The 144,179-nt window shown below is 35.6% G+C and overlaps 2 protein-coding genes across 5 annotated transcripts; one reads left to right on the top strand and one right to left on the bottom strand.

Moving 5' to 3' along the window:
• Positions 1-35,323: 35,323 nt before the first annotated feature.
• Positions 35,324-48,056, bottom strand: LOC129260349 (6-pyruvoyl tetrahydrobiopterin synthase-like). Of its 4 annotated transcripts, none has more exons than XR_010293715.1 (6): positions 47,920-48,056; positions 43,266-43,345; positions 40,595-40,617; positions 40,102-40,158; positions 37,069-39,534; positions 35,324-36,125 (listed from the first exon to the last, which is right to left on the bottom strand). XR_010293715.1 is itself a non-coding variant. In XM_054898344.2 (5 exons), the coding sequence occupies exons 1-5, from the start codon at positions 47,994-47,996 to the stop codon at positions 39,337-39,339; spliced, it is 435 nt and encodes a 144-aa protein (XP_054754319.2). In that variant the 5' UTR covers positions 47,997-48,056; the 3' UTR covers positions 35,324-39,336. The 4 variants fall into 4 exon arrangements, 2 of the variants coding, with proteins under 2 accessions (XP_054754319.2, XP_063956197.1); XR_010293714.1 differs by lacking the exon at positions 47,920-48,056 and adding an exon at positions 47,663-47,884; XM_054898344.2 differs by having other exon boundaries at positions 35,324-39,534.
• A 13,386-nt stretch (positions 48,057-61,442) lies between these two features.
• LOC129261609 (uncharacterized) lies at positions 61,443-81,179 on the top strand. Its single transcript, XM_054899664.2, has 9 exons — positions 61,443-61,715; positions 65,194-65,287; positions 68,160-68,425; positions 68,788-68,830; positions 69,533-69,734; positions 72,024-72,077; positions 77,050-77,159; positions 77,539-77,663; positions 80,995-81,179. Exons 3-9 carry the CDS (start codon positions 68,200-68,202, stop codon positions 81,177-81,179), a joined length of 945 nt encoding a protein of 314 aa, XP_054755639.2. The 5' UTR covers positions 61,443-61,715; positions 65,194-65,287; positions 68,160-68,199.
• Positions 81,180-144,179: the final 63,000 nt, after the last annotated feature.

Here is a 144,179-nt window from a genome sequence, read left to right as displayed (position 1 = left end):
TCATCTGAAAGAAGCTCTTCCAATACAACTACATTTCAGAGTGAGGGCAAAATATAATGAATAAGGTTGAAACTAACACATTAACCATTTACAGTGTATACAGTGCGTACCAAAAAAAAGTTTACACTTTGTAAAAGACCTGAGAATTAAAAAATATACAACATGTGGGTAATTGTTTCACATATAATCGTGGGTTTGGGTCTCATCTATCCGATGAAAGTAAAAGTTTTGACACAATGTTACACTTGAGTGAGCACTGTCCATTTCTGTAAAGCTCACAGAAATCTGTTTGCGCAGAAATGCTCGTTTTCCCGCTGTGTCAAGGGGAAAGGGCGAAATCAAACTTACCCTGCGACACATTTCTCATACATTTCCCTTGCACTCTTAGTCAATTGAAATCAAACGGATACATCCAAGCATTTTGTAACAATTTTGCCACCCAAATTGACATTTCAACACGTAGTAAGCACAGCCTTTAACCTTTTTGTGCCAGCTGGATCTGAGGACATAACTGAATCCGAACAAGAGTTTATATCAGACATCTCCAGCATTTTTTCACTAAGTTGATGTCATTTAAAGTGGGTTTACATTTCATTTTTCATTTAATACTTGTTTCTCTACACTTTTCCCAAGCTTGACAATGATTAACAAAATGAAAATGAAGCCTTAGCCATGTAAATTACAGCTCAAGTGTAAAGCAAATATCATCACAATGGCCTCGGAGTGTGGGGAGTGGGGTGGGGCGCAATGCACTCTTCGAAGTGTCTTGGGCAAGGAAACAAATTTAAAAAGGTCAAAGATATCTTCAAATCAATATTACTTCTAAATTCCACGTTTTCTTCATGATTAAGGTCTACTTTTATTCGCATAACTAATTCAAAGTTCTGCGCAAATCATTTTTCACTAACTTTTTAAAAGTAAGTGGTGCTCACTCAAGCGGAAATATTTTATGACAGTTATATCGTCATTTGCTTAAATGGATCTGTACCAATGTTAAAATGTGGAAAAATCTTCAGGATATTACAAATGTATAATTTTTCATGATTTTTTCTAGGTGTAAACTTTTTTTTTATACGCACTGTATAAGATGGTGCCTGATCGCGCTCAAATGCCCCCAAAATAAGGCTCAATACATACATGTAATAACTATGTCACATAAAAAATCCTGAAATAATTTCGAACTTCTGAAAACTCCCGTAGACTTACATCCTGTTTATAAGTAGCAAATGATGCTATAAAGGTTATGAAAATAGACCTTTACAACTGAAGCCATACAGATGTTCTGCCAACGTCAGAAACAAGGGTATTCTTGTAAAGGCTATTTATCATGATCGAGTATAAAGGGGGGAATAATTCTTATTTTTGAATAAAATCACTGAAGAATAAAATAGTCCAAGATAGGCCCCATAGACACTTGACCAAACCTTGTTTTTTATATATACAATATTTTTTTATGGTTTCTTGTCAATTCGAGGGTGCTGATTCCGAATCTGGATGATGCCACTCATGTAACCTTGAGCATTTCCCGCAAATTGGCAAAATCCAATATGGCCGCCAAAATATGCAGATTACCCATGAAATACCTAAAATTGTCCGCACATTGGCTATGAAATGCATGAAATCGTGTGGCAGGAGTGAAATACTCTCTGAAAAAATAATTTTTGACAAAATATTTATTTTCCTGATATTCAAAATGGCAGCCAGAGGCCATTGTATACTCTATTATGTACAATATAAATAGGGAAAACTAATTTTCACAAAAAATGAGCACTAAACCACTAAATATCGCAATGTATGAAAGAAGTAATTATATGCAAATCATCATTACTAACGAGATATATCATTTATTATGTCATATATGGGAACATTGCTGTATTTTGATATCTAAAATAGCCGCCACTGGCCCAAAGAGTACTATTATGTACAATGGCAATGGCCGGGCCCAAAAATGACAAGAGTGAGCACTAAAATGCATATTATTAAGATAAACGAGTGGAATACTGATTAAAAACGTCATTGTTAATATGCCATTTTATGTTCAATTCAATTTTTTATGTTATGCTGTATTTTGAAATTAAGAATGGCCGCCATAGGCCCTATATCATGTACAATGCGAATGGAGAAACTAATTTTCACACGAGTAAGAAACATATTAAAAATGTATGTAATTGTGATCTACGAGTAAAATATTGTCTGACAATATGTTTTATAGCCGCCATATCATTTCTTTTGTCATGCATGAGATAAATGCTGTATTATGAAATTCAAAATGGTCCATATAGGTCCTAACAGTATTATCTACAATGTGAATGGGGACATATAATTTGGTAAAAATTTGGATTTGCTTGACTATGACATCCATATAATCCTGTTGTATGAGTAAAATGTTATTTGGAAACATATATATTTTTTAATTATAGAATCTTTTGCCATATAGGTGATAAATACTGAATTTTGACATTCAAAATAACCTCTACAAGCCCTAACTAAATTATGTAACATGCGTATAGGGAAACTAATTTTCACTAGAGTGAGGATCATAAAATGCATATAACTGTGATGTACGAGTAAAAATATTGTCTTAAACATGAATTCTAACTAGATACATCACACATTGGTCGTGGACGTAATAAAGGCTGTACTTTGAAATCCAAATCGGCTGCCATAGGTCCAAAAAGTATTGTGTACATTCATTGTAACATGGGACATATAATTCAGAATTTGGCTTTGCTCGACTCTAAATATTGCGTATATTGTGAATTGTGATGTAAGGGTGAAATATTGTCTAAAACCATGGTTTCTAACGAGATATATCATAATGTTGTGTAATTAAGGTGATAAATGCTGCATTTTTAAATTGAAAATGGCCACCATAGGCCCTTATCGTATACTATACAATTTGAGTGGAGACAAATAATATTCACAAAAAGGGCATATGGCAGCCATTTTGAATGTTGAAATACAGTATTTATCACCTAAATTACATAAGATATTATATATTTTGTTATAAATCATGTTTTCAGACAACATTTCACTCATACACCACCATTTGGCCAAGCAAAGCCAAATTCTGTTGAAATAATTTGTTTCCATTCACATTGCGCATAATACCGTAAGGGCCTGTAGCGGTCATTTTGACTTTCCAATAACAGTATTTATCACCTAACTGGCAGAATAAATGATATATCTTAATAGAAATTATGCTTTCAGACAATAATTCACTCATAGATCACTATTACGTGCATTTATGGTGCTCACTCCTATGAATATTGGTTTCCCACTTTGCATTGTACATAATACTGTTAATGTCTATGGCGGCCATTTTGAAATTCAAAATACAGTATTTAACACAAACTTGAAACCTGAATGATATATTTCATTAGAAAATACGTGTTTAGACAGTATCCCATTAATTTATCACATATAATTATATGCATTTTAGTGCTCACTCTTGTGATTTCTTTGCTCCTCTTTCTCATTGTGCATAATACTTTTAGGGCCTTTGGCAGCCATTTTGAATATCAAAATACAACATTCATCACATACATGGCATATTAATAATATATTTCGTTAACAATTATGTTTTTAATGGCAAAAAGAAGCTGCTGAAAACTGCTTATCTAATAAAAGAGAGCCAATGGAGTAAATTAGAAAGTCAAAAAGGGGCCTAAGCTTTCGATCCTAGCAGAATCTTCGTCGGAGGCAAAATGACCAATTATGTTTTTAGTCAGTATTCCACTCGTTTAATCTTAATAATATGCATTTTAGTGATCACTCTTGTGAATTTTTTGGTCCCCTATTGCCATTGTATGCAATACTGTTTGGGCCATTGGCGGCTATTTTAGATATCAAAATACAGCAATGTTCCCATATGACATAATAAATGATATATCTCGTTAGTAATGATGATTTGCATTTATTACTTTGTTCATACATCGCGATTTTTTGCAGTTTAGTGCTCATTTTTGTGAAAATTAGTTTTCCCTATTCATATTGTACATAATAGAGTATACAAGGGCCTATGGAGGCCATTTTGAATATCAGGAAAATAAATATTTTGTCAAAAATTATTTTTTCAGAGAGTATTTCACTCCTGCCACACGATTTCATGCATTTCATAGCCAATGGACAATTTTGGGATTTTCATGGGCAATTTTCATATTTTGGCGGCCATATTGGATTTTGCCAATTTGCAGAAAATGCTCAAGGTTACATGAGTGGCATCATTCAAATTCGTAATCAGCACCCTCGAATTGACAAGAAACCATAAAAAAATATTGTATATATAAAAAAACAAGGTTATGCCTCTTCTATCCTGGACTAAAAGACTCTCTAAAAGAAATCTTAGCCACTGGCCCAGCTTGCATACAAATTGAATCACTGAGCCCTTTAGAAAGCATTAATCAAATAAATGTCAGCAAGTCCTACATCAATGACTCAAAGCCACTGCTCCTCTTGTTTATTGTTTCTATACTTAAGAGTCTGGTATGAGACTAACCAATACCCAATAATTGACCAAATTAAGAATCATGTCACTATTTTTTAGACTAGTATGATATCCTTAATCTTATCAATTCATTAAAACAAGAGTTCCTGGGCTAATCCGGAATTTAAAAAAAAAAAAAAATTTTATTTATCTTTGACCCAAATCTCATAAAAAACTAATCTCTGAGCAATGTTATTTTCCAAGATGAATATTCTTGCGACTTATAATGTGACTTCCAACTACGGTACACTGCAGTCAGTCCAGCTTTTATACAGTGTATGAAAACTACAATAAGATTTACTTTCAAAGCCCTCAAATTAATTTCAAACACCCCCCACACACACACACACACAAAAAAAAAAAAGGGGGGGTGGGGAAGTATCTCATTAAGCGACTCAATGCAAAATAACATTCATGGATTTTGATTTTGAAACAGACATTGTTCCAGCCTCTATGAGTCTCAAGAATTTAACTTTAAGGTCTAAATTCGGACTATCAGGTACAGGTATAACATAAATCAGTTTATTTTCATTTGGTCCAATGCCAAGTCGTTCAATTGCCAACTCGTCTACTATCATTTGGTCTACCATCAGCTAGTCCAATATCGACATAGTCTAATTGACATTTCGTCTAATACCAGTTGGTCCAATAGCCATTTAGGCCATATACCATTTGGTCTAATTAGACTAAGTGTTAATAAAATGAATATTAGACCAACTGGTTATGAGACGAAATGGTCATAGAACTGGTGATTCGACGAAGTGATGGTTAGACCAAATGGTTGTTAGACAAAATGTTGATGGATGGAGTCGCATTAGACTAAATGAAGGTAGACCACGTGGTGAGTGGACAAATTGGCAGAGGACTAATTGGCAATTTAACCATTATCAATCGCAAGGAACATCATTTCACTACAGAAGGATACAGATATAGTCAACAGTTATCAGTCTAATCCTGTTTAAAGGCACCTCTTTGAATCTAAAGAATGAACAAACAGAGAAGTGTGTTCACAGTTTCTCACCTATCTGTAAATTATGCACTTTTGACTAAAGTTGAAAGCTCACAGTGCAAACTGAAAATATACCTTTAATGCAGGATTCAAAACCACATCCCTTACCCCACCAACTAAAAAGGTAAATTGCCAATTTGTCTACTACCAAATCGTCTACTCACCACATGGTCTACTTTCATTTAGTCTAATGCCATTCCGTCCATCAACATTTCGTCTAACAACCATTTGGTCCAATAATCATTTGGTCCAACCATCCCTTCATCTAAACACCATTTTGTCTAGATGCCCATTTTGTCTCATAACCAGTTAGTCTAATATCCATTTCATTTTCATTCATTTTGCACAATTAACACTTAGTCCACTTAGACTAAATGGTATATGGACTAAATGGCTATTGGACCAACTGGATATTACAGTAGGCGAAATGGTGAGTGAATGAATTGGCAATTAGACCATGTGGATAGTGGATGAAATGTTGGTAGACCAAATGATAGTAGACGAGTTGGCAATTGGATGAATTGGCATTAGACGAATTGAAAATAAACCTCTAAAGAGTATAATAGGTAATTGAGTCTGATATCAGCTTTAATAAAGTAGCTTCACAAGTCATCTGCCTCTGCACATTGCACCCTTAAAGAATAATAACCTAATACGTGATGTGAACAACAAAATGTTCAGGGAGTTCTGCACTGCAGTAAAAAGTAGCCTAAATCATAAAGAGATTGGACATACTCAGTCTGCCATAAAGAAGCCAATCGTACAATCCAGTGATTATTCAATATTTATCATGAAAAATAAACTTTTAAAAAGGAACCATATGCATTATGAATATTGGCATTTACAAGTGGAGCAGTACAGATTCTGCTGCCACCATGAGAAAGTAATATGTTTAAGGAGAATGAAACCCTTGAAACCAGCTGAATCCATATCAAAGAGAAAAATCAAAGAAACATATTGTTGAAAGTTTGAGGAAGATTGAATGAATAATAAGAAAGTTATGAGCATTTGAATATTGAGATCACTAATGCCATGTAGATCCTCCCATTGGCAATGCGACCAAGATCTGTGATGTCACACACGTACAACTCCATCATTACTTTAGTACTTATTTCACTTATATTCTCACTTTTATAGAGTCTATCACAAGGTGAGGTGTTCTCTTTATGAGAGGACAAGTACAGAGGTTTCACAACATTATATCATTGATGAATCGTTTGTCATATGATTAGAATGAGCAAAAAGAGATGTTTTAGGGTATATTTTCAGTGTCCAAAAGGGGAGAGTTGTTCATCTGTGACATCATAGATCTTGGTCGCATTGCCAATGGGAGGATCTCCATAGCATTAGTGATCTCGACATTCAAATGCTCATAACTCTTCTATTGCTAGTCCTATTTTACTCAAACTTTTGTTGATCTTATTCTTTGATTTTTCTGCTTTCACAAAAGCTAACTTGCTCCAAGAGTTTCATTCTCCTTTAATGGTCTTGCAGTCTCATGGTGTCTCATGTTCTCACTTGAAAAAGAATTGCCAAACTTGTTTCAAAGTAATTGTGGTTTGAATGAAACATCTTTGAATTGAAAATAAACTTCCATTGAATGCAGCCTTGGTGTGAATAGAATCAAACAACATGACCACCAAGATTTGTGGATGTCCCAAATTGGATATATTATCTTGGTTTTGTGTGGGTCTTGTATGCATGTCACAAAGATCATACAAGCTACCCAACAGATACAACCAGAGAGTTGGGAGGTAGACAAATTCATTATGTGAGATAGTGTAATAATATTGCATTAGTGTGAGCAGTGACGAATGATTCTCTTAGATAACGATCAATTCTCAGTAATTGGGAAAACAAGCATGTCATTCTGTCCGTTGAAAAAAACTTTTTCCAGGCTATAATAATACGTGTCCATTTGCAATCGATTAATCAACTGTGTTCACGATCATAAGTTTTATTTGGATTTCACCCTGCAGTTCATTAATTGACAATTTTTGGTGGTTTCAAGTGTGTCAGCAATAATTACAGCCAGATTTATGATGATAAAGAAATATTTACCTCAAACTTGATTATAATTTTCTTTTGCTCACTGAACATCTCAAGATTAACTTTAAGATGGAGCACTTCATAAGATCCACCTTATGATTTTCTTGGATTAAAAAATAAAATCACTCTGACTGCAAGAACAAGACTACCTGTAACAAAAAGACTTCTTTCTCACAAAAAGCACTTTAAGAGGGGAGAAAGGGAATTTCATGTCCTAATGGTTGCATAAAAATGGTGTCAATATTTGATGACTTGAAGAAAGTAGTCACCACTGGGGAGTGTGAGAAGAATAAATCAGACAATTCTTCACATCTTCGCACAAGAAGAACCCTCTCTCTTGAAATCTCGATGCAACACAAGATGTGGTCGAATTCCATAATATTGCACCAAAGAAAAACACTCCAAGTCATATTTCAAACTAATGGCACTTGGAACTTGAACATATACATGTATATATGAAACAATTTTCTTGAAAGGCTCTTGGTACATTCTGAATACATATTTTCTTTGTTACCATTTTCCTTGTAGACTTTTCTCTTGACACAATAAATTTTCCATATGAAAGTAAAAGACCAACCTATTGAGATTTGTCAAGATACTAGTATGATGCCACAATATAGCTATTGAAGGGGGTCTAATTGCATTAAGCAAACCAAATATAGTCAAGTCTCATTTCACATTTTTAGAGCAAATCTAAATAGTTATGAAATGGTTTCTGTGGCAAAGTTTATGTACATGTATAAAAGTGTACATTTCAGGCAAACAATTTTACCATTTATTAGAGATGATATAATTCCATTATGCATCAAAGCAAGTAAAAGCCTTTCCAATACAGTAATGACACTTATAACATCTATCTCGACAGATATGAAATGGCTCTCTTGATAACGATATACTTTCAGGCAACCATTTTAGTATTTCGCTATCAAGACTTTCACATCTACCCTAGATGTACTTCCTAAAAGTGGTCCCATCTGATTTCCTCTTTCTCTTCTATCCCAAATAACCTGCCTTTAATAACTACTCCTTCCTCTCTTTATTACTCTTACATGTATCTCACCCTCACTTACTCACTCTTTCATTCACTATATAACCCATCCCTCCTCCCTCTCTCTTTCTATTGAAGCTTATTTACTGAATTACTTTTTTTTTTGTTCTACATTGTTTACTTTTCTATCACAATTTCTTCTATAATTTTGTTCAACATCTGTGACTAGATTAACATTTTCTTCATTCATCCATCCATCCCCACCTCTCTATTTATCTCTCCCTCTCTACCCTCCACCCTCTTTCTCCCTTTAACTTTCTCCATTTGTCTGACCTTTAATCTTTTCTTCTTCTTTTTTCACTCTTCTCTCACTCACTCACTCACTCACTCACTCCCTCTCTCTCTTTCTTTCTCTTCTCCTCTTTCTTCCATTCCTCTCTTCTATATCTTTGCATCTCCCTCCCTCTCTTCAATAACCACATCTTCAAATGGACATTCTTCACATCTTTTACTTTTTTTCTTCATCCCTAACCAACACTTGAATCCTTGTATCTCTATAATGATTATTCTGTGTCATTTTCCCTTCGCTTTGCTCTACATTCCCCCGGACTGATTTCTCTATGCCCCGATTCTTCGCCCCGCCCACTCACCATCATTGCCTGGAAAGCTTTCCACCCTCCACTGCCTCTATCTATCTGAGGACTTCTCAAGAAAGGAACATGAGGCAAACAAGGTCATCATCAACCAGCCCAAATTGGGACATGAAATGTATTCTGCTATGATTACATCAATATTTTATCAACTAAGGTGTGGAGGAAATTCAGCTCTGTGGTTTAAAGGATAAGTAGGCAGAATCTTCATTGGTATTCACCTCAATGGCAGGTTAGGATGAAAACTAGGACATGGCTGTTTTACCATTAATAGAAATCAATTAGTTTGAACATATCACTCTTCAATCGGGTCAAGTAATTTCTAGGACAGACGTACATTCATTTGCAATCCAAGGGGGCAGGGGAGAACAATCAATTTCACAGACAGAAGGATAATGATAGGTATCATCCCCAACAGCAGAAGCTGGGCTTAATTTATTTTAGGAGGACATATTATGTGTGGGTAGAAAAATTCAAGGGGGTCGGCGGGGAGTGGAGCATTTCAGTTCGGAGAAACCCGATTCGCAAAAGAGGAAACTGTGTCAACAGGCACTGCTGTGGAGTGGATGGGTTCGTGCAATCGTAGACGTCGATTATTGAGTGGAAAGGGGCTCCAGCAAACCGGCCAAGGGGGAGCGACCATGATTAACTCACGCCATCACTCTCAGTGAACACTCCATTACCATTGTACATGTAATCAAATACTCCTTTAGCTGAGCAGAGAAAATACATCGGTATATGAATGTTGTGGGGGGATGTGAATAAATGGAGAAAAGCGAATGTAATGAGGTACATTTAGAGATGTTTCCCATTTCAGTACCATATGGAAATATGACTTCGGTATTCTATTTATTGTATTTCATTTGTTTCTTTTGCCTAAAATCAATTAAATAAATTATAAGAAATGAAGATTATTATTATTATAATTATATGAACAAATAACATACTACATCCTTACTGCAAAGTCATTACAAATTTTGAATCATAAATATTAAAACTGATTGTTACAAAGAATATTTATCGTTACTTCAAAAGTGAAATCATTAAAGACTAAAATAGGGGCAGTGATTAATATAGCAGAATTAAAAGTTGAAGTAGAAAAAAGTCAGAATCTAGGAAAACTGAAATCAGAAGGAGTAACAACAGAAGTAGCAGAAGCAATAGCAGGAGAGGAACAAGAGCACCATGACCTCAATCAGCAGGAGCAACAGAATAAGAAGCCGTAGTGGAAGCAGGAGCAAAGAGCAGAGATATCAATAGTATCAAAAGTAGAATCAGTAACAGAAGCAGCTAGGAGCATCGCAGTACGGGTGTTAATAGTGACATAGATTCTGCAAAATGGTGGCAAATAACAGCATTGACTGTATTTAGCAAGTAACAATTCTCATTAGTATGTTAACATCAGACTTAGAGCCTGATCCTCCCAATGGATTATTGCTCACTGATCTGAAAGCGTGATGGAACTTTTCTGCTACTCTGGGTAAATTCTCTGAAACAGATAGCATTGAAGAACCTTTCATGAAGTATCAGCTGTGTTACACTCTCTTCACATCAACCAATCAAAATTAGGTCAATAAGTGAAATTATAAATGTATATATACCAAATTACAAGTAGGGCAGTGGTGTATGCAACTAAGAATATGGGCATATAATAAAGTAAAAAGTAAATTCTGTGTAACATTTTGCATTTTACATAAGATAGTTTTCTTTAATAATTCTGGTGGGAGATGCTCAAGAGCAAATTCAAGACCGGGGAGCATTCATCTTGTCTTATCAAAGAGATAAACATTTGATGACTTCTTTGTAGTCTTCTGTGTATAATGCACTACTTGTTATTTTTATGATTTTATGCATCTTATCACACATGACAATAAACATTAAACATGACAATAAACATTAAAATATGTAGAGATTTTGTTCCATTTTCCTATTTTCCCAAACAATACGACCTATTTCTTACAATGTTCAGTACATGTACATTTTTCTGTCTGGTGAGAATGGGCCCTTCAATCTTGCTCCGAGATCACAACTGTGCATGAATTCATCCTTCATTCTTATTTACCTCTCTTGACTGATAAACTCTCCACCCTATCACCTGCTTCAGTTAAACATTTTGCAAACTGGGCATGAAAAAACTGACAATGGCAGAGAGCTGGTCTTGTTACTTACCCAGCTTAAAGGTCAAGTCTACTCAGATACAAAGTTGCTCTTAAAAGAAAAAGGAAAAATAAGGGAACAGGCCATCAAAAGTTCAAATTCTGATAACGATACCCCGAAAGGTAAAATGTTTTTGGACCTGTGGTCAATAAATCATATCAATTGACATTCCTACATCATCTTGCATCAGCTGTACCATTCAAATATGATACAGAGTTAAAACCTTTTTAGATAGGAGTGTTGAGATGATCCACCAAAACCAATTATGAGTGTATGTTTGGAGTTTAATGTATTCTTGAGGTAAATTATTGCTTCAAGAGAGATGAAATACATTTAGAGTATGGATCGAGATATGTAATAGGTCCATGATTAGAGCAAATAGGCAAGAGCACACAGAATGCTTGGCAAATATGCCATAGGTAAAAGCTGATGCTATGCATATAGCCAGAGATAGACGGATCTTGGCTACATGCAAAAGAGAAAATTTACACTAAACTGCTTGGTACAATTTTAAGTCGTAACTCTTCATGTATCAAGTGAGTGTGATATATAGATACAGTAAACGCACCTAAAAATAAGTGGATGATTCAAAATAACCAAAATTCTTGCTGTTTTATTGTTCTCTATTATTTGGTCCATACATTTTAGTTATTGTTTTTTGTCATATTAGAACTCAAGATGGCCTTTACCTTTTCCTCACGTGAGGGGTTTGCTTCTACCTGTAGTTTTCAGATCACATGTGCCTGTTGAACACAGAGCAACATTTCTTTTACAAAAAGCACACATACATGTAGCAAGTACTTCTATCCAAGATACCACAGTCCAACAAACTTTGATTTTGCGTATTAATGCGCATGAACTTTGATGAGAAACTATCCAGAAAACACAAAACAGCTCAAAATTTGTTTTGAATGACTTAAATCAGACATGATTCTCTGTATCTATTAATGTATTGACACTGATTTGCTCCCTTTTTACTTTTGGCATTCTCTTACTCCTCATTGCCCTATAAGATTGTCCATGACAATTTTCTCGCTCCAACATGTCCAAATACAGATAGAAAAAGTATATTTGATTATGAGGAAAGTGAAAGATGGCTAGAGATGTGAAGAGAAGAGAGTGTGATGAATGCAAAATGGAGAAGTAGACAGGAAACAAGGTGTCAGAAATTCAATTCAAATGAATTCAGTTAATCAATTCATAAAATACTGGGACTATAATAATTTTGATACTGGAGAATTGCAAATTATATAGAATATTAAAGATAAATTCCAGTTGTGGGGACGATCTGACTTAAAATTTAATTTAATGATCACCAAAGTGTCTGTTTGTATGAATAAAAAATATATGTGCCAAAGGATTCTGGAAGAAATTGTGTAATTGCTGAGAAATAAGCAAAATAAGCGCGGATTCTGTCACTTCCGTCGGGTCTTTATTCCAGCAATAATAATACACTGTCCCACGTGTGCCTCTCTTTGTTGGCGATCTTCAGTGCGATCGTTTTTTAGCTTAGATATTATGATTTCACAAAGTTCAGTTTATGTAACTGTACCAGATCTAGATCCACGATGATATAGTAGTATTTAACCTTGGTTTTACAGACTTTCTCACGAAATCAGTATTTTACTGCAACTACGGTACTGTCATTTAGCTTTAAGTCCAATGACTTGCAAGGAAAATAATAGGTCTACAGGTATAAATTACACCCACGATACAACTATGAGCACTGCAAGCATGGAGGTATTAATTCCCTGCTTAAAGTAATTTTAGAAAACAGTTTAACATGTTTTCAGGTTCATTTGAATAGTTCAAACAGATCAAACAGAATTTATTGACAATGCAAATGTATGTCAGCAAAGCACATGCTGTATGTTTATGGTTATGACAATACCACAGGCAGAGTGGGTGAAAGCCAACTGCGTCTCATCAAGATGTCTTTGTCCGTAATCTTTCTTTCTTCTCATGAGCAGTCACTTCAAGCAGTGAATAAGAAACCTGGATCAAAAGCCTTTTCAGACGAAAATCATTAGCATTATTTCAATTATACATTTTGAAGGGAGAGGTTTGGTAACTTTGCTAGTGTGAAAGCTCCCTTGACTTGCACTGGACTAAGACCTTTTCAGATTAAACATCATTCCACCAACATATTTCAGTTATGAGGTTTCGCTCATGTTAAATCTTTTTCATATGTACAGGTGTATAACGTCATCATTGTTGTACAACTCTCTTACAAGGGAGATACTTCATACATACTAGGAAATCTAATTGAAATTTATGATTTAAAGATTTTATATGATTCACTTCACTTGAAAGAGGAATGAGTTGGATGTGACATCACCAGCTCACTACTTTAAGACATATTTACAGTAGGATATAAAACACATACAACCATTCCACCAAAATAATACAATCTAATTAAAGAATACTATAACTGTCTATGTTTTCATTTTCAAGTTTTTACCAAATGCAGGTATATATACATGTACTGGTCAGCCTTGGTTTTAACCCTGTGCCTACGGGGAGAAACTCATAATTTTCTCTGTGTCAAAAATGCATTTGTTATCATTAATGATCATGCACATGTCCAGGCTCTTCAATTTGAATAACATTATTCATCTAATAAATGAGCAGTGTAAAAGACACCTCCCTGCATCCCACCCCTCCATGGCCAAAAATTGCAGCTTCCCTGCCTGCGATGAAACGCCACAAGCAGGGCAATCGTCCTAATGCAATTTGTCCGTGCTCACGAGATACCCGGGTTTCCCACTTAGGAGTGCTCTGATCAATATTAGTAGTACAATAATCAACCAATTGCAAGTCAAGTTTCAACCCAGTACGTGTCACCGCATACCACCGGCACAAGAGGGGCTTCTCTGCATCGCCGACCCCGCTGCCCGTTGGAAACATGTGCATCAATACTGTATCAAGAAAAGGCATGCTTGTTGTAACCGAGGGGTGAAGAAAGCTTTCCTGAGTCAACCAAACTCTATTTATTTTTTCAAGCGCATTCTACCCTTTTCCTTTCATCTGCGAGCTGAGGGATGCTCTTTGTATGATTGCCATCAATAGCTTGTCATCTTTTGTGTACATATCTGTTAGCTGACATTATTAAAAGTAGTATAGACTCTACTCACATGCAGTGTGAAATCTGTCCAATGAACACATTTGGGAGAACGGGAGACATTTTTATAACCTTGCGAAATTAAATCCTCTTGCTCGAAATCTGTTAAAACTGATTGTTACACGTGTATCAACAGTTCTGTAACTTGTAATTGCATAATTTGCAATTCTAATTATTTGCAAACTCCCTACATTTTATCTATCTCATCTGGTAAAAAACATACAGCATCTCTCTCTCTCTCTCTGTCAATATCAATACATACATGTAGTCTACATTTCCTTGCATAAAACATTTAACTCACTTGACATTTCATCGCTTTCCTTTTATACTCATACAAGATTTTCCTTGTCTGCATGCAAATAGTCATGATTTTAGAGAATAAAAACCTTTCTGACGATTTTACTGGATTTCATATCATGCTCATTTTCAGACATGTGAAAGAAAGACTGCACGAACGATTTACCATCTTATTCGCTCCAGTCATGCAAACATAAATGATAGTCTTGCAAAAAAAAGACAATTTTCACTTCGGGGCAAATCAAAGCCTATCTAAAGCTGTGGTAAAGGGTCAGTATAATGTGAATTGTACTTGACTGTAAATTATCTATCATTACGATTGTACAATAATACAGTGGCTGTTCATTTTTTTTTTACTTTTTTGTTCTCAGTATAAAATATTGAAATATTAAATCTTTGAATAACTAACAGATAAGCATCAATGCTATTTTTTCTTATTAAAACAAGGGCAATTTCAGAACCTGAGCTATAAAACAAGTGATTGTCTATCAGAAAGCTTAAAGACAAAGATGATATCCCAATATTTTGATCCCATTCCATACTTTAGAAATAATTATTTTATATCAAAAGGAAACAAACTGCACAAATGTTTTATTTTGACATGGCATTACATTCAACAGCACATTTATATCTTTTATCTAAAAAAAAACACAGAATACCACAAAAACACCAGGTCCAACATGTACTGTATCAACAATAACGGGTAATCTATTCTTTGCTCAGTCAGTACTTTTAATAATCTCAAGCTTTATACATGTAAGCATCTCAAATAAATGGTCAGGAGTTGATTTTGTTTTTCTATTTTTTCTCTGACTCTCTTTCTCTCTTCCTCTCATACACATCCTCATTTATTCTAATCCTCTACAAAGCTCCTTTCTCCTCTCGCTCATTTCCTCTTCCTCCTCTTCTGGTCACTTTCCATTTTTTCAATTCTCCCCCCCCCCTTACCCTTTCGCTTCCAACTTCTCCCATCTCCCTCTCTCACCGTCTTCCTCTCTCTACATCCTTCCCTCCTTCTCCTCCCCCCATCTCGCTCTCTCTCTCTCTCTTTCTCAACCTCATATAAAATGCAAAGCATGGAGAGAGCCTCAATTAAAGAATCACTCTCCACGCGTCACACAACAATCAAGACATATCCCATGGGTTGATTTATGCACATATCTAACTCTGCTCCCCAGAACGGCAGGCATGGTACTATGGAGGGAGGGATGTCGGAGAAGCATGTAATGAGAGTGACATGGGAGAATAAAACAAATCCTTTAACGGGGACCGTCAATGCGAGTGCTTGAGGCTCAGTCCAAGAGACAGGCCGAGCGATCCTGATAAGGAATAATACAGAGAGGTATTTGCATGGCAGCTTGACTCCATGAATTTCAAATGATATCAATCCGTGACTAAGTGTGCGGATTACTTTAACTACTCGTCATGGGAGAAAGAGAGAACCTCACTCCTTTCTTTGAAAAATGAAATTACATTTTATCTTAGAAAAATTTGGAAAACACCAACTTATTTCATACAAATGAATTTAATCAAGGAATTATTCCTTTTCATAAATGATGTACATCTATCTCAGAAGAGACCTCAATATCATTATCTTTGAATTGCAGAATCAATTTTAACATATAATTCTCCAAATGAAACACAAAAATAGAAAAGGATGATTTACTATTAAAGTTAAACAAGCAGAAGAAATTTGTTAATTTGTAAACTTTTTTGTGAGAAAATAAGGAATCATCCATGCCATTATGAATGTATGTAAATACTTGCTCAAACCACAAAACTATATTTACCTTGCTGGAAATTGTAAAATAGGGCTAAATGATGTACGGCAGATTATCCATTTCAAAGAACATGTTTATTTAGGCCTATTCAACTTAATGCTCAAAGGGAATTTTCAGAAAACCAACTTAATGAACTTAAGCTCAATATTACAATTATAAGTGATTAGCTATTCGTCAAGTGATGTTGAAAAGCACCAAAATATTTATTGAGAACAAGCTTGAAAAATGTTTCAATTAGTCATGCATGGTATAAAATTTTGGATCTACCTTAGATGTGGACTTATCCATTACAGCTTCAGTGTAAACATCACTGCAAACTTTGATTAAGCTCCCTCTCGTGTAAACAATGCCAACAAAATCAACCATTCTGTAGTCTTGCTTGTTCAGACCCCTCGATCAACATTGAATAATCTTTAAAAAGTTTTTTTTTAATATATACTGCATATAGCATCAAAATTAAATGCTCTGCACTGAATTGTTTGTGAATGCATTCAGAACTGTGCTGAACATGACAAATAATTACTGATTTTAATTGCTTATTACTCATTTACTATGCTAGGGTTTGGGTCTGAGACTATCATTGTAATGCATACTCGGGCTAGCTGTCACACGCCTCCTTCCCAATTGTTTAGAATCATCCTCTCACATGACTGACTACCGGACAGCCTGCCTCCAGATACTGGATTCAGCCCCATTCACACTCAGCATAATCTTCTTGACAAGTGACCTTTTGGTGGTCTTTAAACAATCATACTGCTTCAAATGTTCAGATTTCAATGTGACCTTCAATTGTACTCTCTAAAGAAGAAGCCAATTAAAAAATTCATTGTTAGAATGGCAATTCCATTTTATAGAGATCTTCATGTACATGTATGAAAATGAAATTTATGAACAGAGGTATCATAGTTTATTATGACCTATATAGTACACCTTCATCAGCACAACCAACAGCTTGGTTGAATTTGAAAACAAGCAAAATTATCAAACACATATTAATGATAAATGTGATTTTCAGACTGCTAGATTTAATAATAATAATAATAACGGTTATTTATATGCGCTATACACAAAAAGTATCACAGCGCTTACAATTGTCAGAAGTAAAATATAAATATAAATCTTAAGTAACAAAAACAGTATAGAATTGTATACATTAAATTGCATCAACTATTGGTGTTCTCAACTGCGCCAGATAAGGCCTGGTAGCCTCTTGCTTGCTGCTTCGTTCACCAACAATTTAAGGGACAAGCCCGGTCAGCACATCATTCACAGAAGCTCTAGTATAGCACTTGAGGCCACCGGGCCCCAGATGGGTTAGCCAAGTCAAACCAAACAGTGATAGCAAAAATCATCAAAACAAATACATATTAAATAAATGAAAATAGAAAACTAAATATTTGGAAAAAGATATGACTTGAGTTGTCGTTTGAAAGACGATATGGTCGGTGTTGTACGGATGGTAGAGGGGAGTGTATTCCAAAGTCTAGATCCAGCCATACTAAAACATGTTAAGATTTGCAACTAATTCAGGATTTCCTGCTGCTTGTGGCTTCCCAAGTTCCCATGCAAACATACAGGTACATTGTCTAGGATGACTTTGGGCTAGAGAGTGATGCTATCTTCTGAAGATAGTTTACATTTTACAACACACCTGAATAAATGGCCACCCGTAAAGATGCTGAAGTGATTTATTACACTCAGGGCCTAGTCCCATTTACACCAAACACAACTTCAGATTACTGACCTGTTAGATAATATTTTATTTACTCCACTTACAGTTTCCATATCCTCCACCCTTTGAAAGTGTGCTAAATATTCTTTTTTTAAATACTAACAAATAAATTACCTCTCTATAAAAAAAAATGTACTAATGGTAGATGTAAATGAAACTAGCTTTGACAGATAAATGCTTTATCAATTCACAAACAGAATACTCTACATCTTTAGAATTAATAATGTTCAGACAAATGAACTTTCCGGGGTATTTTTTTTTCTTGTGGAAAAGTCAGTTGTAAGTAACTATAAGCATGGCAAATGTATGAAAGCCTAAATGTATTTAGGAAAAGGCTCTAAACAAGGAATTAAAGAGAAATTCCAGTAGTTGCAGTAAACACTGATTTCATGAGAAAGTCTGTAAAACCAGGCTTAATTGTCAGTATATCATCGAGGATCTAGATCTGGTACAGTTACATAAACTGAACTTTGTGAAATCTTGAAATCTACGCTGAAAAATGTTCAGACCGAACTTCCCCAACACAGATAAGCGCACGTGGGACAGTGTATAATTATTGCTTTGAGCGTCGGGCCCGACGCTCTACCCGAATCCTGTGCTTATTTGCTGATTTCTCAGCAATTACACAATTTCTTCCAGAATCCTTTGGCACATGCGTTTTATTTATACAAACAGACACTTTGGTGGTCATTTCATTGGATTCTGGACGAACTCATTTTTATATCGTTACCAAAACTAGCATTTACCTTTAATGTTTTATCTGTACACAGTATTTGAATAATGTGTAAATATAATATTTAATATTATAAAAACTTTACAATGCAGGTGTATAATATTACTATACAATTGTTTTTTATTTTATGCTTATACACTGAAAAACTTTCTAGGAAAGGGGTTTTCTGTTTATTATAATCCGTTTGACCTGAATTTTAAATTTGTGATGTTTTCAATGAATATCCAATGATTACGACTCGCGACTTTCAATCAGAGCCAGCCATGGTGAGTTTTCCTTCAGCAAGAAATTTACCCACATTGTGCTGCACTCAACCCAGGTGAAGTGAATGATTCCTTGAATGCAATGAGCGCTGAAAGGCAGCTCGAGCTAAAGCTGGGGTAATAATAATAACAACAATGAGCCTTTGAATAGATGATTTCTAGATAAATGGTGCTATATAAATTAGTAAATATTAGTATTATTATAATCTCTACAGGGGAAAAAAGAGAAATGAAATGAACAAAAAACTGTGAATTAAGGGGGAAAAATATTCATACGTGTCATTGGAAGGTGAATATTGCTTGTCAGTATGCCACAATAAAGGAACTAGAGAGAATGCAACAATGTTTTGTAATGTGAACCAACCTGCCAAGGTCTTCAATTACACTCTGCAATTTATATAGCTCTCAGGGAACGAGGTTGAGAGGCAGCAGCCAATCACTTAATGAGGATAAATGAGGTAACCACTATCTCCACTGTCCCTCACTTTCCACCTATATATAACATGCCTATATTGCACACATCACCACAGGAATATCGCACAACCTCAAGCAGATCGACTGGTAAGTACCCAGACTTTGAACATGGAGGTTTGGGGTTCAATTCATATAGCAAGAATAATGTATGTCCCATTTCAATATTATCTCTATTGCCACTCTCCACCCCGGATAAAATTGTAATCCTTCATGCAGGAGGCATTCACTTGAGTATCTCTCAAAACCATATCAAAGAGACAGTATAAAAAATTACTTAGGCTTGTTCAGATGAGGTATTATAACATAACCCCCCTCTCCCCTTAAAGGTAAATTCCAGTTCTGGTAACGATCTCAAAATGACTTTTTACAGAATCTAATATAATGACCACCCAAGTGTCTGTTTGTATAAATAAAAAATATGTGCCAAAGGATTCTGGAAGAAATTGTGTGATTGCTGAGAAATAAGCAAAATAAGCGCGGATTCGGTCACTTCCGTCGGGTCTTTATTCCAGCAATAATAATACACTGTCCCACGTGTGCCTATCTGTGTTGGCGATCTTCAGTGTGATCGTATTTCAGCTTAGATTTTATGATTTCACAAAGTTCAGTTTATGTAACTCTACCAGATCTAGATCCACGATGATATAGTCATACTTAACCTTGGTTTTACAGACTTTCTCACGAAATTAGTGTTTTACTGCAACTACTGTAATTTAGCTTTAAAAAAAAAACTTGCGTAGAAAATCGTTTCTGGCTGTAACACCGTGGATCCTACTACCCATGCTAAAGCCTTATGAAGCTAAGACCACCCGTATCCTTGAGAAATCTTGCATAAGGTATGATCTGAGCAACTTTGAACAAAATCCAAATTAAAATTTGAATTTGAATTTTATTCCTCTTACTTGTGGAAATCCAATGTATGGATAGAATGTTAAAAGATAATAAAATTCAAGAATTCAGATTGATTCTTTGAATACAATTGAAAGTTGAAACCATTAAAGAACAAGAAAGTTATATTTAAAGCCAATTATATGTAGTCTTCAAGACCATGCACTAAAGGTATGGCATTCAAATATTAGAAAATATAAATATTTCCACCGATGTGTTATATCGCTGCAGCTGCGTCTCTAATCGCTTCCCAGAGGATTGTAAAGAAATGAGTCCGTCATTCAAGCGATGAAATGAGCGAATCAGTCATTACACAAAATAGATGAGAGAGACATAAATAAGAAAATGTAATAGGTGCACACCAGGGAAAGAATACAGGCAAGCTATAAAGGGTGATTTACACACATTGTGTCAGAAATGGCCCTCAAAGTGGCAAATGAGCTCTCATAAATTTTTAAAGGGCTTCATACAAAGTCATAGTTGGAATGAACCAGGCTAGTTCCATAAAGAATTACATTGGCATATAGGCCAACTCTAATGGTGACTTTGCGACTATAACTACTACGATAGCTACATGTACTTAGGGTCTGTTCTGAAACAGGGCCCCGTTGCATAAAAATTACTATTATAGTAACTTCCATGGTAACGCTGATCTGTCAACATCCAATCAGAATCAAGGATTCCATTCAAGTTACCATTGGATGGCAAAGTTAACATAATGGTAGCTTTAATGCAATGGCGCCCAGATCCTATAAAAGTATGTGCCTGCAGGGTTCAAGTCAGCCCCCTCCCCTAAAAAAAAATAACACACCAAAAAATCAAAACATAATAAAACTAAAGAAAACTAAACTCTCTGGTGCCAACTGTTATAAAGGAAAGAATGTCAGCGTGATAAAAAAACAAGTTGCAGATTTTATAACAATCTTCTATATTACTTCATTTCTTTTAGTTGTTCTTCATGATAAAAGCCATGCATAATTAGTACACTTTAATAGTGTACATGTCGGGGGAAAAATACAACATAAAAGAGGGAAAGGGAGAGAACAGTGACAAATCCATGGGTAGAACATCGAGAAGGGCAAAATTGTGATGTTTAATTTGATACTTTCAGAATGACACTTTTATTTCAAAGAGCTTAATGGATGAGCGAGAGGAACTGATCCCCCAACTCCTCTACATTTATTAATGTGAAGATCCATCAACCTTCACAAACAAACAGCCTTCATGTTCCACCAGCCCTCATCCCCTATCGAGAATATAATCCCAAACACAATTAAGAGTGTCGGCCAGCCGCACACTCAGGTGGCATTTCAAAGCGTCTTTATCGGTAATGAAGCCAGGTAATGCACCACTCGTATGTTCTCGGCCAGTCTCCCCTCTGCTAAGCCGCTCACCATTCAAAGCACGTGCACCAGACAGTCTCTCAATTAATAATCTCTCCATCTACGGCTATTGATTCCTAACTCAAATTTGTATCCCTCCTCGCCAGCCAGCGCTGCTTGCACACAGCTTCCTCTCCCCTCTTGCCATGAATTGTCTCTCCTCCAGCTACTTTCTATAGCATCATTCGTGCTTGACATCACTGTTTTTTTTATCGATGCATTTTCAAATTTATTATTCACTCGATGTTGATATTTAGTGTTTGGATGTTGTTTTATTGAGATATCAATCTCACTAAGCCATTTTCGTTAATTTCCCAACCTATTTTTCTGGGTTTATAATTGATGTAAACTGTTTTCTTTGTTCTTCCCTCTCAGTGGCAGATTGTTCTCTTTCTCATTAGATTTCTTTTCAAGTTTGTGGCTTGCATTCCAGAAAAAAACAAGAATTATTTATGGTTTATCATAACGTCATCACAAATACATATTAAAGGCAAATGACCTGTTATTGTATAAAGCTTAAGATTTTCATCTTGCATCTGATTTATTCGTGCATGAGTGAAATGCAATTTAAAAGAATACCAAAAACGTCACTAGGCTGACAATAACAGAGTTGTTTTTTCAAAATCACATCTGAAATGTTGAATATCTGCTCTTTAACCTACATGTATTAAACTCAATCAAAGAAAATGATCAAGGAATAAAAAGTTCAACGTTTGAATTAAAATAATTTCAATAAATGAAAATGATTTAGAGGTTAACTGTCGGCCTTACTTAGCAATCCATTTTATTGTCATTAGATGGCGTATTTTCATGAGCTACTACTGACAAAGCAGCAAAATGTGAGAAAAGAAGATTTTTTCTTTCCAGAGAAAATACAGCTTTACATGTACATGTACTTGTATTATCACATCAAGCACTAACAATCAATCAATTTAGCTGATTCTCCATCCACAAACTGTCTGCAATTTATCCTGCACCCTTTTACACAACACTTTTATATTTCAAACAAGACTTGCAGACATAGGATACATATATAGATTCTCCAAGTGTGAATGCCCCAGAGCCCAGAGCTCTTTTGCAATGAAAGAGCCAAGCGAAGCATGGTATCAGCATCATTTTACATCTTGATCAAGGTCAATGACAAAACACTTTATCTATGAAAAAAACTTTCTACTGATATTTTGTTATCAGCTGTGTGTGAAGGGCCGGCCATGTTAGTACTGTATAGGCATTCATAAAAACAGATTTTGTTGAAAATATTTTAGCTTATTAAAATGGCATATAATATAGTAAAAAGATGTGTGAATGACCCTTAGATGAGGCCTATATTGTAGGCTATATTTTTTCAATGTAAATGAACCTAGTCACCTTGAGCTTATTCATGATTTTTTTTGTGTATGATTAAAATAAAAATTTGTTCCAACTTCCAGAGGGAAAGAATGAATTAAAGAAGCTATATGGTTTATACACGAATGACTTGATCGGAATAAAACGTACAGTTTTATTCCTGAACACTTTCTCTTTCAGGGGCTCCGGTTCTGGGGCTTTCTACAGTCTGTGATTCAACTCACCTCATATGTGACTCACTCTTAGGTCAAGTGGATGTCCCACTGAAATGATATTAACGATTCCTGATCCTACAATAGACAGAAAGAAAAAAGAATATTAAGGTTTCATCAAACTGAAAAATAATCATTTTTTTCAAATTAATTGATTTTAGTGATTAGAAACTAGGTAATTTTGTGTATAGGCAGAACAATGCTCTTCAACAATTTTACCTTGAGGCCCACTTTGGATTTGATACACATTTCAAGGCCCACCTTGATTCTTTAATTTTTATTTGAGGCCCACCTGACAGAATCAAAATATAAAGAGAAGAATAAAAAAGAATTTAATTAATTTTATAATCTACAATAAGTATACAGAAATCAAAAGCACAAAGGTCTATAAAACAGATTTTGGCATCCATGTTTGGACACTGAGTAACAGATGTTCCATGCATTTTCAGAGGTAGGAGAAATCTGTGAAGAAATGAACGGGAGATGTTGAACCTTTGCATGAAGAAAATATGCTAATTCTCTAACTCATATAACATTTGTTATGGTGGACACCAAGCATAATTCACAAAAAATGCCAATAGAAACCCAATAAAAAAATTGAATTTGTGTTCATATCATTGGACGCTTAAACTATCTCCCCTGGTTATATGGATAGCGCATGAATGTTTATTGATAACTCAGTGTGTTCAGAGCATTTTATAATGGAATTCATATTTTCAGTCTGATGTCACACTTTCGCTCCCCAGTATTGTAAAATTAATCATACATAAAAATGAAAAGAAACTCTTCATTTTTGTTCAATACCCTTCTGATGTAAGATATCTATTTCAATTAGAGTAGATTATTTTTATTTCAAATTTATACCATTGCTGTAATGACCTCAATAAACAATACGTTTAGCTCATCTCTCAAAAGATGGAACAAGGGGGCTCTATTTGCGCATTCAATTATTCAGTGACATCACAATACAGACCACATGACCCGAAACAGACAAGGAAATAGATGCTTTTTCATCGATCCAACGAAGGAAGCCGGGAGTGCGGTATTTGCATTTTGGAGCCTCTCCCAAGACCAATGATATGCGAGGGTAATTCAAAACTGTCAAAGCCGCTAAGGATCTTCATTAGAAGATGGTGAAATTGCCCTGTGTCTCTGGAAGTAATCAGCAGAGCAGACAGAAGGAGCACCTGGGGTGTTGTCATGTTACCACACCCCCCTCGTGTCTCATCCACAAGACTTACCACCCCCCCCCACCCTACTATGTACAAAACAACACTTTTAAATAACTTTCTCATGAAAGACAAGAAGGGGGGGTTTACATCAAAATTTCCAATAAAACAGCACTGTACAAAGATACATCTAAATGAGAACAATACTTGATGACTAGTGCTTTCACACTAGAAAAGAAATAGTCTCTCCAGGTGCGTATCCATAGGCCTACAACTCTATATACAGAACATGCCTTTTAACCAACAATTAATTTGTTTAAATTTGTTATTTCATCATAAATATTATTCATTATTAATTTCCCCTCCCTTCTTCAACACTCTTTTCAAATATGTTATCAAATAATTAAATATCACAGCATAAGCATCTGGTGTGAACGGGGAGATCGAGCCTTGCTACAACCACAAGTGAAAACATCTCCTCAGCCCTGGAGGGTCTACTTCCTTGCCAAACTCGCCACAGCGCATCCCCTGGACCGCTGAAAAAGAATTTGATATTTGGGAAATGAGCCACAAATTGGGCAACTGAAATTATGATTGATGAGTCACTATGGCTAAAACCACAGACTAAAGCCCAAGCTAGGTATTGCAGGGTTGGTCATTAAAGGTAGTCATGTTTGGAAAATGGAATGATTATTGACCATGATTTCACTTTGAAGTCCATCATTTCTCTTATGGCTTTGTAATGGGTCTGGGGTACTGAATGCGACCAAACTTGCTTTTAAAATTCGATCTGCCTAAATTTTCATTGCCTTGTGCTTTCACAAATCCCCAGAAGGAGTAAATTTTATTGTAAGGTATACATGTATTTAACTCCTACATGTAGATAATCAACAATGCAATCCCTTCTGCAGGAACTGAAATTTGAATGAAAAAATGAAAACATTCAGTGTGACGGGACATCTCGTTTAAACAATTGTTAGATCATTTTCAATGAAATCTAATTTCTCAATAAATTCATATTTTTGGAATGGGTGTACGGTGACTACGGTCCAAAATTTCCTTGCTAATATTTCCTTGCTTGAATAACCCAAAGCTCTATTATCGGATCATTAAGAATATCTCCTGCTCTGTTTAATAACTATCCACTTATTCAATTCATGTTGTATATATCCCCTCAAGGTTAGAAGGCATGGGATGTTTCAGTTGAGACAGCAATTTACTCATTATCTTCCATACAAGAGGAGCCCTTGAAGGGATGTAAGTGCTCTGTCCATGAGAGTGTTTAGGCTAATTTATGGAAGGCTGAATAAGCTCTCAAAACACATAAATGGTACATTGTATAAAATGTAATAACCTTTTTTTTTTAAGGTTCATTTCACTCAATATGGTCAGTCTCGTCTCAAGTTAAAAAAAATCTTCTAAATTCATATTAGATTATATTTTTTTCACAAAGTAATGTAATTCAGAACTTAATATGTTAATGTGTTTATTAATTTCTCTTTGTATATGTTAAATCGTTTTATGATTTCTGTATACAGTGTATACTGAATCATTTATTTTTATTATTATTTATTTTTTATTTTTTTTTTTATTATTCATTATATATATAAATTGTTTATTTCTTTATTTTATCTTAATTTTTATTCATAAAATGTACTTTATGAAAGGGGGCCTTCACCCTACAAGCTCTGCTTTTTAGTTGGTCTCCTTCTCTTTCAATTTCATAGTATTATTGTATTATAAAATGATTTAAATGTTATATTTTGTAAACATGTATATTGAAATATCATTGTAAATGTAAAAAGATTGAAAGAGAAAATAAATGAATTGAATCGAAAGTTTACAGATGAGCGAAAGAAAGAGAGACAGAGAGCGAGAAAGAGCATCAGTCTACTCAACATAGAGATGGAGAAAAAAAATTAAATGACACCTAATACAAATGCAGTTTGAAGTACGGTAATGTTGTGTCCATTCTTCCTCAGAAATTGCATTCATTTTCAAAGAAACTTTATATGAATGCCTTATATTATATCAATTCTTTCCTAGGTTCTGCACTTTTCTCACAAATTTCGAACCAACTTTGTTTTGACTTTACAATCATTGATCTTGAAAAGAACTTACGAGAAAATGAGAAAGGGCACAATCCCGCTTTGAACTAAAAATGTTACTTAACCACGTAGTTTATCTGACACCAAAAAGTAAAATGCAAACGTATCCACAATCACATTACTCAAGCAAGGTACAGGGAGGTGGCTTGAAGCATCAATGATTCACTCTCACATGAATTAATCATCATGTGATCCTAACGGCAGAACATGGACACAGCTCATCTGAGGGGTGAATGCCAAGGCACGCTCCTCTGTCAAGACCTTGCCTGACATTTCAGACTCGATAAAAGATACTTGAATTCACCAGGACATTCAAGGATGCAGTCCTCAATAGGAGGACAGCATCTCAAGAGCAGGCTGCAATGAGGCGATACATTTATATCAATTCACAGAAAAATCAATGTGGAAAGCGAGTTGAAAGACACGATAAAAGGAGCTTTTTTCTTCTTGCCACCTGTTTTTCAGTGAGCAATGAAACTGCAGGTTCATCGGATTAATGCTTTTGTAAAACATGATATATTTTCCATAATTTTTTTGACGAACACTATCAATAATATAGCCTAATTCTATTCTACGATTTGGACCCACTTTTTTCCTAAAGCCCTTATCCTGATACAATTTCTTCCTATGAAAAAGAGCAATGTGGCAACTCTTTGAGCTCAATGAATGCCAAAACACTGTGCTCCAAAGATGTTTTCTTTTAAGTTTTTTACTAGAAATTGCAGTTTCTCAGCAAGCATAAATGCAACAACGTCGTTGCTGCTAATAATAATAGTACTGAAATGCACATTCCATTATTTGTTTTCACAACTCCACAATCTAATAAAAACCTAAAAAGCTAAAACAAACAATCTAAAAGTGGCTGGTGTGAATAAATCCAAATTACTAATATTCCATAAACAGAGACAATAAGATAACAGAAAATGGTCTAACAATGCTCTGGGTTTGATTACATTACTGAGGCCACAGGAAACATTTATTAGAAGTCTTGCATGCTTAGGGCAAGAAGACCGAGACAGACAAATGTGAAATTGAGCTTGCCTGTGATTAAGAGCTCTCAAGCAACATATTTACATTTATCATCTAAACAAATAGAATGAGCTTCATGTATTAAATTATCTTAGAGATCGATACTTGGGACAGATTTCCACAGACTGGAAAATTATTTTAATTTACATGGTAAAATTCGTTATTGCATTCCAATATAAAATAATGTTACAGTGTATTTTGCTTTATGCTGACAAAAAAAAAAATTTAATTACACATATTTATAATATTTAAATCTAGATGATATTTATTGCTTAAGTAATGTAAACCTCAATGATAATTAATTAGGTATTTCCTTAAGGAATTTGATAATCTGTTGGGATTATCATAGTCCAGAAATTAAAGGTACATTTACCTGAAAATTACTTCATGACATATTTTGGAGACACTATTTTTCTTTAATATGTAATGCTGAAGCCCCATGTTCACCTAATAAGCCAGTTCACGGTTAGCTCATGATCAACTTTTCTCAAATGACCTTTGTGATTTTTCATTAGGATAAGCACTATCATTTTCAAATGTAACATTGTAGATATTGCGTAAGCTTTACCGGTAGAGTATTCAAATTCTAAGAACAAAAGGCATTGTATAGACCAGGTGACTAGAATAGTACATCAGGGATAAAGTTTGGAAATCTGTTTTATTGTCTGCCTTTGGCACATTTGACTTTTGTTTAGGCTACTGTCAAATACCAGTGATTATGAAGGCTCTATTTATTACTCTTCAGCTTGATGTGATAAATATTTTGAAAGGAATACATGAATAATCATCAAATCACAAATGCCTATGTCAGTGAATTTGAAAGCCACCTTCATGGTTGTCTCCAATTACCTTTTTCTGCTCGTGCGCAGTTTACAACCGTGAACAGCCTTATTACATGTAGGTCATTAGTGGGCTGCTTAACATATTTCAAAATTCATAAATGTTTAATAGCTGCCCTCAAACTTTTTATTTTGCAAAAACAGCAATTTTTTTATTATTTCACAAAAATTGTAGAGCAGTGGGCCTGTTTCAGGTCGTAATAATTTCGGACGGAATTCAATAAAAATAAAACTGCTGTCATTTTTGTTCCAGAGACAGAGGGCTAATATCATTTTGCAAATATATGGACATCATACTTGGGTATCAAGATATTATGATAACTTTCCAATTGTCTTCTCTAAATTTTTCTAGGGCAGCAAAAACTGACCATGTTGGACAGAATCGATAGAAAATGTTGACATCAACTCTTATTTGGAAGAATTACTTTGTCATATTCTTCTCATTACTCACACAGTTGTAAGAATTATTTTCAGGCCTGGTCATTATCCCTTTTGTATCATGTTTACCCAGCTACATAAATAGCGAATCACCTCTACTCAATACAAGGGCTATAAGCTGCCTTTTGTAGTCTCAAGCAACAATAGTCCTTTGAAAGTGATTCTTGATCCCAGACTAAAGTGGGATAATTGATGTACTCCTCAGAGAAGCACATCGAATAGAGGGTTTCACACCTGCGCAATGACAAAAAAATACTTCAAATTTTCTCTTACTTGACAAAGTGAAAGCTGGAATAAAATACAAAATAACGGTGAACTGTAGGTCTTACGGTTGGAATTACAACAATTTTCCAGGAGATTCTCCAAGGTTGCAGGATATTTGTGGTATGAAAGTAAACTACAATAACATTTGAGGAGAAGCAAGAAGGGCATCGTTTGCTACAGGAACATGAAAGTCTAAATACAGTGCATGTTCGTAATTTCAAGAACTTAATTAGATGTGTAAAAATAATTATTAGGTATTGGAGTTACATGTTAGTTCTTCAAACTAATTGGTATTTATTTGTATTGTACAACGCCTATTTAGCTTGTTGTACGCAAGCAAATGGGAGGCTTAATGTCAAACATTCATACTGTTACACACGTACCGTCCATAACGTACCGTTGCACGGGTCAGGAAAAGGTGACGTCACTATTAAAATATGATTAACGTATTGCATGCGCTCAGTTATACCTCGGTCACATTTGCGCTAAGGCGGCCGTACGGCGAGTCGAAAACAGCCGTTTTATTAATTTCTATTCAAACCACCTAGTATGTAGCTGGTACAAAAAATGTTAAAACGGCTGTTTCCGACTCGGCGTGCGGCCGCCGTAGAGCAAACGTGATCGAGGTATTACGCAGGTGCAATACGGGTAAGGCTTACTGACTGAAAGCGCATTGCTGCTGTGCAATATCAGATGTGCGTTTGAGGGGATTTTCCTTTCGATTTTAAAATTTTCTTTCTTATTTTTATAGATTAACGTAGGAAAAAAATGAGATTACAATTATTCATATTTTCACTAACTTCTGAGGCGTTGTACAACACAAAGAGCGAATATTCTAATTTGTGCAATGGTGCGAGATTTCGCATGGGGTAAAAGAGACTCTATTCTTTCACCTCATGCGAAATCTTGTACCATCGCACTCATGCCTATTCGCTATTTGTATACTAATGTACACTGTAACTCCATGAATTTTATACGGTTCAGGCATATATTTATTGTCAGGTATTTTAAGGCTTGAACTATTTCTTAAAAATAAAGGGTATTTTTTTTCATCATCTGCCAGGTGTCATTGCACCTATAGGCCTAGATGGTTTTCAAGATTGTCCTAAAAGGAGATTTTATAGAAAATATTTTTTTTTTTTATAAATCACATTTTATTGATAAAAAGGGAAAAAATTACAATAAGCCCAGGTTATCTGTTCTAGACGAACAGTATACATAAATAAACATAAAGCAATAGATAATAAGCACATGGATAAGAACGAGTCAATTGAATCATGGACCTATTACAAATAGGTCCATGATTCAATGTAGCCTACTAGAAATATTATTTTGAGTACAAAACAGGAAGTATGGAACAATTTCATGCTTTGAATAATATTTAAATTAAAGGTTGTTTATTCAAAATCAATATTTTTCCTCATTCTAAACATAATAAAGGATAGGATTATGTGTTAATGAAATTTCAGATGCCTTAAATACACCCATCATCTTAATTTATAAATCATGTTTGATCCATCATGAGAGAAACAACCAATTATTTTCTTCAACTTCATCAATCACCACGATGAACCTATTCCACATTATCAATAAAAAAATAACCTACAGGTACATGTGTATTTGAAGAAAAAAAAGCAAAATCATTACTTCTTAAAGAGTTTTTTTTCTCAAAATTTTTACAAACAAATCTTGAAATCATAGTGGCGCAGTACCAGAATGGAACAATGTAAATATGATGCTTGCCTCTCGTTGATCTGTCAAGAAGAAAATCTAATATATCACCAAAAGGGGGCGCACTTGCACTTGGCCACTTGGAAAAGATCATTCCCTATCCTGTTCAGGATGCAAAAAATAATGAAATATTTGCTTCCCTTATACCGTAACAAAAGAAAAGAAATTGAAAATTATCTGCTGCATTAGATTTAGAGCAATAATCAGATAAAAAATGGATATGTAATCACATCAAGTATGTTTCTTCTTTTTATGAATAAAAAAAAACCCTATTACAAGATAATGTGTATCTTATCATGGACCTACAATAAGTCCATGATCTGGTGACATACATGTAGATTAATACCCATTTCATTAAAATGAATACCTGAAAAGACAAATAAAGAAATTATAATGAATGAATGAATGAATGAATAAATGAGTGAATGAATGAATGAATATATGAATGAACGAATGATGAATTTAAAAGAGAAATAAATATTACATTGTACTATAAAATATGTTGAATAGGTTCAGGTTTTCTTCACCTCCAATACTAGTGACATGTTTCTTCTATTATCAGAAAGTGGCTGTTTTTGGTTCACTCATATGACTCACTCACAAAACTGTGAAGGAAACTGGTAAGCTTTATTTACACAAAATGAGCACCAAAAAATTAAAATAATTTTCATGTGTGTTTGCGCACATGAAGTTAGCACAGATCTGTGCGCACTCAACTCAGATCGATCAATTAATTATTGCGCATCACAAAAGAATTAAAGCAAAGGGCTGATGCCGGGGGGGGGGGGCACTTCCATTGACAAGTGGATACCATGCGTGACCCAAAAAAACATGTAAAAAGGATCTCTTTTTCAAGATAGGGCACGTTATGTAATAAGGGTGTCAAAAACACTAAAATAATGATTTGCGAGGGGTATAAAAAGACTAAAATACTTCATAAAGGATGTAATTTTCGCCCCAACACTACAAGCTTAGGGTCCGATATAAGCGAGCGAGTAGTGTGGGGTGGTACTAAACCCAATGAAAGGGAAAGCTGACGTCTGTGATCACGTCCGTGACATCACAATTAAGATATCGTTGTACTTGTTTAGGGGGTCAATTCAGGAAATACTTGTCAAGGGTAGATCTACCGTTTTGCTTCCAATACTTATTAAGGGTAGGGTTTCACTAGACCAAAAGCTTCAGTCTCTGTATTTTGGTTGTTCCGCTGAACTACGTTGGCTCCACTCACCATACATAGACTGAAGGGGATGGGGCCCCGTACCTACAGCCAACGTATAGTGAACTAGCGTTTTATAGATCGCGATTTAAAACTGTTTTTTAAGCAAAATTGAAAGTTTCATGGTTTCCATTATCAGGTAAATATAAATAACTTAAGTAATTGCATACCTTGGGCCGGAGTTATTGAAAAAAATCCTCTGGATGATTGAGAAATCTGTCATCTAAGACATTTTCACCTGACCTGACGGTTTTTCTTGCAAGTTGCCATCTTGAATGACGTCATTATCGTTATTAACTTAATGTCTCGAATCGATATATCGCGATTATAACTAGTACTAGTACTAGTATAACTAGTATCGTTTATCTTCGGTTTCGTTCGCATATGGAGCAGATCGTATAATATCGAAAGCAATATCGATATCACATTCGTGATTGCTGACGTTCGTTTGTAAATATTTTATAGTTTGGCTGCCATTTTGACCATTTTTATCGTGTTCAACCCAATTAAACATCGGTAAAGTATATTTTTCATGCCTTTTTCATCTATATCGTTTAAAGTATTTAAACATTGAGATATAAAGTTTTAAAAGTTTGTTGTTTATACATCCTTAGATTGTAAATTCGATGTGTAAAATTACATCAAACTTTGGACTGTGAATTGACAAAAGGGAGGGAATGAGAACACATGCGAGCCCACACGTACACCCTACCGTCGGTAAATGGGGATTACAGTAAAATGTCAGAAATTGTTGAATAAATCCCCAGAAACGACGGTTATTCCTGTCTAGGGTTTCACATGCCAATACTTGTTAGGGGTGCATTTTAACAACATGGAAAATACTTGTTAAGGGTGCTTTTCGAAACCCCATGGTCACGCATGGTATTCACACGTCAATAATGGTAAGTGCCCCCCCCCCCCCCCCCCCGGGGGGCTGATGATGAGTGTCGATACATGGGGGAATCTGCCGTAGACGTAGGCCGACTAGATCAGAGAATAAAAGTTGCTGGAAATAGGCCTACCTTAGTACCTATTCTTAATTTTATCAATTTTATTCCTTTTTTACATTTTTAAAAACTTTGTAACTTATGAGTTATACCGGCGGTACTGGTAATCGGTATGACTTTTTTGTTTGAGTTATATTAAGTTGTAAATAAAGAATGAATGTAAATATTTGTGCAATGGATCGATATTTACAACATTCGATGAAAAATGAAAATGTTCCATCAACTCGGCTAATGCCTCATTTAATGGAACTTATCATATTTCATCTAATGAAAATATTCTTCCCATTGCACGCATACACATTCATTATTTGTATACTGTTTCTAGAAGAAAAAGAAAGTAGTCTAGCATTGCATAGGCATAGCACGTGTGACGCGGCACGGGGAATCCCCCTTGCACCCCATCCAGCCGACTCGGTCATTCTGAGCCGAGTCGGTATGATGAGATCGAGCGAGGACTAAAAAGTTACAGATCAGCAAAGATTATGAAAAAGATATCACGACATGATACTTACGTCTTACGTGATTAAACTGCCATGAATTATGCACGGCATTTCAATTTTTACAGAATTATCTTTGTCAACTCACCTCAAGTCATCAAAATTTAAACTGTGATCTCCATTCCTCTGTCCTCTGACGACCGGCAACATGTGCATTTATTTGTAATTGTTGAAAGCGCATACTGCATGCATTGTGCATGTGCGTGAGATGGATGCAGGTCTGCGCTGCGCTGGAGATGGTCGATGATCTCCAATTATAGAGGTGTTTTTGAAAGAAAAGTGTTCATTAATTCATCCACCTCTTTGTCTCTAATACAGGAACGGTTTTAAAATTGGGGGCCTGATCATATAGAAAAGTACAATCAGATGGTCATTTTTTACGTTTTTGTACACGTTTATTATAAAATCTGCAGCCCCTCCAATATATATGTGACACGTGTGTTGGGGGTAGGAGGGGGCACATGCAGAAACTGATGAATCGTCGTTTCCCTCCTACATGTATGAATGTAAGGTCCCCTTAAAGCTGTATTCACACTAAGTCGATAAAAATATGAAATGACACTAATTATCTGGCCTATATATGCCTGCAAATCTTCTAGCCCAGCCAGTTTGGGTGACCAAGAGGTATGGGTCAGCCTCCATTTCAACGCTCTCCTCTCTTTCACCGTACCCCCTTGTTCTCTCCTAATTTCCTCATGCCAACAATTACATGTCTTATTCATATTTATAATGAAGTATTATATGCAATGAGCAACAACAACAAAATTGACAAATATTGTATGTGACCACCATCAGCGAAGAGCCATAGAAGTACTGAAGTGAAAGAAAAAAACTAAGATACTATAAATCAAATGCACAAGAAATTTAGAGTTTGATTCCATCGCTTGCCCAATGTGCCAATTTTCCAAGATGAGCCACAGCTACATTTTCAATTTTCTACATCATTTTTGTCATTCTTCTCCTTTTCATATTCACCTTGTTTTACCTTTCTTTCATCCTTATTCTCACTCGCATTCAAAACATCAGTCTCTAATCTTTACCTTTTCTGCTACTGGTAGTTCTAATCCTTACCTCTGCATTGTCAACATCTCAAAATTTCAATTTCTTATTGTTCTTTTCTCTTCCCCATCTCTTTGCTTCTTCTGATTATCCGTTTTCTCACTCTCTCTTCTCCCAATTCGTCAATCTTTCTCCCCTCCCTCCCTTTCATTCTCTATCCCCCCCCCCCCCCCCCCCCGAGCGCTTTATTCTATCTCCCTATCTCTTTCTCTCATGATGAGGATCTTTGTTTAAAAATTATGTGAATTGTTTCAGGGGAGGGGGTTTAAGAGTTTTTTTGTTTGTTTTTGAAAGAAAAGTGTTCATAAATGAAAATGCATATTTCTGTAAAACTGTATCATTTTATATCATAGTATTGAATGCAGGGATGAATTGAATCAAACAAAAAATTGCATAAATGTAAATATCAATTCTTTTGTTTACTTACAAAATAAATATAAATATATATTCACCAATAACAATGTAATTAATCAAATTCAAATAATTACCGGAAATCTAACCGGTTTACAGTATATTATCATCGCACAACATGAAGTATTCAACAATAACCAATTCTGGTAAAGTAGGAGTTCTGTGACTACCAATACATTTCAGTGGTATTCGAAAAAACATGAAATAGAAATGATGGGATTTACACCGTTTTTATTGTTCTTTAAGGTCTAATCACATCGTTCTATGCTGTATGTGTAGCCTTGCAGGTGAGTTGCAGACGATTGCCCGCAACTAACCCGCAAAAAAGTTTTGAGCATGATCAAAACTATTCTGCGTGCAAATAAGACTTACGTGCACTTCTTCGACAACTGCATATGCGTGTGGGATACTGTCAATGCAAATGAATTTCACGCGACCTGCAGGTAGCAAATATAGTTATCCGCACGAGACACAAAAGGCATGCACGTAAGTACAATGTGACAAGGCCTTTAAATATGTTATAAAAACTTATTCAATATATTGCACTATCTCAACAGTAATGTTAAAACAACAAAACATAAATGATATATATGAAGAATAGCAAGTCACCAAGTTTTACATCAGGAATGAAATGATTTAGTAAAGTTGCAAAGCTCTCGACCAAACACTTTAATTGGTAAATTCATTGTTGGCAACCAATGAATGTGAAATTCTTAAGAGATATGGCCTACCATCAAGCCAAAAAAATAGGTAGGCAACTCAAAAATATAACAAGTGGAATGCCTCTGGCCGTCTCACCTGCATCACGCGATTCAATATAGCAGCAGTGCTGATTTTGAAAACTACTATAACTCGCACAAGATGTTCAGTGATACTTGGTTACTCTTATTTCCACGTTTTATGAACTAGACCATTACACTCATAGAGATATGATGGCAATTCAACAAATACCCCCAACGTGGCCAAAGTTCTTTGACCTTACATGACCTTTGACCTTGATCATGTGACCTGAAACTCGCACAGGATGTTCAGTGATACTTGATTACTATTATGTCCAAGTTTTATGAACTAGACCAACACACTTTCAAATTTATGGCTGTAATTCAACAAATACCCCAATTTGGCCAAAGTTCATTGACCCTAAATGACCTTTGACCTTGATCATGTGACCTGAAACTTGCACAGGATGTTCAGTAATACTTGATTACTATTATGTCCAAGTTTCATGAATCAGATCCATAAACTTTCAAAGTTATGATGGTAATTCAACAGATACCCCCAATTCGGCCAAAGTTCATTGACCCTAAATGACCTTTGACCTTGGTCATGTGACCTGAAACTCATGCAGGATGTTCAGTGATACTTGATTAACCTTATGTATAAGTTTCATGAACTAGGTCCATATATTTTCTAAGTTATGATGACATTTCAAAAACTTAACCTTAGGTTAAGATTTTGATGTTGATTCCCCCAACATGGTCTAAGTTCATTGACCCTAAATGACCTTTGACCTTGGTCATGTGACATGAAACTCAGGCAGGATGTTCAGTAATACTTGATTAACCTTATGGCCAAGTTTCATGAACTAGGTCCATATACTTTCTAAGTTATGCTGTCATTTCAAAAACTTAACCTAAGGTTAAGATTTGGTGTTGACGCCGCCGCCGCCGCCGCCGTCGGAAAAGCGGCGCCTATAGTCTCACTCTGCTATGCAGGTGAGACAAAAACTATTAACAAAAAAAGTGAACATCTTTGAGTACCAGTGATTTGTCTCAATCATGACTTTTAAGCCTGGGTATTCATCCAACTGGTTTCTGTGACAGATTTCAACAGGTAAAAACTAAACATTACCTTAAAATATAAATACTATCTATGCTACTATCTGAATTAAATGAATACCATTCAATAAAAAAAACAGAATATAAAAAAATGGTGAAGCAGACAGTGTTTAGAAGATCATATTTCTTACGATTAAAGTCTCAGGTGTAATTAAATAAACAGAGAAATAAATCAATAGTACAAAAAGGTAAATAGTATCAAATGCAATTATTACACAAGAGAGAATTAATAGATAAAGTAACTGGAAACAATATGATTAATTGTAACACCATGCAGCCAAGCCGGAAGATTTTTATAATGAATCAATATCAGAGCTAAACAAAGGTAGTTGCAGAAACGATTTCCATGAGAAAGTCTTCAAAAATAAAATCAAGATTATTTGTCACCATATCAATCATAGACCTGAAAATAAGTTCATAAGTTCATATTTCACTGTAGTCCTTTGTATGGAAATGTGCTTTCAACTACCATAAATGAAACATATATTATACATAACCTAACTTATAAAAACACCCAGGGTGGTGTTTCATAAAGCTGTTCGTAAAGTTACGCATAACTTTACGTATGACTGAAACCTGTTCTTTGGTGCTAAATCAGTTACATAGGGATATCATTTAGCACAAGAAAGGATCACCAGTCATGCGTAAAGTCATTTGTAACTTACGAACAGCTTTAAGAAATGGGCCCCTGGATGGTAATCTTATTGGATTCTGTTTGAACTTGTTCTAATATTGTTTCTACAACTGGCATTTATTTTTAAGTAAGAGCCCTTGACCATGATTTCCATATATTCCATAATTCCTTAAAAACCTAAATATGAAATAATTGGCCACAAACTCCTAATTGCAACACCAAGTTAATTTATTTGATTTTTTCTTACAATAAGTACAATTATTTAATTATGAGGCAGGATTATAGCGAATAAAAACTTTAGCATTCAGCTGACAATTTTTTCTGACATCACTTTCGAACATGATAATTTGATTCAAATTGAAAATTTATCTTTTTCAATTTTGTTTTGAAACACAAGCCCAATCAAACTATAAAATGAGCTTGTTATAAATTAACAATTAGCAGTATAGCAAGAGAAAAATGCTCACAGTGGCGCTAGTATGTTCTAGGTCCTGTTTCATAAAGACATTATAATAACAGATGTACAATTTCTAAAAACAAATACTATCTTCCAATCAGATTGAAGGACTTCAGTAGCTTTTAACTGTTATTGCAAATTTGTTATCATAACAAGTTTTATGAAACAGGTCCCTAATGGAGAAGAAACCCATTTTATAATATCCAACTAATAAAGATCCATTGTATTCACTATGTCATTGGTCGAACCTCTAAACCTTTATCAAATCATAAGACTCTGGCTCCACTGAAATACAAAATATTGAAAGAAGTTAGCACAATTATAATATGATACTGGAATGTATTCGAAAAGTGTGGTTGGTACAACCCTGCTCTTAAAGATACAAACAAGAATCATATATCAATTTTTTTTATGAGAAATTAAAAAAATTATAGTAACAAACGAAAATTGATGCAATGGATCTCACTGCTGTCTTCCATGATTATAGTACTTATTTACATTTAAAACTATCATTCTGGCTAGTGAAATGATAAACGCATGTTCATATCCATCACCCGAGTCAAGTGTGACAATATCAGAACTTCAGAACAACGTTGCTAAAATTTCAAAAGCCCTTCCTACATATAACCTGGCAGTTTTACCCAGTTGCAATATCGGAAGGGGGAGAGCTGATGGAGGCAGGCACACCAGGCACACATTTCATATGCAATCAACCAAATGCCATTCATCGCATGCACATAGTCCATGTTTTGAGTCAAAATTCTTGGGTTTTTCCTTCAGCCTTTTCAGACATAACAATTAATGCAATAACATCATTGACCTCTATCTCTTCTGCAGATTTCAAGGTGATTCAAAATAAAGTAAACCACAGTTTTGTGAACTTTGACCTCAGATGATTACAGCATCTGGCTGACATTCCAACATTCTGTCCCAGATGAAGATACTCCTACCAATTTCACAAAATCGTGACCCATGGGGGGGGGGGGGGGTCTTGTCCGTGGTCGTGTTCTTCTATTCTTCTTGTTTTAAAGCTCTAACCCTCGGTTTTGTTAGCTGCAATCCTAGTCTCATTCTCCTCTGTAGACTGCAATATTCTTATCAGTTTCATGAACTTTGACCTCATAGAGAAGTGATGGATCTGGAAGACACTCTGCCATTCTGTCCCAGATAAAGATAGCAATGTTCTCCACTGTGCTAACGGTTGACTCAAAGTAGTTTACATCCTTATCAAGATTCTTGTGATCGAGCAAATCAAGGAAACCATTCTGTGGAAAGGGATAAAAATGCAACTCATATTAAAGTCCTACTTCATCTGTGAAATATTATAAAGTGCCTTGATTGAAGTTGGTTGATATATCTCTCCATGTTTTCATGCAATTATTCAGGTGAGTCAGAGTGGAGAGTTTTACTTAAGTCATTTACATGATAATCAACCCAAAACAATACCCATGTACATATTTATATATACAATTCAAGTTGTGGCTGCAGACTAATGGTTACAAATTTACAGACAGCTGTAGAAACTTGTAGGCAGGCCGATATTAAGAATTTGACATTTTATGACCTTTGGCATACTCACTGACCTTCGAGCCAACATACATGCCTAATACCTTACAGTAATTCCACTTAATGGACATATTTCTATTTTACAGAATAGATGGAAAAAGGGGAGGGTACAAATCTCCAAGCCCAATGATGTGGGTATTGACTGAGGCCCATGCTGAGGCCAATCATCAGGAAATCCACTGACTTTGGACCCAATGTAAGCCATGAGAATCAGGCATGCTCATAAACCTCACTATTTTATATTCATAATTTTAAGTAGCCCTTACCTTCATGTAAATCTTGAGATCTGATATGTTCATAACCATGCCAGTCACTGGGTCAACCTGGAGGGGGGGGGGGTAATTTTTACATGTTGAGAAAATGTTCTAATAAAGTAACAAACCAGTGGTCAATAGAAACACAAGGCCAAAATATCAAACCAACTATATAATTCATGTCATACTAAGTACTGGTTCCAAATTCAGTTACAGGTTTATTCTAGTTTAAATTCTAGATAAAATGAACTAGAAACACAAATATTGCTATAATTTTTACTTTTCATATTGACATATGTTGGAAACCTCTATGTCCCTGGATCCATGCTATACAGTTTTCTAAATTTACAGTATAACTCAATATTTTGTGAAACAAAAGTGTGATTAATATCAATACTAATTATCTCTTCTCTTTTCAAATATGTAAAGACATTGCTTTGGTTCTTATCATAGAGATAAGATTGAGTCAGATTATTCAGACTTAACATTAGATTTCAAAACATACCTTTCCTCGCAATGTCAGCTCAACTGTAAAAAAAAAAAAAATGACAGTCAAGACTGTTTTAAGTCTAGTCACATCTTATGATAATTTGAGTGCAGTTTGTATTACAGTCCATGAGGGCAAAAATGTTTTCTGATCCTCTCTTCTAAATACATTTTATTTTTTGTCTTCTAACCCAGGGCTCCACACTAACCCTTTTTTTCTACTGGTCCAACCTATTCATGTCGGACCAGTAGATACCAAGTTTTTCCATTTTTTACTGGTCCGAACCTAAAATCTACTGGTCCCCAAAATAAAGAAAACATTAAAAAAAGGCGTGAGTTTATTTTGCTGTCCTTTCTTGTTACCCCCCCCCAAAAAAAAAATGAAGGAATGAAAGACAAAAAGAAAGCAAGACAAAAAGAAACAAAGGAAGAAATAATAAAAGAAAGGAAGGAAGAACAAATAAAAGGTAAAGAAAGGATAGATGTGAAGGAAGGAAAAAAGAAAGAAAGAACAAAAGAAAAAAAGGAAAGAAAGAAAAAACAAAAGACAGAAAGTAATGAAAAAAGGAAAGAAGCAATAAAATAAGAAAGAAAGGGTATAAGGAAAGATGGAAAGAAGGAAAAAAGATAGAAAGAAAGAAAGAAAGGAAGAAAAAGGGTAAAGAAAGGATAAATGTGAAGGAAGGAAAAAAAGAAAGAGCTGAAGAGGGAAAGGAAGGAAGGAAAGAAAGAACAAAAATAAGAAAGAAAGAACAAAAGAAAAAGAAGAAATAAAGGAATGAAGGAAAGAAAGAAAGAAGGAAAGAAATGAAGCAAGCAATATAGAAAGAAAGAACAAAAGACAGAAAGAAGGAAAGAAGCAATAAAAAAAGAAAGAAAGGGTAAAAGGAGAGATGGAAAGAAGGAAAAAAGAAAGAAAGTATTGAAAGAAGGAAGAAATAAAGAAAGGTAAAATGATAGATAGAAGGAAAGAAGGAAGGAAGCAAGCAAGCAATAGAAAAAAGAAAGAAAATGTAAAATAGATGAAAGTAAGAAAAAAAAGAAAGACCGAAAGACAAAGAAAGGAAGGAATGAGGGAAAAAAAGAACGAAAGAAGAAAGGAAAGGAAGCAAGCAGTAAAAAAAAAAAAAAAAAAGGTAAAAGGATAGATGGAATGAAGGGAAAAAAGAAAGAACAGAAAGGAAGGAATGAATGAAAGAAAGAGAGAAAGGGCTGAAAGAAGGAAGAAATAAAAAACAAGAAATGGTAAAGAAAGGATGGATGGAATGAAGAAAGAAACAAAGAATGAAGGAAAGAAAGGGTAAAAAGAAGGAAAGGAAGAAAGAAAGAAGAGATAAATATAGGATGGATGGACTCAAGAATAAAAGAAAGAAAGAATTAAAAAAAGAAAGAGAAAAAGAAATAGAGAAAAATGTTAAAAGGACAGAAAGAATGAAAGAACGAAAGACAAAGAATAATTAAAAAAGAAAGACAGTAACAAAAAAATTAAAGAAGAGAGGGAAGAAACAAAGAAAGATTGAAAAGAAAGATAGAAAGAAAACAGAGGAAGAAAGCTAAAACTATCATAAATAAATTATCAGTTTCTTTTTGGCTCAATTAAGATATAGCTACGAAAGAAACCAAGTGTATCAACACACACACAAATGCATATGTGGGGCTATCATGTATTCAGACGATATCACTCGAAACCCGATCTCTTTGAACTAAAACAGAAGTGAAAATTTCTCCTTTTACTGCTTACAAATGACATTTTTTGGAAATATGGACATTATAAGAGCTTTTCATTAGTGTGAAATGTGAATTTTGACCGTTCTGTGAGAGATTTCTGCCAGAGGTTTGCCAAGCTTCGCCAAGCTTCGTTCGTGCAGCCAGTAGAAAATTCACCATGTGGGCTGTGTGGCTGGCTAGCCATATGTACACTGTATGTTACCCTAGTAAAAATTGCATGCGATTCATTCTGTGTGTATTCTGTGTGTGAATGACCAAATTTAACGGGAGGAAAATGGTTTGCAATTTGAGTCATGGAATATTTTTTATGTTTATGTTGGACTAGTGAATTTGACCATTTCTGGAAAAGTTACTGGCCCAACAATGGTTTTTATTACTGTTTATGTCGGACCCATAAATCTTGCTATTTTTGGAAAAATTACCGGCCCGACAATGATATTTTCTTACTGGTCTTGTCGGACCAGTAAATCTTGCTATTTCTGAAAATCTACCGGCCCGACAGTGATTTTTACCGGTCTGGGCCCTGTCTAACCCAAAACTACAACTACATGACAATTCTAAATTGTGTCACTACTTTTTAAGATATATAACAAAACAAATAAAATGGTTCAATTCAATTCAATTTTTTTTACTGTCATGTCATTTGATTAAAAAAAAAAATTGTTATCAGACTCGTGATACAGTACCATAACAAAAAAGTACATGGGAAAAGGATATCACAGTCAAAAATAAATAAATACATCAGAAACAGAAAATGCCAAAACAAAGCAAAAATACAAAGAAATAAACGTAGGAAATGAATAAAAATCAGTGCAAGTAAAAAGAGTCTGAAGTCACCACCGAGCAGCACCCTCTAGAGTACTTGTAATTGTAAACTATAAATTGTAATATTATATAGTATATCATTGGTTAAGGAGAAGTGTTCAATCAAGAAGAAAGATAAAGAAAGCTTTCATACTAACCTTTGTAATTGTGACCATGGCCATTAGGGTTGTTACATTTACTGTACAGTTTGAAGTTTTCATCATCACTTAGCTCTGAACTGTTAAAAATAGGGAAGAAACAAATGGTGTCAGTGATCAATCCAGTCCAGTTAGATTTAATCACATCTTTTTCTTATTCTTACAAAACAAAGCACTAAAACAGCACTATGCAAATAAGAAAGTCGATAATCATTGTTTGAATTTTTATACAATATGTCATTTTATGCAGATTTGACCAAAATTACAGAAACTTTTCATTGAATCACAATAGGTTCGTCTATAGCAATTCCACATTTTCAGGGAGGAATCAAACTGTCTTTACATAATGAGCAAAATTGAAATTATTGAATACATTTAATGAAATACAAAAGAAATACAGGTAGTGCCATCATCATTTCCTCACTTGCATACCAACCAGGGTGTATATGTTTTGTAAAATTAAGCGAAACTTTAGAACGTGACAACTTCCTTATTTAACATCCAAGTTTGATTACACCTAGACTGAAAAAATTATTTTGGTCAGGATATGCTCTGCTGCAATCTTGTCTAGCTTCACGGCATCCCTCCCTCCATAGACCGGAGTAGACTATCCCATAAGCACCACAGTGGTGGGAGTAGACATCAAAACACAAACGTGATTGGCTATCTTATTTGTATCTTCAAGCTGCATAAACTCAATAAAGCCATATTTTGGTATGTACTTCCACTCTCCCATTCATACATGTTCTATATTCCTCGCACTAGATGTATTGTCTTGAACCTTCTCCATATTTTTATTATCAATTTTGAGTGGCTGTCGCAAAAGGAACTCTTCCCCTGAACCACTCAAGGGTTCATTACATGCCACCGCACACAGAAAAATCAAGCCATAGAAGTCATGTGTTGTGGATGCCAGAAGTAGCGTCGCAGCATGCGCGAGCAGCGCGACCCACAAGTTAGAAATCCACTGCCAAACGCGGTTCTTGGTGCGAGGTGGGTATACTAATACTAACCTCGCACTAGTGTGAGTGCCCCTGAACTTCCCTGAAGTTCAATATTGGGCTTGGCAGAACTTCAGAATCAAATCGGATAGAAAAGATCTATTCTAACGTTAGAATTTAGATCTCTACATAGATTCATGCAAAGGATCATGGGATCAAAATGGGGGCAATAGCGCCGCTATTGTCCGGATGCGACCATGCAAACGCAAGCAGCCGACAATATAGTGTACGATTTCCATAGTTTATCAAACTACAATCGACGCCCGCAGCCAACATTTTACTAACTTCCAGTAAACGCCTCTTCATATTGTTCCAGAGTCTATAAAACATCACTTTTCTTCTTAATTATGGGTGGCAGAGACAGACGTGCTGTCAAAAGCTGCAAGAAGTACTGAAGATTTAATGAAGAAAAGTACAATTTTGTTTCATTTTCACGCACTATCTGTGCATATTCTGAGCTGTGCAGCTGTGACTGTGAAAAGTGCGCTTGTATGTACGGACTGCAAGCACTCTCGGTCCAGGGACAGTGTACGGTACGTCGGTAAGATGGAGGGACGTCCCGGAATTCCAATGAAAATAATTTAATGATGATCATTAAAAACATAAACTTTGCAGTACATTTTATTACTTTATTCTAGTTAGAATCTATATATTTTAGTAATATGTATCAATCGATTGTCAAGAATACAGGTTTTATGAATAATTATCACAATCATGATTTTGTTTTATTCTCTCTACAGATACATATTGAGGATCATGGCCGGACATTCTGAAGTTTTATTATAATGGACTGGTGCGAGATTTCATAATACTGCAAAGACAAAATAATATAAAAAAATATGAGAAAAGATGAAAGTATGATGAGAGAAAATAAAAAATTAAAAAATTAATGAGGAAGACGGTGATCTGTGAGAGCTAGACGTGAATGAAATAAAGATTATTGAAGACGCAACTTTTGAAATAATTTTTCATAAATAAAACTGTATTTTTAACCTCTGGCAGTCTCGCCTGCATTATGCAATTCGATATAGCAGCAGTGCTGCCTTTGAAAACAGCTAATGAATAATTATTCACAGAATAAAACACTATTAAAAAATGATAATAAAATATTGTCCATTGACCCGAAATGACCTTTGACCATGATCATGTGACCTAAGACATGTGCAATACAATCATTCATACTTGATTACCCTTATATCGATGTTTCATGAGCTACATCCATAAACTTTCTAAGTTATGATGCCAATTCAACACATACTCCCAACACAGCCAGAGTTCATTGACCTTTAAATGACCTTTGATCTTGACCATGTTCCTGAAACATGCACAGGGTATTCAGGGATACATTGCTGCTCTTATGTCCAAGTTTCATGAACTAGATCCATAAACTTTTAAAGTTATGATGACAATTCCTCAAATAACCCCAACATGGTCTAAGTTCATTGACCCTAAATGACCTTTGACCTTGGTCATGTAACCTGAAACTCAAGCAGGATGTTCAGTAATACTTGATTACCCTTATGTCCATGTTTCATGAACTAGGTCCATATACATTCTAAATCTAAGTTATGATGACATTTCAAAAACTTAACCTTGGTTAAGATTTCAATGTTGACAACGCCACCGCCGTCGGAAAAGCGGCGCCTATATTCTCGCTCTGCTATGCAGGCGAGACAAAAATCGAATATATATATCTCTGTAGGCCTATATCTATGAATTTAATATCCATCAGCTGCTTCGGACAAAAAAAATTATGGTGAGGTTATAGAAGGGAGACCATGAAGAATATAAGATCAAGTAGGGCCTACATCATAAAATGTTTTTAAATTAATGGATTTGATTTTATATACTGCATGACAATGACATATATATATTCTTTTAACTATATACATATTTACCAGCTTATTTTTATATATATATTTTAGATTTGGTCTCTCTTAATCCTCAAGTTCACCCCCCGGCCTGCCCCCCCCCCCCCCCCCCCCCCGCCCACTCTCTCTCTCTAGCATTAGATATTGTTGTAATGATCAAACTCAACAGCCTGATTTGAAAAGGACTGTCCCCCCAAAAAAAAAATTATAATAATAAATTTACTAGCTATGGAGATAAAATATATAATGGTCTATGATTTGCATTAAAATTCTTTTAAAATAGCCTCAGGTTCTCTCTTCTTTCGGATTGCCAACATGTTCTTTTCTTTAATTACTGTAACTAAGTGTGAGTCAATCGGCATTAACCTGGACTCTGGAGATTCGGTGACCATGCATGCTCACTTTTCCTACAAAACTGCACGAATTCAGCCCTATAAAACTATGAAAATATTGTGAGCATTGAGTTCATACTTTCACTGTGCAATCATGATACAAAGATTGTTATATAAATTCACATTATTTCAATTCAAGTATCCAAAATAATTCAATATGAAGAAATTAGACTTTAAAAAGCCTGGATTTGAGCACTCACACGTATTGCGAGGTTAGTATTAGTATACTTTTAAAGTTATGATGACAATTCCTCAAATAACCCCAACATGGTCTAAGTTCATTGACCCTAAATGACCTTTGACCTTGGTCATGTAACTCGAGTGACACTGACAGTACACAAAACATATGGCGTAGTATGGCTTCCCGAAGCCGTTTTTGCATTTGCTCACTTTTCATTCCCGTGATCCTTTGCGGTGACATACGCCCTCACGTGACAAACGCTATTTGCGATAAGGTCTATCGCATTGGCCATCGCCATCAATCATTGTTGGACTCTTACTTAGTCTTGGAGTGACATAGACAGCTGGCAGCCGTCTGTTTCGAGGAGTTTTTTAACTTTTTTTTTTTTTTTTTCTCCTCGTACACAGACGGCTCGCTAGCGTGCAGCCACCATTAGGGGACTTGCAATGCAAAATCCCCCCGTCGGGGCTCTTCAATTTTTGTCTTTAATGAATAAAATTTTTGAAAATTAACGCGACCAAAATGCAAATTAATATTCCCTCTTGGCATTAATTGCCAAAAAACGGAGAAAAATCAAGTTAAAAGGAACAAAAACAGTGACTTACCTCGGCTGTCGCGCAAATTCACTTCCCCGTTTTATCCGATCTTAAGTACATAAACATATGGCCATTGAGTCCCCTGTACAGATCGCGCTAGAACTTCGGTCTCTGTATTTGGTGAGTGAAGCCAACGGAGTTCAGCTGAACAACCAACATAACAGAGACCGAAGCTTTGGTGAGTGAAGCCAACGGAGTTCAGCTGAACAACCAACATAACACTAACAGAGACCGAAGCTTTAGTTTTGGTCTAGGAGTGACATTGCCTGCATCGTAAAAATTCAGACAAAAAATAAAAAAGCAGCACTATTTTTTGTGTGGGTTTATGAAGCTTAATATGATCACTATTCTCAAACCTTTGAAGACAACACTCCTTCATGTCAAAATGCAGTAAATAAAGATAGACCAACACAACGTCCACGGCACGGAACGCCAGCGGAACCATACCATACATAGGACCCGGCCCAGCCCGCCCGTCTCGCCCCGTGTCCGGATGTCCGTGCGTGGCCGTGGGGGTTTGGTGACCGCCTGTCATGTCATGAAACGGAATTAATCCGATGGTCACGACACATTTCTTGCCTCTACGTTTATATTATCAGTTGAATTACCTTACCTGTGTAATCTATGGCAAGCTGAAAATTGTTCTATTCTCGTCAAATAAACAACTTTTTGCTTTTCTTTTGATGTCATCGTGAAAGTGGGAAATTCACGGTAGGCACTTTTGATGACAAAGTACAGCGAGGGGCGATAAAATGTCCAGCTCCTACGTCACTATCCATCCGACGGTTCGCCGATGAATATTCATTAGATCGTGGTCGTGTGCATGTGTGTGTGTACAATACCGAGTGTGAACAACCAAAGAGAGTTTTCAAATGGTGTGTGTGTGTGTGTGTATAAAACAACGTAGGAGTTAATAGTGTAGAAAATATAAGTGTTTGATGAAATTTTTACATAAGAGAAAATGATATAAATATATGGAGGACAATGGAAGATGAGGTGAGGCAAGTGTGCAGTGAGGTTTTTTCAGAAGAGAAGATGATACAAATATATTATGGAAGACAATGTAAGATGAGCTGAGGCAAGTGTACAGTGAGGTTTTTCAAAAAAAAAGGAGATAATACAAATATATGTGGAGGACAATGTAAGATGAGATGAGGCAAGTGTGCAGTGAGGTTTTTTCAAAAGAGGAGATAGTACAGATATATATGGAGGACAATGTAAGATGAGATGAGGCAAGTGTACGGTGAGGTTTTATCAAAAATTGTATTATGATAGAATATATGTAGAGGACAATGTAAGATGAGCTGAGGCAAGTATGCAGTGAGGTTTTTTCAAAAGAGGAGATATATGGAGAACAATGTAAGATGTGATGAGGCAAGTGTGCAGTGAGGTTTTTTCAAAAGAGGAGATATATGGAGGACAATGTAAGATGAGGTGAGGCAAGTGTGCAGTGAGGTTTTTTCAAAAGAGGAGATAGTACAGATATATATGGAGGACAATGTAAGATGAGATGAGGCAAGTGTACAGTGAGGTTTTATCAAAAGTTGTATAATGATTAAATATATGTAGAGGACAATGTAAGATGAGGTGAGGAAAGTGTGCAGTGAGGTTTTTTCAAAAGAGGAGATATATGGAGGACAATGTAAGATGAGGTGAGGCAAGCGTGCAGTGAGGTTTTTTTTTCAAAAGAGGAGATAGTACAGATATATATGGAGGACAATGTAAGATGAGATGAGGCAAGTGTACGGTGAGGTTTTATCAAAAATTGTATGATAAAATATATGTAGAGGACAATGTAAGATGAGATGAGGCAAATGTGCAGTGAGGTTTTTTCAAAAGAGGAGATATATGGAGGACAATGTAAGATGAGATGAGGCAAATGTGCAGTGAGGTTTTTTCAAAAGAGGAGATAGTACAGATATATATGGAGGACAATGTAAGATGAGATGAGGCAAGTGTGCAGTGAGGTTTTTTTCAAAAGAGGAGATAGTACAGATATATATGGAGGACAATGTAAGACGAGATGAGGCAGGTATACAGTGAGGGTATTTTCAAAAGAGGAAATAATACAAATACATGGAGGACAATGCAAGATGAGGTGAGGCAAGTGTGCAGTGAGGTTTTTTCAAAAATTGTATAATGATAAAATATATGTAGAGGACAATGTAAGATGAGATGAGGCAAGTGTACAGTGAGGTTCTATCCGATTTTGATGAAATTTTCAGTGTTATGCTTGTTGAATTTTTCTCTTTTTATTTAAATCTACATTTTGCTTGGGTGGACTTGACCTTTAAGAAAAAAATGTATTTAAAATAGACTTATGTGGAGGTGAGGCAAGTCTGAAATCATATGGATTAATTGGTGGCCAATTTTTTGGGAGTGAACTTAACAACTCGAGTGCTTTGAACCTCCTCCTTGCATGAATGAATTTTTAACCTTTCCACTCCCAAAATATATAAAATCTCTTCCCAAAAGATGCAAATCTGATAGAAATAATGTTTTTTTTTTTTTTTTAACCAGAATATGCAAAACAATTGTCTTAATATTTTTTCTTAGTCGTGTTTTACCAGAGTTAGCAGGAAATCTGTGGTCCCAGAAAAAATAATACTATTTTTTCTTAGTCATGTTTCACCCAAGTCAGCAGGAAAACTGTGGTCCCAGACAAAATTGACCGAGGCAAATTTACGTGGGCTGGTACAAGTCTAAGTGTTGATTTTGAAAAAGAAAAAAAAACTAATATCTTGACAGTTCATAATACTCATTTTGTCGATAGGAGTCCATTCAAGGTCAATAACCATAAATGATATCAAGTGGAAAGGCTATATCTTTTCCTTGCTGATCTAGCATGTCATGATCTTTACCTCTGTCATTTTTGCCTCTGCCATTTTTACCTTTGCTATTATTACTTCTGCCATTTTTACCTCTGCCATTTTTGCCTGTGCCATTTTTACCTGTGACATTTTTACCTTTGCCATTATTACCTCTGCCATTTTTACCCGTCACTATGAAATTGAATACCAGCCCTGAACCTTATCATCATTACCATCGATCACTTTCATATATACCTCACACCACCTACATCATCACAAACTTCAACTCTCACACTTTGAGTCAATCAACTTAACACTCTCATGCTTGATTAATAATTTTCTGTTGTATAACGGGACGCACACATTATTACTACACCAAACTGTGAGATGACAACAGCACTTGAGTTATACCATTATGCCAAAATACCACTCAGTCTTGAATTGATTAAATTGATCAAATTGACATATATATGACATATTGTTACACAAGTGGAAGCCAAGAATAATAATAATAAAAGTCAGAGTATATAATTAGCCATAGTAAATTTGATTGACTTATACTTCATGCAGGTTTATGTAGCTATACATATTTCAATTGGTTTTTTTTGGGGGGAGGGGGTTGTCCTCAGTGATAGTTGATACCTACTGTGTGTTTGGCCAACTTTAATTGGTAAGCATACATTGACTTAATTTGTAAAAGATACAGTATATAGACCATGCACATGTACAGAAATGAAGTTAAAGAATAAAAAAAACAAAAAAAAACAGTATAAATGCATAACAGGTAAAACAACCTATTTGAACAAAAGAACTTTCACAATTTGCAAGCACTACATTTGACAGTAAGCTGAATCAAATAGTACAATGTGATATTGGACGGAAAGAGATTATATGTCATAACGCTTGAAAGACAATCTATTCATATGTAATTAATGGTAATTATAGGATCACTAAGTTCTTCTACATCACAGCTTTATATATTGTTGATTTATCAAGTTTTGTAAGTAGGCCTACTATTACAATATTAGTTGCATGGTTGAGGCAAGATTAATGGTTGTTGTGATTAAATGAAATCTATAAGAGTTAGATAACAAAATAAATACAAGAAAATCCCAAGAGCCAGGCAACTTTTTATTTTTTTTATTTTTTTCATACACTATGTGTGTGTGTTTTTTTTCTCATCAAAACTAAATGTGAGCAGCCACCCAGAATCAACAATAAGTTGCCATTGAAAGTTTATAGTAAATAAGCACAATAGTATTTAATAAAAGAAAAAATATCAAAATTTTGTTAATCTAAAAAAGTAATTACTTTTCTTTATACTGTCAAAATTTAAGGTTGTAAAAGTTGAAGACAAAAATACAAGAGTTTCTTTGAAAACCATTGCTTAATAGTTTAAGTTTGCATATTACCCATCTCACAATTAGTGAACCCCAAATATCGAACCTTGTTTTCTCCCAATTCGTTGAAGCTCTCACCAATTTTCATGCATTCAATCAAGTACTTAAGAGAGACATCATTGACCTCAATTGATATATCATTTTAAAGCTCATGGTATGCTTGTTCAAGATGAATGGAAATCTTCAAATTAGTATATGGCATTTATTGTTGGTTTTAGGATGGCTGGAGACATATAGCTTGTCAATTGCCTAAAAAGATCAACTTTTTTTTTACAAGTGACACCAATTTTTCTCAAGTTTTACTTCATTTCATAAACTGACCAAGTCATGGTCCTTTGAGAACATAAGACTGTCAAAAGAACAAGAAATCAGAGACAAAAAATTTCAGGAAGGTCCCACACATATTTCATGGTATTGCCCAAATATATATTTTTATCTGCCAAAAAAGCATGTTACAATTAACATGGTTTTTTTACTGGCAAGTATTATACTAGCAGGACATGATAATAAAAAGAAACTGAAGTTTTAATAAATATATATATATATACATATATGATACAATAGTATAAATAACGTTTGTTTACAAATGGTAGTGGCAGGATCAATAAAATAATAAAATATCATACTAGTGTATGATGTTGGCAAGTACTGTTATAATAGTAGAAGTAGTATTAGTAGTAGTCAAAACATGACCAAAGTTTAATTTGTGATAACAGATGCATGTTAACAATGTTTCTGCACCTTCTCCTAAGTCTGTTGTATAGGCAGCAAAATGGTTGCAAATTTTGTCTAAAATGGTATGAGTACAATTAACAAAAAAAATAAAAATACCAAATAAAACACTATACACTAATGGCATAGAATCTTACATCAAATAGTTGTCACAGAATAATGATCAGCCTCAAAACTGATTTATGCTAACAAACAATGAATTATCATATACACAGTTGATACTTGCATGATCTAATATTAGCAAGTATCGTAAGAGCAATAAGTTGAATCGATACAATTAGAAACTTTTATACTAACTAGATGGATTCTCTACTAAATGTACATGTGGTCAAAATGTAAGGCACTGCCTTTGCTAAAATATATCAAATGTTTACATATTTAACATGACCTAGCTGACAATTAACCTTTTGAAGAAAAAAATCTTCAGTAACAAATGAGGCGATTTCTAAATTGATCCCTTCAAAGAGTTCAGAAGAAAGAGATATTAACAGTTATAATAGTCTGATCGTAAGTCCCTATGCTAATCACAAATAGGCCAGATTCATCAAATCCTCTCCTGGCTGAATCCCCCTCCATGCAAATTCTTGTGAATCTTAAGATTTTCTTTCACTAAGAATTCACCTTATTTGTCTTTAAGTCAAAATTAAATCATTGCACATTTGGACAGAGTAAATGTTTCTCTTTAATATTGGTCATCTATATATTTTTTATAATTTTCTTTTGATAATTGAATTTCTGGCCTGAAAAAGTGCCTCAAAAATTAATTTTCTTCCTTTAAGCCACTTTGATATCTACATCACCACAAAGTTGAATTTCTGTCCTTTCTCACACTGTCACTTTTATATGTGGCACCATCGGATTACACTTTTCCCATAAAAAAAAGACAAGATAAAAAAATAGTAGCACGAAATTAAGAGTTTTGACCGACAGGATAACATTCCATTTTTAGAGCAACGATGAACAAATTAAAAGAGCCTGGATGTTTTGGTCTGCATCAAGTTCAATAATATGCAAAACCTCTCTCATCATGACTATGATAACTTGTATAAAAGAAGCTACTTTTTGAGGACTTGCCTACTGACTGTTATAGCATGACTTTTAACCTGATCTCAACATCCAATGAGATCACCAGTCATAAGCATAGATATTAGCTTTATATATATTTCAGGGGCCGCGGAAGGGTTTTCAAAGTTTGGGGGCTGAGCAAAAGGGGGAGGGGGGTGCTGACCATGCAAAAAATCACAATTATATGGTCATTTTTGCGTTTTTGTACACAGTTTTGGAAAAAAGTGGGGGGGGGCCAGCCCCCCGGTTCCGCGGCCCCTGTATTTCAATGCGTTTTAGGAGTTATTGACCTTTAACACAAAAATCTGATCAGATCAACTCTACTCAAATATCCAAACATCATCAAGTCTTAAGTTGATCAGTCAAACTATTGTTAAGTTTGCCTCATCTCATCTTACATTGTCTTCCATATATATCTGTACTATCTCCTCTTTTGAAAAAACTTCACTGCACACTTGCCTCATCTCATCTTACATTGTCCTCCATATATATCTCTACTATCTCCTCTTTTGAAAAAACCTCACTGCACACTTGCCTCACCTCATCTTACATTGTCCTCCATACTTGTACTATCTCCTCTTTTGAAAAAACCTCACTGTACACTTGCCTCATCTCATCTTACATTGTCTTCCATATATATCTGTACTATCTCCTCTTTTGAAAAAACCTCACTGCACACTTGCCTCACCTCATCTTACATTGTCTTCCATATATCTCCTCTTTTGAAAAAACCTCACTGCACACTTGCCTCATCTCACCTTACACTGTCCTCCATATATCTCCTCTTTTGAAAAAACCTCACCGTACACTTTCCTCACCTCATCTTACATTGTCCTCCATATATGTTTGTATTATCTCCTCTTTCGAAAAAACCTCACTGTACACTTGCCTCATCTCATCTTACATTGTCCTCCATATATCTCCTCTTTTGAAAAAACCTCACCGTACACTTTCCTCACCTCATCTTACATTGTCCTCCATATATGTTTGTATTATCTCCTCTTTCGAAAAAACCTCACTGTACACTTGCCTCATCTCATCTTACATTGTCCTTAATACTTGCACTATCTCCTCTTTTGAAAAAATCTCACTGTACACTTGCCTCATCTCATCTTACATTATCCTTAATACTTGTACTATCTCCTCTTTTGAAAAAAACCTCACTGCACACTTGCCTCAGCTCATCTTACATTGTCCTCTACATAATATTCTATCATTATACAATTTTTGATAAAACCTCACCGTACACTTGCCTCATCTCATCTTACATTGTCCTCCATATATATCTGTACTATCTCCTCTTTTGAAAAAACCTCACCGTACACTTGCCTCATCTCATCTTACATTGTCCTCCACATATATTTGTACTATCTCCTCTTTTGAAAAAAACCTCACTGCACACTTGTCTCATCTCATCTTACATTGTCCTCCATACTAACTCTTGTACTAGCTATCTTCTCTTTTGAAAAAACCTCCCTGCACACTTGCCTCATCTCATCTTACATTGTCCTCCATATATCTCCTCTTTTGAAAAAACCTCACTGCACACTTGCCTCAGCTCATCTTACACTGTGACTGTCCTCTACATATATTTTATCATTATATATGTTTTTGATAAAACCATCACCGTACACTTTCCTCACCTCATCTTACATTGTCCTCCATATATATTTGTATTATTTCCTCTTTTGTAAAAACTTCATCAAACACTTTTCTTTTCTACACTATAAACTCCTACGTTGTTTTATACACACACAACATTTGAAAACTCTCTGGTTTTTTACACTCGGTATTGTACACAGGGGTACACACACATGCGCAAGACCGCGATCTAATGAATATTCATCGGCGAACCGTCGGATTGATAGTGACGTAGGAGCTGGACATTTCATCGCCCCTCGCTGTACTTTGTCATCAAAAGTGCCTACCGAAATTCACGCAGCAGCAGATGGCGGTATGGTGAAATACATATCACAAAATAAAATGGAAAAAGAACTTGACTAGTAGTAGTACAGTATGTCATCGGAGAACTTTGACCTGAAATGAAAGATTTAAGATTGTTTTATTGGTCAATGTACGCATACAACGAAATTTGGGGCCGATTGCACGAAAGGGTCTTTCCAAGGACCGTCTTTCGTGTCGCCCATCTTTTATGATGCGCTATAAGCGGGGTGTTTCTGAAATTTATGATAAACAAATAAAATTCGTAAGCTTGCTTTTAAATCAAATTTTATACAATTTCATGAGATATCACATCATTTTATAAACAAATATTTTGTTTATTTTAACGGACAAATAAAATATATTTGCAGATAATTTATTTGAAATGCGTTTCACATGGCGTATCATAAAAGATGGGCGACACGAAAGACGGTCCTTGGAAAGACCCTTTCGTGCAATCGGCCCTAGGTTTCCAATCGCTATAAGTATACACAAAGATGAAAAGTACAATATATCATGACAATATTGACAACTTTATTAAACCTTAAAAACAAACAGAATGAATTATTAACTTTCTGCAATTACTTTAATACCTCTTTCAGGGGCCGCGGAACCGGGGGGGGGGGTTGGATGGGGCTTCAGTCCCCACTTTTTTTCCAAAACCGTGTACAAAAACGTAAAAATGACCATAGGATTATGATTTTTTGCATGGTCAGCCCCCCTCCCCACTTTGAAAACCGTTCCGCGGCCCTAGCTGTCTTGTAATACACATAAAAATTATAATGCATGTGGATGATGATAAAAAGGTCTGTATGCTGCTATAACACCGCCATCCTAATATAAGTGAAATATCCATCATTAAATTTCCAACACAATATATAAGACACTGGTGAAAGTAAGTTAGAGAGAAGGAGAGGAAAACAGAAGAAGAAGAAGAAGAAGGAGGAGGAGGAGGAGGAGGTTGAGGAGAAGAAGAAGGAGAAGAAGGAGGGAGAGGAAAGGATGAAGGAGGAGGAGGAGGAGGAAAAAAAAGAAGAAGAAGAAGAAGAAGAAAGAGGAGGAGAAGGAGGAGGAAGAAAGAAAGAAAGCAAAAACTAGAAGATGATGGCAACGGATGTAAGTTTGAACAATTAACAATGTTCAGAAGAGTACCAAAAAAACGACGGGCACAGTATGGCGCATGTGCTAAAAAACTGCTTAATATAAGTCCCGAGCGAGCGAAGCGAGCGATAAAAAAATCACCTTTTCATGAGAATCTAACTTTGAGATATTTTTTGACGCTATATTCAGTAAATAAAATCACATCCTTCACTTTTCTTTCCTCCTTTTTTTTTGCTCTTGGTTGTAGAACTTTTAAGGCCATGGCCCAACCCTTCCATACTCATATACGGCAGTGCAATGCGGTTTGGGTCTTGATATCAAAGCCATTTAAACCTCGCAGATTGCCGCTACTTTTGATCAAATCGCGGGTATACAGAATATAGCTTTTACACAACACATTTATTCAACCCAGTTGCGTAATGAACCAAATATTTTGAGAGGGCAAAACAAAGCAATGTGGGAAAATTTGTAACAAGTCACCAGCGAGCAAAGCGAGCTGCAAAAAAAGTGCCTATTGAAATTAAATTCTAATTATGTGATAGATTTTTCCATTATATTCAACAACACATTTTATTGTTTCCATTAATTTCATTATACGTTGTCTCCTATCCTCTTTGGTGTGGAACCAAGACCCCCCGCGCCTATATTCCAGTGATTGAACGTAAAGCTTAATGTAGAAAGGGTCCCTACAGGGGGGGGGGCGTTATAGAGCCATTTGAATGTTATAGATGAAGAGCCCCTACTGCGTGGGGTCTGGGGCAAAGCCCCGGTAGCTTATTTGCATAAAGTTTAGCAAGCTTATTGCACTATGTTGTATACTGTCCATCTTTCTTCCCGCTCTTTACTTTCAATCCTCGGCAGCCCGGTCGTGTTATTAAGGTTTTTTTTTCTTGTCCCATTTCTTTGTTTTCCAATTTAGCTTTTGACTAATTCCATTCTACCTTCGTTTTGCGCTATTGTTTGCCACTTTGTCATCTTTTGATTTATTTCCCATCATGCTATTGCACTATATAGGCCTATTTCGAAATGATTTGTTCTTTCTCAAATGTTCTTCTTTCGTTCCTTATCCTGCTTAATTCCTTCCTTTTTCATTAATTTTTTTTCTTCGTTTTCTTTTCCCTTTCCCTTTCCTTTTCCTCCTTTCCTTTTCCCATTTCCTTCCCCTTTCTTTCTCCCTCCCTTTTACCCTTTTCATGTTTTTTTTAATTTTCACGGTGAAATCCTTCAGGGGGCAGCTTGCCCCCCCCCCCCCGCCTGTTACGCAACTGGTTTCGCCCCTGCTGACATTCGGACGTTTTTTAAATAATAAGAACAAGACATATATCCAATAAACGATTATTGCAAATCCAAAGTGCGCGCCTTTAGGTTAATTGAAAACGGTTATATTCACCTGTTTAATCATGATTGAAATATGGGTGTCTTGCTAAAGAAATTAATGATGCAAGCGCTAACAGCGAGCTTATTTTTTTTAAATTTTCAATTCTGAAAGCTGGACATTTTAAGCACGCTTTAAAAAGAATGAGTTGTGTATATCTAAATAAACAAATTAATGCGAGCGTAAAGATCAAATTGATCATATTTTTTTAGGAGCCTATTTTAGGTTTAGAACTAAAAACTGGACATGACCACCTTTTGTAATCATGAACAAAATGAGTATGTAACTAAGCAATTAATGCGAATGGAAAGCGTTGAAAATCTTTGATATAAGGCTACTGACCTGAAAAATTGATATTTCAAAAATTGCTAGTTGGAATTCAGAAATGGGATATATATCTCTCTAATCAAATGATGCGAGCGCGTAGCGCGAGATTAACTTTTTTTATATTCGCAGTTTTGTAATCATGAACAGGATGCATAATTGCGTATCTCCCTGAAACAAAATAACGAAATTCGAATTGCGAGCATAATAAGCTGTTTGAATGTACTAAAAAAAAACTGGATATAGTATTTAAGGACGTTCCACAGTTATGTTTGTGCGCATTATGATCTGCGCATATTTTACACTCTGCGCGCTGACGTCACAATGGATGAACAGGTGATTAATTAGCTGTGGGTATGAACTGATTTTTTTCATCATCTGCACTCTAACTACAGATCCGATGCGTTAGTGTTTATGAAGCTAAAAAACTTTAATTATTCCATGAACCATTAAAAAAACATCTCTACAATTCTAAAATACTTTACTCTGCAGTGCTGCCAAAAATCACGAATATGACCCCGAGTTTGAATAAATGGTAGAGTGGTTTTGATTTTTTCTTCTCATAGATACAAAGCATTTGGCGCATTTTTTGTGTTTTAAAAGCACATTTGCTCTAATGAAAATGCTGATAGTTTGAAAACAAGCACATGAAGCCCTATTTTTTAATGTTTGCACCTCTTATGTATACCTTCCTCTACAACTTTGCAAATTTTGGTGAAAATGACATGGATTTTGAATTAAGTGCAGCATCTATTGTACTTTTGTAGTTTGTTATTGAAATTTCACTTTTTTTAGATTGGGTTGTTGTTATGTTTTACGCCATTTTTAAGAACTGACAGTGCTGTTAGACTTAAAATTGCAAACAAATAGCACTATAAATAGATTATCCATTCTAACGATACACTTATTAACTCTCTTGCGAAATTTGATGACTTTTTCATGTATTTTGACTGAGTAATAGAGGTTTAAACTCATTGTAGTGATCTTGCGAGGTCTAAAAATGCCAAATTCTTTTGAATGCGCAATCCGTAAGAACATTCATTCGGATGATCTTTGAAGCTCCATAGCAAAAAATCAAGCACATGGACCTATGTTAATTTTTGCATATTTCGAATATTCAGGTTCTAAAGTATCTATGTGCAAAGTTTGGTGAAAATGACATGGATTTCATTTTAACTGTGGAACGTCCTTAAAGCCCCTAGTTTCCTTCACTTTTTTTTATTCCTTTCCTCCTCTCCTTCCCTTTTCCCTTTTTGTCCCTTTTTCTTCCCCCTTTTTTGTTGCTGTTGGCAAGCTGCGGGGTTCTGCGGAACCAGGGTACCCTCCTGGCAACGGCCCTGATATATTGAGCTGAAAATTTGGTATGGTGAGGGGGGAACACCGATGATCTACTGCTTTACATTTTTTGAAACAGTGCCGCAGTGCGTGCAACAGCGTGATTTTGGACTCTTCTTTATCAGTCGCTGTGATATTTGTTTAATTTTTCTCACGAAAAGGTTTTGGTCTGCATACAATGCACCCAATAAATCACTAGACAGCTATAGCAGCGGTCTGTTTCGAGGAGTTTTTAAACATTTTTATTTTTTTTTAATTTCCAACGGAGTTCAGCGGAACAACCAAGGGAACCAATATAACAGAAACCGAAGCTTATGGTCTACCAAACCACGTGCACGGTAACCACTGGTTAACCCCCCCCCCCCCGGGGGGCGGGGGTACTTATAGATCCGGGGTTGTGCGGCTGAAGGTTAAAACCCATACCTATATTTACGGGTCATTTTGGCTTAAAAGGTTCCCTCTATTAAGGATTCATTAAAATTTGACAAGCACTGAAAAAAAGGTTATCACCCAAAATTGGAGGAGAATATGGACCCACTGTGCACCCACATGTTAAAAGCCAGTTTGCCATGTTTAGGGATTTTCCAGCATAAAACCATAACCCATGTGCCAGGGATTTCTTCCAAAAAGGGACCCATTCCAGCAGCACATCCCCGTATGCTTTATTTTCGTGAGTATATATCTCCCCCCCCCTGGGGGGGGGGGGAGGGTGACCGGTCGCCTCAATTTATTGGAAGGATCAAAGAAAGTTGGTAGGATGTACTGTAACAATTGAAATTGGATGTACGTTTAAATCTCTTTGGTGAGGAGTAGGGCCCTGGGAACGATTTTTTCGCTGGGGTTGCTGAACAGGGGCGTCGATCCGTCATGAATCAACTTTCTGAAGGCGCTCGATCACACAAAACAAACAAACTCTCGCCCACGCACACACATATTAAACATTCAGGGGTGGATCCAGCTTTCGCCAATATGGGGGCCCCGAAAACATTTTCACCCATATTTTACCCGATCGGCGGCTCAAAGTTTTTGTTTGTTTCTTTGAAGGGGTATAGTCATTACGCTCACTTTTTAGCTTTATTCTTATGAAACAACATGTAATAATCTCATGGGCCCTATTTGAATAGTGCGAGCGCGAAGGGCAAGCTAATTTTTTGTTGAAATTTTATGCATTTTGCCCGGTCTGAAAATTGAACATTCTGGGCAATGTTTAAGATCCTGAGCAAGATGCGTATGTAACTAGATAATTACTGCTAAGGATATTTTGTCATCATATGAAAATTATAACTATTTTCTTATTCCTCTTTCTATGTTAGAGATGAAACTTGTCGACATTCCATTCTGAAAAAAAGGGAGATTTGAATATTAAGAATTCATGAATATGTTATTATCTTATTTATTAATCTAATAAGCCTAATGAGAACCCGGGAATGAGAGTGCGAAATTTGTTGAAATTAAGGCCTGAAAACTGGACATTTTAAGCACTTTTATAGTTCTAAATAGGATCAAAGGGTTAATATATGTTAAACAGTTAATGCATGCATGCAAGCGCACAAATCGCTAGCCGAAATTTTTGATAAGCTGTCATGAAAAGGAGATTTTAACCGGGATTTTAAGTGTAGTTTGTTTGAATTAATAATATCATAACTCACCTGGATCCGCCTGCATCCGCCTTTGAAAAAAAGGTTAGACATTTTCTTGTTTATTCATGGGCAGAGTATTTGTTTTGCATATACATATTGAAATTCCCGTGTAATTTAACAAACGTTCCAATGATAGAGGAGAAATCATGATTTTGTACTGTACTATAGATTTAGAAACCAAATTTTATATTGTTATTTTGTTAATTTGCCGATTTGTGTGTAACCATTACAATTTTATATTATTTTTGCACTTCCGGATTTATTGGGGGAGCTAAGCAGGGAAGTAAATTTGACAAGTAAAAAAAGGGGGTTCACTACAAAATGAAGGTCGTTTTGGTCCAAAGAAATTTGAAGCACCCCCAGCACCCGCGCTTCCCAGGTCCATGGTGAGGAGATTCTGTGGGGGGAAATTGGTACATGATGTATGTACCGGTACATACTGATACCAGTAGCCAGTGCAGTGCACTATACCAGTACCGGTACCTGGGATCGGTGGTAACCACGAACGCTCCTCAAGAACTCTGCGTGTGGAGGAGTAGGGAAAGAAGATCGAGGAATAATTAAATGTGTAACGTTAGTTTTTGTCGCTTTCTTGCCACTCAAGTTCGGGAAAAGGTATTTGTCTTGGAATCTGAAACGAAAGACGTTTGATGTTGTTTTGTTCATCGAAAACAAGGCCTTATTTTGTAAGTGTTTATTTTCCAGTCCACACCGGCGTGCCGTACCCCTCGCCCCCTCTTGATTCACCTGTGTATGATCAGCATAGTTGGTGCAATCTTGCCCGCCTCCTCCCCGCACGAAGACTGTCCAGTTCAGATGAAGATTTCGTGTACGCACAGATTGTCAATGATCATGATTAACGTTATTAACGTTTATGTTGTCATAACGGAATTCAGAAAATAAACACTTAACTCGCTAGTTGAAGACAGATCAACCATGTCCATGTGGCATACTATTTCATTTTGATGTTATTTATAAAGTATTACATGTATTGTAAAATTAGTATTCAGACTACCAAATCTCACTGTAGTGTTAGTGTTGAGTATACCTCAAGTGATGTTTGTGCAGGCTCCACTCCACTTCAACATCTGGCAGCCGTTTTTTTCTCGTACACAGACGGCTCGCGATCGCGCAGCCGCCATTAGGGGGTTAACAATGCAAAATCCCCCCGACGGGGCTCATTGATTTTTGTCTCTATTTCACAAAAATATATAAAAAGAACTGGACCAAAATGAAGATTATTATTCCGTTTTGGCCTGAAATGCACCAAAACAGGAAAAAATCAACTTAAAAGGACAAAAAACAGTGACTTCGGCTGTCGCGCAACTCCCACTTCCCTGGTACATGTAGCTGGTTTATCCGAACTTAACATAAACATACGGCCATTGAGTCCCTGTATAGATCGAGTTAGAACTTCGGTCTGTATAATTGGTGAGTGGAGCCAACAACAGAGTTCAGCAGAACAACCAATATAACAGAGACCGAAGCTTTGGTCTACACTCCACTTCACTACCGCTACACCACGTATGCTCCACTTTCCCGAACATCAAGGTCCAAAACTCGCTCTGATACTCCGAGTGGCAAAGCCAAAGGTGGGGAAAAAAATGCATATTTATTGTAAAAATCCTACATACCGAAACTAGCTTAAAAAGAATAAGAAGCTTAAAGGGATGGTCCAGGCTGAAAGTATTCATAGCTTAATAAATAGAGTAGAATTCACTGAGCAAAATGCAGAAAATTTCATCAAAATCGAATAACAAAGTTATTGAATTTTAAAGTTTAGCAATATTTTGTGAAAACAGTCGTCATGAATATTCATTAGGTGGGCTGATGATGTCACATCCCCACTTGTTCTTTTGTATTTTATTACTAGTATATGAAATTAGGTTTATTAAAAATTTTTCCTCCAAGAACTAGAATAATTGGATTGACAACTGATTTAGTGCAATAGATATTTACTGCTGCAACTTATTATTCACAAAAGTATGAAATAATGAAAAAAATATGATTTTATGTAATAACATAAAACAGAAAGTGGAGATGTGACATCATCAGCCCGCCTAATGAATATTCATGACGATTGTTTTCACAAGATATTGCTGAACTTTAAACTTTAATAACTTTATTATTATCATCCCTTTAATTTCTTACTTTTCATCCTAATTTCACTCCATATCCATCCTCTGGTTAGCCTCAAAATTGGTGATTTAGAGCCAACATCGAGTTCCTCACACGTAGAAATAATTCGCTGCCGATTTCAAAACATCGATATGCGCGAGGGTCCGAGCTCAGATGAATTATTTATACGTGTGAGGAACTCTATGTTGGCTCTTAATCACCAATTATGAGGCTAACCGGAGGATGGATATGGAGTGAAATTAGGATGTAAAGTAAGAAATTAAGCTTCTTATTCTTTTAAACTAGTTTCGGTGTAGGATTTTTACAATAATTTCCCACCTCTGCCGCTCGGAGTATCAGCGACTTTTGAACCTCGATGTCCGGGTAGGTGGAGCGAAGTGTAGTGGTAGTTAAGTGAAGTGGAGCCTGCACGAACATCACTTGTATGTTGAGTATGGATGAAACTGTCTGTAATACAATTGCTGTAGTTCTGTTCTGCTGAAGTATGTTGGCTTCACTATACTACATAGACTGAACGCTGACCTCATACTAAGATTGTAATCACTGATTTGTCAAAACTACATTGTGTGACGTGGTGCAATTCAGTCTACCAAAAGGGTTTTGACTTGCTTTGAATTTCTTCTATCGATCCCTGTGATGGAACACGTTATCCGTGAGGTCAGGGCATCGAGTTATATTGCTCTGCACGCAGCTAGCTGCTCGAGCTTGCTGCCATGCTGGTACTGTTTGGTCACTTACACGTAGCCATGACACTGGCCATGCCTGTACCACCCAGGGGCCGCGGAACGGCTTTCAAAGTGGGGGGGCTGAGCCAAAAGTGGGGGGGGGGGGCTGACCATGCAAAAAATCATTTGGTAATTTTTATGTTTTTGTACACGGTTTTGGAAAAAAGTGCCCCCCCCCCCGCTTCTGCGGCCCCTGCCCCTTGGTTGTTACCAGCGGCAGTGTAGCTTCTTTAATTTACAAAGTGATAAATAGCGAATCAACTTGGATTAGAGTTACATTTCACGGTCCTGAAATTGATAATGTATCCAAGGCTCTAGGGTAGGGTGATTAACGATGGACGATATAAAACAAATAAATCGTCACTCCGTATGTGGTTTTTATGCCGGCCCTTCTACATGTACATGTATAACCTCATGGCCAAGGCTTTGGGGTGACAGAAGGGTTGGTATGAAAAGTACCTCAAGAATGATCATCCTCAAGGGGAAGTTCACCCCAACAAAAAGTTTACTCTAAATATAGCCAAAAAAATATTCGCGAAGATATGAGAAAAATCCATCAAAAAATAAAAAAAGTTATTAGAATTTTGATTATTTGACTTGCGACGTCATATGCGAGCAGCTTTCCTATATATCGTATGGTAAACAATGAATGAAGTGCCATTTTCTCAGAAAATTTGAAAATGGTTTTTACTGTACCTTCAGTATATCAATAGACAAATCATTTCACACCTGTTCCTAAAAAGAACAAAAAAATCATGAACCATTGAAAAATTGAGATTTATGCATGTTATATTAATTACATAACATATATGGGGCAGCTGCTCGTTTATGACTTCACAAACCCAAAACTTAAAATTCTTATAACTTTCTTAATCTTTACTGGATTTTTGTCAAACATTCACCATTATTTTTCATTATTTTTTCTGCTATTTCTACAACAAACTTTTCTTCAGGGTGACCTTGCCCTTTAAATAAATCATTAAAGTTGAAAATAATATTGTTATGCACAAAACTATAAATGAGAGTTTGCTAATTCGGTTTAAAATCATTCTTTTGGAAATTTAGAATGGTTGAATTGATAAGAAATCTACCATTTCAGGCCATCAGACGCATATTTTTCCATTGTACATGTAGAACCCAAATCATTCTAATGAATTCCATTTCCACTTTTATACACATGATTTGACAAGTCACGTTTTATGATGTCTTTAAGTTTAAATAAAAAAACAGTTTACAGTAGGTCTGTTAATGTTATTTTTTGCCCTATTTAATTTTTGATTTTATAATATTTATTTCACAGGTGAATTCACTCAATCGTATACTTGAATAAATCTGGTTAATGTGTAAAGCAGTAAGACCACATCATGAAGAAGGATCGTATCTCACTGCGTCAGGTATGTATCATTACATGTACAGTATCCAAGTCGTAATTATTTACTAGGGGTTCAGTCACATCTATGCATATTTGAACTATAAATTTTCTTAACATTGTTAATTGTTCAAACTTACATCCGTTGCCATCATCTTCTAGTTTTTGCTTTCTTTCTTTCTACCTCTTTGTTTTTTTTCTTCATCTTCTCCTTCTGTTTCTTCTTCTTTTTCTTCTTATTCTCCTTCTGTTTCTTCTTCTTTTTCTTCTTCTTTTCCTCCTCCTCCTCCTTTCCCTCCTTCTTTTTTTTTCTTCTTCTTTTCCTCATTCTTCTCCTTCTTCTCCTCCTCCTCCTCCTGATTCTTCTTCTCCTGTTTCTTCTTCTTCTTTTCATCCTCCTTATCCTCCTCCTTCTTCTTTTCCTCCTCCTCCTTCTTCTCCTTTCCCCTCCTCCTCCTACTCTTCTTCTTTATATTCCCTTACCAATACCATAGTTCTCCCTCTTCTTTATCTCCTCTTTTTTCTTTCCACTCTCCAACTTTAAATATCAATGAAACATTGTGTAGATTTTAATCTTTAAAAACTGTTATCCATAACAAAGAGCTTACAGCCACTGAAAAACAAATACATAAACAATAGAGTTTGAAGGGAATGTTTGATCAGGCCAACTGAGGAGCATGTTAGTATTGCAAATTAATATTTCATTGATTTCCATGGCCTAAGGAGCACTTTTAGTCATGTGTATACTCAAGTTTATTGGGCTGTTTCCATGGGTACCATATCTTAAAAAACAGGAGCAACTTGAACTGCCCAATGAAAAATCAATATCCATAAATCATCAGGCTAGACTTCATTGAATCGCTTGCCATGAAATATTGAGCTTTAGATGTCTCAAATACATACATAATTTTTAGTACATATTATTTTTCTTTAAATGAATTGTATTCTAATTTTGTGTTCTATTAATCAACTTAATCTGATTTTCTACTTTCAAAGAGTCCCAAGTTTTCTAGGGTTTTGGTAGGTATTTTAGGGGCAAATTCACACAGAGTCCCCTTGTTAGTTTTCCTCCGCTGTTTAGTATTTTAGCCAGGTGTATGTAATAACTTTCAGGGGAAGAATTAATATTGTTGAATGGGGATTTTTTTTTAATCAGGGTTCAATAATTGGAATGAACAGAAGATTGTTCCAAATCATCCTTTTTATTGAACCTTAATGAAAAGACCTGAGTTTTCTGTGATATGGGAAACCGACAAATTTCACAGATCAGGAAGAATACAGATTAAAGGAATTTCACAGAAAACACAATTTTTAAGGGCTAAAAGTAGAACAAGTTTATTTACAAAAAATACAGAAAAGATCATGAATACTAATAAAAGCAAAATCAAAATAAACAGATCCGTAGATCAGAAGAAAATCTGCTGATTATACCTGTTTTCATGTGAGCAATGTGTTTTTAATGAAAATTTGAGTATTTCTAAGAATCATTTTCACTAATCATTTGGCTAATTTCTTGTTTCCTACAAGTCATTAATTTTGCCTTTAATAAAGAAAAGAAAACCCTAGAAAACTGGAGACTTTACTCTCCTACTTTTTTTCCTTAGAGAAATTTTGGAAATGGGCATTTATTATACCATAAGTGAAATATTAGATTTTAGATTTTTAGATCGAGTTGAAACGGAATTACAGAGTTTAGGGACGGAAAAGACAATTATTTGAAACGGAAAATCACTGTCTCTAAATGCTCAGCATTAATGTGAATATGTGATTAATGTCTGTCTGAGGTTGAACTTTGTCTGTGTACAAGATGTTGGATTGGTTACGTAATCTTGTCATTAATTGGTAGTCCAGGGTGTAATGGATATATTTGTCTAGTAAATTTGATAAGCAAACATTAGTGTTTTAATCAAGGCTGCCCATCCATGCAGAATTGTACTGTATCACACATTCTGTGTTTCTTGAGCGTACAATTAATATGTGTACATCTAGCTATAGGGATAGTGTAATTGTATATACAAAACATTGCACAATTCTTGTTGTCTTTGTTATATCTAGTCTGAAGTATTTCTCGTAGAACTTTAAAAAGGTACATGTATGAAGGAATGATATACTTTTGTCAGGCATATTCTTTACTTCTTTTTTTTATTGATTTTTTTCTTTACTGTTGTGATTTACCCAAAATCACCCAAGCACAAATGAATGAATCAAGACATCAAAGATTGGAATCACCAACATTTTTGCACTCGATATAGAGTGAATACCGTAGCAGGTGTTGATTTGCATTGAATTAATGGCAGTCACCTGTCGTGGCTACTATCTGAAATAATATCATACCCTTGAAGATTTGTCAAAGCAAGGTATATTGATGTACAATTTTTTCTCTTTTGTCCAGTTTACTATAATTATTGATTTTGACATTGTTATTCTACATAAGAATTGTCACTTGTAGCTGCAACTGTTAATACTACTCATATGTGATAAAAGTATTCACATAGCTGGGGAAGGGGGGATTTTTACTTCTTGCATTAACATAGGCCTACATGTATGCTTACACACTTTTCAGAATTGAGGAGACAGTATGAGACCGTTTTTCTGGGCTACAGGTACATGTATGCATAGCATATTGATATTCGATGCTTGAATGCTATAAAGGGTAGTCTATAAAATGATGTTGTGAATTCCTCCTTTTTATATGTAATTGAAAAAAACTGAATGATTTGCTGCAAATTCAGTACTCTATTAAGCTCAACATCGTAGTCATACCAAATTTTTGGAACTAGATTTTATGACAGCAAGACGAAAATTTTGCAATAATGTTTGGTTGAAACTGAAATACATATAATATCTTGAATTTACAATATGTAGAACATTCATATCACTTGTAATTTACTTTGCAGAATGTATTAAGAAATAGAGGGTTCATCTCATCTTAACGACATGGACGATTTGACTGACCTGACCTCCATGTCGAAGGTCACTGACCTGAACCAAGAAGGTCAGTTGCTGTCCTGGGGTTGTGGTGAGTTTGGTCAGCATGGCCATGGTGGATCTGGTGAGAATGTTAGTTCGGAGGATGCTCTCGTGGATCATGTGGATTCAGCAAATAGATCACACCGCATCAAACATATTTCATGCGGGGCAAGCCATACAGCTGTTGTCACAGGTATAGTTTTTTTTTTTTTTTGGGGGGGGGGGGTTAACTTGACCATAGCACCTCTAACGCTCTCTGACTCTCTGTCATATTGTAAATATTACAAATTTTTCATGCAATATCCTGCTTTTCACAAATTGGTGCTTGATTTTTTTTTTTTTTCTAACTTAGTATTTGTGATGTTTTATGTATGATTTTGACTGAATATTAAATATTACTTATTTTTCAAAATTCTGTTGCGTGAATACATGATATACCTTTATTTGCCAGTGAATTTTTTTCTTCAATGTTATAATATTAATAGGTCTCCTTTTTTTTAAATCAAGGACAATACTTCTATAATAGTTTTTTTCTTTTCATTCCTTACATTTCAGACAAGGATGAAATACTGACCTGGGGAAATGGCAACAGTGGACAGTAAGTATTTGTTACCAATGGAAGATAGAAATCGAATTTGGTTTCTTTATGAATTTAGTATCTTTATCAGAATGGACCAGCTGGGTCCCGTTGCAGAAAGAATTACATGTAGTTTAAATGCAAGTCCAAATATCAATCGCAAGTCACAAATGTGTGCTGTTGATTGGTTGAAAATGAAGTTGCACGTGATATTTAGAGTTGCGTTTGATTGCAACACTTTCTGCAACGGGCACTGGAAGAGTTTGTTTTACAAATATATTCAGTACCTTTAATTTTGTCAAAGATGTATATTTTAAATGTTTTTCAACTTTAGAGGCTAAAGAAGTTCAACCTTAAAGTGTTCTGATAAATATATGACAGTGGTTGTCATGGTTGCATAATAATTCCTGAGGGGGGGTTCCTTCTCTGGTTCCTTTAAGGGAAATGAGTTTTGATATAGAAACTGAGCAATGAGCCCTTTTCAATGCTTGAAATCACTAGCTTTGGGTAATCATTGCCAATATGATGCTAGTTGTATGTTCGGTGTATTTTATAAAACAAGTAAACTGGATGCAATCAAGGCCTTTGGCTGCTTTTTCAGTATTCTTCAATAAACCATTCAATGAAATGAATAGATAGATTGCACTTGTAATTTTGTGATATTTTTTTGAGAATGTCAACATACTGCATGCATTATTACTCATTTGTCAATTTTTTTTTCAGACTTGGTTGTGGGGACAAAGCAACCCACACCAGCCCTCAGAGATTACGACTGGGCCCTCATGATTCAACTGTAGCGGGTGTGGCCTGTGGTAGCCGGCACACAGTAGTCTGGTTGGAGAATGGCCGCGCCTACAGCTGTGGGAACAATTTCTACGCCCAGCTGGGATACGACTTCCGAATCAAGAACTATAAAGAAAATCAGGTAAATGTTTGAAATAAGGTGTTTGATAAGGCTTAGTGTAGTTTGTTACTGTGTTGGGAAATGTCTATTATATTCAGAAGGTGCAATAGCTTGTTTGCCCATTTGGTCATCCAGTGTACAGTTTGAAGATTATTTTCTTCTCCATTAAAAAAAACAGATTTGGATTACTTTTGTATTACATGATAGCACTTTGTTGAGGTTACAATTGTTACATTCCTTCAAATTTCACTGAATTAGTTAGCATGTATTACTAAAAAAAAAAACAGTTCCAACAGAATTAAATGGCCAAATTCAGGCAAAGCATAGAAGTTCACAAAGTGCAAAAATTAAAGAGTAAAGAAAGGACAATGCAACATCTTAAAAGACCTTTGATACAATATTTACACAAAATACAAATTGTTCACTTCATCTGTGTATTTTGCAAAAATTAATGCCTATTTTTCACCTTTGAGCTCATAAATTGATCATGACTGGTCCCGACTAATACCACGATATGATGATATACATGAAGGGCCATTTCACACAAGTATTCAAGGCATCTAATTAAGGGAATTCGAAATGATAATACAAGTGCATACAAACCAATTAGAGTGAAAATGGTGATGTGCTCATTTGAATGATAGATATGCTAAAGGGATTTTTTTCTTCTTGAGATCAGAATTTGATCAAGAGCAATAGATTCATTATGACCCTAATCAGACAAGGGTACTTGAACAATACGTGTAAAATTGACAAAGTTTACAGTTTTTATTGCATGATAAGATTGGTGAATGCATTAGTGAAAATAGAAAGAAGTCGAAAAATTGCTTCTGTTTATAAATAAATGTTGTTCAAACCTTCATTTATTTTTTTGTCAGTTCTTCTATCAGGCTGATTTTTACTTGTGAGACAGAAACAATTTAAATATACACTGTATTCTTAGTTTTTTTAAAAGTAAATTGTCGATCTTTTTCTGCAGTTCTATAGTGTGCCATTGTCTAACAATAAAGTACAGTTTACTATTAGATTTTTTTCCTGCATTATTTCTTCACATTTTTGTGAATGATAGGATAATGCATGTACATTTTTATATATATGTACATGTATGTGTACATTGCCTGGATATACATGTAATATGTTTCATATTCCTTTAAAAAAATATTGATTTACATGTAAATGGTCAGCAGATATAAACGCCAAATCATACTTTTTTAGAACAATTCCACAAACATTTTTGTGGAAGGGATGTTGGGTGTTGGGAGAAATTTAGAAAGAAATGTAGATGTATTGTATGAAATCTCTCTTGTTCATTAGCTGACAAAATGTAAAAGAGTGATGTGTTATTATTAAATGCATACATGTAGTTAGTCATCCCATCTTCTTAATCTACCCTTATCTGTATGTGCTTCCACTTCTCTATTGTGTTTATTCTTTTCTAAAGTGTTTACCAGAGATGCACATATTAGCCTGATTACTGATATTGACACCAATTAGTTCTAAATCAAACAAATTTTATCTGATGGAGTATGCCATGCACTTGGAAATTCCTATAAAGTAACTACAGTTTTATCGTTTTTTTTTCTTTTTTCATATTCAAGTTGCTGGAATTAGAAAAAAGTTTTCAATTTTGATCTGACATGGGGTTATTTTTGAAAGACACAGATTTAGGCTTAAATTTTCAATATATCGAATCTTCTTTGAAATTGAGATCTCAGCTTGTAATTTAGTCAGTGTTCTTTTTGCAAGAGATAAAAGAGATGTTTAAAATGTAGTTTTTCTGTCTGTGATTACCAGATTGACAGAAGGGAAAATAATTCCCATAGATTGTAGCCTTCTTACATGTACCTAAATAGTAATATACCATTATAATTGCACATGCAAAAGATTTTGTTATATTCTATATTTCTTTGAATCGATTTTCATAAGATCATTGAGTAAATGTATCTCCTTCTAACCTTCCTGATCAGAATGCTGTGAAAGTCCTTCGTTAAATAAATGAATAACTGAAAATAATGTTTTATTTAGTGGCAACAACAAAATGAACATATGTAGTCTTGAAAGTGTAGTATCTTCAAGTTCAATTTGTACACAATCATTTCAATCATGTCTTGAAAAACATCAATATGGTCAACTGGGTGATTTGAATTGAATTAATTTGTGGTGAGTTATGTACAATATTGTAATGTTTTGAAATATACTGGAAAATTATTTTTTTTCAACGCTTTTTTTAAATTGAAATGAACTATAAATGATTTATTTTTCAGTACTATTAATTGCTATTAATATTCATAGAATTTACTTACTAAACAGGTCATGAAACGGCGTCTTAAAGATGAGCTATCAGGAAGGGAAGGTCCAGTGGAGGTACCGCCCCACCCCTCACCTATTATCATATCCAGAAAATGACACGCCTTATTTAGCCACACCCAAGTCCATCACCTTACTCCACCTGCCAGCCCACGGAAAATGCACTTTTAATGATTAGTTTACCCTGCCCCAAACCACAGCAGCACATTATTATATGGCTGGGAATGCTAACATATTGGACTCAAATGTTGTCATATTATATCAGAATTCTGTTGTGATATTGATTTTGATAAGAATAGACAAAGAACATGCCAAGGAAAAAGAATCAGAATATCTTTTAAAATCAAAATATAAGATTTTAACTTGTTTCAGATTCATAGTTAAAATCATAATTTAAAGAGCATGTTACAGCTTTTTGCCTTTTTCTACTTTTGAAAAAATAAAACATTTTCTAAACCATTACTTGCTAAACATACTCCCTCATTTTAATTCCTCATCCCTATTTAATGTAGATTAATAGAGGATGAATTAATGGAAGGAGTAAAAATGAAACAAAAATACTCTAAATACTAATATTTTTTAGTTGACTCCCAAAGTTATAGTTTTGTGGAATATTTATTGAATGATGCTTCACAGAGGCGTCGATCCTGGGGGGGCAGGGGGGGCGATCGCCCCACCAATGAAAATATTGGGGGGGCAAACATATCGTTTTGCCCCCCCAATAATTCCGCATGCATGTGCAAAAATAAAATAAGATTGCAGTGTTACACAGAAATCAGCAAGCGAGATTGAGATACACAACTCGTTCTTTATTTAAAATCGTGCTCAAAATGTCCGTTTTTCAGATTGGAATATAAAAATTTTCAGCACGCGCTTCGCGCTCGCATCATTTATGTACCAAAACCCATACTTTTCATGATTAATTAGGTGAACAGAATGTCCCGTTCTCAGTTCTAAACCTAAAAAGAACTCACACTCCGATTTGCAATAATCTTTTGTTGAATATATATCTTGTTCTTTATTAAAAACGTCCATTAACCTGTCAATTTTTTCAGATCGAAATATCAAAATTTTCAGCTCGCGCTTCGCGCTCGCATCTATTGTTATTTTAGATACCCATTCTAATCATTAGTACCAAAAATGAATCTTTCAGGTCAGAATATAAAGAAATTTCAGCTCGCTCTCGTTACTCGCATTATCTGTGTAGTGAGATATGTATCCTCCACATGAGTTACTGCTACAAACAGTCCTAAACAGGTACCATTCCTGTTTTCAGATCAGCATTCTAAAAAATTTCAGCTCGCGCTTCGCGCTCGCATTAATTTGTTGGTGAGATATGTGTCCGAGTCTCTTTCTCACATATATATATATAATAATTAGGCCTGTGTGTGTGTGTGGGTGAGTTTGTTTGGTGTGATCGAGCGCCTTTAGAACGATTCATGATTTTGCCCCCCCAATCTGAAAAATGGATCGACGCCCCTGATGCTTCATATTCATTTTTCACACTGTTGCGCTGGTCCTACTGAATGAATGCAATGATGGGATGAAAAACATAATAATAAAACTCATTTTGTTTGTCAATTTTATCTGCATGCCACAAATAGATTCACCTTCACTGCATGCATCACCGCAGCATGATTTAATTTTTTAAATTTTAGCATTCAGCTTTGGCAAGGTATATAATAAATCTGACCACCCAGGTCAACAGGTACAATAAGTTTCCAAGTAATTGCAAAATTTATGCAATGAAATATTTTTTGACACTTTAGGGACCCTGTAATGAGATATGATCTAAAAGAAATACTGTTGCATAATTTTTATACTGACAACTTTATGAGAGATACTTTTAGTATAGGGTAGTAGTTAGAGTTTATGTAATCCCATTTTCAGATTATAAATGTACGTACTGTATGCTGTAGTAATTCACATAATACTATTGTATGTGGAAATACTAATTCAACCTATTAGTAGGACCATTCACACTGGCACTGAATCATCGCGATGATTCAATCATTGCAGAGTTTCTTGCAGGTTTTTTAAATATTTTATTGAGAACAGAAAAAAATCGCATTAAACTCTGCGATGAAGACCGCACGGAACATCGGTTTTGCTCACGAGTTTTCTAATTTGAATCCAATGATTTGAAATTCTACGATGTTTTACAATTTTGTGCGTTGCCAATTCGCAAAGCAAGCTTGGTGCTGGTAAATTAATCCATTGCGCAAGTGCATTTGTGTCCCAAAGACCGCTATGTTACTATGGGTCCAGAAAGATCGCTATGTTTTGCTGCAGTGTGAGAGGAGGAAATATCGCGATAAGCTCGTGAGTCAAATCATCGCGGTGTTTCAAATGAGAATGGCCCTCTTGTGAAGGCTTTTGTCAATTTTGGTCACGACCAGGGAAGGTGGAGGGAGATCACTTTGGTGTTGTTCAATAATCATCCGTCCATCTGTTATGCAGTCAAAAACTTTTTTTTGTGCTTTCTTTCAAACAATTAAAGTAAAGAATTAGTTGTCATATGCACGATGCTTGACGAGACATGTTTTGGTGGTTGCCTTGTTATTTGTTCATCATTGCATGTTCATATTTGATTTGCCATTACCCTCCAATTTCTAGATTTATAATAGTCAGATATGGTTCATGATGTGAGTTGTCTTTGTGTTTATTCCATAGACCTATGTATAGGAAAAATATTGGTGCAAATTCTCATCATTGTTGTTGTAGTTTTTGTTGTCTCACCTGCATAGCAGAGTGAGACTATAGGCGCCGCTTTTCCGACGGCGGCGGCGACGGCGACGGCGGCGGCGGCGGCGTCAACACCAAATCTTAACCTGAGGTTAAGTTTTTGAAATGACAGCATAACTTAGAAAGTATATGGACCTAGTTCATGAAACTTGGCCATAACGTTAATCAAGTATTACTGAACATCCTGCCTGAGTTTCATGTCACATGACCAAGGTCAAAGGTCATTTAGGGTCAATGAACTTAGACCATGTTGGGGGAATCAACATCAAAATCTTAACCTAAGGTTAAGTTTTTGAAATGTCATCATAACTTAGAAAATATATGGACCTAGTTCATGAAACTTATACATAAGGTTAATCAAGTATCACTGAACATCCTGCATGAGTTTCACGTCACATGACCAAGGTCAAAGGTCATTTAGGGTCAATGAACTTTGGCCGAATTGGGGGTATCTGTTGAATTACCATCATAACTTTGAAAGTTTATGGATCTGATTCATGAAACTTGGACATAATAGTAATCAAGTATTACTGAACATCCTGTGCAAGTTTCAGGTCACATGATCAAGGTCAAAGGTCATTTAGGGTCAATGAACTTTGGCCAAATTGGGGTATTTGTTGAATTACAGCCATAAATTTGAAAGTGTGTTGGTCTAGTTCATAAAACTTGGACATAATAGTAATCAAGTATCACTGAACATCCTGTGCGAGTTTCAGGTCACATGATCAAGGTCAAAGGTCATGTAAGGTCAAAGAACTTTGCCCACGTTGGGGGTATTTGTTGAATTGCCATCATATCTCTATAAGTGTATTGGTCTAGTTCATAAAACGTGGAAATAAGAGTAACCAAGTATCACTGAACATCTTGTGCGAGTTATAGTAGTTTTCAAAATCAGCACTGCTGCTATATTGAATCGCGTGATGCAGGTGAGACGGCCAGAGGCATTCCACTTGTTGGTCTTAAGGCCACCGCACACCTTACGACCCGACTGGTCGGCGACTGGCTTGCGACTGAGTGAGGGGAGATGTGACGTCACAGCTCTTGTCAGCTTGAGCGTCGCAGACCGGTCAGAGACAAGTCGCAAGGAAAATCGGAAGGATTTGACATTTCGAATCCTTATGACTGGACCGCAAGCTCAATCCAACTTCCAGCCAATCAGACAGTAGAGTTGCACGACGCGTATATGATAAACAACGCACATACGCAGTAGTAAGCGCACTTTCTCAGATGATATGGCAAAAAAGCGCATGCGTGAGTCGCAGATCGGATCGCAAGGTGTGCGGTGTTGAGGCCTATGACTACCTTGCGATTCATCTCCCCTCACTCAGTCGCAAGCCAGTCGCAGACCAGTCGGGTCGTAAGGTGTGCGGTGGCCTTTAGTCTCTTTGTCTAAAACAATTCTACTCCTTCTCTTTCCCCCAGATCTCCTTTGTCTTCTCATGATGTAATACATTTTGAATTTCTTTTGAGGAGAGCAAACCTTATTACATTTCATTTCAAATCACAAAACCTGGTACATTGACTAAGAAAACAATTTTAAGCTGAATAATCAGAAAATAAAAGCAATGTATTATCCCAACAAAATAATAGGACATTCTTCTATAAAACACCACATGCTTGCCTATAAGCATATTATTGTATCCTTCCAGCTGGGCATACTATATTTCAAAACTGCATAATGTATATCAAAATGTATTTTGCACAATTTAGATTCATTCATTTGCTAAAAAAAAAAGAAAAAATGCACTTTGTAAATCATTTTCTGCTAATACTCAATTAACCACATTGTATTACCCTGCTTTTTCAGTACTAGCTTTGATATAGTATTTTTTGTCATCAATAAAGTTCCGTATATAAACAAAAATCAAGCCATAAACCTCACACTGCACACCATGCTCATTGTATCTATTTAGATATATGTAGCTTATAATCGTAAACACATGGACGTTGCATGATTTCATTTCTGGCTGTTATATCACTAATTTATTTATTTGATTCTATTTGAATGTGTCATACAGCAACAAACTTATTCTTCTTTATCTGCTCAATGTGAACAGTAATGATATGTCATTTTGAATGTTACCGTAACTATAATACAAAATTATTTAAAGGGTTTTATGGCTTACAGTATCAGACCAGTTTCATTCTGTTTTCAAATTCAATGGATACCGGTACACATTGTTCTTTGTGGAATGTAACATATGTGGATATTAATGATTTTTGTGCTCCTGTATCCATAATTGTTTAATTATATTCTGTTTCACTTTTCTCTTGTTTTCGACAGGTTTTACCCCATTTTCTGCGTCCCATCATGCACCGGAAGGTGGTCCAGGTTTCATGCGGGGAGAAGTTTACATTGTTTTTGTTTGAGACGGGACAAGTAGCTGGATGTGGGTAGGTCCTTAAAGAGACTCAAAGCATTGAAGATGATTGATTAAGGACATGAATGATAGGTCTCCCCGGGTCTCCCTTCATGCCAATTTTTTGATTTAGACAAAATATAGGGGAAGAAAAATACAACATTTAATTGTCAAAATTCATTTATCAGCTCCTTTGATTTTTCTGATATCCTATGACAATACATGCATCATCATGATGTTATTCTTTGGATAATTTTTTCACCTTATCATTAGCAAGTACTGATACTTTAACTAATACAATTGAATTGCAGCTCTATTGGATTTAAGTATTATTTTGTGCTAACTGGTGACGGTGGCATGTTAAGAGTTGCAATCTGTTTAAAAAAGAAAATATTGTTTTCCCCCTTTTTCAGGGCCAACAGCTTTGGTCAGTTGGGTAACGGAACAAGGGCAGAAGGTGTATCTCCAAAGCCATTGGATGATCCTGAAAACATTGTCAGTATTGCTGCTGGATCTTGTCATTCGCTTGCCGTCACTGGTAAGCAAATCACTGCAGTTGAAGATAATATTGTTGCCTATTAGCCCACAGTCATTTATTTATGTTTCAGAATGTTATCACATTTTGAACAAGATAATGACGTGAGAGTTTTATATCTTGCTTATATATAATGTGCTCTACATTTGTTACCTTGGCATTTAGCTTTAAGAGCTAATATTGAATGTGTTAGAAATAAATTCTTTCAAGTACCTGTTTACCTGCGGACATTCGTGCCACAGTTGGATTTGATACCTGAACCTTGTGGTTGATAATCTGTAGATATATCCAGCAGACCATGATATCTCTACAAGGTTTTAAATAGATGATAAGCACATGTATATCCCCAAATCTGTATCAAAGAGCATGAAGTATGAGCATCGATCGTGCCTAGAGCTTTGCCACTCACAGAAAGATTTAGACTTGGGATTTCCATTGATGTTTTTCTATTTCTATACCTACATGTACAGTATTTTTTTATGAGAAATTTGCAAGGTTGACTAGTGAAAAACTTTGTATGCATTGATGATTGACCTTTTACAGATAAGGAATTGGTATTGATTCAAATAAAACAGAAGGGTCATCTTTACTGCCAGTTTCACTTTAGGCGGTGTTGCACCATCCCGAGTTTGCTCAATCTCGAGATTTTAGCCCGATCGGCCCTCTTCGCGATTAATCTCGAGATTCAAGAAACCCCCTCTCCACCATCGCAAGAAGAGCGATTCCTGCTCGAGCAAAGCATCGATGCATTATGGTCTGACGCCGTGAATAAATAATCCCGAGTGCGTCTGCACCTACGAATTAGCGCAATAATCCGTAAAATAGCGCGCTATTTTACAAATAATCCCAAGTTGACTCGGGATTGCAATCTCGAGATTAATTCTACGAACTAGCGCGATAGTTGCGTCTCCATTGCAAATAATCTCGAGATTGTTCAGATCGGGATAATTTGCCGCATCAGAAATAGCGCGCTAATTTGAAAACTCGGGATGGTGCAGACGGCCCTTTTGTGTTGCTTGTGAGAATATTATTTGATCAAAGTTTTTTTATTATGCTTTTTAGCCTTTATTCAGATAACAATATATTCATTTTTTCATACATAAAATAAAAAACTTATACTTGTAAACTAAAATAAACATCAATTGTAAATAAATGTTATCATAACCCATCAATACAAACAGAAACCAATTCATTTCACTTGTATTTTTCGTATAATGTAAACTATTAGATATACGTTTCACTGATAATGGAATCTATATATTGTATGTAAGAAGAGTTGTAAGAGAAATTACATTCATTCATTTATTTTTTTTCTCTAAGGATAATGTGAGTAGAGAATATTTCAGAATGTCTGAAATGTCTGAAATGAGGCAGAGCAATGTCTGGTATTTCTGTAATGTACAATAGAGACTGCTGGCAGTGAAAAAGGACAATAGGATTAACTATGTTGTTAACATTGTTAATATCACTGAGGTCATTCAAGAGTCTTCTAGAACATGAAGAATTGGACTGCTCTAGAAAGAAGTAGAATGTTCTTCATAAAGACAATACTAGAAGCTTCAAGTATAGTGGAAAATTATATATACATGTATATATGAGCTCTCAGTTTCTTCAAAGATCATGTCAGATCAGAACTCAAAGTTTAATACCAGACTTCATTTCAGGGCATAGTTCACCTCTTTGTGGAATCAACATTAACGTCTGTGGAAATATTGGCACACCATCAATGAACTGTTTGCAGTTATATTGAGAAAGGAATTCTGAGTTCTCATCAAGACCATCAACTGGTTCTAGAGACCATTCTTTAACCCATGGATAGCTGAAATCGACTGTTTAACATCATCATCTTCATCTTCACGGACATTTCAACTTGTTATATTGACTCTATTTATCCATCGCGTTTTATCATTGCCAGTATTGTGGACTTCAACTTAAGGAACTCCTTGCCAGCCAATTTGGATTTAATACAGGATTATGATATTATGATTAACCAGAACTGACTCCTGACGATAGAGATGTAGAGAGGTTATACCAGTGTTTAAAATGTCTTCATATGTCATGTTTGTAAAATACCGTTAATTCTTCATAGTGAAAAGGATACAGTAATCTGAATAAAGGTTGAAATCATGGTATTATGAATAGCGCCATCTGTTGTCAAATGTTGAGACAAGAGGAGAAATCATTTGAAATTGAAAGAAGGTGCAAAAACTTATACATTTTAAAAAATTTATTAATATGATTACCAACCATGTCAACCAATTCAATGAAGGATAAGAAATGAATATGTTTATCAGTAGTCATAATTTTTTTTTCCAGCAATGCGTATATTACTTTCTCAAGATTTAAGAAGATGACACTGATGGGCAAATAAACATTCCCCTAAAAATTTTTGTATTAAAAAATCCATCTAATACAAGAACAACCAAATAAACAACACATTTGAAATATGAAACAAAATTACAAATGGGAAAAGAAATGTATGATTCCTCTAAAAGTGTGGTTCAAGCTATAGATCCTGAAAAATAAGCCTTTTACCATGATTTTGACGATCTGCCCAATGAAGGATTTTAATCTGGATGACTGTTTTTCTGAATCCATCTCAAATTGAAGAGTGCCCTCTTGTGACTAGACTTATGTAGTTCACTACCTGTTTTCAGAGGCTTATGACCTTTGAAATTATACAGGAGGCAGTTACTCATGACATTGCCCTTTGATGGCGAATCCGGCAAGAAACCCGATCTATCTCCTATAAGGGCTGTTGAATTGGCCGACAGCACAAATAGCGCCCTCTAACCTCCAAATGAGTTCATTGCATGATCCAGCCATTGCATGCGAGGGCGAGGCGTGAAATCCTATCCCTCCAAACTTGAAGTAGTTTTAATGAACAAAGTTTTTTTCAGCACGCCCCCATATTTTGTTGTTGTTGAGGGAACGCATTGTAACTTTCAGTTTGCAGGCTTTCTTGTATTGGTGCAGAATTTGCTCTCATATTGAAATGGTGATTTATGACTGTATTTTTCAAATTTGATAGTTTATAACTAACTACAGTACCCATAACTACCTGTCATTCCCTGTTAAGTAATTCATTAAAATTTTAATTTTTTCATCTGTCATTTAAATTAAGCTGTATGTTTTAAACATTGCAGCTAATTGTGAATATTAAAGAAAATGAAAAAGAACTTAGTCCATTCCCAATTTTTGTCAGATTGGATTCTTTAACATGAATTAAAATGTGATATTTTTTGCATATTTAGATTGAAATTATATTGCAAAGTACATGTATTTGGCTCTATTTTTCATAACTGATCTTTCTTTTATTTTCTTTCTTTACAAGCAACTGGTGAATTATATGTGTGGGGTATGGGAAGAGCCTGTGGAAGTCGCCGTGATGATCTTCTCCTACCACATCGCAAGACAACCCGCCATAGCAACGTTGTGGGCGTGGCTGGAGGGAGTGGCCATTCACTTGCATTAACAGGTGAGCTTCTTTATTATATTTCAGAGATTTCTGGAAAATAATTGATGGATACAAGTATAGAGATAGGCTTTGTCTTACTACCATCTATTATGAGAAAATGTTCATTGGTGCATCTGTTTTAAGTGTGCTCTGGTGTTATCAGATAATGTGTTACAAATGAGATTTACGTATCGATTCTCACATACCAATTTTGTCATGTATTTAGACAAAAGAAGCCACTGGGACTGCTTCCTTTTATTTCTTGCACTAAATAAACTTTCGCCAATGATACATGGACTACTGTTCCGCGAAGCCCAGAGAAACCTCTCTCTCCTTCTTTCATCTTCAATCAACTTGTCTAAACATGCACGCTTCAGTTTCAACCTAACGGACCTGGTTACCATGGCGACCAAACCACAGAATATACCACCTAACGAAGAGGAAAAGAAGTAATGAATACAAGGCAAGATATGGAGAAAAAGAGAAAATGCAAGGAAGCTAAAACCAATGGGAATGAGATATTTTTTAATGTTTTTCATGGGGGCTATCATTATACAGCGACTAATGCCGCACCTGTACAGGTTGTACACATGACTCTAGGAGCCGCGCTCTAGGCTGTCGCTCCGTTGAATGACGCAGACAGTGAATGCTCATGAAGATGGTAAAATGATAGAAATGTGATCATTTTATCAAAGTATTAATCATACTAAATGTAAATTTATCAAGGAACTCTACTTAGGTATTGATGACAATAAATTCCCTGTTGATTATGAATCTCTTTGGTTTATCTTTTGCTTGAGTTAAGACACAATTTCTTAAAATAAGGATGTCCATGAGAAAAATGAAAATGTCAACTCAAGAAATTCTAACGTTTGCATTGGTTCAACCTCTTCAATCTTCTAGACATATTCATTTAACTTTCGATGGATTTTTCACCTTTCTTTTACCCTTTTGTTTATTCTCATTACTTTTACCAAAGCTAAAGGCCAATTTTGGTTTATATCTGTCATCAATATTAAATGCAGCATATCAAATGAAGAACAATAAGGATTCCCAGTCTTTCTGTGATACTAAAATATGTGATCTTCACCACATGCATGGGCACCGTCATAAAAAACAAATTCTACATGTGATTTAAGCTCCGCCCATGTAGATAATATTTGTACTCACCAGGTACTATTATCAGCTTGTGATGTCAAATGTAAGGATTCATAGCATATTTTCCAAATTTCGTGAAGTTGGTTCTAACTGTCTTTGGTCACACTAGCTGAGATCATTTCTATGACATGTCTTTAGATATAAAGTAACAATGAAATTTTTTTGCTGTCTAGTATGAAGGTGTTTTTTTTTTATCTTTCACTTTCTTTCTTGCTATCTATCTTTCAATTTCTTTTTTGCTTTCTTTCTTTCTTCCTTTCTGACTTTATTTTATTTCTTTCTTTTTTTTTCTTCTTTTTTTCTTCTTTTTTCTTTCTTTCTTTCTTTCTCTCTTTCTTTCTTTCTTTCTTTCTTTCTTTCTTTCTTTCTTTCTTTCTTTCTTTCTTTCTTTCTTTCTTTCTTTCTTTCTTTCTTTCTTTCTTCCTTTCTTCATTCCTTCCTTCTTTCTTTCCTTTCTTTCTTTCTTTCTTTCTTTCTTTCTTTCTTTCTTTCTTTCTTTCTTTCTTTCTTTCTTTCTTTCTTTCTTTTTCTGTTTTTCTTTTTTTCTGTTTTTTTTCCTTTCTTTATTTCCTTTTTTCCTTATGCTAATTCTCCTTGTATGTATTCTTTCGTCTTTCATCTCCCTCTACTTTTTCCTCCTTCTCTTCCTCTTTCCCCATTTCCCCTCCTGTTTTTGCTTTGGTCTTTCTTTCTTTCTTTCTTTTTTTCTTTCTTTCTTTCTTTTTTTCTTTCTTTTTTTCTTTCTTTCTTTCTTTTTTTTTTTTTTTTTCTTTCTTGCTTATTCTCCTTGTATTTATTTTTTTTCGTCTTCCTTCATCTTCCTCCATCTTTATCTTCAGTATAAAAATGGTTTACATCAACCTTCCCCTTTCAGCAAATTAGAAATGCAATGAGCACTGAAATGGATACTGATAGTTTCAACAAAGTTTATTTTTGTAAATCTTCATCTAGAAGATATGTAGAAATTTAAAGAAAAACAAAATCTTCCTTTTAATGGATTTATCCCAAATCTCCACTTTTGTAGATACATTTTTATGTTTTAACAAGTAAGATATACCAAGGGAAGGATACAATGGATAAGAAAAGAAGAGATTGAGAAACAGATAATTTCAGCTAACAGTGGAAGATAAAAACTAAAGATATCTGTAAAAAGGTATTATATAGAGGAGGGGAGCAAGAGAAGAAATGACTGAAAAGGGGGCAAATATATGCAAAATAATATTAATTTACATTGAATTACATTTCTCTGAAAATGTGGAATTTCAACTGGTGTACATGTCATTCTTAACCCAGCCCAAGTAAATATCAACTCTTTTGATAATATCATTATTAGAAGGAAATGAATTCAAAGTGCATGACATCTTAGAAATATCCAATACTGACAGGTTGATTTATAGTTCAACTGATCTTTCCTTATCTGTAGATCATGCAAATTTTTCACTTCCATTCACTTATTTATAATTTGCTTTAGTGGAAAAGGGGCATTGACCCAGCATACATGATCCAGTTAAAGACCCTTCTGATATTTAACAGATCCATGAATGATGATAAATGTGGCTTGAAGATCGTAGAGGTGCTTTCATAAATTGATGGTTGAAATTTAACTATAGCTTGCTGTTATTGTCATAGGAGACTGTCACCATCTAGGAAGAGAAGTGCAAAGTTGATAGTGGTGGTGATGGTATTGATAATATTAATTAAAAGAATAATACTAACATTAGTATTTGATAATAATGAGAGTGTTGATATTATCAATATTATCATTATCAGTATCATCATCATTATCATCATTATCATCATCATTTTGTCATCGTAATCATTATCATCATCATCTTAATGATTACATAACATATAGGGTCATAGCTAGACATCACTTCATTCTGTGATTAGTCTTGCTGACCAAATGAATCAATAGAGTTTTTGGCAATGGGGTATATTCTAAGTTTCTGGTAGGAAAAGTTTAATCTTGCTTCCAATGTAGTGTTCATTTTCACCCGATATTTACATTGTGCGAAATTTAGGGTTTACATGTAGTCCTTTCTGGATCTGATGGCATCTTCTCGGTCAGAAATCAGTACTCTGATAGATGGATGTTAGAAATTTAAAACACTATATGACAAAAATAAAAATCATGGATACTATTCTTAACATCTAAAATGATTGAAAAAAGGTATTTTAAGTATTGAACATTATTGATCTTTTAACTCTACTACTTAAAACTGAAAGGAAGTTGAGCCTGTCGCACCTTGTCACTTTCCCGTCCAAGATCCCAGATGTCGTTGATGTGTCTCCCAAACCAGATGTGATATGCATTATTACCTCAGGGATGCTTTATAGAGACAAGATATAAAAGTGTACTATGGTCTATTTAATTTCATTAGCTCAAAACAAAATATGTCACAATATCTCTGTTAGGGCTAAGCTGAATCAAGGAAATTCCCTCACTGAACTAAGAGTGGCCATAGTACATGTATTCATACACCCCTCCTCCACAAGTAGAGTGATTTTCCGAGTGTAGTAGGTTTTACGGTACACCATGTATCTTTCTGGGGCAAGTGTATCTTTCTTGGACAAGTAATTTTCCTATTGCGCTGATGTACAATAATTAGCAGTTGATAATATCCGTACTCCCAGCTGATCGAACCCAAGCACAAGATTGCATACAAGTTGAGTATATGTTTGCATCATGCATAGTGTGTGCCTGCACTGTAACAATTTACGTCATAGTAACTTAGCCAAGTTTACTTCATCATGGTGCATGAATAACCTGAAATGAGAAGCAGTAAGAAGAGAACAGGCATATCAAATGTTTCCAAATAAAAGCTTTAGATACAGTTCTAGGTAGTATCAACAATAATGACTTGCATTGATTTTTGGGGAGATACCAAATTATATTTCCCTCAGTAGACCCATATTGCCCTCATCAAAACTCGGGACAATATGAGACTACTTCGGGATATATACAGTGCGTCCCACAAAAAGGGAAACCGAGATTTATCGATGATTTATCATAACTTAATCACAAATACAATAGACAAATGACCTACCATTGTAAAGCTTAGAATCTCCTCTTTCATCCGAAATTACTTACATTATTTCTCATTCACGCATGAGTGAGCAAAAAAAATTTGAAGAGGGGATACCAAAAAGTCATTTGGCGGGCTGTGTCTGGGTTTCAAAAAGAAAACAAAATTTGTAAAAAGTGCAATATCTGCTCTTTAATTTGATACCTCAATTACAGAAAATGGTCAAGAAATAACAAAGTTCTGGTTATTTGAAATAAGGCTTGAATTTCAATAATTTCATAAAATTAAGAGGTTCTACACTACAGGCTAGCATTCAAACTTACTTGACACTCCGTTTTGTTGACGATCAGCCATGCATTAAGTCTTTTGTTAACCATGCGATAGCTTCTGTGGGAAACTGTGGTGAAAACACGTTTATTTAATGAAATTATGGAAATACAAGCATTGTTTCGAGGGAACATAACTTTTTTACTTCTTGACCATTTTTTGTGATTAAGGTATCAAATAAAAGAGCAGATATTGAACTTTTTAGGCATATGATTTTCTTTTTGAAATTCAGGTACCCCCCGCCAAATGAGTTTTTTGTATCCTTTCTTCAAATTGTTTCTGCTCACTCATGCGTGAATAGGGAATAATCAAAGTAATATCAGGTGAAAGAGGAGATTCTAAGCTTTACATTGGTAGGTCATTTGGTTATTGTATTTGTGATGAAGTTATGATAAATCATCGCTTAATCTCGGTTTCGTTTTTTCTGGGACGCACTGTATAGCGGAAGGTAGGACACTTGGAATCTTGAACATTCAAGTCAGATCAAGATTGACAGCGATGAGAAAAGCATGCGTCAAATAATAGGGACCGCTGGTCAAACCCTTGTGAGTTATGAGCCAGCCAGGTTGTCTTTTTTTTTATAAGTCTTTAAATTGCTGGAGAACAGGGCAATAAGGTCAAGTACAGATGGGTAACTAGTAGGGCTAGTTTAATCTGTGATTAGGGTTAGGCTTGCCTTATTAGAGCACCTTGTAAGTTATGAGCCCGTCAGGCTTGTCTTTTTTTCTTTAAATTGCTGGAGAACAGGGCAATAAGGTCAAGCAAGGGTTTGTGGTAGGGCTAGTTTAATCTTTGATTAGGTTTTTTTAAATTTCATTAGTTTTTCAATTGCTGGAGTACAGGGCAATAAGGTCAAGCATGGGTAACTAGTAGGGCTAGTTTATTCTGTGATAAGGGTTAGGCCTGCCTTATTAGAGCGCCCGTGTGAGTTATGAGCCAGCCAGGATTATATTTTTTTAATAAGTCTTTAAATTGCTGGAGAACAGGGCAATATGGTAAAGCACTAGCGTACCTACGGGGGGGGGGGGGGGGGGCAGGGGGGGGCACTCTGCCCCCCCTGACAAGTCACAACCAATGCAAAAAAGACGTATCTTTGCCCCACCTGACGGGCTTGAAAAACCTTTTTTTGCCCCCCCTGACAAGCTTGAAGACCTTTATTGCCCCCCTGACGAGCCACTGTGGTAAAGCATGGGTTTGTGGTAGGGCTAGTTTAATCTTTTATTAGGGCTATAGGCTTGCCTTATTAGAGCCCCTTGTGAGTTATGAGCCAGCCAGGCTTGTCTTTTTGATAAGTCTTTAAATTGCTGGAGAACAGGGCAATAAGGTCAAGCATGGGTTTGTTATAGGGCTAGTTTAATCTTTTATTAGGGCTATAGGCTTGCCTTATTAGAGCCCCTTGTGAGTTATGAGCCAGCCAGGCTTGTCTTTTTTATAAGTCTTTAAATTGCTGGAGAACAGGGCAATAAGGTCAAGCATGGGTTTGTTATAGGGCTAGTTTAATCTTTGATTTGGGCTAAAGTCTTGCCTTATTTGAGCTCCTTGTGAGTAGTGAGCCAGCCAGGCTTGTTTTTTTTTTGATAATTCTTTAAATTGCTGGAGAACAGGGCAATAAGGTCAAGCATGGGTTTGTGGTAGGGCTAGTTTAATCTTTGATTAGGGCTATAGGCTTGCCTTTTTAGAGCCCATTGTGGGTTATGAGCCAGGCAGGCTTGACTTTCTTTTTATAAGTCTTTAAATTGCTGGAGAACAGGGCACCAAGGTCAACCATGGTTTTTTTTTTAGGGCTATTTTGATCTTTGATTAGGGCTATAGGCTTGCCTTATTAGAGCCCATTGTGAGTTATGAGCCAGCCAGGCTTGTCTTTTTGATAAGTCTTTAAATTGCTGGAGAACAGGGCAATAAGTTCAAGCATGGGTTTGTAGTAGGGCTAGTTTAATATTTGATTAGGGCTATAGTCTTGTCTTATTTGAGCTCATTGTGAGTAGTGAGCCAGCCAGGCTTGTCTTTTTGATAATTCTTTAAATTGCTGGAGAACAGGGCAATAAGGTCAAGCATGTGTAACTAGTAGGGCTAGTTTAATCTATGATTAGGGCTTTAGGCTTGCCTTATTAGAGCCCCTTGTGAGTTATGAGCCAGCCAGGCTTGTATTTTTGATAAGTCTTTAAATTGCTGGAGAACAGGGCAATAAGGTCAAGCATGGGTTTATTATAGGGCTAGTTTAATCTTTGATTAGGGCTATAGGCTTGCCTTATTAGAACCCCTCGTGAGTTATGAGCCAGCCAGGCTTGTCTTTTTGATAAGTCTTTAAATTGCTGGAGAACAGGGCAATAAGGTCAAGCATGGGTTTGTTATAGGGCTAGTTTAATCTTTGATTAGGGTTAGGCCTGCTTTATTAGAGCCCATTGTGAGTTATGAGCCAGGCAGGCTTGACTTTTTATAAGTCTTTAAATTGCTGGAGAACAGGGCAATAAGGTCAAGCATGGGCTTGTGGTAGGGCTAGTTTAATATTTGATTTGGGCTAAAGTCTTGCCTTATTTGAGCTCCTTGTAAGTAGTGAGCCAGCCAGGCTTGTCTTTTTGATAAGTCTTTACATTGCTGGAGAACAGGGCAATAAGGTCAAGCATGGGTTTGTTATAGGGCTAGTTTAATATTTGATTTGGGCTATAGTCTTGCCTTATTTAAGTTCCTTGTGAGTAGTGAGCCAGCCAGGCTTGTCTTTTTGATAATTCTTTAAATTGCTGGAGAACAGGGCAAGAAGGTCAACCATGTGTTTGTGGTAGGGCTAGTTTAATCTTTGATTAGGGCTATAGGCTTGCCTTATTAGAGCCCCTTGTGAGTAATGAGCCAGCCAGGCTTGTCTTTTTGATAATTCTTTAAATTGCTGGAGAACAGGGCAATAAGGTCAAGCATGGGTTTGTTATAGGGCTAGTTTAATCTTTTATTAGGGCTATAGGCTTGCCTTATTAGAGCCCCTTGTGAGTTATGAGCCAGCCAGGCTTGTCTTTTTGATAAGTCTTTACATTGCTGGAGAACAGGGCAATAAGGTCAAGCATGGGTTTGTTATAGGGCTAGTTTAATCTTTGATTAGGGCTATAGTCTTGCCTTATTTGAGCTCCTTGTGAGTAGTGAGCCAGCCAGGATTGTCTTTTTGATAATTCCTTAAATTGCTGGAGAACAGGGCAATAAGGTCAACCATGGGTTTGTGGTAGGGCTAGTTTAATCTTTGATTAGGGCTATAGGCTCGCCTTATTAGAGCCCCTTGTTAGTAATGAGCCTGCCAGGCTTGTCTTTTTGATAATTCTTTAAATTGCTGGAGAACAGGGCAATAAGGTCAAGCATGTGTAACTAGTAGGGCTAGTTTAATCTATGATTAGGGTTAGGCTTGCCTTATTAGAGCCCATTGTGAGTTATGAGCCAGCCAGGCTTGTCTTTTTTATAAGTCTTTAAATTGCTGGAGAACAGGGCGATAAGTTCAAGCATGGGTTTGTAGTAGGGCTAGTTTAATATTTGATTAGGGCTATAGCCATGTCTTATTTGAGCTCCTTGTGAGTAGTGAGCCAGCCAGGCTTGTCTTTTTGATAATTTTTGTAATTGCTGGAGAACAGGGCAATAAGGTCAACCATGGGTTTGTGGTAGGGCTAGTTTAATCTTTGATTAGGGCTATAGGCTTGCCTTATTAGAGCCCCTTGTGAGTAATGAGCCAGCCAGGCTTGTCTTTTTTATAAGTCTTTAAATTCCTGGAGAACAGGGCAATAAGGTCAAGCATGTGTAACTAGTAGGGCTAGTTTAATCTATGATTAGGGTTCGGCCTGCTTAATTAGAGCCCATTGTGAGTTATGAGCCAGGCAGGCTTGACTTTCTTTTTATAAGTCTTTAAATTGCTGGAGAACAGGGCACCAAGGTCAACCATGGGTTTGTTATAGGGCTAGTTTAATATTTGATTAGGGCTATAGGCTTGCCTTATTAGAGCCCATTGTGAGTTATGAGCCAGCCAGGCTTGTCTTTTTGATAAGTCTTTAAATTGCTGGAGAACAGGGCAATAAGGTCAAGCATGGGTTTGTGGTAGGGCTAGTTTAATATTTGATTAGGGCTGTAGGCTTGCCTTATTTGAGCTCCTTGTGAGTAGTGAGCCAGCCAGGCTTGTCTTTTTTATAATTTTTTAAATTGCTTCATTGGAGAACAGCGCAATAAGATCAAGAATTGGTTTTTGGTAGGGCTAGTCTAATATGCTGTTCCTCAATGGTTTAGCCTTCCTTTATTTACATCGCCAACTGTTATGGGACTATCACTTTGGCCAGCACACTTTTGTAAAATCCAAAGTAAACAGAAACTTTGCCTTGGATGGTCTGCTTCTTCATTGGGGCTAAAGTAGGGGACTAAGCTATCATTTGCCTATGTAAAATGATTGATTATTTAGATTTCAAAATACTTTTAGTTTCATTGATAAAGAACCTTCCAATTTGAAGAAAAAAGGACAAAGAATATTATTTTATTGATCTTGAATTTTTGCGAATTTGAAGAAAATGAAATAGGGAGAATAGTCGGTGGAAAAGTATACTTACTATGATGCCAAATTACACTCACTTGATGTTTGTATGATGATAGATAAAGAGATAAAGGGGGGGAGCAGAAGAAAACGTCACCCAGTTCATACTGACATTCAACACAGCTCAGACGTTGCCAATTCGGTTGTGCTACAGATTAATGCATACATGTAAGTCTTCATCTCGATACATCTCCAAAGGCTTCTTCCTTAAGGCTAGATCTTGTACAGGTAGTTTAGAATATGATTGAGATTGAAATAATAAGGACAATAATCTTATTTTACCATACCAAAGAGAGTTTGAAAAGGTTGTGCAGGAATTAGTATACAGTAGTGCAGTCTCATATAACTAATTCCTTGTTTTTGGCCTGATAGTACACATTTAGTACACAATAGTACACACTAAGCACACATTTAGTATTTAATAGTACTCAATTAGTATACACATTAGTCTTTGAGAGGAATAATTAAGCCTATTTTTAATTTGGCTGGTTTTGCGTTGCCATAGTAATCACATATTATCAAGGGTGCAAATCAGGGAGAATTATGTTTTCATCTTTTATTATGTTCCTTTCATAAGGCTGTTGGGCAGACTATTAATCACCCAGTGATATTTCTAGTTCGAGGGTGCAAGGATTTACAGGTAACTCTTTGACATCAATTATGTAGAGCTAATTTTCTTCTGGCAATCAAAAACAATATACTGACCGATTGGTGTGGTATTCTAACCAGTTTAATCAATTATTAGATGTGAATTCACGGGGTATGCTGTACAGTAATGAAAGTGATACTCTTGAGCTTGAGGAATTCACTGGTTTTGAAATTGACAGTGGGGTGGGGAGGAGTGAGAGAGGGAGAGAGAGAGATGGAGAGAGAGAGGAAATAGAGCTGGTTGTGGAATAAAATGCAGGAGTAAGGGGCATTAAAATGGGTGCATGTGGAATTGATTGATATCACTAGAGTTGCTTTCCACCTTGCTCACATTCATCATCATTCATTGCCCTACCCATGTTAGAGGCAACCTAAGAAACCGAATCCACCCGCACTCCCAATGTTATTGACATTGCTCGGCTACCAGATGGGTTCATTGACCAGCATGGTCATCACCCAGTATGCATCAATATACCCTTTTTTTGTATTTCTGACTTACTATACCCCATTTTAAACCTGGCCTTTCCCTTTCTCTCCCCTATCCCGCCCCCCTCTCTCTCTTTACCCTGCCTCTTATTTTCCCTCAACTATCTTGCATCGTTACCTAATATATATCTCATTAATAATCCTTCATCATCCACCTTGATTCGTAATATCTCTCCCGATATATTAACATACACTGTACTTTTCCCAATTATTGTGAGCTGTTAACTCTGCATCATCGTTTTTATGCTCCTCTCTTTTCATCTCTGTTGGACTTGTTCTTGCCATCCATCTTTACATGTAGCTATACTTATAACCCTCACACTTATATGTCACTTTATCTTGAACTCTTCTTTTGTTTTTCCAAATTGTTGTGATTTTCAATAGTTACTTTGACATTGAGATTTTTTTTTCATTTAGTTTTTATTTTACAAGTAACTATTGTCTCTTAAAATTTCTTTTGTTTTGATCTTGATTTTTCTTATATTTATTTCACCTTTTCGTTTGTTTCCTGTAACTCTATTTGCATGTTTCTCAACTTTTTTTTGTATCTTCCAGCCATTGAACTTTGCAAGAGCTGCATTTGTTGAGCATTCGCAAGAGAACGTTTATGTCTAGAGACGAACTGATAATATATTGTGCCTGAGATTTCCAAAAAGTATAATTCTCTATTACTGCTTTGCTGACATAGAGCATTGTCACATGTGAATCTAGAATCGTCATTGTATTGATGATTGCAATTCGTTGCAATTCGTATTTAGAATCTTTGGACCTTTCACACGCTCACTTGAAAAATGTGATTTGAATTCGAATTGCCGAGCGAAGGCGGTATGTGTCCTTGGTAACTTGTCAATCAAAGTACTGTATTGATACGATGAGTGCATGACAATTGTATTATCTACGGAAGTGCTTGACACGTAAGCTCCGCCCCCAAAAAGATGTTTTGGAGGTCAAGCCTTTCACACGTAAAATTCATACCATAATTTGAGTGAAACTTAAACTGGAATTCACATCCGGAATAGAATTTGAATTCGTGATTGTGATTAGCGTTCGTGATTCTAGTTTGGTTTCACATGTGATAGAATTTGTCATTAGCCTTTTTTTCACTGGAATTATTCAAATAACAATTTTTTTTTTTCCGTGTGAAAGGGTGGTTAGAGTCTTCAAAACTTCATGCACAGATAAAATAACTGAGCACTATGTATAGCTAGTCAGTCACTGTTTTTGTCTTTTATTATTTAGAATTGTAAAGAGACATCTTATGTAGTTTTTCAGCATCTTTAGCACCTTCTATTGGTTAATTTCATGTTAGTGCTAAATAAAAATACAGGTATTAGATAGGATTTAATGATTATCTTGGAAAGGTTAAAGAAGGTGGTTATGCCCCCTGACAGCCTAATCCCATACACCACCACAGTGAGAGTGAGTTCAGCATCTGCCTTTCTCCAGCAATGAATGTCAAACCATCTAGAAATCAGAGATGAGAGGAATATGTTTGCCTACAATAGGCCAGTCACATTCTTAGCACCGGTGATCGATTATCCGTCACCGTCCACCAGGAGAACCCCCCTTTACCTCGCTCGATGCTGCTGGATGGGCCAGCCAGTGCTTCAGCTTCTTTATCGGCTTAGCAAAGAAAAAAAAAGAGAAGAAATATGCCTGGAGACGCTCATGAACAGAGACGTGGATTCCTGATTCTAGTGTATCCAATGTACATGCATTTATGCATAGCTTTTAAACTGGACCTGCTTGATTTCTTTCTCTTCAGCCCCCCCCCCATATAGGGGTCAGGTGAAGCCTTGTACCCTCATTCACCCCCCCTCCCCCCCCCCCCATTTGCATGTGTCAGATTTGCTATGTCTTCATTAAAAACCAAGATGTATTGGAAAATTTCGATTACACAAGTTTACTGACACTTTGAGTCATACAATGATGTGCTAGCTAGTGAGTTTAGCATATAACCTGATGATGAATGAATATTTACTGTATATGGTAAATATGACTATAGAGATGAACTTTAATTTATACTTCTGCTGGAAATCTTTGAATTCATGATGGCGTGCAAAATGATTGTTAAGGTTTTCCAGGCTACATCTATTTTGCTAGCATATAAGTTGTTAAGTGAGGCTGAATAGGTACCTACCATATTTTCTTGGAACAGTGGCGTAGCGAGCCAAAAAGTTTTAGGGGGTATCGGGCAATATTGATTAAAACTGCCCAAGAGCGATGCAAGCGAGCAAAAATTTGAACATTTTTATTACAAATATCCAATATTTTGATAGATTTTATATAATATAATTAGAAAATTATATCATATTTCACTCTTTTCTCTTTTTTTTCCTTTTTTTTTTTTTTTCTTGGTCATGAATTTTTTATTTTTGGGGGTGGGCAAGTGCCCCCAAGCCTCCCCCGATCTGTACGCCTCTGCCTTGAAAGATGCCCAGTACATAGCAGTTAGATGCCTAACAGACACACAATAGCCATCTAAAATAATGATATTATCACTTAGATAAAGAAACAAACCATACATCAATCTTGATCAGGCATTGGATCATTGTTTACATGTTTCCACACCTCATGGGAAAAAACTTTGATACTTGTGTAAAATTGCAGTAGACTTTGAATGTCACCTTAACATTACATGAACATGGCAACATCGTAAAGGCGGTGCAAAAAGTTATGGTTATTCTAATGTGTGTATGCGAAGATGCAAAAATGGATTATAATTTATGTATATGGTTCTTGAAGTCCAAAATGCTAATTAATTTTTTCTATCTCACATCATTTGACTTTTATGTTAATTTTTTCTCATACAGTGGAAGGATTAAAACAATTGTAGATATTAATTGTCAGAATTAAAATATAAAAATTTCTCAGATATTAGTTTGCAAAAGATAATATTTAACAATAGAAGTGAAAGAAGTATGTGTAGTCTTAAAGTTCTCTTTTTTAGTATCACACTTGAAAAATTGTATTGAAAGTGGATTTTTTTCTCAAGTTGATTAATTTCTTAATTTGATGATTTACAAAGCAATGATCAATATACATTAAATTGTGGCTGGAGAATCAATATAAAAGCTAGTGGATTACAAAACAGTTATCCCTTTGACAGATAAACAAAATAGTGCATCAAGACATGAAAAAAAATTGACAATAAGTCTTAACATAATCACATAATAAAGAATTCCTCTACTCCATTTCCCCCATCACTCTACTCTTCCTAGTTCATCATCTCCCCCTGAATCTATATCTCTCTCTCTATCCATCAAACTATAACTCTGACATGTTGTGGGGGAAGGGGGCGCGTGAAGTGACCCTTGCGTGTTGGGGGCTCTTGGAGCACGTTCCGGGGCCTTGGCGTGCTACTCTTTCTATCCCTGTTGTTTGTAAATGATATTGCCTTCAAAGAAACCCGGGGTCGGTATCAATTCCAGATCTGAATTAGTCATTACTATGGTAGCTGGGAAGGAGCAAAAGGAGACGATCTCATATCCCTTATTGTCTTACGGCAGATCATAGTCCTTATGATCAATATGACGGCTTAAAGATGTTTGGGGTTAGAACGCAGTGACCGAAAGGTGAGTTTGACGCCCCTTGTTTGGTGTTGGTTGAGTTTTCATGATTTCTTTATAGGTTTGTTGAGATTGATGCGTATCTGCGGAAAGCTTTTAATATTTCAAACCAGATAGATAAGTCTTGTGTCTTATAGGGCATTGTGTCTTGACTTTGAGCATGGTGGTGCTCAATATTATTGGATTTTTTATCAGAAATATGGATAGATTTTCATACTGGAGACACACAAACAAATTTATTGTGGAAAAGGCTTTTACATTGACACATCTTTGCATCGATAAGGAAATGAATTTTTCCAATTTTTTTTCATTTCATTAATAAAATCACTCATTGCTAAAGTAAGAAGGTGTGAAATAAATCAACACAAAAAATGTTATCAATGTAATGAACAAAGTTTAACCAATAACAAATCACAAAAATCCTAACCTGCTACATGGAAATACTTGTATGTACATGAAACAGAAGTCTACTTTTAACTTAACATCTTATGCTATTTGTGGTCATATGAGTGTGAATCTTGCTGCTCGCTTTATGTAGGATAATTGTTGACAATATCTCATTTTTTGTAAAGTTATATTGTAAATATTTGGTATAAATGCAAGTGTTAAATTTTGCTTTTTGTGCATGGATTTTGCACTCTCAATCTTATTGGAAATCCCATAGAGCCATGTCTGCCTGGCTTTTTTATTCTCTTGAAGAGAAAGAAACAGAAAAATAACAAATGAAAGTTATGAATTCCTTTCAGGTTTTATAATTAAAAACAAAAATATTAAGCATTTACAATGTAGTTATATCTATTTTGTTTTTCAAATTTTGATGATTATTTGCATTCCTTTCATTTTCCTTTTTAAACTTCAGTTTCAAAGTTTCAGAGGATAACAATGGGATATTTATGAAAATAGAGAAAAGGTGATTGTACCCCCCCCCCCACTCAATTGCAGTTATCTGTGATTCTTTTTCATATGATTCACCCTAGATCAGTTGAGATTTTTCAATGAAAGATCATTCTTGTCATTCATATACAGTGCGTTCCACAAAAAAGGAAACCCGTTTTCAGAGATAGATTTCACAATTAAACATTATGAAACCAAGAGCAAAGCAAATCGTCCATGCATGGCAGATTACAAACAATAAATATTGAGGCATATCAGAAACGATTTGCACTCACGTATGAATCTGAATCCACTCTCCTTTCAGGGATCAGCAAGAGAATCTTAACTAAGAATACACAAGAAATGCTTATGAGCCAATTGTCAAATAAGCACGGTCGTTGTATCTCGAACCAATCTTGTCCCATTTTTCTGCGCAACCTGGTTTTGACGTAAAAATTTAAAACTCGTTTCTTGTTAATGCGTGAAGTGTTCGTCTCATGTGAGGTACTTATCAAAATAAAGAGGAATAATTGAATTATATGACTATGTAAATTAAATATCATAATTCATTTGACTTTGAAGAAAAAAGACATGGGAATCCCGGTTTTCTTTTTTCTGGGATGCACTGTATAGTTTGATATTCTTTTTTCATCTGTAGTTCTTTCATTACATTTACTTTCATTGCTTTTATAGAGATGGTTATAAAACATTACAAGTGTGAAGCAGTGAACAGATGAAATGAAATGAATCGCTGAATGTTCTCTCAGGCCACAGATCTATGTTGCGTTCCATCCTACTGTTACATGCTATCATCTTAAAAGGTACATCAATGTGCTGCCAGGATAAGATGGAAGAAAAATGGTAATCATCCCGTTTTTGACCAAAAGCCTTTGAATGTTTCAGGAGTTAGTTTCAGCATGACCACAGAGTCTTCGACTCCCGACCGCGAGCCAATGTCGCCGTGTAGCATCGGATTGCGCATGGGGTAAGACGACGCAATGCTGGTGCAACAACACCGGTAAACGAGCGTCAATTTAGTCACGGGATGCCCCTCTCACCAACAATATTTTTCCTCCATTCATTCAGCGGAGGACCCGCTGCAGCCGTGTCTCGCAGCCCTCAGGCGAAAGGGAATGCAGCGTGCGCAACACGATAGTGTGGCCTCCGTGGCTCTCCCTTCTCGCGCCTTGTGCCGCAGCCGGTGGAGCGAACAATGCATCACCCCAAGAAATTCCAAGGAGTGCGGTGCTTCGGGGCGTATCGATCAGCCAGCCTATGACTGTCCAAAGTGACCTTGGGCGACCTTGTGCTGTCATCACACCAGCTTTTCTTACCCTCTTCCATTCTGTCCTCCTCATTTCTGGAAACTGTAGCTCATTTTCGCCCTGTCAGTATTATCGACAAGTGAAGATTTGAGAGGCATTGATCTTGCAAGCTGGGAATAGCCATCCCCACCCTCATCTTGCCTACCTCCCTCCACCCTTGGGTTGATGATGCATGCAATAGATGATTGACTAGATCATTGAGGGCTTCTTGTCTATGGTTGAAGGAAATCATCATGGCTTTTGGCTCATTTGCAGTAGTTCAGGTAGTGGTTTCCTGAATGATTTTACACCTGACAGGACCTATGCTGCCTGTTCAACCTTCCCAATTACACTCACTCGATATCAGATGTATCTCCTCTCCCAAGTCTTCTCCTCTTGAAGTGACATGAATGCAAATTAAGTTTTCTTCCCTGTAGAGACCTCTCTGTACAATAAATAGCACTTCAAATACTGCCTTCTTTTCGTCAGCTTATCAAATTGGTGTTTTATGTTCATTCTAGTATTACTTCTACCCATCCAACATTACTCAGGGATGCCTAGAAAGCTACATTTGATTTTACTTCATCCATTCTTCATGATCATTATAAAAATATATTGCTGTTATATTTGTTATCATATTTTAAAAATGTTATTGCCATTAGTTTTGATGATAACTATCATTACTTTTGTAGTTATAATGAAGATAATAATATCATATGAAACTTTAATATCATACTTGAAAAAGGTGATTTAAAAAGTACTGCATATTATTACCCTGGCTATACAGGTAGCATAGCAGCCGATGGGTCTCTTTTTATCATTTCAAAGAATAAATTGCTAACAGGTATCCATTTACATGTACCTCACCTGGGTCCGTGTGGCAAATCTAGATAAATGTCATGCCAAAGGACATTAGATTAAAAACTCGAATTGCATCCCAATCCTTGTTATCAATAATTAGGAGACATGTCAAAGTCCAAGACATCTCTAACAATTGAATCAAATAAATATAAATGAGAAAACATAATCATGTATATTGTAGTTTAACATTCTTTCTTAAAAATGTAACAACAGGACCTTCCTTTAGAAAATTTGAGGAAAAAAATGTTTGAAAACTGAATTTATTTTGAACAAATTGTGTTGATAGTGATGGCATGATTTAGACCTTTAACATTAATCATTAAAAACTCTACAACTCTAATATTCTATAACATTCCAGTATAGCTTTTTTTTAACCTTCAATTATATTTTTCTCTCAGATTTCTTATTTCATTCAAGCCAACTTGAAGTCTGAGTGGATTCCCCTTTTAAAGGCTGTTAGTACCTGTGACTTTATTGAGGATTCAAAATTAATTCACCTTTCCAGCTACTGTTGTAATTATAATTGCAAACCTTTAGATCAGGGGCCCGTTTCATAGAGAGTTGCAATTGTGGTGACTTTGTCATTATGGCAACTACCATGGAAACCTTGATTTTGATTGGCTGCTGGGCCCTGATGCCATGGTAGTTGCCATAATGGTAAAGTCACCATAGTTGAAACTCTCTATGAAACGGGCCCGAGACAGGGATCATCTTAACAGACTTAAAGCAGTCATTCAATTCATACATGTATATTAAGTTTTTTACCCCCCCCCCAAAAAAAAAAAAAATCTTGTCTCAGCAACGCACCATTATAAAATGTTCTTGTAGGCATAGTTTGGTCAGAATGTTGTCTAGATTTATCGTTAATAACTTCCCATTTAGTCAGAAGCATACTTGTTTCTTCTATTTTCAGCATTGTTAATTCATCCTATTAACCTGTTGCCTAGAGGAATCAGCTGATCCTTGTACAAAGACTATGGAACTTGCACAATTCACGAGCCATAGGTTTAAGGAAATAGGAATGATAATAGGCAAAACCTTCCCATATCATTGCTTCACTAACTCCCTTCTAAGGTTCAGGGATGAAATTTTCAGTGCTGCGGATTTTTTAATTTATATTATTTTAGCATGGCAGCTTGTTGTGTCTTTAAATGGTCTCCTGCCTCACATATGAATAAAGCTTTATTTTTTCCACTGTCTCCTGCTTTATATGGGTGACCAGCTGACCACAGTATTAATATTCCTCATCTCTCCATAAACTATGTAATTTCATATCCTCTTGTCTATCTCGTAAGCCCTTGAGGAAGCTTGACCATTGTCATAGAGGCTCTTCCGCTTCATCTTTTCCCTTCAGAACTGCAATCAATAATTCAACATTTCTACCATCAGACTTAATTGGATTGGTAAGATTGTCTGTTCTTATTGCTTTTGTGCGATGTACGGTGCGCTCTGATTTTGTATTGTCAGGCTGTGACACCTAGAGGACTCTGGTCCTATCTTAGAATTGTGATTGATTCAATCAGTTGCAACTATGGAAAGCCACTGATTCTTTATCTGGGGATTTAATCCTTTGTCCCTTACTATATAAAGCGAAAGATGATTTTATTGGTGTATGAATGAATGCCTTTCACAGAAACGTTGCTTCCTGTGGCGTTCAATTTGTATAATAATAATATGTACTATACAAGAAATGAATATTATTATTGTCATCATTAAAGGTCAAGTCCACCTCAGAAAAATGTGAATTTGAATCAATAGAGAAAAAATCACACAAGCATAATGCGGAATATTTCATCAAAATCAGATGTGAAATACGAAAGTTATGACATTTTAAGTTTCGCTTTTTATATGCACAATTTACTCACATGCAACACTCTAAAAAAACGAAGAGCTAATTTAGCTCTTAGAGAGTGTGTATAGTGACTGCACTTCGGAGTGCTGATTTGTCTAGTTCAAATTTGAACGAGAAAAATCAGCACTCCGTAGTGCAGTCACTATACACGCTCTTTAAGAGCTAAATTAGCTCTTCGTAGCTTTTCGTTTTTTAGAGTGAAATGAGAGAATCGATGATGTCCCTCACTCACTATTTCTTTTGTTTTTATTGTTTGAATTATACATTTCAATTTTTACAGATTTGACTATAAGAACCAACTTGACTGAACCATAAAATGTTAAGCAATGGTAATTCCACATGTTCAGGTAGAAATAAATTTTGTTTCACAGGACAATGAGGAGAAATTTTAGAATAATTCATATGATAAAATACAAAAGAAATAGTGAGTGAGTGATGTCATCAGTTCCTTCATTTGCATACCGATCGGGATATGCATATAACTATTTTGTGAAATTAAGCAAAACTTAAAACTGTCGTATTTTTCTTATTTTACATCTGATTTTAATGACATTTTCAGTGTTATACATGTACTTGTTTGATATTTCTCTTCTTATTCAAATAATCTTTTTGTTGGGGTTGACCTTTCCTTTTAGAGAGATTTAATCCAATATATCTTTAAAAAATCAGCCTCCTTAAATTGTTAAGCTCTTCATCACAGGCACCAAAACAGTAATTTACCTTTAAATAACGTTGTTTACATGAACATTTCATATTGACTGGATATTATAATTGCACATGGAAACAAACACTCTTTATTATTAAGTTCTTTGTTTTAATAAGTAATGCATCTAAACATATATTGCCATTTAATACCGATTTATTTTTGTATATTTGTAAATCCTGACTAGTGAGGAGAGCTTCATAACAGAAACTAGTTTTTCTTTTAGTCATCCTCAGGCACTAGTCGATGGTAATTTCTTCCTCTTGTACATATTCTTGTTGTCTTTTGCCTGGAAATAAAATTAATAAATAAATACAATTTTGTGTTCCATTTATTATAATATCTATAAAATTGCTTATCTGGCATATTATTGTAGATTTCCATTCCAATGAAAAAATGAATTTGAATTCATGTTGATAACAGACATCAAAAAATTGCTTTCTTATTTCACAAGTTATTCAGATGCACAAGAGGGGGGGAGGTTTATATTGCTCAAAATGAGGAAAACCACACAAAATGCAGCACAATAATCTCAGCAGTTCAACTTGTCATCTTGGAAAATTATGAGATGAAATTTCCATTGTTGGCCGATACCTCAGAAACCTCAGAATGAATTTAAAATGCATTATTCTAGAGCATTTGGAAGTACACAGAACTGCAGTGCAAAACTTTAACTGGACAGTTTATTTCTCTGGTCACTTTGCTTTCCTTCCATGGTGTGTCAGTGGTATTCTAAATTACTCTGTGTCAGACAAAAAAAAATGATTGCATTAATAATAATAATAATAAAGGCATTTAGGAACGTTACACATAGTACACTATATCATAGCCTTTACACTGTAGATATATTTACAACATTTAAAAGCTACATCTATCCTGGATACAAGTACGTTTTCAACTGTTTCTTAAATCTATGAAGAGAAGTTTCAGATCTTAATGTAATGGGAAGCTTGTTCCATTCTTTTGCCGCAGCAACAGTAAAACTACGTTCACCGGCCTTGCTCCGGGTTGCCTGATAGGTTAGTCGAAAATGATCTCCACCTGAACGCAAACCTTCTCGTTAAGGGTTGTGAATCTGAAGTGCCCCCTTGATATACATTGGTACATGATCATGAAATGATTTATATACATACAAGAGAATCTTAAATAATATTCTTTGTTTAACTGGTAACCAGTGTAATGCCCTTATTAATGGAATAGCATCATGCCTACGGTCAACTTTGTGAATAATACGTGCTGCCCAGTTTTGCAGACTCTGTAGTCACCTTACGTGCATTTGGGGAACTTCTGTAAGGAGTGCATTACAATAGTCGATCCGAGATAGTACATGACTACGTACCACATGATGACATGCATCTACTGTTATGTACTTTTGTATGCGACATATATTGCATTGATTTTTATTTCTTGCCTGGACTTAATTAAAAGTTTTCAAAAGTCCTTTTATTTTGGGTAATTAAGTTGCCCCCCCCCCTCCATAAAAATGTATATCACTGATGTTGTGGATATAACTGTATATAGGATATTCTAAATGTTATAATTCTCTTAGTTTTACATTATATTTTAATTAAATTGTTTGATTTTTCAATTTTATTTCAAATCTACTTCTTTAACAAAAAAATGCATGATTATCTTTAACTAATAAGGCATAAGTTACTGTTTGTTGACATAGAAGGGGAATTTTGACAAACACTAAATGCTCATCAGATATTAACTAAGAGAGATGCTATGAATATTTGCAATTCTTTTTTTCTGTAGATAGAGTTTAGATTGTAAATAATCTCTGATTCATGTATATCGTGCAGCATCGCTTTTTATCTTGCATATTTTCTTTCAAAATTCAATACGATGTAGTCAATTAATTGGAAGTGTAGATTCTCAGATCCAACTTACAGTAGATGAGAACAATGACAGTGACTTTGCTAAATATACTTTTACTAGTTTTCGATTTTCTTTTTTTATGAAAAGATTCTAATTAATAAGAGTAGAACATCACACATCTTAGTCAGTAAGCGATATCTTCCTCTTTTTCAGACAATAAGTTTTTAAGGATTTTTTGCAATTCCTTTCATGTCCTGACTTTGCAAGAGAATACATTTCCCTGCCCTTTCCATCTCGGCTAGCCAGGCTGGCATGGATTGCTGAGACCGACGTGCATGAAACATACTCGCATTTATTTATGCATCATAGCGTATCCCTTTCCGAAAATTAATCAGCAGTCCGAAGTTTGTCTGGATGATTTTCAACTCAGCGTCTGCTCACATTTAATGATGTGAAATCATGCTTTTTAATAGAGGCAGAGGTAAACAAAGCTATGAGGGAACTCAAAGGAATTCAACAGAGAGCTGTCCACCTCATGGCCCGTCCAGGGCTGACGTCGAGCTATGATTTCACCCGGTAATTTGCAATGGAGTCGACTTTTCCTCCATCCTGGCTCGAGTCCTCTGGATAGCGTGTAATGCAGTGTGTCGTATTTGAGGTAAATTGTGTGATTTTCGCTAAGATCGGGTGTCCTGTACCTGATCCGTTCTGCTGCTTGACGAGAAATGCTTCGTCTGGTGGTGTACCTTTCTCTCGGCTAGGAAACCCACCATCTATTCAGTGCAGTATTCAGGGTCATTGCCCTGCCATAAGGTACCCGGCCACTTGATGTTGAGAAGGACAAAAAGCGAAAGAAAAAAAAAAAAGAATCTTTGACTGGGGACTGCAAGCAAAACTTTAATGTTTAGTCAGGAGAGAACTAAAAGGACTTAATTTCAAAGGATATGAATTTGAATAAGTACCTTCTTCCCCTCTTTTGATGTTTTCAGTATTCGCATCCTGTGATGGTATTGAGGATAAAAAACTAATTCCCACAATGTTGACTGGAGTTGATACCTTCTGGCTCCCAATATTGAAAAAGTTAACTTTGTTTACATGAAATCCATGCATATAGTCAAAAAATTATGATGGTTTGTAGTGTTAAAATTATTATTGCTTTATTGACAACCAAAACCAAACCACTTGTCTTATTCTGCTTTATTGACTGTCAGCCTTGCATTTATTCAAATTTTATCTACCTTTGATGCTATGGTAGGCAGCCAGTGAAAATGAATTTGTTTTATTAGGTTATGGAAATCCAAGCAATACTGTAGAATAAATGGTTGTGTTACTCCCAGCTATTTGTCATGATTATTTAAGGTGTCAGATGAAAGGGGAGTAAATGAGCTTTTTTTGAAAGATTATTTTATTTTCTCTTTGAAATTCAGTCAACCACCAAATGAAATGTTGGAATCCTCTCCTAACATTGTCTCTACCCTTTCATGTGCTAATTATTCATATTGTATTAACGTTTTATCACATGGAATAGGGTAATGTAAGTTTTGCAACAATGTGCCACTTATGAAATATTAAATGATGATAAAATATTTGAGAATTTTTAGTTTCATTGTTTTCTTGAATACACTGGGTAAGTCTAATGAATAAATATTAAGGAATTAAAGGTATTAAGTTTCTGGTGTATTGGTTTGTTTTTATTTAAAGATGATGAAGAGTAGATTTAAACTTTTAAATTAGGGGAAATATAGCTTGCCTAAATCTATCACATCAATAGGTGAAAGGAAAGAAATTTTCCAGTAGGTATGTACCGCCAGTCTTGGTTTTTTTTTTTTGGGGGGGGTATAATAAAAACATTTAGAGGTCTACCCTCACGTCGAGTTTATTTTTATATAAATTGAAATTGAATCAGCAGAAAAATAATGATAATGAGAGAATGGCATTTATTTCCAGTTTACTTTATTTTCGTATTCCAGATTTTGCAAATTGTACAGTACAATAAAATCAAATTATACTTTACAAACATACATACAGATATACTTTCAAGCAATATAAATAGTTACATGTAAGTATGGAATGGAAATGAAAATAATGACACTTTTCAGTATCATTTTTTTGGGTCAAATAATGATTAGCAGAGTGAGCTGATAAATGTCAAACTTACAATTTATCATTTTGTAAAACTAGTTTTAAAATATTTCAGTGTTCCACATATCAGGATCACACTTTGTTATTCAAATAAGTTTGATTAGAATGATGAGGAGCTAGGTAAGCAAAATTTTGATTCTTGGAACAAAATTTGAAATGATGTAATAACATCATCAACCCGCAGCCTAATATCATTGGCTGGCATCTGAACCTTAGCCAGTTGGTGAATATGAATTTCAAGATTTTTGCAGAAAATCAAACTACAAATTATATTGTCTATTTGGCAAGAAAAATTTAAAAGTTTTGATTTTTTTTTGGTTTTATTAGAGGTGAACATTTTTCAAGGCATAGACATAATATCAGAACCTTTATTGTATAGTAAACTGTATGTAGTGAGATGTTCAGCAAACTGAAAAATTGAGTGACATGTAAGGTGGTGAATTATAATCATAGATAATGTAAAAATGAAGAACACCGGAAATAAAATATATCTCTCTTCAAGGTTGCATATCATAGGAAAAAAGGAAATAAGATGTCTGCCTTGGGGGGGTGAGAGAACGAGAAGGGACGTTATTTTGGGGGTTTTGAAGAGTATATTTTATACATGAACAATCAGGCAAAAGGATAAATTGCAAGGAACTGAGGTAGAAAAAAAATGATGAAGCTACAAAAGTGTGATAAAAATTGATGTTTTAGGATGAGGAACATTGTCAAGATGAGTAAAAATAGAGGAGATAACAAGAGCTAGAGGCATGAGGAAGAGTTTCACCTGCTTCTCGTAGCCACATGACCAAGCAATAAGGCACTGACATCAGAACAGACCAGCTATGCGACAATGCCCAGGCATAACCCCGGCTGCGGCTGGCTGCCTCTGGAGTGTCAATTCCTCGGCCAGGGTTCAGCATCCCCTCGTAAAATGGCCCAATGTCAATACATCCGGTTAGTGAGCTTTAAAGTGACTGACTGTTGTGAAATTAAAATTGATTTTGCTCAATGTTATGCCAACGAATGTTTTCTTTTACATTGTGCGGCGGGAGAGCGAGCCCGCGGGGCACGACGGGTGTGACTGCCGTGCACAGGGGTTATCGATGCCCCCGGGCATCTCGCCACGAAGGTCACTGCCCTCCCCGCATCATTCATGAGCTGGAAATATAGTCGGGCATCCCCCTCTCCATCTCGGGTGAATGCATCTCGTATTTAATCCGTTTATTGAATTAACCCCTGGCTTAGTTAAATGAAATGCCTGAGGGGAGGAACATGGTCTGTGCAGTCGGTTCCTTCTCTAGATCCTACCAATTCTCTTTCTCTCCTCTCTTCCCCCCCGATGCTATTCATTCTCTGACAATCGGGGGCCCGTCTGAAGTCTCGTGCCACAGCTCTAGGCTCCCCTCAACCGGCTTCCAATTTCTCTCATTTCATCTTTATTCTCGGCTCCATTAACACGACTTGCCAGGCTGGACTATAGGTTGCATGTCTTTTGCTACAATAACTTCTCACACAACCATAGGTACTCTATTTGAAATTGTATTGATGCTTTTGATTTGCTTCTTTAACAATCTTAAAATCTCATTTTTCTTCACCAAGCTCTTGTAAATGATGCAAAAATGTGCCAAGATTTTCCATAATTTTCAAATTTTTATGTTTTTGCATGCATGATTCATGTACTCTGCAACGTATGGAGCAAAATCATTAACAAGTTACCATATCTATACTGTAGAAATAAAGGGTTCAATGGTAGCATATTTTATGCAGCATGGCTAAGGATTCTTCCCCTATACTGTGTCAAATTATACAAAAAATCAAAGGGGACCATTTGACTGTATTTATTTTCCAGATATTTTGCTAATGATTTATTTACTTTCAGCTGGTTTTTATAAATTCATTCAATTTATCACCAACCTATTTTTCCATACAGTTCTAATCTCCTGCAAAAAATGGCAATGCCTGAAACTAGTTTAACATTTGGTCTTTAACTTTGTACCTGTAATTTATTATCCATTACCAAATCAAAGAAGTACGATTTAAAAATTATATTGTAGTTATGTACTATTTCAGAGAAAGTAGCTGTATTTAATTCAATACTTTGATTCACTTAGTATTAGCATTTTGCTTGCCAAGGCAGAATACTGAAATGCATATTCAGATAGATTTTTAAACTGCAAGGAGACTTTAACGTAAGACGCTCATTTAGACGTGAATCATACTTTACGCCAAAACCCAGAAAAAGGGTGTATGTCTTGAGTTAAAATCTTAAATACTCAGAAAAAGCCAAAGAGGGTAGTGTTTCTGAGCGATCAGGGGAGTGTTTCATCAACATTTTCATCCGACAAGTTGTCAGATCTGACATCTTTCTCTGATGTTGATTGGCTGAGAGGTACTGTTACTATGGTAACTGTCAGATAAAACGTCCGACAAGTCCTTTCATGAAATGCTCCCCTGGTCATGCTGAGAGTATCCCACCCCCCCCCCCCCCGTCCGGATTATTGTGCAACGTGGATTCTTAATTAGAGGCATGTTTTATAATATATTAGTTATTGCCATGGGATAGAATTATATTTCGACTAAAAATTTACAAGGGGTAGTGGTTAATACTTATACAAAGTTGTGTGCCCTCTCCCTTTCCAAGATACCATATCTTATCATGTTGTAATTATACAAACCAGAGGAAAATAAAAATGGTAAAGGTCAAGTCCACAACAAAAATTGATTTTGAAAAAAGTTAGAGAAAAAAAATGTAATCAAAACCGGATGTAAAATAAAAACGTCATGACATTTTAAAAGTTTTACTTGTTTTTCACATTAAGTGCACATCACATTGATATGCAATTGAAAGAATTGATTGCGTCACTTTTATTCAAACCACACTTTCATTGGATCAGACTTTCCCTTTAACATACTGTTAAATTCATTCAATTCTTCTTAAAACTACTCACATCCCAGTCCATGGAGTAGTTTTTTAATTAATGTATTTTTGCTGCATTTCCTTGAAAACTTTATATATTTTAATGTACAGTAAAACTTGCCTTAGCGACTACCTGTCTATAGTGAAAACATGTATTCAGTGGCCAGCATGATTGTCTTCCATTTGAAAGGAATATGGATTAACATATCTATAAAGGTCACTTGCTTCCAGTGGCCACCATTTCTCTTTCCCCTGAGTGCCTTAGTGGAGAGGTTTGACTGTATTCATAATGATTTTTTTATTTGTATGGTATTTAATGAATTTGTGAAATAAATTACATTGATTGAATTAATTAAAGTTTTTATATTTGATGGGACTCAGCCCAGTAGGCCACTCTAAACTTTTTTCTTAGGTGTTTGGTTTTTATATCCTAAATTGACTAGTTACTCTCACCATACTTAAAACAAAAATGATGAGTTATATATTTTTGGTCTCAATAAAAGAGAGATCCTGTTTTCAGTCTGATGATGGATAGCCATGGCAGGATGCTGAGGTACACTCTCCAGCCAGGAAAGAGCCCTCTATTGGTCAAATGCATAAAGGTTGTACTTCCCCTCTTCACTCGGGCTTACAAATGCATCTCCAATGTTTGTATGATGAAATTTTATGAATTAGATACCCTACATTGTGAATTTTCTATGTTAATCTTTATATTTGGGATGCAGTACTATAACATGCTAATTTTACAGAAAGCACATGTATGGCTGCTATTGGAAGGCTTTTCTGATAGATTGTTACTTTTGTAATTATGCTACCCACTGATATTTCATGTTTATTACTTATTGTGACATTGAAAAAAAGGGTTTGCATTAAGAACTTTTACAATACTTAACCCTTATATATATTTTTGTTTTAAAGGTATTGTTTAACTTTGTGAGCAGCCGATTTAAAAAATTCTCAAACCAAGATGAAACATGTGTACAAGTGCATGTATTAGAACTAATAAACCCTGAAAACAACCATTATTGAGAATGAAAAGCTAAAACTACAAGGCAAACCCCGATTTTGTAAATAGGCGTCTTATAGACGCCTAAATAGTACACATAAGTGTATGGGATGAAATTAAGATGGTGTTTTCGGTCACTTTATATTTCAATTTTTGAAGCACTAGATAATTATTTTCGAACGCAATTTTTTCTGGGCTTCATTTTTGTAACATATCACAGACACAGGTGACAAGTGTGACCTTCTAGCTCAGATTTTTAAAAAGTCAAACCAATGTTAACCAATCACTTTAAATGTGATGGGGGCCTATTGTGGAAGTACGGTCCATGCAACCACTAAAGTTTTTTTTTCTTCTTACCTTTAAATAAGGGATGTCATATTATTCATCATAATAAAAGCAAAGTCATGACAATGATGTCAGCTAACAAGCCTAACAATGAATGACTGTACAACTGTTTTGTCCATGATGAATTTATTTGATAACATTCTTTCATTTATAGACTTATTCGGTCGAAACTGCATATATGCAACAATTTAGGTAAAGCTAAAAATTTTAATCTGAATTGCATTTTCTTTGTGAGTTAAATAATAATTTTAACCAAATTCATTCAACCTTTGACATTATTACATAAACAATAACTAAGAAAATATTCTTGAAATATCAATTTATATTAATTTTTTTTGTTTATAAATTATTACTTTTGAGAAGAGAATTCATGAAGAGAATTCCTTACAATGATTTCATTCACATATTTTGTAATTTTGTATTCAAGTTTTATTCTCTCAACAAAGACTGAAGGGGAATTCCCTCTACCGCACCTAAATGAGAGAGAAAAGGTTCACCCATTTCAGATGAATTATCAAAAATCAATAGTAATGTCATCTGTGACTTACCCTTCCCCCATCCATATCAACTGATTAATGAATTACTGAGACCTAGTTACCGTAGTCTTTCTTCACAGACCCCATATTTCATATTTGAAATTTAAAGGACAAGTCCACCCCAACAAAAAGTTGATATGAATAAAAAGAGAAAAATCCAACAAGCATAACACTGAAAATTTCATCAAAATCAGTTGTAAAATAAGAAATGAGGAGACTGATGATATCATTTACTCACTATTTCTTTTGTAATTTATTATATGAAATATTAATTTTCTAATTTTCTCATTGTCAAGTGGACCAACGATTAATCCCTCCCTGAACATGTGAATTTGCATTGTTTAACACTATGGTTCAGTCAAGTTGGTCCTTATTGTCAAATCTGTAAAAAATTAAATATTGTATAATTCAAACAAAAAAAACTGAAGAAATAGTGAGTTGGGGACATCATTGACTGTCTCATTTTTTGCATGTCACTTAGTTGTGCATATCGCTGTCTTGTGAAAAATAAGCGAAACTATTAAATGTCATAACTTTCTTATTTTACCGATTATTTTATTTCATCCGATTTTGATGAAATTTTCAGCGTTACGCTCTAAAATGACAGGGATTTATTATAAATCCATTATGCAGGCCTGCATTATGGTTGTAAATAGTGACCAGTTGATATTAGGATTTAAAATAATCCCTAAAGATTTAAATGTAAATCTTAAAAAATTATTTTTAAATCCAAATTTATTAACATTTTAATCTTTAAGGAATAATTCTAAATCCTAAAATTGACTGGTCACTATTCATAGCTGTAATTGATTTATTTTAAATCTTTGTACTTTAGAGTGTATGCTTGTTTGATTTTTCTCTATGAATTCAAATCAACATTTTTTGGGGGTGGACTTGACATTTAAGGATGACAGCCAGTTTGAAAGCTGTTGTCACTGTTGGTATTTATTCTGAAAGTGATTCGAGGTGATTTATTATTATTTCTTATTTATAAGTTAGATTCCATCCTAATGTTGATTTTACTATAGTAAATCAATGAATGGAAGTTAAGGCCTACATTGCATATTGATGTACACTGTGTTACTTTGGTATGTACCCCCTAACTGTTCTGAATTTTGAATAGACCTTTAGTTTATTCCTTGGAGGCATATTTAATAGGGTTTACACTTGTAAATTTACATGTATATTGTAGAAAAAACGTAAAAATATGTGAGGGAGGATGATATATTTTAACAAATGCAAGGTTGTTTTGTTCAGAATTGATTTTCTTATTCTTGTACTACAACTTGAAATATTTTTAATTTTTGCCAAACCCAAGTTGTATCATGCCAGCTTTAAATTCTTCTGCTACACCTTTCTAATACAAAGTAAGTCAAAGTTACCTTCAAAAGTGTTTAATTCCCAAGAATGAATATTTTGAGTTGTATCAAATTTATATTGATTTAATGATTTTTCAATAAACGTGGTTGAAATTTAAGGTACTAAAATATGAAAATAATATCTTTTACCACTTATTATTTGATACAGCACATTTTTGCAAAATATCTGGAAAGGCTGTAATGGAATGATAGGCCTACATATATGTATGGTTCCAATTTTATTTATGAAAATGTGATGATCTGTAATATTTGGCTTTTCAATGAGATCTGATAACTTATATTGTATTCAGTGTTTCATTGGTTTATCAAATTTTATCAAAGCTCTTTCCAAAAATGGTTGTACCCTTTTTACACAGGATTTTCTTAGCCCCGGACTATCGCTAACCCCGTACTATCCTTAACCCCGTACTATTTTTTTTCCTTTTCACACATGCCAAGTTGTTATTGCTAACCCCGGATAAGGAATGCTTGCTTTTCACACACAAAACTCGCTAACCCCGGACTAGTGGTAGCTCATTCACTCGTACCCTTTTTACGCACGCTAAAATTTCCTTAACCCCGTACTATAGGTGGGGCTAAATTGCCATTTAGCCCCACCTATAGTACGGGGTTAAGCTTAGCCCACTTTCGTTTTACACTAGCGACCTTAACCCGTACTATCGCTCTTAGCACCGCAATTGGTGGGATAACCCTGCTTTTTTGCAGGGCCAAATAATCCCGTACTAAAGGTGGGGTTAGCCCACTTTGCAAAAATGCAGTGTAAAAAGAAAGTGGGCTAAGCTTAACCCCATACTATAGGTGGGGCTAAATGGCAATTTAGCCCCACCTATATTACGGGGTTAAGGACATTTCAGCGTGTGTAAAAAGGGTATTGGTGTCAACTTAAATTTTGCAGAGGCCATCTAACATCTTTGGGGGTACAGTGAATATGTCTGCCCTGTGCTAAAAAGTTTCCAAACTGGTGTCAGAAACAAGATTCCAAATTTGATGGGGACCAAAAAGTCTTTCTACCACTCTCCCTATCTCATCCTCTCTTCCTGTTTCTCCAATTTCTCCTGTTTTTGCTGCCCCACCCCTTTCCTTCATTCATCCCATCATCTATCCATTTTTTTGTTATCTCTTTCTCCATGTCTCCCATTTGCTTTCTTTCTTTCTCCCTTTTCTCTCTCTGTCTCTCTCTCCCACTCCCCCTTTCTATTTTATGGTTTGCCTTTCCTATTTCCAGTAGTATTCCATTTCTATGATAAATATAAAGATTTTTACTGATGTCCATTGAATTCTGTCAATTTTTTAAACATAATTTGTACCAATCAAATAGGTAAATGAATATCCCCACCCCCAATGAAGAATGTTCCATCTTGGGGTCCCCACTCCACTTGGAGGCTGTTCTCACTACGTTCCTAAAACTAGTTTACTGGGAACCGGTTCAGAAAGCCAGTTTGGAAGATCGCTTTGCTAGCGTTCTCACTTGATCACACGAAAGTGGTTTTCAAAATCACTTCACGTAAAGCGCTCTTGTTGCTATGGAAACGCTCTCAGTGGGGTGACACGTTTCACGCGAAATTCGAAACCGCAGCATAGGCATTCTACACCTGTCGTGTGGAGTAGCGCGCTCAAAATGTGCGAAGATCGCTTCCCGAAGAACGGTTGTGTCCTCACTTACGCTAAAACCAGTTTAACGAGGCAAAGCGATCTTGAAAACTACATCGCGAGGTGGTTTTCCAAACTGGTTTGGAAGATCGCTTCCAAGACCGCTTTGACCGTTCTCACTACGCGTTAAACTAGTTTCCACTAAACTAGTTTCCAGTAAACTAGTTTTAGGAACGTAGTGAGAACAGCCTCTTGTTTGATCAGGAATAAGGATCAAGGATACTATAGTATTATTTCCTCTTATCTATATACACAGATCAAGTTCAGGTCTGACTCCAAGGGCATGGGTGGCCCATAGGATCTGACATAGGGTCACTTAAAGTTGAACATTTTTAAGGGAACAGAGGAAGTGTCCTTGGTCTGATATGACTTAAAAATCGTTTGATCATTAAAGTATCATAAAGTGAAAAAAATTTTATTAAAATTTAAATGTAATGAAGATAAACATTAATTAGAAGAAACGATTGACAGGTCAATATCCTGGAAAAATTCAGATTGAAAACAAATGGGCTCATTATTCTACTTTGTTGGTTGCAAAGATTTCAGTTACAAGATAACAAGATGATAATGAAGTTCTTCATGTAATTTCAAAAGTGAAAAATTTTCTTTCAAATATACTCTATGTTTTTACAGCTAATGACTAGTACACCAATCGTCACTTATTTACTTTAAGTATAATATTTTTAAACTTTCAATAACTATCAAATTTGATAGACAATTGGGAAAAATCTTCTAAATAAGTTTCAGTATAATCTGATAATAAGCTCTTGAATGTATTCCCAGTTAAAAGAAGGGAAATATTGAGCTATAATATACTATTTTCCTCTTAAAACCTCCTACTATATTTTTATGGATTTGTTGTTCAGAAAATAGAAAATAAAGCACCTACATTAAAAAAAAGATAAGATCCATCTGATGACTTGGTTTACCAGAATTGATTTTTATTACAAAGTGAAAGTTTGTTTAGCATACTTTTAGCTCTAGTTGTCCTTTAATAGTAGAATGCAGATTCACAGTGACAGAGGGTGACCTTTTGACCTGCTTTGTGACCTTAATCTTGACCCTATTAGGTGTCCAATGCCATTGGTTTTCTGGTAGGAAGATCAGACAGGCAGTGGGTGATCTCATATGCATGCAGGGGAGATGCTAAGGGGGGGGGGCATCCCCCACCCCCATAGCTATGATTTGTTAAATAGATGAGAGAACAAGCAAGGAAAGAGGAGAAAAGGAGAGATGAGAGATGATTAGTAAATAAATATTTTGGAGATGTGATTTTATCTTTGAAATTCAAATACTTTTCATCAACATAGATTTTTTCGGTACAGTCTTTATAAATTGTTTGTATGCTTGATAAAAAAGCTGGAATAAACGAAGCAGTTTTTAGCTTTACAGTAAATGTCATTTATCAATTATGATTGTGATTTTTTTTATGATAAAATTCTCAGTTTTCTTTTCCTGTGATGCACTCTATTATTAGCATGAATTCTTGTTGTTCCCACATTGGAAGTTAAAATGATGATACAGCAATCACCTTTTCTAAGGTAAAAAATAGAACTAATTCCATTACTGGATTGTTATTTAGGTTTTTGTATGTGGTAGTAAAAATTGTTATACCCTTTTTACACAGGATTTTCTTAGCCCCGGACTATCGCTAACCCCGTACTATCCTTAACCCCGTACTATTTTTTTTCCCTTTTTACACATGCCAAATTGTTATTGCTAACCCCGGATAAGGAATGCTTGCTTTTCACACACGAAACTCGCTAACCCCGGACTAGTGGTAGCTCATTCACTCGTACCCTTTTTACACACGCTAAAATTTCCTTAACCCCGTACTATAAATTGCCATTTAGTCCCACCTATGGTACGGGGTTAAGCTTATAGCCCACTTTCGTTTTACACTAGCGATCTTAACCCCGTACTATCGCTCTTAGCACCGCAATTGCTGGGATAACCCTGCTTTTTTGCAGGGCCAAATAATTCCGTACTAAAGGTGGGGTTAGCCCACTTTGCAAAAATGCTGTGTAAAAAGAAAGTGGGCTATTAAAGCTTAACCCCGTACTATAGGTGGGGCTAAATGGCAATTTAGCCCCACCTATAGTACGGGGTTAGGAAATTTTAGCGTGTGTAAAAAGGGTATTAGTGTCATTTGCTTTACAAATTGATTCTTGTCACCTTCAAATTTTGAATGATTTTTTTTCTAGAATGTAATAATATGAAAAAAAATATAGTTTTCGTTTAAAAAGCTTAGAAAACCAAATAAACAGGACTGCATGTCTGTTGATATTTGACAAGTGGTCAGTAAAAGAAAAGAGGGCAGAATGATGACTACCCTTTCGAAAGTGAAATTTTTGAAATTGTACAAATATGTCCAACCCTGATAAGTGTTTTTCTGCCTGGAAGCATATGTAGTAATAGCTGATGTTTTTTAACCTGTTGTTTTCAATCTTTGCTGCTCAGTGGTTGACCACAAAGTCACTTTTAAAGGGAGGAACAAAATAGTTTTGGATTCAGAAACAAGAACATTCATATTTGTGTTTTTATGATACTTTATTTGCGAAGGAGAGTTTGCAGTGTTTGTCAACATAATTCACATCCTATAACACTGCATGAAGGTTGATAAGGTTGTGATGAAGTTGACTCAGCATCTGTCTCAATACTCTTTTAAATAACCTTCTGAAGAGTGTATATATACAGTCTAAGCCTGAGTCATATCGATTATTTTGAAAACCGGTGTTCGACAGCTTTAATTCGATCGAACATCGATGCATCGAAATTTGAAGGCGGGGAAAATCGAGTCATTTTTTTTGCTCCGGCCGGCCGGCCGTCGATGCATGCGCTATGCATGCACTACATGCACTGACGGTCTGCGCTGGCCGCGCCGGGTGAGCGTTGCAAAAGCAGATGACAGAGCAAAGTTCGTTTGTATTTTCCATGATCACAAAACACAAAAAAGGCCAGGGGCAATGCAGAATTCTTCCCAAAATATCTTCAACAATGATATTTGCAGATGATAACATATAAGTTTAAAATGAAACAATATTAAAGACATGAATCACGCAGAGTCGATCCGAATGATTTTCGGTCAACTAGCATTCGCAGTCCAACCTCGCACACACCAGCCCCGTTCACTCACTCTCCCGAAACGACAGGCATGCTTGCCAGCGCCATCTAACAAGTGCAAACAGCGGGGAGAGCGCTGTAACTTGCCTGAGATTGTGTAGTTGGCGGGGTAGTTGGATCCAAAATTAGCTCCAAATAAATTGATGGAAATAAATACGTAATTTTCTCTGGATGGTCATTTGAATTGGTATTCAATGCTGATATAACGATTGTGAGGAAAGATTGTGGAATATGAGTTCTGACGATGTTCGAGACTTAATCCTGATGATAATCCATTTACCGGTATATTAATTAGACACAAGAGCTTGTGATCGAAATAAATACGAATGTCTCGGATCGAGCTCTAACTTCATATAAATTATTATTGGATGTAAAATAATTACGATTTAATAAGATTTTATGGCCATACTAAAAATATTGACGATGTCAGCAAAGTATGTTATGTTCATATGGAAGAATTAATAGTATTATACTGGCATTATTTTTATTTTTTATTCCATCTCTGGACGTCTCCGAGCTCCGAGAAAAGAAGCACAATGCGCATATGCGCGTTCGATGACGTCTGACATATTTTCCATTCATGAAATCAGAGCCCAAAGTTGGGCACAAACAAGCTTCAAATTGATGGGAAAAAATATCAAATGTAATTTTTCTCTGTTGTGTCATGTAAAATATTATTATATGGTGATATTACGATCATCAAAAGAGTTTCTACATGTTGACAATGTTCAATAATCAATCCTGACGTGTAATTATTTTTTTAGACAAGTGCGATTCCACTCACTCAAGTCGATCATCATGTGATGTCCGCCATTGAAAATTGAAACGAAATACAAACGTTTCACATCAAGCTCTAAATTCATATTAATGATTATCATATGCAAATTATTGTTAAATATTACGATTAAATCATGTTCTATGGTCATGATATTAATATTGTTCATGAAAGCAAGATTTACTTTTATACGTTGATCGCATCAATTTTCCGGCCATTTTCTGATTTGATTAAAGCACAGTACTGCGCATGCACGATCAATGGCGACTTCCATTCATAAATTCATCGTGCATAAATTATCTCGGCACGAGCAGACGAGCCATGCAGACGAGTAAGACTCGAACTATGATCGAAATAAACTTCAAATTAATGGTGAATAGGCATCATAATTACACAATCCGTTTCATTTTGGGGGCAATATAAATGAAGTAAGTAGTAGTCGAGACGGATATTACTGTTTATTTTGATGTTTGATTGTGTGAACCAAATGAATCGGCCGGCCGACGTATTTATTTTTTTTTTTCGATGCACCGATTTTGCAAAATCTGCATCGGCGTTCGATGACATCGATCGAACACCGATTTTAAAATCGATTCGACTCAGGTATTATCCAACATAAAGAATAGAAAGTATATAGTACATGAGTGAGAGGAGGATAGAGTATAGAGTATAAGGGGCCAGGACTCCACCCACCCCCCCCCCCCCCATTTCCCCACGCTCTTCTTCATTTTACACCCCTTGAAATGGTATTGCAGAGACAGATTGTCCCATTTGACTTTCAACTTGCCCCCAATCTTGACTCTATAATCATCCCAAGGCCACTGGTGTGAGAAAAAATCAGAAAATTGAGTGAGTGGGAGAGAGAGAGAGAGAGAAAGAGAGTAACAGTCAGATTTACAGACAGAGTCAGAGGGGGAGAGATAGATAAATAGAGATGGCTAGACCAACATGAAGAAGGGGTAGGGGATTAAACACTGCTCAAAAAGATACATTTTAATTTCATAAGATTAATTGTTCTCTTTTATTTTGTATAATTAGTATGAATTAATATATATCTAAGTACAATAAATTTCTGAATATTTATCATCTGTTACATTACATCAAGTCATGTCTCCATGACATGATATAACTCAATAAAATAAACCTTTATCTTTTTAATTCATTTTCATGGTAATATATGGTAAAACTTTATATTCATCTGCATATTTCAAGATGAAATTAAGTGCAGAGTTTCAGTTCACTCAATCATTGTCATATTTGGCAATTGTATGTATTGTCAAAAAGAGGGAAAATGTTATTGTAAAACTTTTTAACAACAAACAAAATGTGAAGTAGTCATATTCAGCTATATGTTATTGTATTAACCAATTGTTCTTCTCTTTTGTTTCTCCACTTTGAACATCCTTCCCCTTCTGTTTGTATCATTCCTGTATGTTGGCCCGTCTGTTTTGTATATGCTTCCCTTTCCTTACCCTCATGTTTCTCATCTCTACAGGTAAGACGAGCATAAAATGAAAACATAAACATTTTGATACCATGATAGGTAAGTAAAACAAAAGAAAGATATGTTTAGGTGTATGCCTATATCTTTCTTTGAATTTTCAGAATTTTATTCCAACCAAAATCAATGGCTCTATTCAATTTCTTTTGCTTTCTTATTCCAAATAATTCTTGATATTGAAGTAGAATAAAATATGTAAAACTGCAAATATTTTTTTTCTGTTCAAAGCTCCATTTTCAGATCAGTTTCTTCCCCTTCACAAGCAACTGATATGTTATTTGCTTAATAAAGGTTTTGATGTAATTTTACTTTGATTGGATGAATTAAATGACTTCAAAGAATGCTTGAAGACTTCTTGGTGTAATGTCTTCAAGAGTGTTTGAAGACTTCTTGCTGTAATGTCTTCAAAGAATGTTTTAAAACTTGTAGGTGTAATGTCTTCAAATAATGTTTGAAGACTTGTTGGTGTAATGTCTTCAAGAATGTTAGAAGTCTTATTGGTGTAATGTCTTCAAGAATGTTTGAGGGACTTGTTGGTGTGATAGCCCAAGAGTAATGCTAGAGACAAGTGGTGATAGGTCTGGAATCCCCAGAAATGCATGTCAGGTCAAAAGGCAGGACCTCGTCCCAAAACAGCTGCTGTTCCATCAAAGGAGTTCACTCCCCACGGTTTCTGTGTTATCGGTTCGTGTGTATGTAGTAAGTGTACATGTGAAGAAAATGACAGTGAATGAGAGAAAGAGAGAGAGAGAGAAGGTGGGGGGTCACAGAATGTTCCTACACAGCAAAAACTGTGGTGTTAACCGGTGTACATAGAGGACCACACCAGTTATTTTACACCGGTGTTGAATTGGTGGTGTTAGTTTTACACCTATAGGTGTCATTACAACACATTTGGTTGTTACATTTACACGCTTTGGTGTTATTTTTAATCTCTAGGGTGTAATTTTAACACCTCGGGGTGTGGTCCTCTATTAACACCAACTGGTGTCAGTTTTAACACCGCAGTTTTTACAGTGTATGAAGTTTGAAGTTTGAATCTATATTTATTTTGTAAGTTCCTATTTGCTTTTCTTTTTTCTCTTTTCAGACAGAGAAATTGATATAGGCTCTCATGTACCAATGGTTCAGAATGATTTGGGCGTACATTCTAGAATTATTGTTACAATGGATATGAATTTGTCATTATGTGGGATTTGTTTCATTTTTTTAACCATGCTTTATAAGCACCTGGGAATCAAACAAGTGAAAAATAAAAAATAACAGGAGTACCAGAGGCAGCAACATTTAGTGAAATGCTGCCCTCTATCTCAGGGCCCTGTAACATTGGAAATTCAATCAGTCATACAATATTATTGATTGTAACTGTTAGTCTATGTATGACAAGTCATGTTTGAAAGAGTTGTAATTAATTGTAAGTAAGATTGTATTCATTTATGTTTCTAGGCCTGAAGGTGAATGAACACTTCTTCATTTATAAAGTCAGACAATTTTCATCTTATACTCCAGTAATCTGTATTTTAATGAGGGAGAAAACTGATAGAGTTGTTTATGTAGATATTGTTAGATCCGAGAGAAGGTGTAGGAATGAAATAGTGTAGTAGGTTTCACGGTACACCATGTATATTTCTTGGGCAAGGTGTAGGAATGAAATAGTGTAGTAGGTTTCACGGTACACCATGTATATTTCTTGGGCAAGGTGTAGGAATGAAATAGTGTAGTAGGTTTCACGGTACACCATGTATATTTCTTGGGCAAGGTGTAGGAATGAAATAGTGTAGTAGGTTTCACGGTACACCATGTATATTTCTTGGGCAAGGTGTAGGAATGAAATAGTGTAGTAGGTTTCACGGTACACCATGTATATTTCTTGGGCAAGGTGTAGGAATGAAATAGTGTAGTAGGTTTCACGGTACACCATGTATATTTCTTGGGCAAGGTGTAGGAATGAAATAGTGTAGTAGGTTTCACGGTACACCATGTATATTTCTTGGGCAAGGTGTAGGAATGAAATAGTGTAGTAGGTTTCACGGTACACCATGTATACTTCTTGGGCAAGGTGTAGGAATGAAATAGTGTAGTAGGTTTCACGGTACACCATGTATATTTCTTGGGCAAGGTGTAGGAATGAAATAGTGTAGTAGGTTTCACGGTACACCATGTATATTTCTTGGGCAAGGTGTAGGAATGAAATAGTGTAGTAGGTTTCACGGTACACCATGTATATTTCTTGGGCAAGGTGTAGGAATGAAATAGTGTAGTAGGTTTCACGGTACACCATGTATATTTCTTGGGCAAGGTGTAGGAATGAAATAGTGTAGTAGGTTTCACGGTACACCATGTATACTTCTTGGGCAAGGTGTAGGAATGAAATAGTGTAGTAGGTTTCATGGTACACCATGTATATTTCTTGGGCAAGGTGTAGGAATGAAATAGTGTAGTAGGTTTCACGGTACACCATGTATATTTCTTGGGCAAGGTGTAGGAATGAAATAGTGTAGTAGGTTTCATGGTACACCATGTATATTTCTTGGGCAAGGTGTAGGAATGAAATAGTGTAGTAGGTTTCACGGTACACCATGTATATTTCTTGGGCAAGGTGTAGGAACGAAAAAGTGTAGTAGGTTTCACGGTACACCATGTATATTTCTTGGGCAAGGTGTAGGAATGAAATAGTGTAGTAGGTTTCACGGTACACCATGTATATTTCTTGGGCAAGTGGTGGTCCTGAAAAGGGCCACCCAATCTTGACGTTTGAAATATGAATAGGAATGAAATAGTTACTGAGAAGGTCTGAATTATAGTGATTAAAACAAATTGAAGAATGAAAGAGAGAATATGAATTCCAAATACATAATAGTTTACTGAAGTTGTTACAGAGGCACAAAGTAGGCCTACAGTTGTAGAATTGAAAAAGACAAAGGAGGATATATTCAAGAAAGAGAGACAAACTAACATTAGAAACATAGATTAAATTCATTCAAGAAATTAAACTAATTAGATAAAGAAAAGAGTGTAGTGATGAAAAATTGGTTTTGATAAATTATATTGATAAATAATTTTCTTAATATCCTTTTTTTATAGTACTGTATCACAGATCTGTCTCTTAGCCGTAATCCTGTCCTGTAATTATTTCTGAAAGCGTGATAGAATTTAATAGTAATTAGAAGCTGTATAAACATTCATCAGAGGTTACTGCTGGTCAGATTCAATGAAGTTAGGAAAGATTATAGATCCAGACAAGAAAAACAATGATGGAAGATAATGATTGGGAGCATAAAGGGATTTAAAAACTATTTTTGTAGGTTTTTTTCCTTCTTACTCTGACAAGATACAGAATTACGAATTATAGAATTAGAAGCAAAGGAAGATAGAAATAGGGAAGGATTTTGAAATATTATTTTATAGATACAGGGAGCTATTGGATAGAGGTGTTGGAAGAAGGATGGGTTGTGGGTAGGGGGATTGTCCCTGGTGTGGCTGGTATGACAGAGAGGAGAGGGGGAGGGGTGAGAGAGATGGGACAGAGAGAGAGAGTGTGAGAGAGAGATAGAGAAGTAAAAAAGAAAGGAAAAGAGAGGGGAAAGAAGAAGAGAGGAGGAGGGAGATTTTAAAAGAAGGTGGGAAAGTGGTGAGAAGAGGGAGAGAGATGGGAAAGGAAAGTGGAGAGAGAGAATTATGAATAAAATGAGAGAGGGCTTGAGAAGATGGAGGATGAGGTATCGAGTAGTAGCTGAATAAATATTTCTGGGGTTACTGATGGTCAAGTTTACTGTAATCAACCATTTGACAAATTGATCTTGGGAAGCCTCCGGGTCGTGACATCATGCCTGAACTCATGAATTCCATTACGGCTTATTGCCTCAACTTTGCAGCAGCCTAACTTGAGGGAAAATTCACAATTTTCTGATCTCGGGCCAATTTACACTGCTTTTTTGGGAGGGGGGAGGGTATGGGTTGGTAGTTTTCTTATCCAAGTACCATTTGCATGAAAGTGGTTGTAAATGAATATAAATTAAAGATTAAATTATAATTGAATGGGGGGAGGGCAGAAGAGTCTTTTGAGTTTTAAGTACCATATGATAAATGTATTACATAAGATAAGTAGGAATACTGGTTTAATTTGCAAACTTAAGCATAGTTTGCTACTTTGCTTCATAAAAATCTGATAACTCTATACCATTCCATAATTTTCCCTTATTTAAAATATTGCAATATTGTCTGGGCTACCAATGTAACCTCATGAATTGGACTCAATATTCAGAATTCAAAAGAAATTTTTAAGAATAATTACCAATTCCCATTACCTAGCACCATCCGCACCTTTATTTAAGAAACTGTCCTTACTTAATATATATGATATTAATAAGCAAGAACTTGCAATATTCATGTATAAGTACAAGAAGAGGTTGTTACCCACTACTTTTTCAGATCTTTTTCAATACAATAATCAAGTTCATAATCATAATACCCATTCTTCCAATAAATTTCATTTATGGTCTATCAAGTCTAGTCATGAAGCTAAATCATTGAGTTATGTAGGTCCCAAACAATGGAATGAGATTCCCCAAATAATAACTAATTCACAATTTATATCTTCCTTTAGAAAACAGTACAAACATTTTCTAGTAAATCATTATTAATTTTCGCAGTTGATATCAATGCATTACTTGTACCGTATCTACCCCCCCCCCCCCTTCAATTCGTGTCTTTTTGTATTCTAAGTGTTTTTTTCTCCTTTTTCATACATTGTATTTACTATAATGATATGACTTTCTGTTTTTTTATTAAATTGTTGTGTTTTTACTATATTTTGGCGATCCAGCCTTACAGGTTTCTTATAACCTTCATAGAAAGCCAGGCAATTTATTTTATTACCTAATCACACTATTTGATATTTCTTTGTATTTTTATCCTATTTGCGAAATAAAGATTTAATTGAGTGGTTAAGATAGGAAATCGGTCACTCTACATGTAGATGTGGTTCAGTTGCTGCAAGGACTAACACATTTATTGCATTGAGAGGTGTTCTGAGCTCAAAAAGTTAGATTTGGGGGAAAAATTGAGAAACTTAAAGAAAGATAATTAATTGTGCCAATGTACAATGCACTTGACAAGCTCTTTCATCATTTGATCCTCCTTGATATCAAGAAATCGTTATGGCAACTTTTGGTCTCAAGTCTTCATGCTTAGAAATGAGCTTGAATAATGGAGTGGCATGTCATAAGCACATTTTACATAAACTCAGATTTGACAGATAAGCCAGTTTAAAAAAAATGGAAAGTGAGATTTTTTTTTTTTAATGCAGTGTAAATGAAGAAATAGTATAAAGGTGAAGGAGGCTATATAATTAAGTCAGTAATTGTTTTTGTGGCTGGAGTGCTATATGCAACTAGTACTGTTTCTTGTTTTCACCAAGCATGCCCCCCCCCCCCAAAAAAAAAAAAAAGGGGGAGGACACAAAAGAAAAGGAAAGGAAAAAGGATGAAATATATTGTGTAAGAATGTATCAAAAATAGATTTTAATTTTAAAAAGAGAACTTTGGAAATATTGATCCACATGCCATGTTGTGCCCCATCAAAAGTTTTGGCTCGTTATGTCACTATTCACATAAAAAAATTAATGCTAATGTAATTGATTTTTTTCCGTCAGTGTTTTAATAGTCATTTTTTTTCTATTCAAAAAGCCAATTTCTCTGAATTTGTAATCTAAAATCTGTTGCATTTTTATGGCAAAAAAAATGCGCATCTAGATTGACAAATTTATAATGGTGATAATGACAATGATGATGAAAATGAAAAGATAACGATGACGACCATAACAGTATTAATGATGAAAACCTGAATACTTCTTTGGATAAAAGAAATATCAATTCTTAAAAAAAAATATATTCAGTCATAATAAATGAGCATACATCATATAGTTTACTTCAATGTGAAACTAAATTGTCAGCAATCTTCTTTAGGGCGATTCCACACTAGAACTTCAAAAATATCATAAATTTCAACATGCTTTCAATAAGTCATAAGTAGTGTAATATTTTACTATGATACCTAAATTTTATGAAAATAATGAGTTTTAACCAAAAGTGAAGTCAGATATAGTTTTTTTTTTTTGGGGGGGAACAATGGAATTTTCAATTTTCAATAATTTTGCTAATTAAATAGTCAAGTACAAACACTGCCTGAAACAATTATTGGCAAAGCACGAGAAGATTGAAAATATGTCAGTGAAATAATGTATCATTGATGGTTCCAAATAATTTTCATGATCCATAATAGGGGCAGCCCTGATTTTTCCAAACCTAGTTTTGGCAATGTCCCGTACGACACATGAAAATGCAAAAGTTTTTCCTACAATTTTATTTTTGATGATGCAATTTCACAAAATCAGTTTCTCTATCTTTGACCCATGGGTGATCGATTTATCCCATAAGGATCTAATTACTGCCCTTCATTTTTCGATAATTGTCCTATTAATAGTTGTCCCATACGACACACAATATATTATGCATTGAATTGCAGGATTTGGATTCAGAAACTATAAATAGTTGACCTATTTTAATTCAAATAATTGATTTGACATAAAGTGAACTGAAAAAGTACTTTTTTTTATCTCCATAGAACATGAAATAGGTGATCCTAACCATTTTAATTGATTTCATGTAGGCGTATTCTTTTGTGAATCCCTTCAGCTAAACTGGTGATTTTCACTGGTCAGAGTAGGTTAATTTCTTTGTCATTGAGCATGAGAAGAAAACCTTTATACTTGATTCACCCTAGCCTGGAAGATGACTTCCTCTTGCATGCTAATGTGGAATTATCATAAGATGTAAACAAAAATTACATATCAATCATCTATTTGGACTTCCCTTGATGATCACTTATTTTTTATATACAGCATTGAAACTCCTTACTTTTTTCAAGTTGTAAGTTGTAAAAATAAATCTGGAAAATAAGACAAACCATGTTGTTCACAAAAAAAATCTGGAAAATAAGACAAACCATATGGTTTCATGAAATGCAGACAGGTTTGAAAAAGTAGAACCGCATTTCTTTAGAAAAAAATATTTTGTGGAATTACAAGTGACAGTTGTGACATATATGCATGTATATATACATTTTATATGAAAAATTATAACAATTTAGCCCCATAATTTACACAAACAGTCTCATTCATTCATTGTTTAAATAGTGTATTGGAAATCATCAATTTATTCACTAAAATATAATTTCACACAAAACCTCAAGTTTTTCAGCTCGTAAAAATGCTGTGAAACCTTGTAAATTTCCCATCATGAAAAAAAAAAATAACATATTGCTCCCGATTGTATATATTGAGGTTACTTAATTATATTGTCCTGAATGACTACTTATTAAAAGACTTTTCATTAAGAAGGAAGAATTTAGGGGCAATGCTCCCCTTCTGATTGATAAAAAGTTCATTGTTTTATTCAGGCTGCCGAGTACAACACGCAAGTGCCTGTACAACACACAACTGTCCCGTACGACACACAAGTGTCCCGTACGACACACAAGTGTCCCGTACGACACAGAAGTGTCCCGTACGACACACAAGTGTCCCGTACGACACATTATTTTGTTTATGATAATTGACAGAAATATTCAGCCAATAGCGGTTTCTAACATAATGAATGTCTTTAGTTTGATAGGATTATCATTATCATCAGCCAAATAAAGTGATTGAAGAAGTCAAAGAGACATAAAGTAAGAAAGTTTGGCTTAATTTAGAGATGTCCCGTACGACACATTTTGAGTGTCCCGTACGCCACAATGTTCTCGAAAATTGCAATTTGCTTTATTTATTCATGAATGTTTATTTTGCTTTCTTTCATAGATGTGTTTGTTCTTGGGTAATTGAATATCAATTTAAGTTCAGTTTCTATGAAAATTATCTGTCCAACTCACAGACTTGAGGTTTCTAAAAGAGCCACTTTTTCTGCGTCCGTACGACACATTATTACTATTTTAAATCTGTATTATACAGGATGTGAATTCAAGTCATGTTAAGTCTTGGTTTTTCTAACACTCTGGTAATACTTGATGATCACCTTTAGTTACTGGAATATTTTTTGTTTTTCTTGTCAAAAAACTGTCAAATGTTCTCTAAATGTCCCGTACGACACGTATGGAATCAACCTTTATATGATGCGCCATGTAGGACCTTGGGGTACTATAGTACACCAGGGTACCAATTAGTTGCAAAGTGCCATCTTATGTCCACCCAAAATAAAAAGTCACAATGATAAACAATCACTGACACCAAGGTAACAATGAGTCTGAGCAAGCGTACATATTCTGCCTGCGCACATATTTTCTTTTTGCAGTACCACAGTGCCGGCTTAATTTTGTCAATCTTTCACAATTAAAGCATTTTGAACATTACTAAAGCATGCATAAATTAATTTCACCCTTTCAGAAGCATAGGCAGTGCCCTAAAAATGAATTATTTTAACAAAATTGATTTTTATTTGGTACTCCAGGGTACCAAATAGTGCATGATATTTACAGATGGAATTGCTTTATAATGATACTCCTAATATCAGAAAAAATGAATTTCAGCAAATAATGTTCATCTCATATTTACCTTTTTTCATGTCTGTCTTTGAGGATCAAATTTTGAATGTTAACTTGTTTTAAGGACGTTCCCCAGTTATGTTTGCGTGCATCCCTATCTGCGCATATTTTACGCCATGCGCGTTAATGTCACAATAAGTGAACAGGTGAGTTATCAGCTACATGTATCAGCCCGGGGGGGGGGGGGGGCACTCGACCAAAAAAGTAGTGGGTATGTGCCGCGGGCGAGACAAAAAAACGGGGGCCTTGGAGCGGGCTTATTGTAAAAAGGAGGGTCCTCGGAACGGGCTTCGGAACTACAAATGTTTGTGAAAACGGGGGTCCTTGGAACGGGTTTCTGCGTGTGAGTGCGTATGCATCCCTATGGAACATGCATGCAGCTAGCCCAGCGGCACGGGCGCCGGGTGCGCTAGCGCAGAGGCGATGGTCGGACAGCGCTCTGCGGCCGCTTTTCACCAAAATTGAGGCTCATTAAGCAGAACAATGCGACCGCAACGGCGTAACAGAAAATATGCAAAGCCTTGGAGCGGATTTATTTCTTCTTTTTCTCGGTAAGAAGAAAATGCTATGCTTTGGAGCGGCTTTCTTTGTTCTTTTTCTCAATAAGACAAAAAATGGTATTCCTTGGAACGGAAATTTGAGTGTAAAAATGGGGGTCCCCTCCGCGGCACATACCCACTATGCATTATATACTGAGTGCCCCCCGGGGGTATCTGCTGATTTTTTTCCACTGCTGATTTTTTTCCAGTCATCTATACTCTTAACAGCAAGTCTTGATGTGTTATTTTACAAAGCTATTCGCTGAAAATAATCTATGGACCAACATTTTAAATGCCTCTACCTCTTCAGGATACTTTACTCTGCAGTGCTGCGAAGTATGACGAGTATGACTTGACTTTCATTGAATGGGAATGTTGTGTATAATTGTTCTTTATGTAGATACAAGCCTTTTGTCGTGTTTTTGTGTTTTTAAAAGCACATTTGCTCCAACAAAAGTACCGATAGTTTGAAAACAAGCACATGAACCCTCAATTTTCAATGTTCACACCTCTTTAGTACACCTTTCTCTACAACCATGCAAAATTTGGTGAAAATGACATGGGTTTTGAATTAAGTGCAGCATTATTGTACTTCTTAAATTAATGTTATATGAATTTCTAATTTTGTAGATATGTTTTTGTCGTCTTTCACGCCTTAATTTCAAAATTGAAGGTACTGCTACTCTTTTAAGAGCAAAGGAATAGAGCAATATGAGTGGATTCTTTATCTTAAGTATATTATTCTGAACTAAAATATGAAATTTTGTGAAATCTAGATGGATTTTCACTGAAGTAATATACGTTTAAACACAACGTTGTGATATCGTGGGATCTAAAAATGCTAAATCATTTTTATTGTGTATTTCTTGAGACCTTTGAAACATGTTAACTTCAAAGCTCAATAGCAACAAATCAAGCACATGAACCCATGTTAATTTTTGCACATTTGGAATATTTAGGTGCTAAAGTAACTATGCAAAATTTGGTGAAAAAGACATGGATTTCATTTTAACTGTGGAACGTCCTTCAAGGCTTGGTCCCACTGCACTTATGGATTCAGAGAAGATGTTCAATGGAAAAGAATCTTGCCATCCGTTGGAAAAAGTTATGTATCCATGGTGTACTCTTTGCATACGCTCTATATCCATCGAGCATCCGTCCACTGTGATTTCATTGTTCACCCATTTTGTCCATTGTTTTGAGCGGTTGAAAAGGAATGGAGCCACCCCGAAATTTGCTTGTCCGCTGTATCTGTTAAGGCCACCGCACACCTTACTACTGTTCACGATCCGATTTTGGAACAAATCGCATTTTGCTCATTTTCTGAAAATGTGAATGGAACATATCATTTTATTTGAGGTTAAAATTAATTGAAAGAATACTACGTTTGCTACATCGTGAGACAACTGGTTATTTCTTCTACTCAATACTAATATAACCATTTTGAAAGATTGCAAGCCTTTTGCTCATTTTCTGAAAATGTGAATGGAACATATCATTTTATGTGAGGTTAAAATTAATTGAAAGAATACTACGTTTGCTACATCGTGAGACAACTGGTTATTTCCTCTACTCAATACTAATATAACCATTTTGAAAGATTGCAAGCCTTTATTTTGGAGTAAATGCAAAATTAGTTTCAAATCGTAGCCAATCTAAGACTGCTATGACGTCATTATGACTATAGATATTAAATTTGCTTTTATTCTAAGAAGGATGATAGCATAGTCACAGATTTGAACATAGGTATTCGTACGATGATTGAGAACATTACACAGGAAGATATTCCATATCTCAATATTAGCATCAAATTCTACTAGGTTTTATTCCAAAATCGGGTCGCAGACCGATCGTAAGGTGTGCGGTCGCCTTTAAGAGTGCGTTTTGTGTACGTCGCCCAGTGGGACCAGGCCTTAAACTGTGAATTTATTTTAAAGGTGGAAGAAGATAAGTGTTTCAAGAAGTAGGTCAGTGTGGGTGGGCTCATTTATGTATTACAGTAAGTTATTTCAATTTTGAATGAGATCATATATTTTTATACAGAAGAATGCCATGTAGAAAAAAAGAAGAAATGTACAAATCATTACTTAGCAGGGTGTATGTATTTTCACTTTTTACACTCTGAAAACAAACTAGGTATAAATAACAAAATGAAAATTGCAGGAGTGATTAAAAATGGATGGAACTTGCCAACAAACTTTTTGGTTTTAGAAAGACACCATTATCATCTGTGGTATTATAGCTAATGGAATTGAAGTTACTGTAGGAGATCATATGTTTAATTGCATTTTCTATTTTCCATATTTGTTTCTAAAATAAAACACCACTATCCCTCTTCAGACATGAATAAGAACTCTTCGTTTTCACTTATTTCTTATTAAAAAGGTGTACCTTCCACCTGGAGCTGCCTTGGTTTATCATTTCATATTAATGCATTCAAAGGACAAATTCTGTAAATCAGGGAACGGTGTGAAAACTACCAACCCGATGTATTATTCTTGTTTTATCTTCCTTCTTTTGCCACCGTCCTCCGGAGATCGTCCCTGGACGTTGAAGGTGAGAGAATGGTAGATTCTAGCGGTTTGGCTTGACCGCAAGCTTGAGTAATGATACAATGACCCCGGGAGATTTCGCTGGACGTTGGCGCCTGTGGCTGCAGAGTAGCCACCCATCACGTGCCATATTTCACAGGTTTTCTTTTTCACTTTTTTCTTTCCTGTATATACGTTTGTCCCTCATTCTTTACTTTGATTTGCTTGATGTTTTCCCTGTATTATCTCACTGATTGTTTATTCTAAAGCTAGAAGCAAGAGAAAGTATGTTTAATTTCTCTCTCTCTCTTTCTCACTTTTTCCCCCTCTCCCTCACACACACACACACACACACACTCTCTCTCTCTTTCCTTTTCTACTAAAGAATTCAAAAACATTTATCTATATCATCTATAAACGGTCATCAATTGATAAAACAAGAAATATTTCATGAATAATACAAAATACATTTATATATTTCCTAGAATGCCTGGACAAAATATAGATTAATGTAATTTTCACTTGTCATTGTTTTCTTCTCTATATTTTATTATGCTTACTGTTTACTTTGATGGATGGTTTTTGCCTCGATAAATGGTTTACATATTGTTTTGAATATATATGAATTTTTTAGTAATCCAGTTGAATTATATAATTGTCTGCTTTTCTGCCCTATACAGAATAGAAATGAACAGTTGTAACAAACTAGATGCTTGGAGCTTTTAAGTGTTTAAAACAAAAACTTTGTTTGAAAATGCATACCTACATGTATATTGAGAACAACTGCATACCTATATTGAGAACAACTGCATTACCTTAATCATGTGAAAAGAAACAGTCACTTATATTATTCGAGAATAAATGATATAGTTTATTTATTTTATTTATTTACATGTTTGAACAGACACCTTTGCAGCAGTGCCACACAGTACGTGTGTTGCGTTCGCAATCATATCAATTTAAGAGCAAACATACAATATAAATGGTGCTGAAACAACATAAAAAATGAAAGTAAGAATTGATATCTGAAGGCGAAAATGAAAGATATGAAAACATAAAAAATGAAACACAAGCCTGCCAATACACCTCCTTACTTTACAAAACTAGAACAAAAATACCAGACTGACTCAAAATGGTATACAAAATGGGTGCCCAGAATGATGAGGGTACAGTTAACTTATTTCCTCAACTTTTTGAGAATAATATTTTTTTTAAAGATTTAAGCAGAGTGGCTGACTAAAATTGTTGGGAATCAAGAGACAATCTTAGAGTATTAAAGCATTTTATTTTCATTTTTTTTCTTCAAATCTTTCATATTATCATGGCTTTCTTTTACTTCAATTTTTTTCCTTTTTTCCCTGACTTGAAACTACTTTCTAAGTTGCTTGTGCTCTTGACTTGTTATTAAATGAATTGATTTCATATTTTCAAATACTTAGAATTGATTCAGTTATAGGTCATTGCTTTTTGATTTGCCCTTTTATTTCCTCCATATTCACTTCAACTATAAACCTTGAGTATCCTCCTTCCAGTGTTCCTTAAGTGGCCTGTCCAGAAGTGTTGTCATTTCTAATAAACTTCCAAATAAATTGCAGGAGGGTGAACCGGCTCAAAAATACAAATAGGTTGGAGTCTCTTGCCAAGATGGCCTGCTCTTGAGGATTCCCATTTGTCTTGAAAAAGTCAAGTTTGTGTGTTTTTATTTTAATTGCAGGTGCGTGACAAAATTCTGGGGGTTGAATGATGAAGTGTGCTGTCGGAGAGGATGTATTTGTTGTTGGTAGATGGGTCCTAGAGAGAAAAACCTTTGAACCATCTTGCGTTGTTTGATATTAAGAGATACCTTACACAACCTGGATTCACAGACTAGTCTTGTTACAGGTGTAAGAGTATTATCATGGAGTCCTGTGGGAGGAGGGGTTTTGGATGAGAAGTGGTAGAGGAGGAAGAGGCAAGAGGGAGGTGAAGAAGAAAGATGAATTGGTTCATCTTAAGAATCAGAAAGAGAGAGAGTATCCAGATGAAAACAAAGAATGGGAAAGGAAAGATGAAGAGGGAGAAGCTGTAAGATTCTTGAGCATACTTAACCCATTGACCGTATCAGTTGGAGGAAAAAAAAGATGTTGCAACTCTTTAGGATGAAGAGCAAGAGAAGAAAGATAGAGAGAGAGAGAGAGAGGTGGAGGGGAGAGAAAGGGGTGGATCAAAGTGGGAGCTTTCCAGCTGAAACGAGGATTGTTGGATGAAAGAATGGATAGGAGATAGACAGAAAGGGGGAAGAAAGAGAGAAGAAGTATTATACACTAGCGTGCATGTCTAGCGGCTCAGCTAGGATCTTGTTTCAAGTACACAGTCCCACTGGCACTTCCTTTTTGCCAAAGCAGTATGCAAATGTGTGAGGTGCATGACCAGCTGGTCGTTGCCCCCAACACTCCGCTATTACCAATTCTAAGCAGTGGTTGATCGATCGTAGAACCTCCCAAGAACCTCTGTATGTAGCATCTCATGTTTTGCCTCTTTTAGATCTTCTTTTCTCCATTCTCAATTTTGTTTTTTTCTTTTTTAGTAAGGATTCTTAACTTCGATAACCACCCTTGCGCTCATTCATAGTGTTCTGGCTCTGTTCCGAATTTATCCCATTATATTTTCATAACTTGCCATGTAGTCTGCCCATTTATCCCACATTATGTATCAAATCTTTTATTACTAGCCCAAATCTTATTATGTATCTCTGATCTTCTCCATCTTTCCTCCTTCTCCTTCATTTTTCCAAACTATCTTCTGCTCCTTCTTTTCTCATATCTTCCTCTCTCCCTCACTCTCCTCGGTCTGTTCCCCAATCTGATGCATCTCATTCTTTTCTTTTATACCTACAGGTAGGTATCTTCTCGCTTTCCTCTTACTGTATCTGTTTCACCCTCTCTTCCTTGCCGTCTCTCAATGTTACTCCCTTTCTCCTGTTTCTTCTTGTCTCCTTCCATCTCTCCCCGTCTCCTTTTGTCTCTCACTTTCTTTCCTTCTCGTCTTGTAAGAATGAAAGAAATATGAGTATATGTTTGTCTGCTGATACAGTGTTGGTGGAAAGCTTGGCTGCCGAGCCCTACAGTCACATCCCTCATCTTCAAAGATACAATATGCAAATAGACAAGGTCTATGACCAAGGAACCAACTGCCCCGGTTGGGGAAATGTAGACGTAGCGGTTTACGATTCAGATCTCCGGGCGCTGAGTCTGCCGTTTGGAGGGGAGCAGCCGGGAATACGGCAGAAGAGGGATAATATTGTGGAAGATAGCTCCTGGTAGGTTGCCCCTCTTGTGCCTTTGACTCGGGATCCCCTCATGGTAATGGCCTAGCTTTATGAATGAAACAAGTATGAGGGAAGAATGGCAGATTGGGGGGCTGAATGGTTGCTGTATAGAGCAGAGAGGGAAATAAAAATACGATTGTTGCGACATTTGGCTGTAGGGAAGCGGGCAATGATAATAGTCGGGAGCTCTCCATTCTGAATGCCCTGTCAGTTATGCATCTCTCCACTGATTTGTTTCAATTTTATGAGAGCAAAGTGGGTACGGGGGGCCAGGAAGAATAGAGAGTTGGGAGAAGGTTATAAAAATGGAGATGGATCATACAGTCAGCGCTCCTGAGATACGCACTCAAAGGCAATAATATTGTGCTGGTTAATTTGATCACATCCATAAAGGATGCGAGCAAGCGTGAACGCAGACAAGGAGGCCTGATATAATATTTTGAGTTTGGCAAATGAAGTGTGAAAAATGTTGCCCTTGGTCGCTCTCATAAATGGAGGAGATGATTGCAGGGGCGCTGTCTTGACCAATCAGATGGCTGCCTCTGCCACCAAAAATGGCCGGCGGGCGCATGCTTCACGTCATCATGCGCATTGTCAGGGTCACGTGACCGTCCCGGCGCCCTTCTACCATGGACTGCCATTGGTAATACAGGAGACATGCCGAGTTCAGTCACCTCCAGAGCAATGTTCTTGCCCTTTACTCACTCAATGTCATCTCATTTCTCTTGTTCAGGGGTGCATCTTGGAGAGGGCATTAACATTCATTTAGATTGCGTCAGTGCGGTTTCTCTTTCCCCTCTCTGACTGATGGAAATGCTTATTTGTATTTTGTGCATGAGCCTTCTTCTGATGGATGCTGGCTGAATTCTCTGTTATTGTATTAAAGTGAAAAACATGCATTAATGTCAAGTTGCCATGCCTATATCCACATCAACATAGAATCCAGGCTTTTAAGGTGGCGAAACGATCCCCACAACCATTCGATCTAGATTGATTCATGAAAAAGTACATTTAACATGCTAAATTATTCTGTGTCTTTCAATTCAATCTAGACATGTGAAGAAAATGTTCATGTAGAAAATGTTTAAAAAAACATTCCAATTTTTTATTTTGTTTCATTATTTTTTTTTTGGGGGGGTTGGATTATGAATATACATTTAGAATAATGATAATGATAACTGGACTTGTCGCCAATATATCTATTAAAAAATCTGATATTCCTGCTATTTTTCTTGACCTTGCAACATGGTGAACATTATGAGAGATGTAGAAGAGGGACCGTGCGTCATTGTTGTCATGGAAACCTAAGCCCAAGGCCAGGGATAGGTTTATGTCATGTGACATACAACAGTTCACTTGGGAAAAATAGACACACAAAGAAGGTTCATGAAGTTCAAGGCAGTCATCTTATATCCGGCTTTATCCAGAAAATGAATATTTATGGTCCTTTTTTCTATTTCTTATTTTGAGATGAACACTTACAAGATTTCTTCATTATCATTCTAGACACGATATACAACCAAAACAGCCGATTTTATAGCAAATAGTAGCCCTGCTACAATTGATATCAATAAAGATTGAAATGATATGGTGATGTAAAAAAATCTTAAATCAATGGGCAGAATTATTTATAAAAAAATAGAACAACAATTTTTATATCTAAAAAAATATTTCAAAATATTTAAAATCACTCTAATGTTATATATTTTGTCATTTGGTATGTAGTACCATGGACCTATTACGAATGGACATTCAACGAGAGCATTTTATGACCACCACCTGTTTCCAGCTGTCAAAATTGCTGTCTAACCCTTAACTTTCTCTTTACGCGGTTTTTACAACGACCGCCCGGGGTGATTGTTTACACAAGCTCCTTTCGCCCGATGATCGTCACCGATCGATCACTGGCCCTCTTTCGACCAAAGACGGTCATGTTGTAGCCCCGATTGCCAATAGGGAAAGTCCTTACATTACCTAGAATGCAATGTGCAATTTATATCCGGTTTTTCAGTACATTATTTTAGGCTCTCTATAATGTGCGATTGTCGTCTGTCCATCAAAAAAAATCCCGTTAAATTTCATCAATCCTGTGGAATTTTATGCCCAAATGAAAATCAACTTCTGACCGAAGGTAAGCGCTACTATCGACATCGATACTGTCCAAAAAAGCTGAGATTTTAACGTTTTTCCGCAGATTTTTTCGTCGAATTTCAACTGCTTTTTTGCCGTAGATATACGGATCTGCAAGGTGATGTCAATGCATTTCATTTCCGGTTGTTAGCGATGTACGTAAAAAATACGTTTATGCACGCCTGTTATCTTGTTTCTGCTATCATTTTCATAGCGCTAACGTTCGCTGCTGTGCGTTGCTTTTGATAAAGTGAACGAACAACATCGCAATGGGTAGGAGCAGCGTACAATTGATTTCCGCTGTCAATCAGTGAGAGCATGTTTTACGACCGGCTTGATGGGTGTCAGCTGCCAGCGCTCTGTTTATAAAAGGATTAGCGGCGACGGTCTCTGTGTCAAAGGAGGGGATTCGTTGAATGTCCATTCGTAATAGGTCCATGGTAGTACCATGATATCTCTTATCTTATGCAAATGTATTCATTTGAAATGATTTGCTTCAATAAAACAACTTTTGCCTTGCCTGAACAAAGTTTGGCAGAGATCTACACTAGTAATCGCTTTTCCTGTCGGTCTGTTAGTCTGTTAAAAAACATTAAAATTTTTGTTCATCTTGCTCTCTTTTCTGTATTTCGGTATCAATTAAATTCATACTTGGTATATGTGATCCTTGGTAATACCACATATGTGTCCATGAGGATGATTGGGTCAAAGGTCATCTATGGGGTCAAAAAGTCAAATGATACGAGGTCATGTCCATTTTTCAAGGTTTTGTTCAACTTGCCCTCATTTATTTATTTCTGCATCAATTTTGTTCACACTTGGCACAAAGGCTCCTTGGGTAATATGAAATATGTGATGTTAAGGATAATGGGGTCAAAGGTCATCTAGAGGTTAAAAGGTCATGTTTTTGTTCAATTTGTTTGCGTTCCTTTTTTTTCTTCATCACTTATGTTAACACTCGGGTACACATGATCCTTGGATGAGACCACATACGTCCTTGAGGTTGATGGGGTCAAAGGTCATCTTGTGTCAAAGGGTCAAATAGTGTGAGGTCATGTCCATCCTTTTTTGAAGTTTTTGATTAACTTGATCTCATTTCTTTATTTCTGTATCAATTTTGATACACTTGGTTTAAATGATCCTTGGAATAGCACATGTAATTTGTCCAGGATGATGGGGTCAAAGGTCATCAGAGGGTCAATAGGTCAATTTCTTCAACTTGCTCTCATTTCTTTATTTCTGCATCAATTGTGTTTACACTTGGTACGAATGATCATTGGGTAATTCCACTGTGCTCATGAGGATGATAAGGTCAAAGGTCATCCAGGGGTCATCATAGTGCATATTTTATTGATCGTGAAATCAGGCGAGACTTGTGGTTCGTGAACCACCTTGTTGAAAAATATGCTTTTAGAAAGAAAATCATAGTATATATTTCATTATTGTGAAGTATATTGGAGAATATTCGCAGATTTAATTTCATAACCAATTTTCATAAACTATCCCAAGATGGATTCAATAGACACAAATAAATTTTGAGATAATACATGTTTAAAGTTTACCTTTAGTTTGGGGCTGTGCAAAGGGTTTGATTTAAATGGATCTTTGTTTTTAATGAAAGTGCAATATCTAATGAATCAATTGAAAGATTCTGAAATTTTGTGAAATAATATGCATTCAACTGATTGGTAATCATATTTTTATTTTCACTGTGGCCTTTTGGGTCAATGCTTGGATATGGAAATGAAATCTTGTGACCAAATCATATTTTCATTGATCAAATTTCTGTAAAATTCTTTGAGGTGGTTTTGTATACTAAAAGAAAGGAAAGAACTTTCTGGTGGCCTGCTATGCAAAAAATAATTGATACTAATGATATTATTGCCAGAATGTTAGCCTCAAATTTCAAAACACTGACCCTCAGAAGGGTATATTTAAAGAAAATTAAAGTTTCCAAAAAGAATGTAATTTATTTCCTAATACCCCCTTTACACCAACGTGTCAAAAAAATTATGTGACGCAGTGGGAACTGCGACAGCGTACTGAAAGCGAAATGAGAAATGTTAGTGTCGTGGCATAGTCTTCATGATCTCCGGAGACCCATGTTCTACTACATGGACTTTGAACATGTCCAAAGTCCATCTAGCGGGAGCGCCATCTTAATAGTGCGTAGTAATGACGCAGTAAGGACCATCTTAGGACCTACTAACAACTCCAACGACGTAGTGGTGGAACAGAAAGAACTAGCAACAATTCTGTCCATGTTTACTGTGTGGCCGCTACGCATATTAAGTTGTTGCTACGTCCTTTACACCAGATGAAGTTCCTGCTACGTACTTGAAATTCAGATGAAAACCCAGTACGCAGTGCCAACTTCATTTGATTTTCTTTAAAAATGTGAAATTGACAAGTGCTTGCTACGTTCGTGCCACGTCATGGTCAAGTTCGAAATAGGTTTATTTTGGGTGCAGAAGTGGTCCATGCTGTGTCGAAACGGTTGCAGCAGATTGTGCGACTTTCTGTACCTTTGTCTATTTGGATGTAACACCAACTGAGTGTACATGGTGGCCACGTAGAATAGACTTAGTCGGAACTTCGCAAACAGGACATAAACTTCACAATGACGTGGCACAGACTTAGCACACACATGAACATGTCACATCTTTCAATAAAGTCGAACGAAGTTGGCGTCACGTCCTAGGGTTTCTTCTGAACTTCAAGAACCTGGCAGGAACTTCATCTGGTGTAAAGGGGGTATTATTTTTCATCAGCCTCGACAATGTAAAATGCATCAAAAAATTCTCTCCATATTTCCTTTCAAGTCAGAAAGATATATCTCAAGAAATTTAAGTCTCCAAAAAGAAATCACCCCTTTGATGTATGCTTTTTATTTTTTGTTCCAGTGGTTCATTTTTCATGCTGGAAAGAAGCTTAATGCCCTCCCTGAATTCGGTCTGGTTTTATTTGAAAACAAGACAGTTTCCTTGTAAATCATTTCTATTCATATATTATGTACAAGTATGTATGATCTATGAGTATAATTTGGTGTATATGTAGTCGCCATAGAAACCAATTACCATGGCCTTTTATGACCCTGTGAAAGGAATTCTCTCTTGTACTTCTAATGAATATCAGTATAATGGCAGCCCTGATGATGGTAATAATAGAACAATAGATGATAAATCAATTTTCCCCAGGCCCCCTAAGCATTTCATGTTTCGTAACCCTTGACCTTTAAAAGTTAGAGTACATGACAATGAGCTTCTAACTAGTAATGTATAGTTTCATAAAACAACATAAGGGGATGGAATGGTATTTTATGTTGGCTCTTTTGGGGTATTTAATTTCGTTGTTTATTTTTATGGAAGTTTTTTCCCTTCCTGCTCCTTTGTCCTCAGCTTCTGTTACCCCCCCCCCTCCCCCTCCTTATGGATTTTTAGATATTTTTTCTTTTGAAGATTGGGCATTTATATCTAAAGGTAAAATCTGCCTCTCAAGACTATATCCCTACTCTCCCATAAAAATAGGGACAACAGTTTTCTTCAAAGGTAAGTTGAAATAATAATATAATATATTTTGGTGTGATGGGAAAGTGATGGAAGTAACTTACATATTTTCACACAACCCCCTTTCACTTATGATTTCTCTCTTCCCTTTTTCAAAAGTTGTATTTTGCTAAGAGATGGGTATAGTGTGGCTCCTACTTCTGTGATTTATTTCCATATTTTACTGCTATGACTTTGCTGCCTTAATTCATTCTTCTCTTTCCCCAAACATTTGATGTTGAATTGGGGGGGGGGGGGGGGGGGGGACAGTGAAGAGAGGAAGGAGAGGGGGGGTGCTATACATGGTCTTTGTCTCAGGCACACCAGTGTGCATCCCATTTCAATGTTATTTGAGCTCTCCTGAAGAAAATTGACGTTTTACCTTCACAATATGACCATGATTTATCTCTCATATAACTTAATGTCTGTTAGCAAGTGTCAAGTGTTTAGAAATGTTCTTCAGAATTGTGAAGATACATTTCATGTTTGTTTTAACCCCCAGCAACATATATGCAGATAAAAGTACTCAAATCTTTTGTCATAAATTTAAAATGCTATCTGATTTTTGCAGTTTGAAGGAAATAGTGATTTTGAAACTCTTTTTATTTTAGAGAGGGGATGCAACTGTATCTTCTTTTTTACCCCTTCCAGTGGTCTATCTTCTTTTACATATCACTTTTCTCCATCTACTTTAACAAAATATGTTATATAGCTACCCAGTGCATGATGCATCCCTAAACAATTGGAACAAATCTTGTTTAGTAATAATTTTCCTTTCATTCTCTCATAAAAGGAAAAGAGCTAATCTTGTCCCCAATCACACTCCTCTAGGAGTTATACTATGGAGTAAACTATGCATCCTTAAGATTTGCATTTGTGTATAGTCCAGGATTAATTGATTACAGGTGGACTGTTCTATTTATAATGTACTGACTGATGATGAGGATTTTTTAAACTTAATTGTAAAAAATGACCCCCCCCAAAAAAAAAAAAAAAAAAAAAAAAAACAGTGGCCATGAATATTAAAGTTTGACACTCTACAATGGTGTTATAATTGATATTACAAATCTTTCACAAGCATGTAATATCCAAGGATTATTCAATAGGAATCATCACAGATATCAAAGATGTGATTTTTCATCTCAAGTTAACTGCCAAATGATATAAATATATGTTCTTTAAGTTATTAACAATGGATATATTACAGTGGTTAATATACCAAACCTAATACACAAGTTTGTTCCTTTATCTGTTGTGAAATTGAGACTACTGCCCTCTCACAAGCAAGGAGCTAAAGGCTTTATGTAAGTTTACATAAGGTAAGGTGCTTTGAGGTGTAGCACATTTCATTATAATAAACTCTAATATGGGGTAATGGGGGAAGTGGGTTTCTAAACAAATGCTTAACTCGGCCCAAGGTCATATATATATATATATATATATATATATATATATATGCGCATTGATTTCTTTGAAAGGTGACTTTCACAATCCGTATGCCCATGAACAGACATGTTTTTCACGACTGTTTCAGAAACGAATTTTGAATTCTCTTTTTTTTGGTCACATCATGGGTACTGACGAAGAGTGACTTTATCTTTCATTTTTTAGAGCTATGCTCCTTTTAAAATCTATGATTTTATTTCTACGGCATTTACTAAACCATTTATAATTATTTTATTCCATATGCCGAAGCAGACCATTTATATATATATATATATATATATATATATATATATGTATATATATGTTTATGTTTAAATAATGATTAATTTGGTATTTGTAAGCGCTCAAGGGATTGTATAGTCATTATACAATATAGTTGCTCTGTAGTATTTTCACTTACAATAACAATGCCTATTGTTCAAAACATTACCCAAAGCATTTTACCTATAGGTGCTTCTCTCCATCCGGGTGCACTATGCTGGTAAAGTTACAAGTGAGCTCTAATTTTTTTTCACCAGATATGATATGAAAATATTTCTTTTACAATCGTACGCTAGTGGGTAAGCGCCTTGCTCGAGTGACTATCATGTAGAACTCTTTATAATGTATTATTTTTCTACATTTGATTTATCTCGCTTCATTGCGTTAGGAGTTTTTAATCCTTGATTATTTTCTTCTGGGAACCTATATGTCTACAAGCTTTGCTTTTTAATAGGTTCCTCATATTTCACGATATTGTATTTCTTTGTAAAACACTACAACTATGTATTTTTTTGTCATCTTCTCATAATTATGTTCAAGATGTATGTTTTCGTGGAATGTGAAACAATAAATCAAATCAAATCAAATATGATATATTAATTGAGTGTTAATGAATTGATAAGACAATATTATTAGGGAGTGTTCAGTAAAAATTATTGTAAGAAAATCAAGAAATTTACCAATTTCAAGCGAATAGGTGGAAAGGTGCAGTAAATTGCAGACCTTGACACATTTTCTAAATTCTAAAGCATTTTCTTCCTGTAACCAAATCTACCAGCTGATTTGGGTTGTGATATATGACACTTCCTGGTCACCCTGATACAATTTCTGACAATGGTGCTATTTTAAGGCTATTTATGATGTCAATTTTTCTAAAGATAGAACGATAGCTGACTTCTTTCTTCATGCTATTTTGCTCCTGTCATAAAGTCCATTATGTCTGAGTTTTTTTTTACAAACACTCTGCTATTATGGTACTAATCCAATTATCAAAGTACAACTGTGGCTATTCTTTGCTACTGACCTCTATTTTTCTGATTGTTTAGTGTCTACAAAAATATTTTTATGGGGGGGGGGTCCACAGTGGGGCAATTGCTTTTCTTTCTTTCTCTCTTTTCGAAGTGTATTATTCCCCTCAAATATTGTGCAAGGTTTACCTTTTATCGTGCCTTTTCTTGCAACAGTGATATTGTATCTCCATAATGCATTTGGATATTGAATGCTTTAGGTATTGTGTGTAATATTTACATGTAGGTTGTAACCCTTATTGATTGCAGGTTAAGTACAGTTGGTACATGGGTGTTGCTTCTAACACTTCTTTGGTTGACCGTTTCTGATACCCCTTTCATAAACCTATCCTCTAATTAGCTGCCTAATAGTAATGCGGATAATTCAATAAAAATTGCGTTCACAAACTCCGAAAATTATCCGCATTATTTTTACGAGCGCCCGTCCTGAAAAAGGCGTATAATCGTCATGACAACTGGACACGCCCCCTCCGATGCGGTTGTGTTGGAAAAGGGTGACCTTGTGACCGCACCATGGCAATTATCCGCATTATTTGGAAATACGTTCATAAACTCAAAATCTTGTCCCGATGCTGCTATTATGCGGATAATTGCAGCATCAAAATAATGCGGATAACTCTGGTCCTCCTCCAATTTTACGACCAAATTATGCTGCTATTAGCCGCATAATTGGGTTTATGAAAGGGGTATGACTGAAAGCTTTGCCCTTGACAAATATATGATTTTATTTTCAATGTTCTGCTCTTTGTCTCTCCAAAATCTTGATTTATGATTTGCAATATTGTATCATTTGTGAATATTTTTATTCCTAAAGATTTTGCTTATAATATAGGTTTTCCTGTCCAATTTCATCAGAGTTGCATTTGAATTAATGAAAGGACGTTCAAATTCGAAATATTTCGTCCACCCTCTGCACACATGGTTCATTTTCATTTATTCAGCATTCAATTCAGTTCGATATCATTCCTTTGAATTTTGTAGGAATTCAATTTAGAGAGAAATTTGTTCAAAATAATGGCCCAAAGGTGTCATTCAATTTCGCGACGACGAACTGTTCGTTTGATTTCGCCTAAATTACCGTATTTAATTTAATTTATCGGCACACATATTTGCACTTTAAACGTCCATATTCAGATAACATGTTTCTGTGTTCATTTTTTTTATTACGTTATAGTATACATTTTTTTTTCAAACTTTACCCATCTTTCTATTTTTTCTGATCTTTTCAGTTAGAATCATTTTATTCCATTATGTTTGATAAAGACGTAATATTCATGCAACACTTATAGGATATGGTTGTAACGGTTACTCTTTTAGTGATTGATGAGTCGGTGCAGGGGTGGATCCAGGATTTCTCAAAGGGGGGGGGGCACAGTTTCCCAAGGAATTTGACGAGCAAAAAAAAAGGTTTTTAACCAAAGAATAAGGGTATTTCGTCCGCGAAAAACTTAATTGTACCTCTCAAGGTATCCTGGATCCGCCAGTGAGTGGGTGGATGGCCTATGCCAATGGTAGGTATTTTTTCTTCATCATCTTGTTCTTTTTATTTTACATAATTGCAATTCATATCGTTTTGGGGAAGGGGTAAGAAACTTTGACCACATTCTATAGTTATGAAAGTTATGAAAACGAGTTGTTGTTCCGATGATGGTTTCTCAGATGTATGATACATTTCAGTAAAATTGTAAACATCCAATTTAGAAGTAAAACCCATTTCCATAATTATTCAAAAGAAGTATATAAAAAACAACCTCAACAAAAAACACTGTCCATATCCTATAAGTGATTGCATATTAATGATTTTGAATTCCTAAACGTTCGCAACGAGGGTACGTATGCGAATTTGAAAACACTTCTTCAGTTATTTTAATTTAATCATTCTTTATACATGTTTAAATGAGATAACCATGAAATCGCGTGCCAATAGAATTAAATTGAATTAAGTCTTTGGCTATTTAAATGCAGATCTCATAGGTCATTCAAATCAGTTGCAAATTGATTTATTACATCATTAAATCGATTGAAATTTTGACGAAATTGGACGGGAAAAGCTATAATAATGATATTGCTTATAATAATAACGATAACTCTAATTTACTAAGGGAAGCCTCTTTAGCTACTAGTTAATGATATGAGAAAAATTCTTGCCATCCATTGGAAAACGCTATGCATCCCTTGTGTACTCGCAGCATAACCCCCCCCCCCCCAACAAGTTTTTTTTCTGTGTGCAAAATAACCCCCTACACAAGTTTTTTGCGGCCTTTATTTACACATTTTGGCCCCTGAACAAGTTGTCGCCAGGATATGACCCTGGGGAAAAACATACCCTAACACGTTTGGCTAGTCTTTAAAAAGAATACCCTACATACGTATGACCCCGCGATTGACCATTGACCAGTCTTTCAAAACCACCCTTTTTCTTGAAAATCTGTGTTTTTGATACCCTTAACAAGTGCACGCACGGCCCGCATCCAAAACTGACAAAACTGAAGATACACCCCTTTAATCGCGTTTTTGGGTCATGCATGTGTACAGCAATATATTTGACTGGCTCCCCCCCCCCCCTCGGGCAAGAAATTTACCCACATTGTGCTGCACTCAACCCAGGTGAGGTAAATGGGTACCCAGTAAGAAGCAATTCCTTGAATGCTTATGCGCCTATGGCAGCAGCACAGCTAAAGCCAGGGTAATAATAGCAGCGCTTTGTATCCTCAGGCAAAAAGGGCTTGATAAATCCAGCTATTATTATTATTATTAGTTTAACCTACAACCTCCTTCCTATTCATGAGACAGGCACACTTTCACCGAGCTACCATGCCTGGTAACAAAAAACAACAACAATTTTTTTTTCAATGTAAATACAAATAAAAAAACATTGGTCATTGTTGGATATTAGATGTGCAAAATGGAGGCAGGGGTTTAGAAGGGGAGACTCCACGATCATGTTATGCTCCTCAATCCTGTATTGCCCTTAATCATTTCAGTGTTATTATTAATTGGTAAATGTTTTTCTGAAACCGATATATGATAGATACATCTGTTTACAAATTACAAGAAGAGAAGTAAAATTGTTTTTTATCCCCATTACAGGCATCAATGATTAATTGTTTACATGCAATAGATCCAATGTCATGTCTTTCACCT

The sequence above is a fragment of the Lytechinus pictus genome, chromosome 5 (genome assembly GCF_037042905.1).
Source record: "Lytechinus pictus isolate F3 Inbred chromosome 5, Lp3.0, whole genome shotgun sequence".
Lineage (NCBI taxonomy): Eukaryota > Metazoa > Echinodermata > Echinoidea > Temnopleuroida > Toxopneustidae > Lytechinus > Lytechinus pictus.
This window is presented reverse-complemented; position numbering and strand designations above follow the sequence as displayed.

Excerpts from the sequence above, each read along its gene's own strand:
- LOC129260349 (XM_064100127.1), bottom strand. The coding sequence starts at position 47,841 with ATGACAGGCGGTCACCAAACCCCCACGGCCACGCACGGACATCCGGAC. Across the intron at positions 40,618-43,265 it reads CCATGGTCACAATTACAAAG|TTGAGCTGACATTGCGAGGA; the intron begins GTTAGTATGAAA and ends TTTTTTTTACAG. Across the intron at positions 40,159-40,594 it reads AGCTGACATTGCGAGGAAAG|GTTGACCCAGTGACTGGCAT; the intron begins GTATGTTTTGAA and ends CCCCCCCTCCAG.
- LOC129261609 (XM_054899664.2), top strand. The coding sequence starts at position 68,200 with ATGGACGATTTGACTGACCTGACCTCCATGTCGAAGGTCACTGACCTG. Across the intron at positions 68,426-68,787 it reads CCATACAGCTGTTGTCACAG|ACAAGGATGAAATACTGACC; the intron begins GTATAGTTTTTT and ends CTTACATTTCAG. Across the intron at positions 77,160-77,538 it reads GGACAAGTAGCTGGATGTGG|GGCCAACAGCTTTGGTCAGT; the intron begins GTAGGTCCTTAA and ends CCCCTTTTTCAG.